Raw genomic sequence first — 119,297 nt, forward strand, 5'->3', positions numbered from 1 at the left:
GGCCTGGCCAGCTGACGCCACCTGCCTTCAGACCTGGCCCAGCGCCTTGCACACGCCTGAGGGGAGGCCGCAGAGGCGTGTCCTCCCTTTGTGCCCATAAGCAGGAAAGGGCTGGTGGCTTCCAGACTCGCTGTGCACCCCAAGGGAGACAAGGGGTCCTGCTCCGGGGTCTCTGTTCCTGCCCCTGCCGCCTCCCCCATCCCAAGGCCTCCCATCTTGTTTCTCTGCGCCATCTCAGAGGCTGAACTCAGGAGCTGGCCCGCAGACATGGTGTGATCTGTACACTACGTAAATATTTAGCAAACTAGTTGCCAAAATTAAAATGGACAATTTCACACAAGAACCTGCATTTCCAGCCTCCCTCCCCCCACCACACACTCTGGGCAGTACACTTGCGGCACCACTGGCTGGAGCCCAAGGTGCGATGCCCCCCAGTGAGGCTGCCCCGCCCACCTGCCTCCACACGATGTTGATGTCACCGTCACCCCCACGGGACCACGAGGAACCACGGCAAAGCCCGGTGCTCCTCAGCCGTGCCCGTCAGACTAACCAGGGCTTTAAGAACCCGAGGACATGTCCAGGCCGGTATCGCAGGGTCTCCGGTGAGAACAAGGCCCCGTAGGTGCTTCTGTGAGCAGCAAGGCTGGGGATGCGCAGTGTCTGGTCCTGGGCTGGAGACTCCGGATGCAGGTCGCTTTGCGTGGCTCCTGAGCCGCTGAGCGTGGCTTCCTGTCTGTGGCCCCAGCAAAGCCCACCATGTGACAGCCCAGCCCCTCCGGGACTTGCTCAAAAGGACCCTCGTTCCTTTGCCTGACTCCCCAGGAGGCCAGGGACACAGCGCTTTGCGGACTGGGATGCCCAGCGTCAGAGGCCCCAACCCCAGCTTTGGCGCGAGGGCCAGTGTGAGCAGGGGCGCAGGGCCCAGGGCGCCCGCCAGCTCTGCTCCCGGGAAGATTCGCTCCTATATATGGTCACCGGGAGTCCCATCGCCCAGCTAACGTGTGACCTAATGTGCCAACAATCTCGCCAGACTGGGGAGGGCTCTCGCCCAGAGAGAGTGTCCCCATGGGGCAGAGGGGCTGGGAGGAGGCACAGCAGTGGGTGGAGGCAGGGCACAGAGGGTGGACCCAGGCCCGCAAGTCCCTCCCTCCCCCTCGGCCCAGAATCTGTGAAAGCGCCCAGCTCCCCACTGATGTCTGTGTAAACAAGGAAAGCCAGGAGCCGCTCCGGCCTTTAAAGTCCTTTAATGCCGCAGGAAAAGACCATGTTTCTATGGGCGAGCTGCATACAGAGTCTCCAGGAATAAGGCACACAACGGAATGCCATCCCGAGGGCGACCCTCGGAGAGTCAGGAGCCTTGCCGTGCTCTCCGAGCTGGGCCCACGGGCCATTTGTCTCTTTAGCTGGACACACACGCATTAATGGGTACAGACATGGACAGGTCACCCCACGGGAGTGAGGAGGTGAGCGGCGAGGCCGCTGCCACCAGCCCCGGGGCACCTCCCGCACGGCAGGGTTAGTTGTTGCGCTGGGCTACAATGTAGTGATGTGGGTTAAATACTCACGTAGAATAGGCTCAAGTCTATGAGACGTTGGAGGGCAAGTGAGGGCTCTGGTTGACAAACCCAAGTTCTACGAGCCTGGGGCTCCGAGGCCTGGCTCAGACGGCCACCGAGAGGGCTGTGAAGACTGCCTCCCTTCCTCTCGCCCGCCCTCCAGGGCCCTGCTGGCCGGGCCTTCCCCAGGCCAAGGCCACAGGGGGCTAGTTAGTCACATGCCCCTTCCTCCCCTAGCCCACCTCCTTGCCCCCTACTAAACTAGTAACCATAATAACGAGAGAATAATAAGAAGGTGCAAGGGAACGGATTACAATGCTGTTTGTTACCCTCAGCCGAGGAGGCTCAAAGGGGTCACCATCCCCCTTTCACTACATACGTAAGAATAGCTTCCCTTAAAAAGGCAATACTTTCCAGATACACATATGTATAAATACAGGACAGACACATATCACTGAGTCCAAGCACTGGGGTAATATGCTGGCTACTTAATACTGATATTTTCATCCAAGGAAAACAACACAGATAGCAACAATATGGCTTAAAGAATTGCAAAGGTGTTTTTTTTCCTCGTCAGAATTATGTACCAACTTCATAAAATATTCTATGGAGACAATATTTCCTTCTTAATGTAGTTCAGCTGCATACTTTTTACAGACCAAAGTATAGTAAAAAAAAAAAAAAAAAAAATCAAACGAAAAAAACCCAGGAGAGAAAAGTTCTCACCATAAATATTTTCTCGCACCTCAACAAGAAGGTTTGCAAAATACTTCCAGACATTTTGTTTTATTCTATTGCCCTCCCGAAAGCTCTGAAGTTTTGAAAATGCCTCTTTTTGTTTGTTTTTGTTTTATGTCAAAAATCAAACGATTATTTTTTTCTTTTCTTTTCTTTTTTTAAAAAGGCCTTCAAATATATACAGACAGAAATCACCGTGAGGATTTTTCAGGAGAAGGTAACAAGTTCAGTGTTGTGAGGATAATTGGTAACTATGCAGAAATTTTAACATCTATGATTTTTTTCAAAATACACAAATAGTATTTTTTCTTTTAAAAAAGGAATTCTGTGTCAAGTATAACTCAAAATAAATACAAATTCACAAGTAGAACTACTGAATACTTCAAATGGGGTAAACACTGTTCTCTCCCAGCTACGTCACTAGACCTACTAACTGCAAGCGATTGTCCCTTTTGAACGTACTAAACCACACACTTGCTCGTCCCCTGGGCTCCCAGGCCTCTGAGCACTTCATTCCCACAGCAGCCAGCCTGGGATCAGAGGCTTTTGCTGACCAAGTTCTGCCAGAACAATACGGGGGGGGGGGGGGGTGCAGAGGGCCCAGCCCCCCGTGGCCAGCTGGGCACAGATGGCAGGGGCAATGGCTGCCAGCTGGACAAGCCCAGGGGGAAGGTCACTTTGGGGTGATAGCCCATCTCCTGTGGCCCGTGGAAAGCCCTGGCCTCCGGCAGCCTGGAGTCCCGGCTCTTTTAGGGTACGGGCTCCCCCACCTCTGCAGCAGACTTGGTGGGTCCCACTGTGGGGCCAGGTCCCTGGGAGAGTTGGGGCCGGGTGCTGGCAGCGGACAAGCACACTGCCCACCGCTGGGAGCATTACCTGTGGCTGCGCACTAGGATGACTGGCAGTGACAGCGTCTCTTCGGGCACAGTGCCTCCTGCCAGGGCGACTCCGCTCACCCGGGCCCGGTGGGGACAGCCGGAAACAGCTGGGCAGGTCCTCCACCGTGGCATTCCCAGTGGGTGGGAGGGTGGCCACAGCCAGCGGCCAGGCATGGCTGCTGTGGGTAGGAGGGAGGCAGCTTTGGGGCTCAGGTTGGAGCAAATACCCCCCTTTCATGTACTCAGAGGCCACGACCCCCTGAAATCTACTCTGCAGCCCCCCTGGCTTCAAACACACTCACTCCATCTTCTCCACTTGCTCCCTGGACCCCTGGTTCACTTGACTGTAACTCCTCAGCTGTACAAACATTTTCATTTGAAAACAAAGGCACTGGACCCCGGCTGGGTGTCCCTGAGCCGCGGTAAACACTGGATTTCAGGCCCATTTCGTGGTCTGACTTTTTCCCACAGAGGCATCATGTTGGGGCAAAATCAAGTGAGTCGGTCCTGCCAACCAGCTTTCTCCCTGTCCCTGGGAGAAAGGAAGGACGCAGGACAATAGAAACAGGCTCCTCCCTGAAGAGGGTGGTCCTCCCGCTGCCGGACAGTGTCTCCCTGCTCCCCCGGGGGGCGGGGTTCTGCAGCGTGGCTTGGGGTTGCCCCGTGAGAGGTGGAGGGGGACCCTTCTCCTTCACTTTTGCAGGGGTGGGGACCACAGGCAGGGGTGGGGACCACAGGCAGGGATGGGGACCACAGGCAGGGATGGGGCTGGCACCCTTGGCTTGACTGCAGTGATGGACTGATGGGGGGTGTGAGTGTAGAACCTGGTGACACTCTCCAAATTCAGTCCTGTGCCCAGAAGGCGCCCCCCACCCCCGCTTACTAGTGTCACTCACTGACCTCATGGGGAAACTGAGGCCCGGAGACTCGAAGTCCTCCCCAGGTTCCATACTTTGTCAGCGGCAGGGTCAGCACTTGAACAGAGGTCTCCAGCCTGCCAGGCCCATGCCCTTCGGCCACGGCGGCTGCCGCATGGCCCTACCACCTCCATCGGGGATGGGCCGGGGGTGGGAGGTGAAGAAGGAAGGGAATGGGCTGGCCAATCCAAGCACATGGGGAAAGTGTGTGGTGGGGGAGGTGATGCCTGGTGTGCCCCAGGCCACACCTGGGGACTCTGTCCGACATTCACTGCCGCCCCGTCCCTGACCTCTGGGTCTTTGGGGAGGGGGGTGCAGAACCCGGGTGTAATACCAGTGACGTCAGAGGCAGTCAGGTTTGGGGCTCAAAGTGGGCAAGGGGCAGAGAGGCTCACTCCCAGCAGCCGCTAGACCAGGCCTCAGCTGGCCATGACTGCTGACCTGAACGGGACACAGAAATGGGGCTCTGTGAGGGTGCTGTGCGCACGGGGCAGCCTGGAAGGCTCTGGGGAGGAGAAGGCGCGGCTGGTCTTGGGGAGACAACCCCCACAGGCTTTGGGATTCACAGTAAATTTAGTGCACTTGTGGCCAATGCAAGGCTGCTCACCAAAGAGGACAGAGGAGGAGAGCCTGCAGGGGACCCCGAGGGCTTTGTGGGTCCTGTGCATCCACCCCTGCTCGCCCCCAGCCCCCCCACAGACTCAGCCCACCTGGAGAGTCCCAGAGACCCCGCCTTCTGCGGGGCAGCTATGTCAGTAACACTGTTTGTCAACACACATGAGACAAGAACCTAAGACCCCCTGCCCAGACCCGCATGCCTGTGAGGACACCCCCACACACACGGGGACACGCAGCAACACGGACGAACACAGGCGGTCTTCTCTGGCTGGCGGAGGCGGCGGGCGGTCATTGCACTCGGCGGCAGTAGTAGCCCAGCACCTTGCACTTCTCGCACAGGTGCTGGGGGTGCTCCTTGCTCTGGTCGGACACGTCCAGGCCATCCGGCTTCTCCAGGGGCCTCTGCAGAGAGGAAGTGGGAAGAGGGCTCAAGGTGGGGAGACCCAGGGGCAGCAAGAGACAGAGAATGAAGCCGGAAAGAGAGAAGGCGAGAGAGGGTGAGACAGGAGGAGCGAGACATACACAGAGCGAGCCCAGAGGGAGTGTGCTGTGGCCACAGAGGTTGCTTCCCTAGGCACCAGGGCCCTTCCTGCCTCTTGCTGTCCCCAGAGGCACAGGCTGGGGCCTTGGGCTGGGCCAGGGCTGGGGGAGAGGGTCCTATACCCAGAGCCCGGGTCTGGACACCCTTTGCCATTCCCCAGTACCCTCTGTAACCTCTGAGCAGCCACCGCCAGAAGCTCACAAAAACCTGGGATAGAGGCAAGACAGGTGCACAGACATTATGCAGATAAGGGAACCGAGGCCCCGAGCCAGGGAGACCCCAGCCCACACCTCCGGCCTCCCTGCACCCAGCGCTTCTTCCCCGGATGCTGTCATTCCCGTGCCTCCGCGTGTGGCCTCGGGACTCCAGCAGAGTTTAACCTGGACACGGTCGCAACTCTTCAGGTCTGAGGGAATGAGCCCTCAGCTCTGTGAGGGGTCGGCAGCCGGTGCTCTGGATCCCCCACTTCCCAGGGCCAGGCACGCCATCTGCCATGTCTGCTGAGGGTCTACATGAGCGGAATCTCCTGGTTTCCTAACAGGGAAACTGAGGCCCAGAGCAGGGAGCTGACCTGTCAGGCCTATAATGCTGCTCACTCACTGTGCGACCTCAGGGAGCCTCAGTTTCCATGTCTGTAAAGTGGGCCATCGTCACACCTCATTTGCAGGGCACCGGGAGGATTCGGAGGTCTTGGTGTTTGTAAACCGAGCAGCGTAGGCACCTTTCTGTTACCAGGGGCACGTCCCTGCTCCCTCTCCCCGCCCTCCTCCCTGGCCTCACAGCCAGACAAGCCTGGTCTCCTTGGAAGGTTTATGGATGCTACTAGGCGTGTTCCCGAGCAGTTCCTTGGCACAGCCCTGACCCAGAGCCCTGCCTGCAGAAGGGTCCCCTGCAGGGATCTGGGGGGAAGCTGGCCAGGGCGGGGAGTCTTAGGGCCATTGACCATGACCCAGGATGGTCCTGGGAGGACAGTGAAGGTGAGCGCTGCCCCTGGCTAGACCGCAAGCCACTCAAAGGTAAAATATTGCCATTTTCTGCCCAATGATGCAGCGCCTGGCCCCGAGGTGGCACTCAGAGCGAGCAGTCGGGGATGGAGAGGCAGAGGGCTCTGGGAGATGCGCGTAGGAACCGTGGGTGGGCAGGGTTAGGATCCAGGGGCAGGAAGCCCATCCCTGTGCTTCCAGGCCTGAAGCCACACAGGACGGACTGGAAAAAGGATGGGAGCATTGACCTCACCGCCAGGGGCTTACAGATGACCAGCTTTCCTGGCCAGAGAAGAGTTTGTCCCCAGGGCACCTGGGCTGGAGCACAAGCTCTGCTGTATGCGAGCCGAGCGACCTTGAGCAGCCACCCGACCTCCCTCCGACCCTCCATTCCCCATCTGTAAAAGGGGATGTTACAACAGGTTTCTCATGAGATGCTGTTCCAACTCAACGAAGACCAGGAATAGAAAGAGATGGCGCATAGACGCTATTCATGCTGCCGCCGCTGATGATGATGGTGATAAATGGAAGGGGGACAGCTGGTAGAGTCAATACAAGTTGAAGCCAGGATTCCAAGCTGAAAGGCCCAGGCAGGTCCCATCCCCTGCGCCGCCCCCCTGCCCCCCCCCCCCCGACATCTCCACAAACACCTACTCCATCTCCATGGCCTACAAGCCCCGAGGGCTGGGAGTTCCCTGTAGGCCCGCTGAGCTCACTGCCTGAGCTGTAAGAAGGGCTTCCCGATCTTGCACTGACACCCAGGTCCCTGTACCCCCATCCTAGTGATCCCGGCCACACAGGGGTCACACAGAAGTCTCCCATCCCCTGACCAAACTCAGCCTGGTTCCACTCCCTGCCCCCCTCTTCATGCTGGCCAGGGCCCCTTCCCTGAATGGGTCTTCCAGGTGGGGCCAGAGAGGCAGAGGAAGCAGGCCGACACCCCCTTGCTCCCATGGTCTACACTTTGCAAAGTGCTGCCACATAAATCATGGCACCTGACCTCAGCCTTCCTGTGAGGGGCAGATCACCACCTGCCTCACAAATGAGGAAACGGAGGACCAGGACATCACGGGTCTCACCCAGGGGCCCGCAGCTTCACCTCTTCACCAAGGGCTGGTGGCCAAGATCTTTCTCCTCTAGAACCTCAACTTGCCCTTCTGTAACTGGGGGTGGGGAGGGGTGGGGGGGGAGGTTAGTAACATTGGCTGTATGTGTGATGGAGACAGCACTAAATGAGGTCACTTTATAACCATCAAGAGCTCTGCAAGACTTGTTGCTGTGTGACCTTTAGCAAGTCACTTAACCTCTCTGTGCCTCAATTTTCTCCTCTGTAAAACTGGGCTAATAAGAGGGCCCACTTGATAGGGTTGTTGGGAAGAATAAAAAGCTAATATATGCAAAATTGTTAAGACAGTGCCTGGTACATGAAAAGCAAAGTGCTGGCCAGTACTAATATCATATATTATTACCATTAGTGCTATATAGGGCTGGGGGCGGGCTGGGAGCAGGGGAGCCAGCTGAGTCCCGAACCACCCCTGCAACACCCTCTCGGTCCCCCTTGCTGTGATCCTATCAGTGCCCTTCCCGCCTCTGCTGTTCCCCCTCCCATGGGTCCTGGCTCAGCCCCGTGTGGGTGAAGGAGCAGGGAAGCTGTCAAGACGACTCCCCTCCACCCTCCACCCTCCACCCTCCTCAGAGGGAAACAAGCAGCAGCTGGGACTAATCGCTCAGGGCCAACCCCACCCCTGCAGTGAGGCAAAGCCCCAAGTGTTTTCCTCTGTGGGGGGGCAGGGCGGGAAGGGGGCTCAGCTGGAGCCTGACAGAAAGCAGATGTGGCAGGGGAGGGAGGAGCGGGGAGGAGGAGGATTCTCAGGAGATGGCTGCCCCAGAGGTCAGAGCTCAGGGGGCAGGAGGAATAAAGCAGCCCCTCTCCACCACCCCACCGCCGGGACCCTCCCTTTTCAGCTCTTCAAAAGCTCCTGACACCACCCCTCACTCTCGGCCGGGTCTGCAGCCTCCCTGAGGGAGGAGACCCCTGTGGCAGGAGACGGGGGCCGGGTGGTGACGGGAGCCCGGTCCTGGGCCCCTTGGTGCTCCGGTTCCGGTCCTGCCTGGGCCTCAGTCTCCCTGCGGCACAGCGAGGGCTCCACAGACAAGGCTGATGACTGGGGAGGGCCTGGGGACAGGGAAGCAGGCCACATGCTCTTGGAAGAGCCTTGCAGGTGGGGCCAGGACTCTGATCCTGGGCACGGACAGGGGGAAGGGGTCAGGGAGGCTGTGCTCACTGAGCTTGGCAGGAGAGAAACGAGGAAGCGGATGAGGCACTGCCGGCCTGAGGAAGGTGGTGCCAGCCAGGATGTGCCTGGCATGGAGGGAGGGCTGCTGGGCAGTGGAGGGGCAGGGCCTAGGAGGCTGGAGCCACTGGAGGAAGTGGGTCCCACCTGCCTGGGGGCATCGGTCATGCCTCTCTGCTTAGGTCACAGAGGGTGTGAAAATCACAAAAACGAGCCTCCCAGACCCCCAGCACAGACCCCGGCCCCTGCCCACCTGCGCCCCTGCAGGAACTGGCCCATTCTGGCTCCCTGGCCCGCCAGCCACGTGACCTGTCCTCCCGGGTCCCCTCATCCCCACCCGGCTACTCATCTGCCCCCTGCAGCCCCGAACTTTCTCCCTCTTTTCTACTAACCTTGGGTGAGTCACGTGCGCCCCTTGCCTCATGTTGCTCCTCTGTAGTTTGGGGAAATAAGAGAGCTGACCTCAGGGGGTGGCTGAGGACGAACGTATAAAGCGCTCGGAGGAGTGCCCGCCACCGCTCGCTGCGGTCACACTCTTCCCAGTGCTGCCTCTCCCGTCACTGAAACCCACCTCCTCCCTCCTGACCGGGACCATGGCACGTGGGCCCAGCGCACGGGAGGCCGAGCTGGGGCACAAACTGGGCCTGTGTGCTTCAGGGCAGGGCTCCCGACAGCTCAATAGACAAGGGCAAGTTCAGCTCTGGGCCCCACTTCCATCTGGGGACCCTGGGGACCCCATGTGGCTTCTCGGGTCCGTGTCTTCCCTGCCTGTGAAATCGGGATGAACGAACCTGGGTGGAGGGCAGAGCACAGATGGAGGGCGTGCGGGGGCTTGGCACACGGTACCGGGGTGACCACGCCCGTGATTCTGATGCCAGCGGCTAACCCTGTCTGACCTGTTCGCTTGGAGAGGAAGCTCCTGGGATGCCTAGCACCCTCGACCTTCACCTTCTTTCAGTGCCTGCACAGACCTGGCGAGAGCCCACGAGCCCTCACCCCTCCCACCCCCGCCCCCCGAACAGCACGGCCACGCACAGGGCTGGGAGCGCAGAGCCCAGCCAGGCGAACCTCTGACCATCAGAACGGTGCGTGTGTTTGTGGCCTGGGCCCAGGCCTTGTCAGGAGTCACCAGGAGAGCTCAGGACCGGATGGTCTCCTCCAGACTGCCCACCCCATCCCAGCCCCTGACATGCTCCCAAACACTGTGTGCCCTGTGCCCTGTGCCCGCCCTCCCCCTCGGTCACCGGGGCCTCTCCCGCAGCGCCCTTAGGATGTGGGCCTGCCCCTCGGCCACGGCCAGTTTCCAGTCTGTCCGCCTGTGTGTGACTGTGGGTGATGGGACCATGAAAACCTTTGGGGGTGGGGGATGGTGAGCCTGCAAACAGGAAATGGAGGCCAGCACGAGGGTCAGACAATCAGAGAGCATTTGGACCATGAGCACCCTCTCCTCCTTCTTCTAGTAGGACAGGGGCCAAGTTCTCTGCCTGGCCTCCAACGGCCCAGCAGCCCCCCCATCCAGACTCTGCTCCCCCCAGCTCCTCCCACGCTCCGTGCCAGCCCTGGCCCCTACTTGCACATGCTGTCCCCTCACCAGCAGTGCCTGTCCCCTCCGCCACCCCCACCCAGCCCCCTGAGTCCATGACCCTCTACTCCCCATCCCAGCTCATCACCGCCTCAGGGGGGCCTCCCCAAGTGCCCCCAATGCCCGCCTCTGCACCCCTCTGCCTCCCTTCCCCTCAGGTTCCTCTGCCTCCGGCTGCTGCCACTTCCCTTGTTGACGCAGCTGACACAGGGACAACTCACCAGCCCGGCTCCTCAGTGCCCCACTGCCTCAACAGTGACCTCTCTCCTACCACCCCCTGGGTGGTCCCCTGCAGCAGCTCCTCTCTGTCCAGCTCCCTGGCTCCCTGGCCTCCCCCAGTCCTGGCCCCTCCTCTCCATCAGGGCCCCTGTGGCTTCCCTTCCTGCCTCCTAGTCTGACACCCAGGATCATGCATTCCCCCATTTGTCTAAATATGCCCAACTCATCAACCTTCTCCCCCCCCGACACACTCTCCCCCCCTCCACCTCTGCAAACCCCTCGTTCACCCGCCCCCCAGCCAGGCTGCTCACCTGGCTGACAACCACTCACCCACTCAGGTGCCCAAACCCGAAGTGCGATTGTTCTGGGTCCCCGCCCCGCCCGTGCCTTCCATATCCAATACGGTGACACTTGTGTAGAGTCCAGATGGAGCCACCCCCTCACCCAGACCTCGGCCAGCTCACGTAGGACTTCCCAATGGTTTCCCATGTTCAATCTCTCAGCGCCCTCCCCACCCCGAAACTGCACAACCAGAGTAACCGTCTCAAAGGGGAGCAGAGCCTTGCTGCTCAGGAGTCCCCTCTCGTGACCCCCAAGGCTCTGGTGGCCGCCATTCCGTGCCCCAGCCCTTCCTCTCACTCCGCTCTCCTGCTCCCCCACTGAGCTCTGGGCCTGGAGCACCCCAAGTCCTGGGGCCTCAGGGCGTTTGCGCCTGCTGCACCCCCTTTCTAGGATGGCTGCTCCCTGCTTGCGAAAGCTCTGGCTTCCTTTGCTCCCTCAGGTCCCGGAGTAAACGGCCCCTCCTCCTGGCAGCTGCAGTGAGTGGGTCCTCCCTGGACCAGCTGCCCTTCCCCCCAGGGCAGGCCTCTGGGTGCCTTGGCCACTAGCCCTGAGCACAGTGCCTGGCGCCCTGCAGCTGCCCCGCATATGTGACTGGGCTGGAGGAATAAACGTACAACGTGCATATTTCCTGTGCATCCTGCTGCCCTCCCACCCCTGTCTCACAGCAGCATCCAGGTTCCTAACGTCCCAAATGCACCCGGGCTGCAGTCTCAGAGCCTCGCGCATTGCCCCTTATCCTCCTCCCCTTCCCCTTTTCCCGGGCAGCGGCGCTCTCTCACCCCATCTCAGATGAGACAGGAAAGAAAGCCAACTTGGAGAGATCTGGTCTCATCCTTGCCCTAAGAAGGCCTAATGAGAGACAAAGTCACCCTCCCTCAGCCCTTCAGAGCCCCGAGCCCCCTGCTTCCCGCCCCCACCCCCTCCGCCCGCCCCGCCCGCTCACCTGCTTGTGCGGGTACACGTTGATGTGGCACTTGATGCACTCCTGCCCCATGTTGGCCCAGGAGTTCCCGCTCATCCACTTTCTCTTGCACTTGGGACACTTGTACTCGCCGAAACAGCGCTTCTTGCCCTGGTATGGGGTCAGACCCTCGCCTTTGGGGCGTGCCTGGAGGACAGGAAGCAAACACAGGGGGTTGGGGTCCACCAGGCCAAAATGCTGCCCCCTGGGGTCCCCCTCTTCAGCTCTTATACCCTGTGTCCCCATGTGCAAGCACTCTGTCCCCATCCAGAGAACACCAGGGTCACCCCAGAGCACACACGGGAATCCAAGGCTGGGGGCAGAGGACAGAGGACAGAGGAGGTGGGGGGGCACATCTTTTTCAGTTAAGGGAGCGAAGCCCTTGGTGGTGCTAGGAGTCACTTCTTTAGCTCAGCTGTCACAGAGAGGCGCGTGAACCCGCACACAGGTGCTCGTTGGCCCACAGTGTGTGGTTTAATGGTTCCTGACGAGGCAACACGGGCACCGCAGCTTCGTACACATGCAGTGCCTCACCCCCGCTCTCGCCACCCTCTCCCCGACCTGGAGGCACACCACCCCGAAGACACACTCCGCATTTACAAACATCTGCAACATATGTGCACACACGCTTTCTTCCCCTCGCTCGCTTAGAGACGTTATGCTGGCTCTGCCTCTTTCTTTTTTTTACTGAATAATGTATCTTGGACATATGATTGTGAGATATACACAGGATGTCCCCAAAAAGGTATGCACACTTAACAGCTAATAACTCAATTGATTTTTTTCTTTTCAAATTTAACCCATTGGAATTACTAATTATTCAAAGTGTGTATACCTTTTTGGGGACACCCTATATCTAATCAAGTACCCTTTCCCCACAGGAGGACAAACAGAGCTACTGTTTTCTAACGGTTGCCCAGTATTCGCACACTTGCAGTTCCAGTACAGTCACAGAACATCCGGGTGGTTTCCACTCTTCCGCTATGACAAACAACGCTCCAGTGAATAATGTGCATGTGTGTGCGTGTGCGTGTGTGTGTGTGTGTGTGTACAAAGAGAGAGAACATTTGCGGAATAAATTCCTAGAAATAGAAGTGGAGGTTCACTTTTAAGTTTTAAAGGTAACGACAAATTATCACTGCCTTCCCTGCGTGTCCCGACTTCACCTCCTCGCCACCAGTCTTCATCGTTGCTGACATGAGAGGCAACCTTCTCAGAGCAGCTTTGACTCGTATGTCTTCTATGAGGAGCAAGAGAGACGTTCCCCATGCATTTAAGAACCATCTGCAAACTTTTAGTTCGAATCCTCTGTAAATCTTTTTCCCTGCTTGGGTTTGGTATTTTCCTTGGTGATCTGTAACTGCACTTTATATATTAAGGAAACTAGCTTTTTCCTACATGGCATTTTTAAAAATAGCTTTATTGAGACATGATTCTACATTTTACCTATTTAAGGTGTACAAGTCAATGTTTTGTGGTATAGTCACAGTTATACAACCATCACTACAATCTATTTTTAGAACATTTTTTCACCCCCAAAGGAAACCCTGTACCCATTAACAGTCACGCCCCATCCTACCCCCACCTCCTTACCACTCAGGCCTAGGCAACCCCTAATCTACTCTCTGACTCTAAAGAGTTCCCTATTCTAAATATTTCATGTAAGTGGGATCATGCAATAATGGTTCTTTGGGAGCTGACTTCTTTTACTTAGTGTAATGATCTTAAGGCCCATCCATACTGTGGCATGTGTCAGTACTTCATTCATTTCGTTACTGAAAAACAGTCCATTGTATGGGCATGCCATGTTTTATGTGCACTCACTCATCAGATGATAGACACTGAGCTGCTTCCTGTCCTCGGCTGTTGTGAGCAATGTTGCTGTGAACACTCATGTACAACCTGCTTAGTGCTTTATAAAGTTGAATTCGTTGCCCCAATATTTAAAAATGAGAGACTGCACACAGAAATATGACCACATTGGTCCAGAATGCTTATGGCGTCTATCAGCTGAAGTTGCGAAGGGGCCACCCCATCAGACCGACGGCACCTGCACTGTGTCACCTCCGTGGCTTTCACACAGGCCCTGCACTGTGACCACACACCTGTCCCCTGTCCCTCCTGGACCGGCCTGAGCAGCACCCCTAGGAGCTCGTTAGAAATGCAAAACCGCAGGCCCCACCTCAGGTCTACAGGCTCAGAATCTGCATTTCAACATGAGGCCCAGGGGGTTCCCATGCCATAGAGTTTAAGAAGCACTGAGCTATGAGACGATCTGTTTCCATAGTAACGCTTGCCTGGGTAACTGCCTGTTTATGATGTTGTGCACCAGGTTAAGAGCACAGACTCCAGATCCAGATCCAGCTCCTGCTCCTGAGTAGGTTACTTCACAAGGACAAGGACAGGAGCTACCCCAGAAGTGCACTCTCAGGACTACATGAGCTAACACACGTAAAACACTTAGAACTGCAGACCACTCGACCTCTGTGCGCCTCGGCGTCTTCATGTGGAAACCCAGGCGATGATGGGCCTGCCCGGGGCTGTTGGAAGAATGGCTGCTTTTGTGCACATGAACATCTTAGCTCGGTGGCTGGGCACTGCAAGTCCCTTCGGCGATTTAGTGTGATTCTCTCCGGGGCCTACCCAGGGAGAGGGAGCAGGCTCCGTCCAGGAGAAGGGAGGCTAGGGCTGAGACCAACGGGTGTGAAACGTAAGAGGAAAGTTCCCAGGGTGGGGGGAGGCCCGGGTAGAGGTGGGCTTGCTACCCCTGGGCTGTGGGGAAGTGAAAAAGGAGCATCATTAGGTGCCTTCCCCTCTGGAATTCTCAGGCAGGGACCCAGACTGAGGAGGCTGCGGAGGGGAAGGCGAAGAGAACAGACATTTACGAAGCACTGTGTGTGCTGGCTTTGCGCTCAGGGCTCTGTATCCTGCAGGCCCCCATTCACCTCTCCTCATAACCCTGTGGGACAGGGATATCACCAACCCATTTACCAGATGGCAAAACTGAGGCCCGGGGAAGGAACAGGACTTGCCAAAGAGTTTCCAGTGTGAGAAGCAGGAGGTGAGGCCCGGTCTTGGCTCACCTTTCCCAAGCGTGTCCCCATTATAAAGCTGGGGCCTGTGCTCAGGAGGAGAAATCCGCCAGGCCCCGGGCCCCCAGCTCAGCCGGCCAGCGGCTCTGCCCTCCTGCAGGTCAGAGGAGAGACGCGGCCTGGCGAGCAGGGGTGATGCCTCCTGGAAGGGCTCAGTCCCAATGTGGTTTATGCCTACAGATGAGGGTAGGGCCAAAGGGAGCAGGACTTTTTGACAGAACAAAGGCTTCTCTACCCCCCACACGATCCCTCGGCCTCTTCTCATAAACTTCGCATGAAACAGCCGGTTATGCTGACGGCTCTGCAGGGGCCGCCACCGCCTGAGCCGGGAAGGGTGCCAGGTCCAACCAGGCTCTCCTGACCCGGGCCCCTGCCACGTCCCCTCCGGGGAATCAGATCTTCCAGGAGCCTGGGCAAAGCTCTCTGGGGCTCAGAAACCATCACGTCAGGCACAGACAGGCCCTCTGGAGACCAGAGAATCAAGGGTCTTGCTCAAGGACACACAGAAGACCGGGGACTGAGCTGGGACGAGGGACTGGGTCCCCCTGACCTCCGAAGCTGGGGTGGAATTGCCGTGGGGGGCAGCCTGGGAAGTGGGTGGTGGCGGCCGGCGTGGGAGGAGGAGGAGGCCCTGTGCCAGGAGCAGTGAAAGCGGGGCTGGGTGGGGGTGGGAGAGCCGTCCCGGCGGCCAGCGTCGTGGGAAGAGACGCAGATGATGCTGACACTATTTGGGCGCCTCTTCGGTTTTCTTCCCACCAACTCATGAGATTTCTGGCCGTTGGCCATAAGATGGTACACTCCCTGTCCCTGGGGATAGGTAAGCAGAAGCTGGGTGAACAGCTAGCTACCAGGAAAGTTGCCAAGGGGACTTATGACCTGGTCAGGCAGTTGGGCCGAGTAACTCTGAGGGCATCTCCAGCTCTGCAGTCCTTCCGCCTCTTGTGAAGTGCCCCCGGGCAGGTGTGAAAGGGGCACGCGCAGATGCTGCTGGGCTGAGGGCTGAACAGGTATGTTTCCTACTGTATTTTCATCGTGCAACTTGGCAGTAAGCCTTCAAACGTGAGAAAAAAAAAAAAAAGTCCATTCCTTCCCCTCAGCAAATCCAGGCCTGAGCGACCATCCTAACCGTGACCAGAGTTGTGGACCAGAGCCCTGTCCTGGGATGTTCATCATTGTTTATGACAGTGAACAACTGGAACAAGCCAAGCATCCAACACGATGTCACACCCATTGGATGAGTGACAACAGAGCCACTAAAATATTTATGAGGATTTTTTAAGGGTTTGGGAAAATGCTTATAAAGAAAGAAGGATAAATGATCACATATCGACTGCTTTCAGGGCGAAACTGTAAAAAGGAAAACAAGGCAAGAGAAGAGCTGGCGGGAAATCAGCCTCCAGGAGCCAGCGTGCTCTACTCTGTCTTCAAAGCTTAGGTACACCTTCGTAGGTATACCTTTGACAAAGATACTTCATCAGCGGACTCCCTGGCCTGCAGGCTCTGCCTGCCCACAAGGGGGCGTCCTGCACTTTCCCAACAGAGATGGTGGTTCTTTCCAGCTTTGCCCCTGCAGGTGTGGACACTGGGGCCTGGGTTCAGGGCACTGGTGACCTCTGGCTGCTGGTTCTGTTGGACTCTACTCGGGTCCAAAGAGCTTCCCTCCTGCCATTCATGGAGTGGACCTCCTATTCCTGGATTTGAGGACAGCCAGAGAAGTATCCACACCTGTCACAGGACACAAGAGCCCAGCTGGTCACTCTGCCCATTAGCGTCCCTGCCCTGCTTCCCAAAGTCCCACCAGGAGTGAGCCAGCCTTTAGGGCGAAGCAAATTAGAGGGAGTCCCTTTTGCAGGGCGATGACTCAGCCGTGGCAGCGTGAGGCCGAGCATCCCAGGGACCTGGGCTCAGGAGGTGGCAGCACCGCGGGGTTGCTGAAGACTTGCGGCTACGCCCTGCACAGCACGACCCCAGGCTGGTTCCACCCCAGGACGCACAGGGTCTGCTCTCAGGGTACCGTCCCGGCTGTGGGCCCAGCGCAGGGCCCGTCCCAGCCCTGCCGCACCCCCTCCACCTGCCCAGGAGAGCAGGCTGTGCCTGGCCAAGTTCTGGGACAGACGAATAGCCACACAAGTTAGGTGTCTAGTCAGGGCCAGACCCTCTTTGAGTCACTTTATGAGCCCAATAGGATTAGTCCCAGGTTTGGGATGAGAACCCCGAGGCGTGAAGAGCTTAAGGAACTTGCCCAAGGCTACACCATCAGCAAGTGGCAGAGTCTGGATCTGAACCCTGGCCGTCTGGCTCAAGCCCACTCTCTCAAGTGCCCTGCAACATGCCAGGAGGGACCCACCCAGCCAGGATGGTGAGAAACAGGGAAGGGTTGACACTGTAGCAGATACTGGCACACTGGGTGGCCTGAGAGGCAGCCTTCCCCTCTCTGGGCCTCAGTTTCCCCATCTCCAGCATGAAGGTGGCCCTGACCACTGGGCAAGGTCACTTTCCTCCTGAGGTCCAGAGGTCAAATGGTGCTCAGCAGCCCCACGGCCGTTCCCGCTCTGCCATGGGGCTCCAGGCCGGCCCCACAGTGCGTCCAGCTGAGAGGCACTGGCTGGAGCCAGAGGAGTGGGGAGGAAATCAGGAACAGATGGGCTCCCGCTGGCTCGCTGTCCGCCCGTCTGCCGGCTCTCCTGCAGCTGGGCCACTGAGGTGGTCCTGGCCGAGAGGAGAGGCAGGAAGAGCCGGGTCTCAGGACTGCGCGACGCCCTTCCCGCAGCTGAGGACACCAGGCTGAGAGGCAGGGGGTCTGGCCCACAGGCCCAGGACTCTGCGCATCCTGTCGGCCCTTCCTGGACAGGCCAAAGGGTTCTGGGGACCCTTTCTGGAGGCTAGGGCACCGCCATGGGGAGGACTGTGCTCTTTTCTCTTTTGAGGGGTAATCAATCCTTTTAAGCCCCGCCTCTCGGCCCACAGGCGCCCCTCTGCCCTCCGGTGTGAATCCTGGAGCCTGGGCCAGTGGAGAGGAAGCGGGCTGTGGCCAGAGGCCCCGGTTTGGGCCGGGCTGCCTCAGACCCGGCTGAGAGCCTCCTTTCCTTCATTTGCCAAGGAGCTGGGACACTCACCTCTAGTGAGCAGTTACTCTGTGCCCTCCGCTTCCTGACCCCCTCCACCCGACGGGAGAAGGCACTGAGGCCCCGAGAAGCCCCGCATCGCAGGCAGGGCCCCCAGCCGCGCAGCCAAGACCTGAGGCCTCGCCGCTGACTCCAAAGCGACACTCTGCACCGCACGCACGGCCTCTCACCAAAGGCTGTGAGAAAATTAGAGAGCAAGCCTCTGACCCACCTCTGACCTCCGACCCCGGGCCACCCCCTCCATCAGTTCTTCCTTCAGCTAACGTTCAGTGAGCACCCGCTCTGCACAAGGCTTGTGGACCCTTCCAGGAACATGGACGTAAGCCAGACAGATGAGGAATCCTCTCAGACTCCGGCCCTTCCAAAGGGGCCGGCACGCTGACCAACGGTGGCCCTGCCCGGCGCCAACACCACCGGCCACACGTCCAGACCCAAGTCACTCGCACCCCCAGGAACACCTTTGGACCCACAGCCTTAGGCCGCCCTTCACCCAGCCCCCCTGCGTGCAGGCCTGCGGCCGCCAGGGGCCCATAAAGTGATCGCTCATCGATGCGACAGCCCCACGCGATGAGCACCCTTCACCCAGATGGCCGGTGAGGAACGGGCTCGGGATGGGGCAGGGACTGGTCTGAAGTCACCATCAGTAAGCGGCAGGGCCAGTTTCTGAGCTCGGGTCTGTTCCGTGCCAAAGCCCACGCTTTTCCTGCCCCCGTGCTCTGTGAGTGACGCTGTTTAGGGACACTCAGGAGACTCCTACACTCCAGTGTCCGCAGACGTGGCCTCGGGAGGCGGCGGGAGGCCGGGTCCAGCAGCTGCAGCCTCCGCGGAGGCCCCAGAGGAAGCGGGATCAGAGGACAGGTGGGCTGGGCCGCGAGGCCTGCCGGCTGCCGGGAGGGGGGAGGACGCTGCGAGCCCCCCCCCGCCCCCCCACCCGGCTTTCTCGAGCCTCAAGGGCCCCCTTGTCTGAGCACAGGCATCCTCGCCGCCTGCCCCAGACCCCCTCCCCTCTTCGGGTTCCTGCCGCAGCCCAGCATGGGCCCAGAAGGCCCAGCCTCCTCGGCACTCCTCCCACTGGGTTCCCAGGCCAAAGCCACCGCAGAAATGCCATCCTGACTCCACAACACTGGGGTTTGTCAGAGCGCAGGGAACAATGGGAGCTTTCACAGTGCCAGGAAAAGGGCTCAGGAAACCCTGGGGAGGGGGCACGGAGCGGGCGTGGAGGGAGGGACGGCCAGCGAGAGAGGAGAAACCAAGGGGAGACAGAGGCAGGGAAGAGAGGCAGCGGACAGCAGGAGTCAGGGGCAGGGGGTGGGTGGCGTGAGAGCCGAGGGCATGAGCAGGACAGGACAGAGTGCGAAGACGGGGCCACTGCTGTGAAGGGCGAGGTGAGAGAAGGTGGGAATGAACGGAAGGGACAGAGGAAACGGCACAGGGTGAGACAGCGGCCCTTCCAAGGACCCAGAGGGGTCCGAGGCCCCAGCACCCCCACATGCCTCGGGGTGCATGGCCCCAAGGAAGCCCGGCCCAGAAGTGAGAAAAGAAAGCCCTCTCTCCAAACCCTGCCCCGGGCCAGGCGAGTTGAAGTTCTCTCGGGCAAAACATTGTGGAGAGCGAAGACTTTTTAATCACATGATCCGCCACTCCCTGAGTTATCTGTTTCCTGCTTCTGGCTTTCCTCCACTAGCAAACCGCACAGAGCAGAGCTGGGGCGGGAGGGGAAGAGGGGCCGTCCACAGGGGTGGAAAACATCCGAATCCTGGTGACTGCGGAGGCCTGGTCCTCCCTCCCCTCGTGTGACTGCGGAGCCCCTGCGGCCGGGGGTGGGGTGAGCCCTGCAACCACCAGCGGTGGGCAGAAAGCTGGGTGCTGCTCGAACTCAACACCACTGTTGTCCCGAGTGGTTTCCAGGTCCCTGTCTGGGGGCCGTTCGCTCAGTTAGTCCTCTCCGCTGCCTGTGGCCCCTGCCCTGCTATAGCCACGACCCCGTTCGGCCAGGCGGAGTCCCCCGGGGACTTCAGTGGCCATTTCGGGCTTGAGGGCCCTTGCCATCCACAGGGCGGAGGCAAACACTCGAGGCTTTGGGGCCCCTTCCCCTCTGGCCCAGCTGATCTTCTAACGGTTGCTGCTACTCCCTCCTACAAAACTCATACGCAAACAACAACAGTCAGGTCCTGCAAAAGATGCGTCCCACCCCACCCCTTTCCCTCGCATTTGCTGCTCCCTGCACCCCACACACTTCTCCGCCTGGCGCATGCCCGTGTAGCCATCAAGGCCCAGCTCAAAGGGCACCCCTCCGGCCTCCTACAGCTCAGACAGGCTTGGCTCTCCTCCGGCTGCTCACCCCACCTTCCGAGTCCCAGCCTCGTGCGTGCGCTGGCGAGAACCCTCCTGCCGCCTCCCCAGAGGAGGTCTTGGCTCCCCGAGCTCCCAGGGGACCCTGTGGTCTGCACCACTCACTTTGCTTCGGTCATGTCCTGCCCTGACCCGGCCTCCGCATGCCAGGGATTTCATCCCAAATAGAAAGACTTCCACGAACTGCTGTTTCTGCGTCTGGTTTCCCACTGGCCTCTGAGCGTGCTGCGGCCACACGAGGCCCTCCGTGCCTCCTGCTCCCTCGGAGCACCCTAGGGCCTCAGCACATGGGGAGCTGGAGGGGACACAGGTGTGGCAGTGTCCAGGATGGGTGAAGAGTGTGGGCCAGGGCCAGGGTCACCCATGCAGGAGGTGGTGATGCTGGTCCTCAGCCTGGCTCCATCCATGGCCAGGACGCCCTCCGGGGCTGTGCTGACCACTCTGGTGGGCCACCTCGGGCAGGATTTTCACAGACCGGCTGGTCCCTGGCTCTGCACCTGAGGCCGCCCCTGGTGAGGCCTGGGCAGAGGTGACCTGGCTAGACGAGGCCACGACCAGTCCAGTCCTACCTGGGGGCGGGACCGGGGACAGGAAGGTGATGGGTTAAGAGGAAGAAAGGCTACAACCTGGAGTACGGCTTTGGGTGTGAGGGCCACAGCCCCGGGAAAAGGGGACAGGGAACTCGGCTCAAAATAGCGATGGGGGCGGGTGTGGAGTGGCTGAGTGCCAGGAGAGAAATCTGAGCTGCCCTGGCCAGGGAAACGCTGAAGTCAGCGGTTTGGGGCCACTCTGGCAGGAGCCGTGGGGGCTGGGAGGCTGCAGGCCTGACTCCAGCTTGGGCTCTGTGCTCCCATCAGTCCCTCCTTTCCCGGGTCCCACTCTCCTCCTCTGGCCACTGAGGGAGAGGGAGAAGCAAGCTGTCTGTCTGGGAGAACTTTCAGCAGGTGCGTGTTGGAGACCACGACAGCCACAGCAGCGCCGTGCACCTGCCTTGTAGGTGGCTTCCTTGTGACCCCATTTCCAGATGAGGAAACAGAGGCCCAGAGAGGTTAAGTCACCTGTCCAAGGTCACAAAGCAAGTAAGTGGCAGGGTTTGAACCCCGGGCTTCATGGCTGTTGTCTGATACCTTCATTGCGGAGTGAGGTCCAGAAGGCTGTGGACTGCTTTCAGGGTCACCTGAGGCAGCTGTCGTGGGGCAGGGGTTAAGAGATTCCCGGGGACCAGCCAGGCATCTGCCAGCTTCCACCGTCGCTGGTATTGGAAATCAGCGGGAGGAGAGCGTGTGTGTGTGTGTGTGTGTGTGTGTGTGTGTGTGTGTGAGCATGCAGGTGTATTTGAGCGTGTGTGTGCCTCTCGTGGTCACGGCAGGGCACCGTGGTCTTCCCCTTGGGGGTGGGGGGCGTCCCTCAGTGTAAGAGTTGCTCTGATGTCACTTTCCAGGGGATCCCGGGGGGGAAGCAACCCTGACATTTCCCACGCCCACAGCCCAGGCTGCCGCTGCCCTCGCTTCTTCACCCTGGAAGCGTCTGCAGAACTGTCCCTCCCCCGGGCCCCAAGGGCAAGGTGCCTGCATGGCTCTGCAGGAGGCCGGGTGGGGGCGCCGTGCTGGGTGCCCCAGATGCTCCGCTCCTCTCCCTGGGCTCCGGGCCCCTCAGCTGTGAAGCCCACACAGCTGCTGCCACGTGCAGCATCACGTCCACCCGCCAATTCCATTCCCACCATAACTCCTACCAAGGGGCACGCCGGGCACAGAGAGGGAGGAGCATGCCAGGCACAGAGAGGGAGGGGCATGCCAGGCACAGAGAGGGAGGGGCATGCCGGGCACAGAGAGGCAGGGGCATATGCCAGGCACAGAGAGGGAGGGGCACGCCGGGCACAGAGAGGCAGGGGCACGCTGGGCACAGAGAGGGAGGGGCATGCCAGGCACAGAGAGGGAGGGGCACGCCGGGCACAGAGAGGGAGGGGCATGCCAGGCACAGAGAGGGAGGGGCATGCCGGGCACAGAGAGGCAGGGGCATATGCCAGGCACAGAGAGGGAGGGGCACGCCGGGCACAGAGAGGCAGGGGCACGCTGGGCACAGAGAGGGAGGGGCATGACAGGCACAGAGAGGGAGGGGCACGCCGGGCACAGAGAGGCCAGGAGCTCTGCCTGAGGTTGCACAGCCAGAAACTAGCAGATGTGGGATCCAGACCCAGGCCTGGCCGACTCCCGCAGCACCACATGCCGTCCACGTGGTCCACAGCTCTGCCCTTTTGAGGTGCCCTCGCCATTGTCTGTGCGCAGCCTCATGTGACCATAACCTTGCTGGTGCCCTGGGAATGGAGAAAGTGTGTGTGACCAGTACAGGGGAGGGCCTAGCTGGTGGTGCTCACTCTCATACCCACCTCCGCACGTGCTAACGTGCTAGTCCACCACCTGGCAAACCTCTCTCCCCAGGTGGAAGCCGCACCTTCCAGAAAGTTCTCCTTGACTGCTCCTGTCTGCGGGGGCCCCTCTGGTCTCTGCCCCCCGGGGGGCTCCCTCTCTGTGCCACCGGCCCTCAGCAGTCCCAGGACCCATGGCGCCGCAGCTGAGGGAAGGCGGTGTACGTGCGCCCATTACCGGTGCACACAGCCCTCAGCCAGGGTTCCGAGGCGGCTCCTTTAACGTGCGGCGCTGCGGCCTGAGCCCGGCCGACGGGGACCTCCGCAGAGCGCGTGTCCCGAGAGCTCTGGTATGGGGGCTGGGCTGGCCGGCCTGTGTGCTAACCGTCTCGTGTACTCGGCACAGTGACCCTACCACACACAGTGCTAAGAACACCAGTCCATTTTCCTTACCAGAAAACTAAGGCTCCTTTCCAAGCCACACAGATGCCAAGTCTGCATTCCATGTTTCTGACTCCAGATGCCCAGGCTCCTCGTTCCAGAGCCCAGGCTGGTTCTCGCCCTTGAGCAGGCATCCGAGGCACAGGGGCTCCCTGTCACGCAGCCTGCTGGGCCCTGGCCCAGACTCTCTAACCCCCAGGCCTGGGTGGGCCTGAGAATCTGCATCCTAACAAGTTCCTGCGTGAGGCTGACTCTGCTGGTCCCACTCCGGGAAACACTGCTCTAGATGATTCTGCGAAAGCGGGAGTGCCGACCAGGGACCATCTTCCCCACGCTGCCCACAGGCTCACTCTACCCCGGGAAACAGAGGCACAGGGGAGCAGGGGCCTGTCCACACCATAGCTTAGGGTCGGGCCAGGAATGGAGCCCGGGCGCCTCACTGCAGAGCGGCTGATGCGGGACAGGGAGGCGGCTGCACTCGCTCGGGTGGGGCGGCGGTGGAGGTGGTGGCAGGGTGCTGGGGGCGGGCCAGCCCGGCTCTCCTGGACCAGCCCCAAACCTGTGACTCCTCGGCATCTGGAAACTATCACGGGGAACAATGAAGGGAGTGGGGAGCCTGGCTGCTCGGGCTCGAGCCTTGTCTGTGTGGGACAGCAAAGGACCCGAGGCCTGCAGGCACCCCCTGCCCCCACCTCCACCGCCACTGTTTGCCTTGGCCTGGACACACAGGTCCCCAGGGCCAGCTGTCAGGAAAAGCCAGCCCCTGCGCTGCAGTGGGGGCTGCTGGCCAGGCTGGATGCCCAGGAGCCTGGCCAGCAGTCAGGAGGTCCCAGCCGGCTCAGCTTCCTGCTCAGCCTGCAGGACTCCGAGCTGATTATTGTGCCTCCCTGGGCCTTGGTTTCCCCAAAGGAAGCTCAGGTACCACCCGCCTGGCTGGCTGCTCACCACGTGCCAGCGTGGATCTGGCCACCTTGGTGCCGGGGCCTATGATGCGACTGTCCCCTGTGGAGCAGGAGAGGGACTGAGGAATAGTCACCGTGTGCACTTGCCCTGCCCGCCATCCGGTCCTCCGCTCGTGCCCTCAGCACCCATGAATCGAGTGCCCACTATCCACAAGGCCCTGGAGCAGGTGGAGCAGGGTCATTAACAAGAACTTACAGTTGGGAGGAAAGAAAGAAACAAGTATTTCATGCAAATAGAGTTGTGATGAGGCTATGGCGGAACAGACACAATGGGAATCCGTTCTTCAGAGAGAGGGCGGCCACACTGCAGGTTCTGTCCCAGCCTCTGACGTTGCACAGCTTAAACTGCTTCGAGGTGTGCGTCTTTAACTGCCCCCCGCCCCAGCCCCAACACTGCGGCCTGGGACGAGTCCTCTCCCTGCCTGGATCTCAGATTCCCCAGGTGTCAACTGCAGGGGCGGGGGGGGGTGTCAAACCAGGAAAGGCAAATACTTCTTCCTGGGTGCCCCTGCCAACTACTTGCTATCAGAACACTGTGTTGAGAAGGATTCTGCAGCTGTATCCTAGCTCAATAGGCCAGAATGGTGTGATTTTGGTGATGTCCACTTCACCATGCCCATGGGCGGGAGTAACATGACCTGTGTTAGCATTCCTGCCGAGGTGATTCCTGAAGAGCCACCTGGTGCACATGCTCCCCAGGTAGACAGCACGCAGGCTGGAGACGCAGAGTTCGAGCCTGGAGTGAACCCTGACCTGTCGTGAGGAAGAGGCCATGGTTTCTCCCCTCTTGTCACAGATGCTAGTCTTGCCCTGCCTGTGTCACGTGGCAGCTCTGCGCCAACACGTGATCTGGCTGCAGAAGCACTTTAGACCATGTAGGACTCCTCTCTGATCCCCGGGCCCAGATGGGTCTGGCACAGAGCACGGAGCCCCTGGGGAGGAGGTGAAGGACAAAGTGACCGTTTTAGACGTGACTATCACCTAAAATGAGTGGCCAGAGGAGAAAGTCGGGAAGAGCTGGGGTGGCCTGGGGAGGGGGCAGGCAGCAGCCTGGTGACTTCCTGGGCAAGCATGCCAGCCCATGTCCCTGGTCCTCAGTGTGGCTATTGTCCCTGCTGGCCCAGAGAGCGGGCTCAATGGGGCCTCTGTCCCTCCTCGGGCAAGCCAGTCCAGCTCGGTGGCGTCCCACCCAGGCAGCTGGGAAGCGAGGGCCGACACTTCCTGTCCCCACTGCGAGTGTTTGAGTGTTCGGAGAGGCAGGGGGAGGGCAGGGGGGCTCTTAAGACAAGCACCCATCTGTGTCCCCAGAGGAGGGCTGCCCAGCTGGGGGATGCGGCGGGAGAGGGACAGCAGAGCTGAGGCCGGGCTCACCCCTGGGCTCAGCCCCTCTCCTCTAACCCGTCTCCTCTGAGCTGGTGCTGTCAGGAGGCTAGCTGGCCCTCTGGCTCTTCCTCCCAGGCCAAGCCCGCCCTTGCCTCCCCGAGGGCCTTTGCTCTTGCTGTTCCCTGTGCCAGGAATGCATTTCCCCGGATCTCCACATGATCTGTTCCCTGCTTCAAGCCTCTATTCACATTGCACCTCCTCAAAGAGGCCTGCCCGGCAACCCTGTCTGAGCATGACCTAACACCACAGCATCTGTTCGTATGTCTTTGCTCTCTGTCACCCCACAGCAGGTGACCTGAATTCTCCCCTTCTCTTTCATGGTCCTAGAACAGTACCTGGCACATAGTAGGTGCTCAATAAATACATGCTGAGTGAGCAGACAAAGGAACACACATTGATCTACATGCCCCCCCTACCCCCATCCTTCAGCCCGAGGTTCACACAGCAGGTGGCTGATTACCAGGGCTCTAGGGGAGGGGACGCCAGCATCACAGCCTGTGCAGGGCAGGACAGAGCTCGGACCGCCCGGATCCAAGTCCAGTGCTAGACGACAGTCTGAAGCAGAGGCAGAGAGGAAGGAAGGGTGGCCCACTTCCAGACAACTCTTCCCATCCCTTCTGGAGCCACTTGCTCAGCCAGGGACCCCGGCCATGCTGCCAGAGGGCTGCCAGGACACAGGAGAGGGCTGGTCAACCTGACACCTATCATCAGGGGCACATCTTCCTCCCAGGGGTGACACCAGGGCAGTACTCGGTATAGGGGCCCTAGGCAGGCCCCTGGAAGCCCCCCACCCCCAGTCCCTGGAACCCATCTGTGGGTGCCCCTTACTGGTCCCTGACCATCTCTCACATCCTTGCCTTGCTCCCAGCAGCCCCGAGGCCAGAACAGCAGGAGTGGAAGGAACCACCCGGGCGACCTGGGCTTGTGGAAGCCCCGGAGCAAAGCTTCCTCACTCTGCCCACAAAGGGGCATTGAGCCTGCGCCCTGAGCTGGGCCTGGGCGGGCACATGGCCGCAGACAGGCACCGGCTGGCAAGGCCCACAGGAACGACGCGCACAGCTGGTGTTCATGGGCACACACTTTGAGATGACCTGCCAGCTCTATTTTAAGTCAAACGACAGGGAAAGAAGAGGTTGAGGAGGCAGCAGCGGCTCCCTACGCCTGTCCCGGGACCTAAAGGAGGTGGGTTGGCTGAGCTTCCTGTCCCCCTCGGGGCTCCCCGGGCTTGGCGGCAGTGTGCAGCGGCACAGGCCTCTCTGAGTGCGGGCACCACCACATCGGGGAGGGGTGTGCACATGGCTGGGCAGAGCCCCCCACAACACACCCACCTCCACAGCCTCAGTAGGTTGGGGGTAGGTCAGGGCTGGTCAGCCACAGGCAGTTCTGGATTTATGGAAATGATTCAAGATAAATGCATGAGCCCCACTGAGGGTCGTCCTGTACACGAAAGGCTGCAGGCTGAGCTCCTGGACAGGGCACACATCTAGGTTCCGGGTTCAATCCCTCATTGGGGCATGTTTGATAGGCAACCGATCGATGTTCACATTGATGTTTCTCTCTCTTTCACCTGTCACCATCCTCTCCGCGCGCCCCCCCCCCCCCCCGTGAGGATTAAAAAATAATCACTGTGTGAAAAATTAGGAGACTCATGCTGAAAGAAGGAAAAATGCAATCATACTTGTCTCTTCTGGAGAATGTCTTTCTAGTCCCTTGCTGCATGAGGAGGTAGGTGCCTGCTGTCCATCTCGTGACCTGCATCTTCTCCGCCAGCCGAGAGCAAAGGGAAAGAGAGCTGTGGCTACGCACCTCTGGGACCTGGGTTCGAATCCTGACTCTGCCATTACTAGCAGCAAGAGTGTGGGGTGGTTCCCCACCCCAAGTGGGGATAACATTATCTACTGGGCGGGGAACTGAGAAGATGTAATGAGCTTATGAATGCAAAGTGCTCCGCACATGGGTGTCACTAATATAAACACACCTCAACCCTCACTGTCACTAGATGGATACTTAACCTGAAATCTCAGATGTCCAAGGCCTTTACACTTTCTTCCCTATCGTGCTAACCCTCTGAAAACGCAAGTCTGAAATACAAAATGTCACCCTCAGCAAATATAAATAAGTCCACTCAGTCTCCTTGTCAGAGCTGGGCTGAGTGCAAGGCGCTGGGGTGGAAGAGGCCGCCTCTGCCCCTCCCAGCTGGTCAGGTTTGCTGTAGAGGAGCTCACTTAACCCTCACAGTCACGGTCACGACCCGCCGGTCCCAGCATGGGAAGGCCCAGCGAGGAGAGGGACTTTTTCAAGGTGAGTACGTGGGGGGCTCAACCCACGCCTGTCTGCCCCAGCCCCCCTCTGCCTCCTGGCCTCCGAGCCTGATGTGCAGGGGTGCAGGAAATGGCCAGGGGAGGTCGCACGGGGCAGGGAGAGCCAGGCCTGGGGAGATCCACCGGCTCCGGTCATCCTGAGCCACAGGGCTGGTCCCTGTCACCTCCGAGAGACCCAAGAATCAACGAGGTCTTGCAGAAGGTCAGCGAGGCCTGGGAAGGATGGACGGAGACACCCTGAGGTAGCTGGACACTTAGCTGGGAGTCCTGGGTTCGAGCAGGCTCTCTCAGGCAAGTCACTGCCTCCCCTGGGCCTCACTCTTCCCATCTGGAATCGGGGGTGTGTGTGTTTAGGGAGCTGCTTTGGCTGCAACAGACTCATGTCTGAGCCAAAACTGACACTGGGGGAACCAACGGCTCTGCTGTGAGACGGGCCAATGAACGGAAAGAATAAGAGATGCTGCTCCGCGAAGCCGCAGCCCTCCTGCGGCCGGGCAAACAGGGCCCACACTTGCTCCACCTTCCGCTCCACCTCCCACTCCTCTGTCCACAGCGACAGAGCCAGAGCCTGAGCAGAGAGCGCCCTGCGGGGTCTCCGCTCTCCCCTTCCCCGCTCTGTCCCCCAAGAGGCTGTCCAGGCCAAGCAGGGGAGGGGCACACGTCCAGGCTCACACAATCGCCACCTTGTCTCGGGGAGGCAAAGGCCAGGCTCCAGGCCGTGGCGGCCAGCTGCCCGGATGGAGCGGCAGATCACAGAGCAGCCGCATTTGGAATTTTTTAAAACATTAGACCATAGTAGCTTAGAGTCTTAGAATCTCTAAAATCCATAATAACAACAGACCCGGAGAAGCTTCTTCTCAAAGAACTGCAGCAGCTGTTTCAGGAGGTTCCGAATCACACGGCTTCGACACGGAACCTCAGACTTGAAATATGCAGAACCACCAACATCAGAATTGCCCAGTGTGGGGAGCCCAGTTTTTCAGAATAATACAACTTTGTCATCACACGGTCGAAGACACCTGGGAGTGAACATCAGATAGTGTCACAATTGGGACCCCTTGGAACATGGATTTGGGAATCTCACGGAACCGGCAGTCTAGCATCCCTGGGGCCTCAGAAGGGCCTGCAGTCCCCATACCCACCCCCCCACCCCCCCAACCCCCACCCCCGCCAGCCACACACACACCTGCCTGAGCACCACAGCACTTCAGACCTGGGCAAAGGTGTGTCTGAATCACCAGCAGAGCTAAGCAAATGCCCGTAGCCAGGCCCACATTAGATCTACTGAATCAGAATTCCTAGCACCAAGCTCAAAAAAGCTCCCTAGGTCCGTGGTCGGCAAACTGCGGCTCATGAGCCACATGTGGTTCTTTGGCTCCTTGAGTGTGGCTCTTCCTAAGCCTTAGGAGTACCCTAATTAAGTTAATAACAATGTACCTACCTATATAGTTTAAGTTTAAAAAATTTGGCTCTCAAAAGAAATTTCAATCGTTGTACTGTTGATATTTGGCTCTGTTGACTAATGAATTTGCTGACCACTGCCCTAGGTGATTCTAATGTGAAGCCCCAGGTAAGAATCACTGATCTGGTAACCTCTCTTCCCTATTAAAAATGGGGAAACAGAGAATGCATGTAACCAGCCCAAGGACACACAGACTCTAGACCAGCGGTTCTCAACCTGTGGGTCGCGACCCCTTTGCGGGTTGAACGACCCTTTCACAGGGGTCGCCTAATACCATCGGGAAACACATATATAATTACATATTGTTTTTGTGATTAATCACTATGCTTTAATTATGTTCAATTTGTAACAATGAAAATACATCCTGCATATCAGATATTTACATTACGATTCATAACAGGAGCAAAATTACAGTTATGAAGTAGCAACAAAAATAATTTTATGGTTGGGGGTCACCACAACATGAGGGACTGTATTAAAGGGTCGCAGCATTAAGAAGGTTGAGAACCACTGCTCTAGACCAAGGTCAGACTCCTCAGACCTCTCTCTCTACCCGTTTCCTCTGCCTGGCCCCCTCTGGCCCCAGGGGTCCTGCCCCCAACTCGTGGCACCTGCCTCCGAGCCCCCCCACCCACCCTCACTCCAGGGCTGCTCCTGTGTCTTGGGCACCAAGTGGGCTGGGACGGTGAGAGTCCTGCAGGCCGCTCGGCTCCCCAAACCAGCCCCTCCCTCCTCCCACCCACACGCTCAAAGCGCTTCAGGTTGTTCCAAAGCCGGGGCTGCAGGGCCTCGAGGGAGGCCTGGGCCATAAGCCGGCTGTCACTAGCTTCTGTGTGGCCTTAGACAAGTCACTCAGCCTCTCTGGGTCCAAACTGCTCAAGGCAGAGGCTGGACAGAGAGCCCCTGGGGATCCCTTCAGTTCTGTCTCCCGACCTCACACCACATGGCCACACACTCAAGGCCACGGGGGCCTCGGCATCCTCTGGCTTATTCCCGACCAATCAGGAGGTTCCTTCTTACATCCAACTTGAAACCACCCGGCTATAGTTTCCGCCCTTTGCCTCCTGCTAAAGATGGAGACTATCTGGGCACACATGCCCTTTCCTTGCTCTGAGGAAATCCCGCCTTCTGCCCCTGGCTGAGCGGCCCTCTCCCTGCCCTGGTGCAGGTCTGGCTGGCCTGCTGACTCCCCACAAATGGGGGTGGGCCCTCAGGGGCTGCCAGAGTGAGAGGCTGTCAGAGCCAAGCCGGACCCCAGTTTTAATCGATGTGCTCACAGCTCCTGAGCAGCTAGGAGGGCAGGGGTCCTGCTGGCCGGTGCGTTTCCTCCAGCCAAGAACCCGTGGGCTGTGGAGAGAGGGATGGAGAAGCCTTGGGATGGAGAAGCAGAGCCCAGACAGTCCTTAGACCAGTGCTTCCCAGATTTTACCGTGGCCACGTGTCCTGGGCGCTTGTGAAAGTGCTGATTCTGGCTCAGCAGCTCTGGGGCGGGGCCCTCAGTTCTGCATTCTGATAAGCGCCTGCTGAAGCAGCTGCTGGCCCTCGGACCACACTGTGCGAGGCAAGCCTAGATGTTCACAAATAACCATCTATTCTTCCCAGGAGCCCTACTCTTGTTCAGCTTGGCGTGCAGGTCATTTCCAGCTCTGTCAGGTCATGAGATCCACATGGCCATGCCGAGGGGCAGACAGACTGCATGCTGCTGGGCCCATTGCACAGAAGGGGAAACAGGTGTAGCAAAGGCAAAGGGCTTGTTCAGGGTCACCCACCTGGCTATGCTCCCTCCTCCAGACTCCTCCTCCGTGATGGGTTACAGGGGTGGGCAAACTTTTTGGCTCGAGGGCCACAATGGGTTCTTAAAATGGACCGGAGGGCCGGAACAAAAGCATGGATGGAGTGTTTGTGTGAACTAATATAAATTCAAAGTAAACATCATTACATAAAAGGGTACGGTCTTTTTTTTTTTTCCTAGTTTTATTCATTTCAAACGGGCCGGATCCGGCCCGCGGGCCATAGTTTGCCCACGGCTGGGTTAGAATCATAGGCCTGCAATGCCTTACCTCAGCCAGCGACTCCCTGTCCTGCTGCCCCACTCTGCAGGCCTGGAGGTAGCAGCCAGCTCCTCTGCCCAGAGGCCTCCCAGGGTCTCCAGGGAACCTTCCCTGAACTGTGCTGGCTGCTACTCTGGCTCCCAGTGAGCTGAGTGGGTGAATGGAGAGTTAGGAATCGGCTGGGTTCACTGGGCCTAAATCCCAGCTGTGCCCTTGGCTCCTATGTGACCCTGGGGGAATTCCTGGATGTCTCTGAGAACGTCTCTGGCCCCCAGCACATGGAGGGTACTCAGCCCACGTCAGCTCCCTGCCCTCCTTTCCTTCCCCATATCTCAATTGAGTCTTGTTCATTTTCCCTTCCTTATTTACATATTTATGACAGCATGGCCTCTGAAGCAAGACTGCCTGGAATGATATCTGAGCTGTGTGACCCTCGGCAAGTCACTTACCCTCTCTGCCTCAGCTTCCTCCTCTGTGCAATGGGGATAAAAGAGGAGTAGCTGAGTCAATATGCGTACAGTGCTCAGAGCAGCGCCTGGGGCACGGCCAAGGCTCCCTGAAGCAAGAGCTACTGCATCGTTAGTACCTTCTCCATACGACGGCCCGGCTCTGCGGCAGGTGCCCTGGCAGACACGGGGCTACAGTATCGAAGCAGCAGCCCTGGCTCACGTTCGCTGGGCACTCAACATGTGCCAGGCACTGTGCTGGTGGCTGTGTGGACTTCCTGGCCCCACCCACCCCGCCCCCAGATCATAGTCAAAAGAGAAAACCAAGTACTAAGCTGGGCCCTGGGTGGGGTCAGACAGACTTGGCCTGATATTAACCAGCTGTGAGACAATAGGCAAGTTACTTACCCTCTCTGTGCTACTTCGTTACAAAATAAAAGTAAAAAGAAAGGAAGGGAGGAGGGAGCGACAGAGAGAGAACAGGCTAGACTGAGAATCCAATGAAACCGTGAGGTGCGCGTGAGGGAGGTCTCATTTCTCCAGCCTCCCCACCCCACCTCACCCCACCCCACCCTACCCTACAGGAGCCCTTCGCTGTACCTGCAGCCTGATTTCCCTGCAGCCTCAACCTTGGGATGGGGGCAGGGGCTGAGGAAAAGGAAGCCTGGCTCTTTAAGGTCAGTGGTGCCAAGCCCTCAAACCCAGAGGCTGGGCCACCTCCAGCCCCAGACCAAGCCACAGGGTGCAGAAGGGACTCAGGGCAGGCTCCATCCCCATCCGGGGAGGGGGCACCAGATGCTGTGAGTGATTTGCCATCATAGGTGTGCCTATGACCCCCTGGCAGGCAGGGCAGGGCCTTGGCAGCCCCCTGGCTCACACCCACCCCAGAGGCCCCTAAACCCTCACTTGCTCCCCTCCAGTCATGTCAGAAAACACTGAGCACCTGCTGAATGCAGGGCCTGAGCTTGGCAGCTCACCGGGCAGAGGGGCACACAGTGCAACTGTGCTGTTTTCGAAGCACGTTTGCTTGTCCCACTACCTCTGGGTCTCACGGGGGCCCTGACGGAGGGGCCTCATCGGTGACCCCACTTCACACACCAGGGGGTGTGGGCCTCAAGGGCAGGGTCGACTTGGCCCAGGCTGAGCAGCTACTGAGGAGCAGGCCTTGGACAAGAGCTGGGGTCCTCTGACCCCGGAGCCCAGGTGCCCCCTGCCTGCCAAGCGGACACAGACCCTGCCTGGGATGGGCCCTCGGAAAGCAGGAGACACGGCTGTGCCAGGGTCAGCTCCAGGCGAGGCCGGGCTCAGCAAGACAGTGCGGGAGCATGAGGACACCCCACGGGAGGGGAGTGTTTGGGACGGGCGTGGCAATGTGCCTGAATACTGGCGAGGGCACAGCGCGGCAAAGTCCCGGGCGTGTGGAGGCTCAGCAGAGCTCAAATGGCAAACAGCTGGACCCCTTCCTGGCGTCCAGGCTGAGGCCACACTGCAGCACCACGGCCGGGCAGAGTGGAGCTCACACAACGAGGGGGCAGCCCCTGTCCTCCAGGGACCAGATGGGGAGGCAGGAGAGGTGAGAGGCCTGAGAACCAGGCCCTGGGTGGAGGTGCTGGCCATGAACAGTGGGGTTCAGAGAGGAGAGCCCGTGGGCCTGGCGTCGCTGGGGAAGGTGTCCCGATGATGAGGGTGGGGGGTTCAAGCTGGGCTCTGAAGGAGGCGGTAAGGAGGGAGAAGGTTAGGGAAGGGCATGCAGGCTGCACAACGGCATGAGCATTGGCACAGAGGCCAGGGAGCCCCAGGTGTGCGTGTGCGTGTGCGTGTGTGCAGGCAGGTGCGGTGCGCACCTGTGTGGGGTGAGCTGCCTGGCCGGGAGGGGCAGGGCAAGGAGGCTCAATGCCCTGGCATCCAGGCTGATGCTTACCTCCCTCACACAACCCCGCAAAGCCAAGCTCCTGATCCTTACTTTACAAACGAGGGCAGACGGGCTGGCGGCCCAGCAACCTGCCAGGTATACCAGCAAGAGAGCTGCCACTGAGTGCTGTTGGCCACCAAGCTCTGAGTCCGCTGCTTTGCCCACACATTTCCCAGGAACACCCACACGGTGGTAAGCCCCTTTCACAGATGCCGAGGTGAAACTGTGAGCGCACAGTGGGGACACAGTGGGACAGGGCACAGTGAGGTCTGAGGCCACCTCAGGAGACTCGGCTGCCTGCGCGCTGAGGTTGAGGAGAGCAGAAAACGACCCAGTCAGAACCTTCCATTGCCCCGAACTACTCAAGAGGAAAGCAAGCCATGTGAGAGGCTCGGGTCAAGAGTGTGGCCTACAGCAGGCCATGGCAGGGGTTAATGAGTGGGTGAGTGAGTGAGTGAGTGAGTGAGTGAAGGGGGTCCTTCTGGTGTTCAGAGGAAGGAGAGCAATCCTTTTGAGCTTGAGGACAGGTGAAATCAGAGAAGGCTGCCAGGAGAAGGTGACACCAGGCAGATAGTCAGCCCAAGGATGCAACTGCTCCCCTCCAGGTCTCCATCCACTAAGCCTTGCAGGTGATTCAAGGACCAGGATGGTTCCTAGTTCCCAGGCTCTGCCAACATCCCTGTCCCTTGGGGCTCAGGGGCAGAGGAATGAGAAGGTGAGGCCAATCGATATGGCAATATCCTGGGGGCTCCGATAAGTATGGGAACACGGGCTCTCCGAGTCACCATCTGTGGTCCATTTAAAAGGAGAGCTGCCTGGCCAGCATGGCTCAGTGGTTTAGCGTTGACCCATGAACCATGAGGTCACACTTTGATTCCCGGTCAGGGCACATGCCCAGGTTTCGGGGCTCAATCCCCAGTAGGGGGTGTGCAGGCGGCAGCCGATCTATGATTCCCTCTCATCATTGATGTTTCCATTTCTCTTTCCCTCCCCTTTCCTCTCCCTGAAAATCAATAAAAACATTTTTTTTTTAAGGGGAAAAAAAAAAGGAGAACTGGCAGCTAAGGATGTGAAAGTGGCCCTGTGGGACTCTTCCCTGCTGGTCTGGAGCAGCAGGAAGGACGTACAAGTGACTGCCTGTGAGCCCCACACCCTGTGCCCCGCCTCGCCATCCCCCCTGCAGCTGCTCTCACTCATCTGTGCCAGGGAGAGCACTTGGCAGGGTCATCCCCCTGCCTGGCCGGAGCGGAGCTGACACGCCACAGGTGGCACTGGGCACCTTCCAGCCATGCCCCACCACCCCTCCTCCTGGAGCACCCACCCTGTGCCAAGCAGAGCCTCCAGGACCCAGTCCCTCCCTCCTCGCCCTTCAAGCCAACCTGGGTGAACCAAAGTCGCCAGAGCCTGCCCTGCCCCCACCCCAAGGCTCCTGAGAAAGCAGGGCCTTGTTGCATGGTCTCCCTGCAGCCCATCCCCAAGGCAGCCCCCTCTGTGGGATGAGGGTGCGATGGAGGACCAGGGCCCCCTCTGATTCCCCTCCACAGCCCTGAAGCACCTCTGGAACGTCGCGAACCATCTGAGGCGTAATAATAATGACAGTCATTCACACAGTCCCAACAGAACACTCGGTACCTATGGGGTGCCCGGCTCTCTGCGAAGCACTTTATGTGAAATAACTCTGCACTGTCTGGTGCAGCTCAGTTGGTTGGAGCATCATCCTGTGCACTAAAAATGGTTGTGGGTTCGAGTCCCAGTCAGGACATAACCAGGTTGCAGGTTCCATCCCCCATCAGAGCACAAGCAGGAGACAACCGATTGATGTTTCCCACATCGATGTCTCTCTCTCCCTCCCTCCCCCCCCCCCCCCCGCTTCCTCTCTCTCTAATATCAATAAGCATGTCCTCAGATGATCATTTTAATGAGGTATCTTTTAAAGGTATCATGATCTTCATCTTACGGAGGAGAAAACTGAGACCTAAAGACATTGACTTTTCCCAAAGGCCCCCGTTAGTTCGAGGCAGAGTGGGGGGCTGGCTCCAGGCGGTGCGCACCTCCCCACATCGCAACGAGAGGGCCGCGAAAGGCCAACGCCAGCAGTCAGTACACCATCCCCAGCAACACCCAGCCAGGCTAGCATTCCCTGGGCACTCGCGACATTCCAGGTTCTGTGCCAAGCGCTGGAGCGTCAGCCGCAGCCGGGGACCCTTGGCCAGCAAGCCAGCCCCAGGCTCCTGAGGGGCCGCTGCAAAGATGCCTGCGATGCACACAGGCCCAGACCCAGCTCTTCCTCAATGGAAGCTACCATGATGCTGTGTCCTCTCTCCCTCCCTCCTTCTCCCCAGTATTCCTTCCTTCCTTCCCCACATCCTTCCTGTCCTCGCTCTATTGATCTTTCATAACATGCAGTCCTGGCCCTGTGCTGTAGGAAACCTGTTTCCCCAGCGGCACATGGATGGGTCTGAACCAATCAGCGCCCTGGCCCCCGGTTCTGCAGGGGAAATCCCAACACCCTCATTCCCCTTGGCCTGTCACCTCCCCAGGACGATGAGACCCAGGCCTGCAGTGAGGTCAGCACCTGAGTGCAAAATTGGAAACCCAGGCAGGGGTCAGACACAGGCGGATGGCCTAGGCCAGTGATGGCGAACCTATGACACGCGAACTCATTTTTTTGGTTGATTTTTATTTGTTAAATGGCATTTAAATATATAAAATAAATATCAAAAATATAAGTCTTTGCTTTACTATGGTTGCAAAGATCAAAAAATTTCTCTATGTGACACGGCACCAGAGTTAAGTTAGGGTTTTTCAAAATGCTGGCACGCCGAGCTCAAAAGGTTCGCCATCACTGACCTAGGCCCTCCCGGCCTCCTGGAGACACCACAGGGACCAGGCTACCCTGACCTGGGTCCAGAGCGCTACAGAGACGGGTCAGGCAACGGAGTCTGGACCAGTCTCTGCCTCCCCCTTGCCTCCCGTCCCTCCCCCCAGCAGGACCCTGAAACGATTTACATCCCTCCTCTAAGGTTTCAGCTGTTCTAGGATTCGGTTCTTTCCCCATTCTATTTTTCTTCTTCTGCGATCTCCAAGAAACCCGAGCCGCCAGATGGGTGGGGGTGACGATTGTTTTCTGTCTGACATCTGGATCCCATTAGCAGCGCTGGGCATGCTGACTCAGGACCGCAGCTCCCTGAGCCCAGCCCTCCCCAGGCCCCTCACAGCGCCCATCCTCAGCTGATGTGGGAGCACAGGTGACAACACCCTCAGCCACCCCGCAAAGCAGTAACCGGCCCCCTAAGGATGCCTTGCGAGTGGTGGAGGCTGAGCTTAGAGAATTTCTGTTTTCAGCTCAGTGGACGGTTGCCAGGCCGGGTGTGGCTGGGCCTGACCACCATGAAGGGTGGACAGAGGGATTAGAGAACGGATGCCAGGACCTGGAGGTACTGCCCCCATCTGCACCCCAGTCTCCATTCCTAAAGACGTGCCATTAGGCAGGAAGCCCTGCACTGACCCCAAATCGCACATACATTTTGGAGGTGAGGAAAGGTGGCCCAGAGAGGTTAAATGGCTTGGTCGAGGTTGCACAGCAGGTAAATACCAGAGTTGGAACCTGAACTCTGGTCATTGGGTTATAAAATTGAAGCCATTTCCTTTGACCTCAACAAGCTGTCCCCTCCCTAAGCTCAGGGTGCTTATGTGGGCATATGGACCCTGACCCTGTCTGACCTTCAGATGGCAGGTGAGAGCTGGAGTTTCCACACCCTATCCCCAGAGAGGCCCACGGTGGCCCCCCATCTAAAGCAGCCACGGAGATTCTTCAGGGCCACAGTGTGACTCCTGTGGGCCAGTTCCTCCGTAAAAAGTTGTTAAAAATGATATTTCATTACTGCATTGGTATAAAGACAAGCACTATCCAGGCTGGATCCATGATTGGTTTATTTATTCTTTTCTTCCGGCTTTAAAATAAGGAAACGCTAAAGCATTTCTGTGGGCCCGTAACATAGCCTGCCTGCTGTCTGTCCGCCAGAGCCTGGTGCCCTGCAGAGCGAGGCTCCTACCTGCTCTCTCCTCATCTTCTTAACCTCTGCTTGTCTAACTTCACCGACCAGAGGGTGAGCGCCACGAGACGGGACCTGTCCTGGGCCGTTCCTTGTGGCACCCTCACATGTTGGCCCATAACAGGTGTTCAGTAAATACTTCTGAATGAATAGAGCAGCGGTTCTCAACCTGTGGGTCGCGACCCCTTTGGGGGTCGAACGACCCTTTCACAGGGGTCGCCTAAGACCATCAGAAAACACATATATAATGACATATTGTTTTTGTGATTAATCACTATGCTTTAATTATGTTCAATTTGTAACAATGAAAACACATCCTGCATATCAGGATATTTACATTACGATTCATAACAGTAGCAACATGACAGTGATGAAGTAGCAACAAAAATAATTTTATGGTTGGGGGTCACCACAACATGAGGAACTGTATGAAAGGGTCGCGGCATTAGGAAGGTTGAGAACCACTGGAAGAGAGGAAGGAGAGCCTATCTTTTCAGGCGGGTATATGTGAATCCCAGTTAGTAGCACCCACTTGCCCAGGTGGTCACCTCAGAAAGCTGGCAGCCCTCCTGACCCCTTAGCCCTCTGCCCCTCCCCCTCATGGTCACCTGCCCCACAGATGCTACAGTCTCATCGTGTCCAGAATTTGTCCCTCACCTCCAATTTTTGCTCAGTCCTGCCCTGTATCTGGCTTTATCCTCTATCAATGTTCCTGGACTGGTTTTGTCTGGAGAATTGCCTCCTCCAACCCAGCCTCTAACCTGCCACCAGTGTGATCTCCCTCCCTCCCTCCCTCCCTCCCTCCCTCCCTCCCTCCCTCCCTTCCTCCCTCACTTCCTCGCTTCCTTCCTTCCTTTGTGATATTTCAACCTGCCAGTCTGGGATGTCACTTCAAACCCTTGGGTGGCTTTCCCTTACCTCCAGATAAAGTCCAAGTGTGTGCAGCCCGGCACACAGGCCTTCACCACAGCAGTGGCCACACCTCCTGCTCCTCCCCTCAGGCATCCAGAGGGCCAGCTGTCACCAAGGCCTGCAATTCTCCTGTTATACACATCATGGCTTGGAAGGCGTCCTCCCGCCGCCCCCCAAGCCCAGACTCCTCCCCTCGGAGGTCTCCCAGAAGCTCAGGCAGAACTAGTTTCTCACTGCAAACCTCAGATGTAGCCCTGATCACCCTGAAAGGCCAACAGTGTCTCTGTCTGTCCCACTGAGGACAGGGGTAGGGCCTTACCTAGCCTAGGCCTGGCACACAGTAGGTGCTCAGGCAGGGCTGGGGGGTGTAGTGAGTCCTGGGCCTGGCTCTGTCCTAAATAGACTGTCCTGGGCACAGATGTGGAACCGTGCCAAGTCCTCACCACAAACCCACATACGTATGCAGGCAAGTGCAGCGGGCTGAGCACGTACTGTCGCTAGGGCCTTCACGGTCTTGCCACATGGGTGTCAGAGGCCAGCATGAGATGCCCAGGCAGACAGGCCCAACAGATAGCAACCAGGGCTCTCCTACAGCCACCTGGGATCTCTGTAGCCTCTACAGTGGGCAGCCCCAAACCAGCCCTGGCCCCCTTGACTGCCCTGGGGCAGTAGACACCCTGAAGCTGGACCAGTGGTGGAATCGACTGAACACATCGATATGGCCAGACCAGGCCTAGTATGACCTCTGTCCATGTTGTCCTTGTCCCTCTTTATTTCCAGTAATCCACCTTTTTTTTAAACCCTGACTTTCTGAGAATGATAATGAAGAGCCAAGTTTGGATGCAAAGGTAGATAGTAGAACCTATTTTGAAAAGCATGGGCTCTGGAATTGGGAAGACCCCAAGTTCCAATTCCACATTAGCTGTGTGACTTTAGGCAAGTCACTTAACCTCTCTGGGCCTCAGTTTTATCATCTGGTAATCAATAGATAGAGTTTTTAAATAATTAAATGAGCTAATGCATATTACGCATTAAACTTAATGCTTAGAAACTATTATTATTATTGTTAATGTTATTATTACCCTTGAACTAGAGGCCTGGCACACTGTCTGTGGACAGCAGTAGAGGCAGGCTTTTCAAGAACTGAATGGTAGACATTCTTGGCTCCCTACACTTCTTGAGTCAGTCCTGACATTGGCTGGAGACGAACCCTGGCCCACGCAAGTCTCACCCCACCACAGGGGCTGCCCTTCAGTGAATTGGAAACTGGTCTCTATCACCTTCCATCTCTGCTTTGGATTCTCCCAGTCTTCCTACAGACCCAATCCCCCGAGAATACCCCCGGGATCTATGAGAAACCCCATTGGTCTGATGAGCTGAGCTCTGGATACCTCTATCCTACCCTTAAGGTTGGAAAAGAACAGGTTTCCATCCCCTGGTTCCTGGTTGTGCCACCGGGGCACTGGCAGTGAGTGTTTTAGCAGCACTTTCACTGCTGCCTTCCTCAGAGCCCTGCAGGAACAGCTTCAGGAGCTAGGCAGGGCTGGCTCGGGCTTCTGCACATCCCACTCCCAATTAGTCCGTTTAAAAGTGTAAAGGCATTTAGATCATTTAAAAATCATTCCACAGGAGAGGAGAAAAGAGCAGGAAAAATATTCAAAGAAATAATGTCTGAAAACTTTCCAATCTGATGAAAAGCTTTAATCAACACATCTAAGCAGCTCCAGAGGCTCCAAGTAGGAGAAATGTGAGGAGAGCCACAAATGAACACACCAGAGTAAAACTGCTGAAAGCTAAAACAAGGAAGATATCTTGAAAGCATCAAGAGAAAAATAACACACCATTTACAATGGAATGCCAATAATATTAACAACTGACTTCTTATAAGAAACAATGGAGGTCAAAGGGCAGTAAGATAACACAGTCAATGTACTCAAAGGAAAATAAAACAAGTCAGCCAAGAATTCTATACCCAGCAAAGCTATCTTTAAAATGAAAGTGAGATAAAGACATTCCCAAATAAACAAAAACAGAGATTTCATTGCTAGCACAGCAATCTTTCAAGAAATGCTAAAGGAAATTCTTCAGGCTGAAAGCAGCAATGTAAATACACATGGAAAAAAAACAAAGAGCACTGATTAGGGGATTGTGTAATGTAAAAGACAGTGTAAATAAGTATTTCCTTTTGCTTCTTCTTTAGTGGTTCTCAACCTTCCTAATGCCACGACCCTTTAATACAGTTCCTCATGTTGTGGTGACCCCCAACCATAAAATTATTTTCGTTGCTACTTCATAACTGTAATTTTGCTACTGTTATGAATTGTAATGTAAATATCTGATATGCTATATCTGTTTCCCAATGGTCGTGACCCACAGGTTGAGAACCGCTGTAGCTGATGTAAAAAGCAATTGTAGCCTGGCCAACATGGCTCAATGGTTGAGCACGGACTTATGAACCAGGAGGTCAACAGTTCAATTCCTGGTCAAGGCACATACCCAGTTGCAGGCTCAATTCCCAGTGTAGGGCATGCAGGAGGCAACCGATCAGTGATTATCTCTCATCATTGATATGTCTATCTCTCTCTCCCTCCCCTTCCTCTCTGAAATCAATAAAAATATATTAAAAAGAAAAAAAAACAATTGTATAAAAGAATATGGCTCTGGCCAGTATGGTTCAGTGGATAGAGTCAGCCAGTGCACTGGGTTCAATTCCTGGTCAAGGGCACATACCTGGGTTGCAGATTTGATCTCTACCCCAGTCAAAGCACATGGGGAGGCAACCAATCAATGTGTTTCTCTCACACTGATGTTTCTCTCTCACCCCTCATCCCTTCTCTCCCTTCTACTCTCTAAAAATCAATGGAAAAAATATCCTTGGCTGATTAACAAAAAAATAAAACAATATGTATATAATTATACTATTTGTCCTATAATTATAGAAATGTAATATATTTGCCAACAATAGCACAAAAGACGCAGGTAAGCACAAACCTGTCTTGGGCTAAGAAATAAACACAAAATGGATAGCAGACTTAAATGTAAGATGGGAAACCATGAAAATTTTAGAAGAATCCAAAGGCAGCAAAATATCAGACATATCTTGTAGCAATATCTTTACCAATACATCTCCTAGGACAATGGAAACTAAGGAGAAAATAAACAAATGGGACTATATCAAAATAAAAAGCTTCTGCACAGCAAAAGAAACCATCAACAAAACAACAAGAGAGCCCACTGCATGGGAGAACATATTTGCTAATGTTATCCCCGATAAGGGTTTAATCTCCAAAATTTAGAGGGAACTCATACAACTTAACAAAAGGAAGTAAACAGTCCAATCAAAAAATGGGCAAAGGATCTACATAAACACTTTTCAAAAGAGGACATTCAGAAAGCCAAGAGACCTATGAAAACATGCTCAAAGTTACTAATCATCCGAGAGATGCAAATCAAAACAACAATGAGGTGCCATCTCACACCTGTCAGACTGGCTATCATCAACAAATCAACAAACGACAAGTGCTGGCAAGGATGCAGAGAAAAAGGAACACTCGTGCACTGCTGGTGGGAATGCAGACTGGTGCAGCCACCGTGGAAACAGTATGGAGTTTCCTCAAGAAATTAAAAATGGAACTCCCATTTGACCCAGTGATCCCACTTCTAGGAATATATCTCAAGAAATCAGAAACACCCATCAGAAAAATTATATGCACCCCTATGTTCATAGCAGCACAATTTACAATAGCTAAGATTGGAAACAGCCTAAGTGCCCATCAGCAGATGAGTGGATTAAAAAACTGTGGTACATCTACACAATGGAATACTACACTGCCGTAAAAAACAAAGAACTCTTACCATTTGCAACAGCATGGATGGACCTGGAGAGCATTATGCTAAGCGAAATAAGCCAGTTGGAGAAAGATAAATATCACATGATCTCACTCATTTGTGGAATATAATAAACAACATAAACTGATGAACAAAAATAGATCCAGAGACATAGAAGCATCAAACAGACTGGCCAACCTCAGAGGGAAGGCAGGTGAGGGTGGGGAGAGGTGTAAAAGATCAACCAAAGGACTTGTATGCGTGCATATGAGCATAATCAATGAACACAGACAGTAGGGGGGTGAGGGCATGTGCTGGGGGGTGGGCGTGGCCGGGGAGAGGTCAATGGGGAGAAAAGAAGACTTATGTAATACTTTCAACAATAAAGAATTTAAATTTAAAAGAATAAAATGACTCCAGGTGGTAACTTGAATCTACAACAACAAATGAAGAGAACCAGAAATAGGAAATAAGAAGGCTAATCTGACAAAAGCTCTAGCATATATATATATATATATATATATATATATATATATATATGTATATATGTGTGTGTGTGTGTATGTGTGTGTGTATTTGCTCTCTCATATATATATTTGCTTTCCTTTCTTCTTTCAGCCTTTAAAACACATAAAATTATATAAAGTAATAGTTATAACAAGTATTGTTGAATTTATAACATATATAGACGTAATATGTACAACTATAATATCACCACCAAGAAGGAAAAGAGACTAGAGCTATATAAGAGTGGCAGCCCATATCTCCTGGGCGTTAAATCGGTGTACATCTGAAGCAGACTCTGGTAAGTTAATATATAAGATAAGCCCTGGACAACCACTAAGGAAATAGCTTTAAAAATAGTAAAAAATTCTCATTAAAGAAATTAAAATGTTACATTAAAAATATCATTTAATGCAAAAGGAAGGAGTAAAGGAAGAATAGAAGACAAGAAAAAACATGAGTAGTTTGGGAAACAGAAAGTAACATGGAGCCAAATCCAACTATATCAATAATAGCGTATCTCAAAAGAGCATTAACAATAGCATTATCAATCATGTGAATGGATTAAAAAAGCCAAACAAAAGGCAGAGACGGTCAGATTGGATAAAAAGTAAACCAAGATCTAACTGTAGGTTATCTATAGGAGACACACTCTAGGGTCAAAGATTTGAACAGATTGAAAATTATAAAAATAAAGGAAAAGATCAATCATGTAAACGGCAAACATAAAAATAGCTGGCTACACTAATATCAAACAAAATAGGTTTTAAAACAGGAAATGTTATTAGAGATAAAGAGGGCATTTTTAATGATAAAAAGGATGAATCAGGGAAATGCAATTATAAACATAGATGTACCTAATAACAGAGCAACAAAATACATGCAGCAAAAACTAGCAGAATTGAGGAAAAAATAGGCAATTAAACAATAATAGAGATTTCAGTACCCCTACTTACTATAATGACAGAGAAGTAGGCAGAATCTCAAGGATTCAGGAGACGTGAACAACACTATAAACCAAACAGACCTAGCAGACATCTGTAGAGGATCCCACCCAACAACGCAGGCTGCATTCTTCTCAAGTGCACACGAACCGTTCTCTAAGGTGGCCACACGCTAGGCTACGGAATAATCCACATCAAGTCAGAAGCATCGGAATAACATAAAGTATGTTCTGTGACCATATTAGAATAAAATTAGAAATCATTTTGAAAAGATAACTGGGAAAGTCATAAATATGTGGATTTTAAACAACACACTTCTAAATCACCAGTGCATCAAAAAAGGAAAAGCAATATCAGAAAATACCCTGGGATAGGTTAAAATGAAGACAGGACATTCCAAAACCTATGGGACACAGCTCAGAGGAAAATGTGTAGTTGTAAACCTCAATGTCATTGGTAGGATTATGTGACTTTAAGTGAAACACGAATAACGAAACCGATTTCATCATGGGCTAATTGATATGAACAGGAGTGAACTTTCGACAGCATCTCATCGATGTTACAATGAAGGCACACCGAATGATGATGGGCTGTACATATGAGAAGGAAGGAAGAATGTAAAGTCAGTAACCCAACCTTCCACTTCAAGAAACTAGAAAAAGAAGAGAAAATAAACTCAAAACAAGCTGAAGGAAGGAAATACGATTAGAGTGAAGACTTAAAAGCAAGGACTCAGCCCTAACCGGTTTGGCTCAATGGATAGAGCATCGGCCTGCGGACTCAAGGGTCCCAGGTTCGATTCTGGTCAAGGGCATGTACCTTGGTTGCAGGCACATCCCCAGTGGGGAGTGTGCAGAAGGCAGCTGATCTATGGTTCTCTCTCATCGATGTTTCTAACTCTCTATTCCTCTCCCTTCCTCTCTGTAAAAAAAAAAAAAAAAAAAAAAAAAAATCAATAAAATATATATTAAAAAAAAAAGCAAAAACTCAGAAGAATATTTGTACACCCATGTTCATTACAACATTATTCACAATAGCCAAAAGGTGGAAGCATGCCAGTTGTTCATTGAAGAATAAATGGATAAACAGAATGTGGTAATCACACACACAGGAATATTATCGCCCTGGCCGGATGGCTCAGTCGGTTAGAGCGTAGTCCCATGCACCAAAGGTTGTGGTTCAATCCCTGATCAGGCTGTGTACGGGAGGCAACCCATTGATGTTTCTCTCTCACACATAAATGTCTGTCTGTCTCTGTCTCTCTCCCTCTCCCTCTCCCTCTCTCCTCTCCCTCTCCCTCTCCCTCTCCCTCTCTCCTCTCCCTCTCCTCTCCCTCTCCCTCTCCCTCTCCCTCTCCCTCTCCCTCTCCCTCTCCCTCTCCCTCTCTCTTTCTCTCTAAAATCAATAAAAACTTATCCTCGGGTAAGGATATAAAAATAAAGGAAAGAAGGAAATCTTGTCACATGCTATATCGTGAATGAACCTTCTGGACATTATAAGTGAAATAAGTCAGTTACAAAAGAACAAATACCGTACGATTCCACTTATAAGAGGTTCCTAGAGTAGTCAAGTTCACAGAGACAGAAAGTAAAATGGTGCAGGGGCTAGGGGAGAGAAAGAGAGGGAGTTATTGTTTAATGGGGACAGTTTTGCAAGATGAAAAGAGGTCTGTAGTTGGGAGGCATTGATGGTGGCACAACAATGTGAATGTACTTAATGCCACTCAACTATACACTTAAAAATGGTTAAGATGGTAAATTTTATTTATATGTATTTTGCCATAATTTTTAAAAGAATAAACTGGAAAGCAATGAAATAGAAAATAGAAAAATAATAAAGGAAAGTAACTAAACCCTATGTTGGTTCTTTGAAAAGTTCAATGAAATTGACAAAACTTTACCTAGCTTGACCAAGGAAAAAAAAGAGAAAAGACTCAAATTACCAGAATCAGAGATGAAAGAGGGGGGCATTAATACCAAGCTTGCAGAGATAAGAAGAATTATAATAGAATAGTATGAACAACTGTATGTGTAGTTTGTGTCCTAGAAAGACACACACATACTACAGAAACTGACTCCAGAAGAAATAGAAAATCTGAGTAGACCTGTAACAAGAGAAGAGACTGAACTAGTAATTTAAAAAACCTACTCACAAAAGAAAGCCCAAGCTCTGATGCTTTCATAGATGAATGTCACCAAACAATTAAGAAAAAAATAATATTAATTCTTACAAAATCTTTCAGAAAAGAGAATGGAACACTTCCCAAATCAGGAACTGATGAATGAAACTTGAAAACAATATGCTAAGTGAAAGAATCTAGGCACAAAAACCACATAGTATATGATTCTATTCATATGAAATGTCAAGAACTGGCAAATCTATACAGCCAGAAAGTAGATTAATGGTTTCCTAGGGGCTGGGGAACAGAGGGTGACAGCTAAAGAGTGTGAGGTATCTTTTTGAGGTGATGAAAGTGTTCTATAACTGAATCGTACACTTTAAATGGGTAAATTATATGGTAAGTAAGTTATATCTCATTAGTTATTACCAAAATAAGCATTCCACTTTTAAATATTACATATTCTGAGATATTTATAATATTTTGCTTGAGCAAAGATTTCCAGGCTTTATAAAAGCCTTCTTCACACATCCCTCCATTCAGGAAGGTTTGCCCACAGCACCTGCTGTGTGTGATCTCTTGGGGGTCAGACAGCGAGGGGTACAGAGCTGAATCCAGCCCAGCACTGCCCCTGAGCTTGTGGTCAGGTGACGAGTGGGGAGCACCCAACCACATTCCAGCCTGCCAGACCACCTAGTACCTTGCCAGGGGGGCGCAGTGACCCACAGCAGAAAAATAGTGCTAGCCAACACTTACTAAGTGCCCACTGTGTGCCAGGCACTGTGCCAAGCACTTTCCATGCATTGTTTCACTGGACCCTCGCAATCCTATAAGTTAGTGTCCTCATTAGCTTCATTTTATGATGATGAAATTGACATTTTAAGTCTTTGCCCTCTACCTCTTGTGAAGGGTGGAGGGAGGTCGTTGGGCCTATAGGAGTCCCAGATAGAAGCAGGTTTGTGATGGGGCCAGAAGAGAGAAACTGAGGCTCCACAGGCCATGGGTGTCTCACCTGGTGGCCTGGGTGCTCAGGGGGCAAAGAGCACAGAGGTCCAGGACTGGGTGCCCATATTCCCCGCCCTCTCCTCAGCACCTCACCTCCCTGGGGCTCTGTTTCTTCAGCTGTAAAATGGGGCTATTACTCCTAATTCTGCCAGAGTGTTAAGAGCCCTGCACAAGGTAAGTGAACACACTGTGCAATCCACATAAAGGAAGAACCAGGTTAGCCCTGTGCTGGCAAGAGAGGCGCTGAGGGCAGGGACCCCCTGCCCACATTGAGAAGAGCTCTGGCCCTGTCTGGAGAGGGCAGTGCGATCACACACACACACACACACACACACACACACACACACACGCATGCACACGCCCTTGTCCCAGCCCCCCACCTCTGGCTCACCACCCGTTGCCTTGGGATAATGGTCCTGTTGTGGGAGGATCTGCCGCTCTTCTCCCATCAACCTGCCAGCCCCACTCAAGCCCTCCTTCTCCTGGAAGCCTTCCCAGGCTGTGCCCAGTGTGAGCACACCTCCTTGGCCCCGGCGTCTGACTCTCACCACCTGGGGGGAGGGGATAAATTCCTGGATCCGCTAGATCCGTGGTCGGCAAACTGCGGCTCGTGAGCCGAGTGTGGCTCTTCCTAAGCCTTAGGGGGACCCTAATTAAGTTAATAACAATGTACCTACCTATATAGTTTAAGTTTAAAAAATTTGGCTCTCAAAAGAAATTTCAATCGTTGTACTGTTGATATTTGGCTCTGTTGACTAATGAGTTTGCCGACCACTGGCCTAGGTCAATGGTCCTGTGTAGTCCTTGACTGACACAAAGCATGAGGTAGCGTGAGGCTAACGCGAGCATTTGACACGCCGGGTAGCTGTGAGCACTGAACGCAGTGATGCTGGAGGACCACTCGTCACAGCGCCTGTGTCCTGCTCTGCCCCCTCCCAGGCTGCAGGCAAGGAGGGGTGGAGGGAAGTTTTGGAGGTGTTGCTGTGCATGACTGAGAGCAGGGAGCCCCTCTGCAGGGGGCTCAGCTGGGGAGGGTACTAGGGGTGCTGTCCATGGGTGGGGCATGGACACAACTCTGAAGACCAACAGGGTCCTCCGTTGCTCATTTGGCCCTGGTCCTACTCAGAGAGCCCCTGGAGGGTGGGGCCTCACCTTCTGCTGAGATCTCAGGCCAGAGCCCTGCTGACTCTATACTGAGGGGAAGACAGGCCCACGGATGTGGGTCTGGAGAACGGCCACAGTGGGTCGGCCACAGTGGGTCGGCTGCCCCCAACCAGGGAGGGCCTCTCTTGCCCGGGGTAGAGGGAGGCCAAGGTCCCTGACGTGAATCACAGGGAGGGGGTCTCACTACAATGCAGCTCTGGGAGGCCTGCGCGTCTGTGCTTTTACACGCTCCCAGGCCACACTGATTGGCCATGCCTGGCTGTGCTCGAAGCGGCGGGGACAGAAAGCATGGCACGGCCACTGTGAGGGGAGTGGTGAGCAAGAAGCACATCGCAGCCTCCCGGCCTTCGGGGACCGGCCCCACCCAGCCATGCCCTCGGCTTCCAACATCTGGAGGGTGAGACAGCATGGGTTTTCTGAGTTTACAGGATTCCATTTCCATTACATACACAAAATAAGTAGTACCACATCATAAAAACACTGGAAAATATGAAAAAATAATAGGGGAAAATCGCTGATAATCTCGCACCGCATTTAAAGCAACCGTTGAACTCTCTCCCCAGGATTCCGGCTCACCTCGTGGGTGGGAGCTGCCCCAGCGCCCCAGCCAGTCTCGGCAAAGCATTCGGTGAGAGACCCCCAATCTCCTACTCCCCTTCCCTCCCCCCACAGTGCCTTCACCAGCCCTATGGTGGGGCAGCCCCTCTTTGCTGCAGGCAGCAGGCTGAGGAGGAAGCCTGGTGCAGAGCAGGCAGAGGTGGGTCTGGGGGAGGGGCGCACATCTGGATTCCTGGCCCAGAGCCCGCATTCCTTCCCTATGAGTGCGAGGAGATGGGGTCTCAGGGGAGAGCTTTGAGGAGGCTGCTGGCCCCTGTCCCACCTCACGCCTCACAGTAACAGGACCCGCCCTGGCAGGAAGACGGGTAGGGACTGAAGGTCCAAAACCTCGTTTTGGGGTCCCCCACCCAGCCTGCTGCCTAACTGTACAGGTCTGCGCTGGGCCTCTGCCCTGCTCACACCAGCCAGGCTTCCTCAGGAATACCAGCGGGGACAAGAAGGTAAAGACCAGAGAGGGCCCAGGGCCCCCTGCTCCGGGAAGGGGGCAGAGCGGGGCTGCCCGTCCACAGAAGCTGCCCACAGGGCAGCAGGGGTCCAGAGCCGCACCGGGCCAGGCTGCCTTACCTGGGGGCAGTCCTTGATGTAGTGTCCTTTGTTGAAACACAGGTGGCACAGGTAGTTGGGCGGGGGCCTCTTGCTGGGCTTCCGGGTCTCAGAGGTCAGGGTCAGGTCGGAGAAGTGCTCGGTGAGGGAGCTGAGGCCGTCGGCGATGTTGTTGAGGGAGCCGTAGGGCGAGGTGCTCTTGTACACGCTGCTGCTCAGGGCCTGTGGGGACAGAGGCTGTGAGGGCCCAGAAGGCCTGACGCACTCAGCCACAGCCATGACTTCAGAGACATTTCCTGTTGGGCACGCGCGTGTGCGCGCACACACACACGCACACACACGCACATGCATGCACGCACACACATACACACACGCACACACACGCACGCACACATGCACACGCACGCACACACGCGAATTCACAATGACCCCGATGCCCACGGGCTCTGGCCTCCTGGAGCTTGGGTTCAAATCCAAATCTAGTCGTGGGTCCATGGGCAAGCCAGTTAGCCCCTCTGGGCCACAGTGGCCCGTCTGGAAAACGGGAAGAATGATATCTGTCTCCTAGGGTTTCTGTAAGATAACGGAAGTCACAAACGTATAGCACGCGTCTCCCGCCCGGCACTCGGAACCGCTCGGTTGGTAGAGGGCGGTGATGCCAATGACAGTGCCAGTTATTATTCCCATTAGTCCTTCTCCATGCACTGCCAGGAGCCCCTGCTGGGTTAGGGGCCCTGCCACTCACTGGTGGAGTGACTGGGGACACGTCCCTTATGTCAGAGCTGACTCAGTTTCCTCCACTTGTAAGGAAGCAGAACGCCAGGGCAGCATGGTTTCCACTGAGCAGAGAGCAGCCTGAGAGCCAGCGCTTTGCCGGGTCTCCGGCAGCACAAGGCCTGTGCAGGCTGTGTCCGGGGAGCCCTGGGAGGAAGTGGCCACCTCTCCCACCTCTCTCACCTCTCTCACCTCTCCCACCTCTCCCACCTCCAGCTGACAGGAACCAGATGTCTCGCCTGGCTTCAAAGCAGACGAGGCGCAGGCCCCCTCCTGCTGTATACACCCTCTATTTATAGGAGTCCCCAGCTCCACAGCCAGGCACACTGGAATTTGGGGAAGGTGGGGCCTGCGGTGAGGCCATGGCTCCCTTTCCTGGGTCAAAGCCAAGGCTGGGAAGAGGCAGCTTCCTCAGGAGGGTCAGTGACAGGCCTGGGCATGGGCGTGGGCACCCTGACCCCGGCTCAGGTGCCCGAGAACTCCGGGCGTGAACAGTGGCTTTGGGGGGCCGTCGGTCTAATGGAGAGACACGGCCTTGTTCTCAGGAGTCCCCAGGCTGATGGGCGAGGAGAGGCCCTGAGAGGAAGTTGCCTCCGGCTCCCTTACAAGGATGGGGCAGACAGCGGCCCAGGGTGGCGACGGTCCTTTCTGTGTCCCCTCAGTGTGAGAAGGGGAAGGAGGTGAGCTGAGAGCCTGCCCCAAGGGAGCAGGCACCCCCACAACCAGGACAGACCCCACCGCTCACACATGTCCGCCTCAGTCTCCGTACTTGTTCTGCCTCTGGGGTCTGGACTCCCCTTCTAGAGGACACAGCCCTCACCATCTGGGTGCTACACTCTTCTGGGGCCCCCGCACTCCCTGCCGTGTGACTGCAGCCTGCCCTCCCCTCTCAGCCTCTGTTCCCTCGAGCAGGTGTGCCCTGGAGTCTAGGCCTGGAAGGGAGACACAGACTATGTCCAGGGCAACCCAGGCCCAACACAGTCACCTCCAGCCACTGGGCACAGAACTCGAAGGCTCCCAATGGCCATCTCTGCTCTGCCACTGCCCAGTGCTACCATGCCACCCTGGACCAGTGGAAGATACCACACAAACCCGCAGGTCTGAGGGAAACTCTCCAGCCCTCAGATGGCCCAAGATCGGGTGGTCCACCCTGAGAAACGGAAGGTCCCCATCCCTGGATGGGTGGGAGCCAGGACTGAACAGCCTTGGGGGTGTGGGAGGGCTCCAGTGGGAATGAGATGAGATGATAACTGAGCATCTACTTTGTACCAAGCCCTGCAAACTTGACACATGTTAAGACAGCTGAGGCTCACAACCCGATGAGTCATTGTCTCCCTTTGTACAGATTAGATGAGTATGTTCCAACTTGTATTGAATGGCCTGGGAAACTTAAATACAGTTTTCTGGGCCCTGCTTCAAACCTAGCAACACAGCCACCTGGGGACCTGGACTCTGCTGTTGTTATTGTGTTAAACGATACATACATAACGTCTATCATTTTGGCAATTCTTTTTTAAAAATATATTTTTATTTATTTCAGAGAGAGAAAGAGAGAGGTAGATGGGAGAGAATCATTGATTGGCTGCCTCCTACACGCCCCCTACTGGGGATTGAGCCTGCAACCCAGGCATGTGCCCTGACAGGGAATCGAACCGCGACCTCCTTGTTCACAGGTCAATGCTCAGCCACTGAGCTATGCTGCCTGGGCTTGAATCTGCATTTTTAAAGCTCCCCCAGGTAGTTCAGTACAACCAGCCCGGCATCACCTGGGGGAGCACCTGAACTTTCCAACTGTCGGGTCTCTCCTGAGATGGACTCTAGGCCTCTCCTCACCCACTGGCAGCTCGGCCCAGCCTCCCAGAGAAAAGTTCATCCAAACAGAAACTTGAAGCTCCAAATGCGTGAGTCACCCTCACGGCTGGGAAATGCAATTTCACAAATAACAACCCTCTTTCCCCCCTTTGCTTTTCCTTTTCTTTTCTGGATGAGATTTAAGCAAGTCCACAGGCATCAGGACTGTTTTGGCAGCAAGGCGTGGAGAGGAAGGGGAAGCGTGGTGGGTGCCAGAGAGCGCATGAAGTCCCCGCTGCAAACCTTTCCCTTGTCTTGTGGGCACGCGCCCCTGCCCATGGCCCTGCTGGTATCCCTGGGCAGCCTGAGGCCTCTGAGCAGCCTGCCCTCTCGCTGGCAGCTCGACACCAAGAGGGTCACACTTTGCCCGTCACAAAAGCAGCTCCTGGTCAGAGGGCGAGCCAGAGTCCTCTCCTCACTGCTCCTCCCGCCCCAGCTCCAGGCTCCAGCCTGTCCCTCACGGTGCTCCAGCCCAAGCCAAAATGGTACCACCTTGGGGCTGGAAGGAGAGCTGAGCTCACACAGCCTCACCCTCACAGATGGAGAAACTGAGACCCAGACCCGGACACACGGCCAGCCCAAGGGCCAGGAGGCCTGCCTGTCAATGTCGCAAGGGTGGGTGGGGCAGCAAGCTGTTTCCTCTCCGAAGTCCCAGGAGGAGCTCGGGCCATGGAGGTGAAAGGTGAGTCGGCCTGGCGGCCTGTGGCGGCTGGATGGAGAGGAGGCCAGGACACCGCTTCCTCCCTTCTGGGTGCGGAGCCGGGCCTGGCCTCCCGGGTTTCCCCTGTGCAAGACGTGAAACGGAGCAGCGGAGGTGGGCAGGCCTGACCGTCCCTGCAGCCTCACTCCCGACACCAGGAGCTGACAGATACCCCCGGGGCCCAGCGTGCAGACAGCACTCAGCCTGGCCAGGTCCTGCCATCTAAGGCCCAGGGCAAGGCTGGGCCGCCCTCCCTGCATCCGTCAGCCCCTCACTCGGGAACAGCCGGGCTGCTCCTCTGCGTCCCACGGAGCATCTGCTTTCCCACCTCCGGTTCTGCTTGCTGTCTGCCCCCGGAGGCCCCTCTGTGCCCATCCAAACCTCCTCCAGGGCCCAGCTCCTGACCAGGTTCTAACCCAGTGGTGGGGCCTGGAAGCCACCCCTCCCTCTCACTCAGGCCTCGGGACAGTGTGAAAAGCCCAGATTCAGGTGCTCCCGAGGCACCACTAGTCCCAGAGGCCCCAGCCTCCTCCGGGGGCTCCTGGGCCCCCCTGCCATAGCCCTGCCCCTCCATGCTACAGGTGGGGGTAGGAGCACCCATGACCCCCCCTGCCCTTGCCTGGAGGAGCTCTGAGTCTCTCTGATCTCTTTGCAAGGTGATGCCTCCTCATGTCTCCACAAGGCCGGACAGCCCTGAAGGCAAAGATCCTGCAACCCTTGTCCCTCCAGAGCGCAGATGGTTGGGCTGCTCCCTACACGGGACGGTCCCGGGTGCCGACCACCACAGGCAGGGGAGGGCCTGGGAGTCCCACTTGACAGGAGAGGGAATGGATGCCTTAACACCTTGAAGGGTTTAGGTTGAGGGCTCTGAGTTCCTGTGGACTAAGTTGCAAGGTGGTCTCAGCCCAGATTCAGCTGCTCTGGGCACTGGTTGGGAGCAGCCCCTCGTGCAGTGATGGCGAACCTTTTGAGCTCGGCGTGCCAGCATTTTGAAAAACCCTAACTTAACTCTGGTGCCGTGTCACATATAGAAATTTTTTGATATTTGCAACCATAGTAAAACAAAGACTTATATTTTTGATATTTATTTTATATATTTAAATGCCATTTAACAAAAAAATCAACCAAAAAAATGAGTTCGCGTGTCACCTCTGACACGCGTGTCATAGGTTCGCCATCACTGCCCTAGTGCGATGGGCGGAAGCCTCTGGGCCATCAAGGCCCTAATCGCCAGCCTGGGAGGGGGGAGCCATTGTCCTTCCCCCCTGGGTCAGCGGCCCAAGCAGCCAGCAGGACGAGAGGGGTCCTCACACCACCCTGGGGGACAGTCAGGCTCCTGCCCGTTGCTGGAACTTCTCCGAGGTCGGGCTTGGCTGCTGGGGAACGTTAGGTGGGAAGACATCCTACTTGTGTCACATCCTAGACTAGAAGCTCTCCTGTTCTCAGTCCTCGGCATTTATTTTACTGAACTGGAAACGGAGGCTCAGCAACTTGCCCAAGCACATGGGCGGCTGGGAGGAGATTCACACACACGCAGGTCTGGTGGCCTGTCCCACGTCAGCCACCACTCGGCCTCTAAGGCTTGGCTTCCCCGCCGGGAAGGGGAGCCAGAGGGAAGTGCCAGGTGTGAACCACTCTTCTTGGCACAGAGGCCTCCTGACATCATATTGCCGAGCCCCTGGGCACTGGCAAGATGAGGCACCAGCTTTTTTGGGCTATGTGAGGGATCTGGGCCCTGGGGTTGGGGTTCTGCTGAGGGATTGGGGTACAGAGGCAGAGATTTCCAGGGCTGACTCAGCCTGCCAAGCTGTGCTCCCTCTCTCCTCCCATCCCCCACTCCTCCCCACACCAGGACAGCAAGAGGGCGAAGTAGGTGGGAGACAGGCCAGGTGGGCAGAAACTTCTGAGACCAGCCGAGAGGGAGAAGAGCCCAGTGCAGGGCAGAAAGGTAGGACTGCTGGCGGACACGGAGCAGCACCTGCAGGGGAGGGCATGGAGGGGCCAGGCAATGACAAGGGCAGCATCCCAGGGGGCCTGGCCCAAGCAAATAATGAGCCCTGCCCCGCAGGCCTGAGACGGATCCGGAGGGGGAACCTCTGATGCTAATCTCCAGCTTTGTGGGGGTTCTTTGATCAGTTGAACAACTGCTTTCTTACCCCAAAGTCTCCCCTGTATGCTCAACACAGACGCGAGCGCGCGCCCATGCTTCTCTCTTTGAGACAAGAAACCATTCATCTCACAAATGACCCCACCCCTTCCCCAAGGGATCTGCACATCTACCCCTCGCGTCTATCTGGGGCTCCAGGCCCAGAGTCAAGTGCACGCATGCAGGCACGCACCCTGTACACACAAGCAGAGGCAGATGTGGGCTGGCCTTGGGGAGAGGCTGTCAAGGCAAGGAGTCAGCCAATGGGAAAATGAAGCCCCATCTGATGGGAGGCTTCCCTGGCCGAGGTCAGACCCCAGCCCTGCTCCTCTTTGTTTCCATGGTTCAAGCTGACCTGTAGGTCAGGAGCTGGCAGCCTCACCCAGGCAACCCTTCACCCAGGACCCCCAAGGGCACCATTGCCTCCTGAGGTCCATTCACCCAGGACGTGCAAAACATAGTTCCGCAATCACAGCCAGCGCTCAGTGAGACATGCTAATTTTAAAAAAGCAATCCATGTTCTTTTTGGTAGGGGAGGAGCAGGGAGAGAGAAATGGGAAAAGGACCAGGAGGTGGAGGAGCAGAGGCAGCAGGACAAGGCACAGAGGCCACAGGGAGACCCCCTCCCCACCCAGTCCTTCCTACTCCAGCCCAAGTCACCAATCATGTGACAGGTGCTCACATTTCACAGCCATATGCCCTCTGCCCAGCTAGCTCATCAGCACTGGGGACCAGGCTGCCTCTCACTGCTAGAATGCATTGGCTGAATGAAAGCAGAAAGTGTGAATCTGAATCTGAGAACTAGAAGGGACCCTAAGATTTACTCAATCTGGGCTACCACTGAGGTTTGCAGCTCCAGTAGCAGGGGTTCTTGATTAGGGCTCCACTGTTGACATAAGGTGCCATGATCCTTTTGAAATCATGCACAGCCATGCGTGTCTGCGTGTGCATGTATGCTGGGCTCTATGCACGGTGGTAAGGAGAGAGACTCTAGCCATCTTCAGACTCTCAAAGAGGTCGATAACCAAGAAAGTTAAGAACCATCAGCATATCTAGGCATCTACTGGGACTGCTCGAGGGACAAGATTTCACCATCTCCCAAGTCACCTCTTTCCAATTAATGAAGGTCCATAAACAATTCTTCTGTGAGGTAAAACAAGAGGCTAAGGGACTGAGGAGAGCTTTCACATAGTCACATGTCTGGAGGGAGAATAGAGGAGAAGGTTCGATTCAAGTCATCTTCCCACACACCCACCCAGTAAACGTTAACTGAGCACCGAGTATGGCCCGGGCATTGCCTAAGCATCGGATGCTAGGACTTGTAAGGATTCCTGCTCTCAGAGTGCTGACAACAGTGCTATTGAGACAGACACATCCAGTGTGCATTTCATGGCAAGACCAACTGTTAAGACATGCTTTACCGGAAGCACATACGATTCTTCTGTCATGGACAGAGAAGCTGGAGGAGGTGTGCTCCCCGTGACAGCCAGGTAAAGCCTCTCGGAGGAGGGGCTTGCGCCATAAAGAAGTAATTCGGAGTCTGTCGGTTGTACAAGGGCAGGAACAGCATTTTAGGCGGAAGCAAGAGCCAGTGCAGAAGCTTTGAGCAGTGGGACTGCCTGGTGTTTTCAGAAACCTCGAGCAGACCAGAATGGCCAGAGGACAGAATAAAGGATTATACACCACACACACACACACACACACACACACACACACACACACACACCAGCGTCCTGAGACCTGGGCTGGAGCCCTAGGTCTGCCACCAATTTCCTGTTGCATTCTCCTTTTGAAGAGCCTTAGTTTCCCCATCTGGACAATGGGGATGCTGCTGCTGATTAGTAATTACTAATGCTGCTTGCTTTCCTCACTCCCACCTGACCCAAAAGGTCCCTGAGGTGAGGTCTTCTCTCTGAGGCTAGGCCCACTCCGTTAACTTAATTTGATGGGAGGGTCAGGCCACCTCAGCCAACAGGGCCTCCAATGACGGTCCTCCTTGCTTGAGTCGGAGCTCAGATTCCCAGGGGGAGGCCAAAGGGAGCCAGGCATCCTCTCAAGCTCCTGGGTCTGCACCCCCACCCCACCCACACAGACTGCAAGGGCTGCTGGGAACAAATTCAGCTCCTGAAACCCCACTCTTAGGCCCAGTGAGGCAAACTCTCATCCTCACACAGGTATTTGACTTTGTTCTACACATCCACACTGGTCAAGTGACCTCGTGGCTCAGCTATACCTTGGAGGGCACAGGTAACAAGTCAAAGCCTTCAGAAGACTGTCAAGACCTGGGGCCCTTTTAAAACAGGAGCCCACAGTCGCTCCTCCTGGGGTTCTTAGAGCCCTGTCTATGCAGTAGTGCTGTTAAGCCTGTGACACCCTTGCTGCTGTTCTCAAATCTCCCACGGGCAGGCCAGACCGGTAAAGAGGGGGGTCCTCAGGGCTGCAGAAGAAGTGCTGGGCCCTGGTTCACAGCTCCAGGAGGAGCCTCCCGTGTATAGGAACAAGGGAGAAGTCTGCCCGATGGGGCGTCTCCTGGGCTTGGAGATGTTCTGACGAACACTGGTAGGTGTTCTGTGCCAAAAATGTGCTCCAATCAAATAGGCATGGAGAATATGGGGTTGAAGAAAGGCTAACAGGTTTTGTGCTACAGGACTTCTCAGAGCCTTGATTTACTGTGCGAGAGGGCACTGTGTGTCTCCAAAGGAGGGGCAGTATGCTCTGCTTTCCAAATGCATTTGAGCCCAAAGTCTTTCCCTGACCCCCACAAAGCATCACTTGACCTTAAGGCCACATCTTCAAGCCAGACCTGTCCCTGGAGGAAGAGGAAAAGAAAATGGCTGCCCTCATCGAACCTGGACTGGCACAGCCATATATGTGGGTACAGGAACTACCCAGGAGGGTCCCTGGGCATCCCTCTGAGGAGCACAGAGCTAATGCTCAGCAGGTGGTAAGCACTTCTCTGGAAGGAGTCCCACTGGATGCACACTGCTGTGAATTTTAATTCCAAACAAAACTTGGCAGGGAAGCCCCCATGCCCAGCCCTGAGTCCCTCTGAGAGCTGCCTTCCTTGGGTACCTGGAGAGAGAGATATGCTACGCCAAGGCACTCAGGAGTCTCTCTCCAGTGACATATAGTTGTCACAGGGGTTCATAAGACCAAGTTACTAGACCTGGTGACCTTAAAAAAAAAAAAGCTGCACGAAGGGCCTGTGCCTGTTTTGGCCTGGCACCCTCACCATGAGCTGAGACGCTGAGGAGCAACCCCAGGCATCCAAGTCACCTGCCGATGCTCCTGCACTTGCCCATGAACTCTGCCATCTCTCTCCCTCACTCTGCTTCCAGGGCCAGTGCTCCACTCAGAGCCCTTGGCTTATCTTCAGCTTCCAGAGCTGAGGTTCCAGGGGCACAATGGGCTTCTGTGCCCCCATGTCCCCACCCCACCCCCAAATCCCAGCTGCATTCATGGTGTTTTGCTATTGTGGTGGGAGCAGCCTGGGGGTGGTGCAGGGGGTGGGCTCTTGGCACAGAGACTGGCGCAGACAGGCCGTGGTCAGCGGTCAGCATGCAAGTCACATTCGCAGGCACTGCCACCGGGCCTGCCAGCCTCGCACAGAATGGCGACGCTCCTGGGCCCCTGGGTCCCTTCGGAGAGTCCCCTCCGGGCCACACATGACCTGCTTCCTCTCCGGCCAGCCCCTTGGTAGCATGCAGGTGGACAGGATTTTCTCCTGCCTTCTCAGCCAGTTGCTATTTTGGAGCCACATTAGGTCCCCGGCCCAGTCCTAGATACAGGAAAGGCCCATCTGCAGCAGCACAGCTGGGGCTCCACGAGGGGTCAGGAGGCAAGTGGCTGGGAGGTGAGCGTGGGTGAGCCCAAAGCCAGGAGGGCCTTCGGAGAGTCAGCAGGCACAGCCTTCAGCCTCTCCGAGGAAGCCACTGGCCTCGGAGCACAGGGGGGCCTCTGCTGCCTCCCCTAATGCAGCCTGTCTGTGGGCACATCCTCCCCTGTTTGTACAGCTCTCAGACCCCATGCTCCCCTCCCTGAGAACAGCAGAGATGGCATATAACAGATGGGTGAACTGAGGCTTCCCCAAAGTCAGGTCATGAGAGACTTTTTGGGCCCCAGGGAAGGAATGTGCCTCCTCATGGGGAAACTGAGGTAAGCAGCAGTGCAGGGACAGGAAGCCAGGGCTCACTGAGAGCCAGTCAGGATCCTGGGCGACAGAAATTTCCGAGAGGAGGCACACCAAACTCCTCCCATAGGGGACTCCTGATGGCCCCAAACCCCTTGTTCTTAGTGAGGAACAAGGCCACACCATAGGGTGGGGGCAGTGGAAAGCTAGCAGGGGCTGATTAGGGACCCCACTGGTCCTGCGGGTCAGTCACCCTCCTCCTTTAGGGCTTCCACAGGACCCCCATGAAATCACGCAACCATTCACCCTGTATCTTCCTATCGTCTAACCTGGGCCCCGTGAGCCTGTGAGTGAATCCCCAGAGGCCCACACGGAGCTCAACGAATGTTTGGTAAGAGAAGACCCACACACTGAAAAAAGACCCCACACACTGCCCCTCCAGATCACTGATCCCTGCAGCCAGTTCCCTGAAGAGGCAGCAAAGCCTCTTACAAGAAAGAAAGATTCCCAGCCAAGAATAATTCCTCGTGTGGAGAGTGCTTTACAATTTACAAAGAGCTTTGGCATACAAATTCTTTCTCCTGGCACCAAAGGCTGCCACTCCACGCTCCTCTCCTTCAGCTGTGCCCAGCCAGCCCAGCGCAGGTCCCCTCTCCGCTCCCGGGCACCAGCCCACCTCTAGCCCTGAGGCCAGCATGCTATATGTCCAGTCTCCCCTAGCCAATAAAGGCAGAGGTGAACACGTGATGGCGCCAGAAAGGGTGACCCTCTGTCTCACCCTTCATCCCCAGTGCACTGGTCTACACAGGCCTTCTGCCCCAAACGTTCAGGCCTCTGTCTCTCCTAAAACTAACTGGTGTGTTCAAGTCTTGAAGGAAAATTACCCTCATGTGTGCCCTCTCCCTCACCCCTTCCCCCTGAACTTTTACAGGGGGAGCTGCCAGAGGGGAGTGAGTGAAGGCCACAGAAGGGTGTCTGCAGTTCACAAATGAAGCAGGAGCGAGTGGGAGTGGGGGAGGAGGAGGAGTCCGGCGGGAGAGAGAGGGGAGTGGGATATGGGAAGACTCTGAAGACCCTCAAAAGGGCTGGGAGTTCCTGGCAGTCTGTGTGTTTATGTAGCTGGGAAGATGCCCTGCCCCTCCGACTCCGTGTAACTGAATCCACCCAGGAGCAGACTTTGCAAGCAGCCGGCCCAGGTTTCTGGGGAAGGCACTGGCAGCTGGAACCTCTCCCGCTACCAGCCCCCCTCCCAAGAGCTCAAGAGGATTTCCCTTTCATTTCCTTCCAGGCTGGGAGGGCGGGGGACAGCGCAGTCGGTGGGGTCAAGCCCTCAAAAACCACTTCCTATGTGGCTGGGGGAGGGCGAGCAGCTGGAGGACATATCTGGGGGTCCCAGCGTGCGAACAGCAGGTAAAGGCCTCTGGGCGAGTCACTGCTCTCCAGGGTGCCCCTTGGGTCGGAAACCGCCGAGGTCGATGGAGAACGGATTTGAGGTCCCCTTGTCCGTCCCAGCTAGCGGTGGCCAAGACGGGGATGGGGTTGGATGTGGGAAGGGCACTTGGAAGGGGCTCCCGGCCCGGCTGTCTGGAGAGAATCCGGAGCCCCCCGCCCCGTCGCCTCCCTGCCCGCCCCCACCCCTTCAAGCAGGGCGCGGGGGGCTGGGAGAGGAGACGGGAGGGCCCCGCCCGCGCCCGAGCTGCTCCCGGCTGGGCTCAGCCGGGAGGTGACGCGCTCCCGGCGCCCCGGGGACTTCGGGCAGCGAGTTTGGCAGAGCTGAGCAAAGCCAAGCCAAGGAGGGCCGGGCAGTACGGAGCCGGGCCCCGCCAGGAAGCGCGGGGCAGATAGGAAAAGGCCCCGCGCTGTCGACGGAGAGCGGGGGCGCGCAGGGGCACCCACCTCTCCGCGCTGCAGCTGGAAGAAGCTGTTGAGATAGCTGGAGTGCAGGGGCGAGCCCAGCTGCTCCGGGCGGCCCTTGCCGAAAGCCAGCTCTGGAGGCGCAGCGCCGGCGGGCGGCTCGGGCCGGAAGGCATCGAAGGCGCTCGCCTGGTGCGTGTCCTGCAGCGACAGGTAGACCCAGTTGAGCAGCTGGGCCGGCTGGTACACCGAGGCGCTGGTGTCGATGGCCGACAGCAGGCTCATTTTGCGGCGGCGGTGCCGGCCCCTCCCCGGCAGCCCGCTCGCGCCCTCCACCTCCAGCGGAGGGGCGGGCACCGGGGAGCCTGAGCCCACTGCCCGCCGCCCGAGCCCCGACGGCGATCGCCCCGCGCCCTGCGCCCCGCGCGCTGCCCGCAGCCGCCGCCGCCGCCGCCGCCTCCCCAGACTGCGGCCGCCGCGCGCGGGCGGAGGAAGGAGGCAGCGAAAGTTGGGCAGGAAACTTTTGGGCCCGCCCCCTCGGCGCCGCCCGCCCGCCCCGCCCCGCGCGGCGAGCCGCTATCTGCCTCCACGCTGACCCTTTCGGCGACCGCTCCCGGGGTGGGGCTCACGGAGGCCACGCCGCCACTGGCTCCGTCCTCGCCCGCCATTGGCTGTCTCCTTGAATATAAAGTAGCCGGACGGGGCGAGTAGGGAAAAGAGGCGAAGCTGATCTAAATGTGCAGCGGGTGCTGGCCCGTCCCTGGGCGGCCCCTCCCAGGCCCCCCGCCCCCGCGCCCCCCCGCAGTCCTCCCGAGCCCGCGGGAGCTCAGCACAGCCGCGTCCAGATCCAGTTCCTCTCGTGCTGCCCTCAGCTCTCCTCTGTTTCGCGTTCTTGCCAAATCCTCGCCAATTATTTCATTTTCACTCGTTTTTTTCTTTTCTATTTTCCCACTTTTCTCACACTGTCTTCTCCCTTAGACGAATATCTCCTGTGCCCCTTGTCCCTGCCTGTCTTCTCCCTGGCTGTGTCTCTCTCTGTTTCTCCTTCGTCTTTTCCATTTCCGTCTAGTCTGATGTGTCTGTCTCTCCCCGCCTTCCAGATCCAGACACACACACACTCCTCCCTCCTTCCTCCCTATCACCGTAGGACCCTCCCCCGCCCCGTTAATTCCTTCCATCTGCAGAATCGCTTTGCCGGCCGGCTCTGCCAAGGGGGGCCCGGGTTCCTGCCCCAGGAAGGACTCCCCGCCCCTTCCCTCGCCTTCTCCCACCCCCTCTTTCTCTCCTGTTTCTCCTCTGGACCAACCTTGCTTCTCCCTCTACCCCCCACCCCCCCACCCCCACTTCGAGGTGCCCTGCGAGTTGCCAAAACACCAAATGGGGCCGAGGGAGCTCAGAAGACGACTGCCACCACCACCCCAGACAACCCAGCTAGTCCAAGTTGCCCGCCCCCCTCCGCCCCCCAGCTCCGACTGACTCACCTGAAAGCCCTGCGGCCCGCTCACTACGGGTAACCAGCTGCACCAGCGCCAGATTCTGGCTTAGAAGCTCCTGGAGGGGACCTGAGTCACCTCTCCCACCTGAAACCCGGTGCCATTCTGCCAGCGTCCAAGTGCCAGCTCTGCCATCTTCCAGCTAAGTAACCTAGGCCTGGCACCTAACCTCCAAGAGTGAACCTGTAACATGGGGACAGTCACCATCCTGCCTCTAGACGTTCGTGAGTTTACCAGTTTGAGCTTGGTAATCAGAAGGTATGCCATAAAGGTCAGCTCCCTGCCGCCCCTTCACGGGGATTTCTCCCACAACCTGCATCCATCCACCCCGGTGGGTGCTTGGGCCCAAAAGAACTTCAGTGATGGCCAATGAAGCTCGTTCCCACCATGTCACTAATCAAGAACCCCTTTGGTTTTTTTCTGTCTTATTTGATCTTATTTTTAAGATTTTGTGTATCAAGTGATTTGCAATTACTGATAGAAACCATGATACTCATAAGTAATTTTATTTATCAGAGAAACACCTAAACAGTACCCTTTATTTTTAAAAGCAGTATTAAACCTATTTGTTTAAAGAAAAGGTACACATTTGTTAGGAATGTGTGTGATAACCATTTTAATCCTGACAATATTGGGGCTCATCTCTGGAACTCTGCTGCTATATTTGAGGTTTGGTGGTAGAATTTGGAACCACCGATCTAGGCTTTCCCTGTATTTTATAGAGAAAACCACCGTTCAGAGAGGGGACATCTTCCAATTGAACGAGCAAGTAGTTGGGGAGCCCAGAGGAGCCCCTGGGGCACCCACCTCCAGCTAGAGCAGCAGTTCTCAACCTGTGGGTCGCGACCCCTTTGGGGGTTGAACGACCCTTTCACAGGGGTCGCCTAAGACCATTGGAAAACACATATATAATTACATGTTGTTTTTGTGATTAATCACTATGCTTTAATTATGCTCAATTTGTAACGATGAAAATACATCCTGCACATCAGATATTTACATTACGATTCATAACAGTAGCAAAATTACAGTTATGAAGTAGCAACGAAAATAATTTTATGGTTGGGGGTCACCACAACATGAGGAACTGTATGAAAGGGTCGTGGCATTAGGAAGGTTGAGCACCACTGAGCTAGAGATTTCTGTTTCTGCCTCCCACTCTCTGGGCCAGGGTAGTCTTGTTAGTTTGAAGGTAGTCCTATTCAAATTCAAATTGCTTTAGGGGTCAGGCAGATACCACCAGGTATCAGGCAGTAAATAGGTAGTGATGGAGCTTGGGAACTAAAGAGCTAGCCACACAAAACCCTCTGTCATAGTGCTCAGCCTGGGTCTGGCACCTGCTTAGAGAGACACATGGCCTGTCCTTCAGAGTGACTTGATGCTGTGAGGTTGCTTGTCATGCCTGGTGACCAGGCTGGTGCCCTCTGTCTCTTTCACCCACACCCCACAACCCCCACCTCCACACAAGGCCGGGTGCATACATAGTATATAATCCAAAACTGTTTGCTGGGTCGGTGGTTAAAGAGCCCCTGGAGAGACGGTCAGATTGTGCTCGCCTTTGAAGACTGAATGGCCCCTTTGGTTTTGTACTTTTCTTCCTCCCCTTGCCCACGGCACACCTGCTTAGCACGTGGGCTCTGTACTCAGTGGGCGATCAATAAATCTGAGCAACTGACAGGCAGTTCGCCCGGATAGCAGCTGATTGACCTGAGGTCAGCTCCTCAGCTGGCCTCTCAGGATCCCCTGAGACAGCACCTCCTGTAGGGTGGGGGCAGGGTGATGGGTGAGGGTGGCCCAATGGGCATCAGAGGTCTGGGGACTAGGCCCAGAAGAGTGGGCTATAGCCACGCCTTCACTGGCAGAGGTGGAGGCACCATGGCCAGAGAAGGAAAGGGACTTGTTGAGGCTCACCCAGGACGCCTGGTGGCCAAGCCACCTGCTGTCACCCACTCCACACCCTAACTCCCCTCTGGTCCTGGTCTGGCTGTCTCCTGTGTGGTAGCACTGTCCTCAGAACTGCAGGTGGGAGGGAACTCCCAGGTGAGGCTTGAGTCCCTGCCCCTTTCCTGATGACTCTGCCCAGCCCTTGGGCTCCAGAATGGGACAGTGCAGAGAAGACGGGATTTGGAGAAAAGAAATCTGGCTGAGTGGCCTTAGACAAGTGCCTGCCCTCTCTGGAAACCTCAGCTCCCTCAGTGACTGATGGGGTCAGCGGAGGATGTGAACAGGAAGGCAGTTTGCTAGCTGTGAATAAGCAATCACATGGCAGTAAATAATCACATGGCAGCATTAATAATTTCAATAAGAGTAACATTCCATTTATCTAGAGCAGGGGTCCTCAAACTACGGCCCGTGGGCCACATGCAAATACAAATGTTGTATTTGTTCCCGTTTTGGTTTTTTACTTCAAAATAAGATATGTGCAGTGTGCATAGGAATTTGTTCATGGGTTTTTTTTAGACTATAGTCCGGCCCTCCAACTGTCTGAGGGACAGTGAACTGGCCCCCTGTTTAAAAAGTTTGAGGACCCCTGATCTAGAGTTGTGGTTGGGAGGAGGAGGGTGCATGTAAGGAAGTGTCTGCCCCTGAAGTGGCCCAGGTAACAGGTCTGATAGGTGTTGGGTGGAGTTTCAAACCAAGAGCTTTGAATTTAGAGAAGCAGGAAGAACTTTAGAAAGAAGAGCAAGCGGGTCTTCATGGGGGAATCAGCTTTCCGTTTGGGCTTGAAAGGCAGGCAGAGATGAGCAGAAGAGGGGGCTTCTCTAAAACACGTCTCCCAGTGATTCATAACACAAAGCAACCCCTAACCCTCTTGAACTTGCCCGCACTCCATGCCTCAGGAATAAACAGCGACGAACACACTGGGAGGCAGAGGTTCCCTCTCCTCTGGCCAGAACTGGGCACTGGGCTCCTTTGGGCTGTGTGTTGACACAGAAGGTGTCAGTTTACAGCAGTGATAGCAAAATGGCAAATCCTCTCCCTGCAGGAGCCACTGCCCATGTCCGACCCAGGACACAAATTACTGGGTGCAGAGCCCCTTCCCAGGCGACTTTAGATTCCTTCCCAACCCAGACATCTGTGTTGCTGCTAAGGGTGGAATGACCCAGTGGATGAAAACGATTTACCATCCTTGACTTATATCCGCCCTTCCAGGTCCCTTTCTAACCTATACGGTGACTTTGTGCAGATTAGAAAAGAGGTTGTCTTCAACTGCAGGGGGCTCAAATCTTGTACAGAAGGCACCTTTGTGGCCCCATTGTTGCCTGGGCATATGATTTCAGCCTGATTGCAGCACCACTAACCCCAGATATCTTTGTGCGGTGCTATGATGGTAAAACCTTAGGGACAACCTGATCGCTCCAGCCCCACCCCCAGACTCTTGACCATAAGAGAACCACAAAAGGTGAAACCTAAACTCCATACAGGCGCTGAGTTGTGGAAAGTGCCTGGGCTCTTGGAGACGTCCCCTTCCTAGCTGTGTGACATTGGCACGTGGAGTATCCTCTACTGGACAGTTTGCTCATGTGTAAAATGTTCCCACGGTTGCTTGCATCCCAGGACACAGGAAGGCATGGACACTCAGAAGGCCCTGGCATCTGGAAAGCCCCTGCAGAGTGCTTGCTTGTTTTCAAGGCTGGACACTGTGAGGTGGGCATGAGGGGTGTCAGCTTGGATGTCAGAAGCCCAGGGTCCTTCGCCCAGCTCTTTAGGCATGGCCCAGGGCAAGCTGGCAAGAGCCCCTGGACCTCAGATTCCTAGAAGTCACAGAAATAGGCCTAGCAGCTTTCCCTCCCACCCCCTGTGCCCCCCAAGGAACAGCCCTCAGAAAAGGGATGGGGCGGTGATGGGCCCTTTCTCACGTAGGAGCTGTGGGCAGAAATGACTTTCCTCCTCTCCTTCCAATTTCATACCCACTTTTCTTTAAAAACAAAAATAAAACCAAAAAAAGCAACAACAAACCATATACTAGACTTTATCAACAGCTTCAGTCTGTGGAGAGATCCCAGGCCTTCAGGGCTGGAGAGGTGTAAACACTCAGGACCAGTGGTTGAGTGTGAACATGTCCTGTGGGGGACGAGGGAGAGCGGCTTTGGAATATGAATGTTTTTAGGCTTAATGGGCATCTGTTTGGAAGATGGGGTTAAGACACTCACCCTAAAGTTGAGTGTGCAGAGCTCGCTACATTGGGAAAAGTCTTACCCAAATCAAATAATGGCAGGGAAATGGCTAACGGACATTTTGGGAGGAGTGGAAACTTCCCCTTGGTCACCCCTTGGTCTTCCTTGCCTACTTAGAATCTTTCCCTGGATGCCCATTGGATAAAGTCCAAACACCTACTGGGCATGACATTCAGCCTTTTGTCCCCTGACTTCTGACTACCTTTCTACCAATCTACCCTCCAACCCCAATACCACATGGGCACCCACCCCTACCCTCTAATGAAACGAAACAACTGGCCTTTCCCCGCTCAAGCAAGGCCTTCCTTGCCTCCATGCCTTTGCACATGCTGTTCCCTGCCAGGAGGAGTCTCCTTTTTCCGTTTTCCTGGCAGTCTTCTCTCACCCTTCACGACCCCCCTGAAAAAAATTATTTTCTCAAAGAAGCCTTTTGTCATCACAACACTGACATCTACTCTCACACATCCCCATTAGATATTCTCTTTTATTCTCAACCATAGGGTGTTCATAAGGATTACTAGAGGCCCGGTGCACAAATTTGTGCACAGATGGGGTCCCTTGGCCTGGCCAGTGATCAAGGCTTATTGGGGGGCCAGCCGGCCAGGGGAAGGGGCCACAGGAGGTTGGCTGTGGGAGTGCACTGACCACCAGGGGGCAGCTCCTATGTTGAGCATCTGCCTCCCGGTGGTCAGTGCACGTCTGAGTGGTCGACCGGTCATTCTGGTCATTCCAGTCGTTCGGTCTTAACAGTCGCTTAAGCTTTTATTTATATAGATGATGTTTGTAAAATGGTCAGTCCTCCCTTCTCACACCCCCAACCCCCAGCACCACCACTGGACTGTGAGCTTCTGTGCCTGGCCCAGTGCTGGATTAGAGCAGGCCCTCTGTTTACCTAATGAATAAATAAATGAATTAAACTCAGGCAGGAGACTGTCAAATCTGGTCTCAGGGACTCCATGGATTGCAGAACTGCAGGGGCCTTGGTAGCGAGAGCTACTATTCACTCCATTGCGCAGCCTCCCTTGCAGTTGGGCTGGGACTATGGGACTCATTCTCCATCAGAGGAAGGTGTGTAGAAACAGTGTGTCTCCAATGAGGCAGCAAGGGTAGGTGTGGGTTCTCCACATTTTAAATCTCCCATTCTGGTGGGGGAGGGCTGTATGTGAAAGACTCCAAGACAGCAGAGGCCAGACCTCTAAGTCAGCATTGCAGGAGAGCTGGCAGAAGGACCTCTCAGACTGCAGGGTGAGCTAGAAACAGACCTTCTCGAGGTCAGCCACTGAGATTGGGCTTATCTGTCACAGCCGCAGGGCCTGCTCTAACTCAGCTAATAGAAGCGCTCAAAGACGATCTGGTCCCAAAACCTTGTTTTACCTGCATGAAAACTGATGCTCAGAAGAGGACAGTGACATGGCTTCTGGTTCTGTGATTTTGAGTTGTCCCTCTGAAAACTACTTTGTGGCAGCAGCCAAGTCTTCTGATTTCCAATGCCAACCTTCCCCCTCTCCCTCAGCCCGGGCTCAGATAAGGCCATTAGCCATAAACCCTGGTTGACAATATTTTTATTTATTTGTTTGTTTGTTTATTAATATAATAAGTCCCTCTGAATAAACCAGCCAACATAAAAATAGACCTTGACAAGAGCACATTTACCTCTGAGGTCTGTCCCCAGCCAAGTCCCCAGGCTCCCCCAGCCAGAGAGACTCATCTGGTGGAATCATTCTCTTGCTTTCCTATTTGTATAGCTTTGTCATATTTATTTATTTATTTGTTTGTTTGTTTAAAAGTATATATCTTTGATTTGTTGTTTAACTTTCTTAAAAGAGTATCATGATGTTGGATGTCTTTGTGACTCGCTTATTTCACTTCATATAGCACTGCTAAATTTTAATCCCATGAAAGCACGCCATTCTCATTCATTCATGCAGATAGCTGCGCTCTCTTCCGTGTGAGACTGTGGCACAGTTTCCTCAGCCCCTCTCCTCTTGACGGTTCCGCACCAGTGCCACTGGGACTCTTCCTGACATGCACCCGCTGCACTGCCGGGTAGTCATTGTGCACCTTTACAACATACACCTAACGGATTTCTACCAGGAGAGCCCTGTGGGCCCACACCCTCCCCACCATTTGATTTCAGGCCTTTTGGGGGGGGGGGGGGAGGCAAATGTGTGTGCCGTTACTTCTGTTGACAATATGGCAGGCTCCCTGATCTCCCTGGACCTCAGTTTCCAAATCTGCGACAGGGAGATGATATGCTCAGCACCCACACAGCTCCTGACGTGAAGATGGCGTGGAGAACAGGTGGCACCCATGAGGGACACCTGAAGCCATGCAACCAGAAGGCTGGCCTTGCTTCTGCTGTGGTCCTCACGGTGAGGGGCTGGCAGCTACTGCCTCCGATGTCTCCGGGACCTGGCACATGAGGCCAGTTCAGAGGCGGGGAGCCGAGACTCAGCTGTGTGGTCAGCATGCTGGGAGGCGGGAAGCAGAGGCAGGCCACGTGAGGGCTCGGGGCTGGGGAAGGCCTCCAGGCCCACCCGGTTGGCCAACTCATCACAGACCCCCACTCGGGGGGTTTCCTGTCGGCCCCTGAAGTGATGTTCAGTCAGGGGTATTGTTTTCCCGGCCTCTGCCATTGATAAGACAGAGAAAAACAGCTCCCACGATGACATTGAGGCCGCCAGCCCTTCCTGCCGCTTGTCTTTCTGGTTGGAGTCCTTGTCTCCTGTGCCCTTTCCTTTCTCTCCTTCCGGAGACTGTGATTCAGGCCAAGATGTCTGTGGGGCCAAGGACTCAGAGGGCTCCTAGCTCCTCCAAACCTTGGACCTTCAGCCTGTCTGACCCACAGACTCCTAGGCAGTGGTGTGGGTGTGCTGGATTCCTAAGAGCCAACTGCTAACTGTTCAGGGATTTTGTCAGCCACTTGTTAAACACCGTCCTTGTTAAAAATCAAATTATATAAGATTACAATGAAATAAATTATATTAAAAACAAAGGTAATAAATACTCAAAATTCATCGCACCCTAATGATTTGATTATGTTTTGCTCTTACCTACGCTGGTGAGGTGGTCCACGCATTGCATTCATCGTGGAAGGCTCTGTGGTGTGCTGCCGGCATCCCTCCCCAGTCTGCTTGTCACCTAAGTATAAACTTGGAACTGGTGGGAGTATCCGTAGCACAACAATCAGCGGAGGCTACAAATCAAGAACTGTTTTTTGAGAGCCTGTTGCTAAACATTAACCAGGACACCACTGCCCCCAGGCACTGTCCCTAGGATCCTCCTCCGAGGACCTGTGGTCCAGAGGGGGCTCGAGGTTTGACCAAGGCCACACGGTGAGCCACGAGCAGTCCCGGGATGAGAGCCCAGGTCTTCCGAGGATTCCACCACAACACACTCCCCCCTGTCTCACGTGTCCACATCGCATACCCTAGATCAGTGATGGCGAACCTTTTGAGCTCGGCGTGCCAGCATTTTGAAAAACCCTAACTTAACTCTGGTGCCATGTCACATATAGACATTTTTTGATATTTGCAACCATAGTAAAACAAAGACTTATATTTTTGATATCTATTTTATATATTTAAATGCCATTTAACAAAGAAAAATCAACAAAAAAATGAATTTGCGTGTCACCTCCGACACGCGTGTCATAGGTTCGCCATCACTGCCCTAGATGCACAGAACACTGTCACAATTTGTTTCCTATCTTTAAAAGAAATTCTTTTACGATGGCCGTCTATTATCATTGTCGTAAATGTAGACCGCCTGGAATCCCGCCAGCCAGTGATAACCAGTGCTCGCCCTGTTACATGCATCATTCTCGTCTTTTCTCTGTGCAGATATACAAACATATTTTTACCACAGAAGCAGATAAAAAATTGCATGCACTGCTTATGGCCTGAATCCTGCTTTTGTTTTTCAACTCTGCGATATAATATGGCCATTTTCCGATCCGCGACCCATCCCTCTCCAGAGATGGAGTGCTGCTTCCCTTGGCAGAGCTATATTTTGCCGTCAAGCTGGCCCAGTTCAACTCCCAGCTCTGGTACATATATGCTGTGTGACTAAGGACAAGTAAAATAACCTCTCTGGCATTATGCTAAGTGAAATAAGCCAGTCAATGAAGGAAAAATACCACATGATCTCACTCATTCATGGATAATAGAGACCATTATAAACTTTTGAACAATAATAGATACAGAGGCAGAGCAGCCTCATACAGATTGTCAAACTGCAGCGGGAAGGCCGGGGAGGGGTGGGGGGCAGGAGGGAGGGGGGTAAGAGATCAACCAAAGGACTTGTATGCATGCATATAAGCATAACCAATGGACATAAGACACTGGGGGGTAGGGGAGGCCAGGGGATTGTCAAGGGCGGGGGAAAAAAGGGACACATATGTAATACCCTTTGTAAGACTGTAAGCAATAAAATAAAATAAAAATCATAAATATACGGAGGGAAAAATAAAAATAAAAAAAAATAAAATAACCTCTCTGTTCTCTTCTGTAAAATGAAGACAATGAATGATAGCACCTGTTTTATAGCATTACCTTGAGAATGGAATGAATATGTGTCCTACTCTTAACACTGCCTGACACGGAGTAAGCCCTGAGTAGGTATTAACTAAGTTTTTGTTTTTCTTTAACAATGCACTGTGGGGTTGCTTTCTACCTACTGTGTACTTTCTCTGCAGCTGAATTTAAGTCTAGAACAGAAACAATTAAGAGGAATGAAATTGACATGGCCCAGCCCCTACTGGCATGGCTCAGGGGTTGAGCACTGACCTTTGAACCAAGAGGTCACAGTTTGATTCCCAGTCAGGGCACGTGTACCATTGCAAGCTCGATCCCGAGGTGTGGGGCATGCAGAAGGCAGCCAATCAATGATTCTCTCTCATCATTGATGTTTCTGTCTCTCTCTCTCCCTCTCTGAAATAAATTAAAAAATATTTTTTAAAAGAAGAAGAAATTGACATGGCCCAAACAGAAGTCTTGGTTATCTGCAATCTACTCCTTCCCTGGGTAACCGATGTTACTAGTCATCACTACTGTTCCCTGGAAACCCAAGCCTAAAACCAAGTCATTATTAATTCCTCCTTCTCTCTCCCTTTGCATCTAATTCATTAACAAGTCCCATCCATGCTGCTTCCAATATATATAGCCTGTGTCTATCCACCTGCTTCAGTCCTTCAGTCCTCACCTCCCACATGCCAGTCCAGTCCTCTCTCCTCTTGCGCTTGGATTTGTGCAACTCCCTCCTTGCTGCCCTTCCTGCTGCTTCTCCTGCCTCCCTCCACTCTCCCACAACATATTTTACACCCAGGGGCCAGTGATATTCTGAAAGCAGCGCAACATGTAAGTCACAATGAGTGGGCTGTGAAATCAACTTAATGGGTCTTGACCGGATTTTTATTTTATTGAAATAGAAGAATCGAGACTATCAGAATACATTGTGAAAAATATTTATTGTTTTGTGAAACTTTTATTTTATTTATAAAAAACATACACTTATATACATCCTTGTGTACCTGGTCATGATACATTTCTTTCTTTTCCCTTTCTTTTGTCGTGTGTGTGTGTGTGTGTGTGTGTGTGTGTGTGTGTGTGAGAGAGAGAGAGAGAGAGAGAGAGAGAGAGAGAACACAACCTAAGATCTACCCTCTTAGCATATTTTTAAGTACACAATACAATATTGCTAACGATGGGCACTTTGAGGTACAGTAGGTCTTCAATCATCTTGTATACCTGAAAATTTTTACCCGTCAACTAATAGCTCCCTATCTCCCCCTCCTCCCAGCTCAGGCGATCATTGTTCCATCTCTGAGTTAGTGGTATCAAGTAGTATTTGTCCTTCTGAGACTGGCTTATTTCACTTAGCACAGTGTCTTCAACATGTACTTCCTTAAGCCACCTTTTGAAACATCTACCAGATGCTATTACAATGCTGCTCAAAACCCCTCAATAGCTTCCATGCTCAGAAAAAGCCCGGAGTCCTTACCTGTGCATGGACCTGCCCCTCCCTCTCACCTCACCCACTTTCTTTCTAGTCACTGGCCTTCTTTCCATTCTCCTAACACCCTCAGCAGGGTTGCCCCTGAGGACCTTTGTACTGGCCAGCTCCACAGCCTGGCCTCTAGGCCCAAATATTTGCGTGCACAGATCATTCAGGCTTCGGCTCAAACCTCCCTCCCTGCCTGCTTATTTGTTCATTTATTTATTGTCTGTCTTCCCCCACTCCACCAGGCACACCCAAGGGTGTAGGTCTCATGAAGGCAGAGACCTTGCCCAGCATCTGCAAGCTGCCTGGCACACAGTAGGGCATCAGTTCATGCTGGTGAATGAATGAACTGACCCCAGCATCTGGGGCAACACTCATCATCTCCTGACAATTGGAAGGTTGCTTGAAGGTCTCTGAGCTCCTCTGAAGAACCCTCGCTATTCAGCTCACCCCTGTGCTTTATGGCAGAGGAATATGAGGCCCAAAGAGATAAGAGATGCCATAAGGTCACTGCCTGACAGCACTGTCCCTTGCTGTCCCTGGCTTCCCAGTCTGTAGCCAAAGGCTTTACACTGAGGCCCCCTCAGGCTCTCCTGAACCTTCATCAGAGGGTTTGACACCTTAGTCTTTTTAGTTTTGCTATTTTATTTTTGCTGCACTTTATTTCATTTCATTCGTTTATAAAACAGTCCACAGCTTCTGTGTTCCGGGGAAGGCTAATCATTTACTAGCGGATCCTGAGCTTTGGTCATTTTTCTCCTCCCCACCTCTCCCTCTCTCTCCAAGCTGGCTCTCTCAGGCTCGGTCTCCTCTCCCCACCCCCTCCCTGCCCCCTTAGTGGCACCATGCTTCCCAGGGCTTGGTGCAGGGCTTGCCGGGGCTCCTGCTTGAGCTGATACCCTTTCCTAAGAATCCAACTACAGAACCTCCACAAAACCTCCTTGAACCTGAGCGCCCTCACCAGCGTTCCGGGCATAGGGATCTGTGCTGTGCCCACTTCCCAGAGCTAAAGGAGCCAATTAGAGTAACAGCTCTGAGCACCTTCTGTGGACTCCAGGGCTCTACCTGATGTGAGCCAGTGTCAGAAAGCCGTTCGCATTCACCCGCCTGGCCTTCGTGTCCACAGGCTGACTCTGCCCATTTAGAGTCCGTTTCCCTCGCTAACCGCCTCCTTTGGCTGACTCTTCTCAGCCATACTCAGATCTGGCCCTGCTCTCCCAGCCTCCTGGTCCACTAACAAGGCTCCCTGATTCACACCACCACTCTGGCCTTCTTGATTGCCAGATTTAGCAAAACAAGCAAAAACAAGGTTGCCCAGGTAAATTTGAGTTTCAGATAAACAATATGGTTTTAGTATTAGTATGTCTCGGTGAAATATTTAGCAGCATACTTATACTAAAAATGATTCGTGGCACAGACATGCTCCCAGGACCAAGCTGGAATTACAACTAAAATACAAAAAACAAAAAGCAAAAAAACCCCATCCTGAATAATCAACTGAAGACTAGCTAGAGATCTGATAATCAAGGACAGAAAGTGGAGACCACATAGAGACTGATGGGAAGTGCAAAGGCACGAGAGGGCTGGTCGGGCTCCCACAGACAGCAGCTGGAATTCTGGAGAGAGATCTCAGCAGTGGGGGGTTGCCACTGAGAACTCTCGGGTTTAATCCCCAAGCTGGGCCCCCCAATAGAGACCACCAGAACTGAGAAAGGTATCCACATAACATCTGACTGTGAAAAGCAGTAGGGTTGCTATCTGCCAGGGAGAAATGGCTGGAAATGCAGGCACCCTCTTAAAGGGCCAACACACAAGATCCCTGTGTAGCCACTCACCTTGTGCTCCAGCAGAGGGAGGTCAGAGTGGACTGGAGCAGTGTGAGCAGAAGCCAGGATTGGGGGCTTTGGGGTCAGAGCTCAGAAGGCAGACACACAGGTTTCCTGTGCTGAGTCATTCCCTCATGCTGTGGAGAACATCTTTCTCAGGCAGACAATTGCTATCCAGGTGGTTTTGCCTGGGGGTGGAGTGGGGGGAGGCGGGAAGACAGTCGACCACCATATTGGAAAACTTTCCAAACTGTGTGGAGTTTCTGAGGCCCATGAAGAGATTGAGAATTCACTTCTAGGCAGAAGCAGTTGTCCCACTCTGTTGGAAATCTCTTGTCACACCTGTGGATGATTGCCTGAGGGCTACTCAAGCCAGAATCCTATCAGTCTGTAAGTAGAGGAGGGTTTCTGGAGGCTTTGAGTCTGCCTGATATAATTAGTCAGAAACAGCATTTGACACTGTCTTGCACTGGAAATTGAGAGGTGTAGCAGATCTACCCAAAATGAGGAGACAAAGAAACAACCCTCAAGTGAAAAAACAAGAGAATTCTCCAGAAGAAGTGATAAATTAAATGGAAATAAGATATAGATATAGAGTTCAGAATAATGATGGTAAAGATGCTCAACTATATGAGAAAAGGTATACTAACTATGAAAACGGAAATTAAGAATGACATAGCACAAATAAAGAACACATTAGAAGGAATACACAGCAGATTAGGGAAAGCTGAGGATCAGATCAGTGAATTAGAAGACAGGGTAGAAAAAAAATCACTCAATCAGAGAACCAAAAAGAAAAAGAACAATTAAAAAATGGGAGGACAGCTCAAGGGAGCTGTGGGACAACATGAAACCTAATATTCGCATAGTAGGTGTGCCAGGAGAGGCAGAAAGAAGAAAAGATAGAGAATGTTTGAAGAAATAATGGCAGAAAACTCCCCTAACCTGGTGAAGGAAAAAGTCACACAAGTTCAGGAGGCACAGAGAGTCCCAAGCAAAAAGAACCCAAACAGGCCCATGCCCAGACACATCATAATTAAAATGCCAAAAGTTAAAGACAAAGAGAGAATCTTAAAAGCAGCAAGAGAAAAGCAAACTGTTACCTACAAAGGAGCTCCCATAAGGCTATCAGCTGATTTCTCATCAGAAACTCTATGCCAGAAGGGAATGGCATGAAATACTCAAAGTAATGGAAAGCAAGGATTTGAAACCAAGATTACTATATCCAGCAAGGCTATCATTCAAAATAGATGGGAAATAAAGAGCTTCCCAGACTAAAAAGGCTAAAGGAGTTCATCACTATCAGGCCAGATGCTAAAGGGACTGCTGTAATGAGAAGAAGAAATAGAGAAACCTAGGCATACAGAATTAAAATGGCAATAAATAAATACCTATAAATAATAACCTTAAATGTAAGTGGATTAAATGCTCTAATCCAACTGTTTTCAACCTGTGGGTTGTGACCCCTTTGGCAGTCGAACGGCCCTTTCACAGGGGTCGCCTAAGACCATCCTGCATATCAGATATTTACATTACTATTCATAACAGTAGCAACATTACAGTTATGAAGTAGCAAAGAAAATAATTTTATGGTTGGGTCACAACATGAGGAACTGTATTTAAAGGGCCAGAAGGTTGAGAACCACTGCTAATCAAAGACACTGGATAGCTGAATGGATACAAAAACATCTCCCAACTATATGCTATCTATAAGAGACCCACCTCAGAACAAAAGACCCATACAGGATGAGAGTGAAGGGATGGAAAAAATTTTCCATGCAAATGGAAAAGAAAAAAAAAAAGGTGGGTTAGCAATACTCATATTTGACAAAATAGACTTCAAAATGAAGGCCATCACAAGAGACAAGAAAGGTCACTACATAATACTAAAGGGATCGATCCAACAAGAGGATGTAACCCTGGGAATCATATATGCATCCAATTAGAAGCACCTAAATATATTTTAAAAACTTCTAGAGGACTTGAAGGAAGAGATAGACAACACAGTCATAGTAGGGGACTTTAACACCCCACTGACTTCACTGGATAGTTCTTCCAGACAAAAAAAAAAAAAATAACAAAAAACAGTGACTCTAAAGGATACCCTGGATCAGATGGACTTAATTGACATTTATAGAACATTTCACCCCAAAACTGCAGAATATACTTCTCAAGTGCACATGGGTCATTTACAAAGATAGACCACGCGTTAGGACACAAAACAATTCACCACAAGTTCAAGAAGATTGAAATCATATCAAGCATCTTCTCAGAAAATAGTGGAATGAAATTAGAAATCAACTATAGTGAAAACACCCAAAAAACATTCAAACACATGGAGGCTAAATAGCATGTTATTAAACAATGAATGGATTACCAATGAGAACAAGAAATAAATAAAAAAACTTCCTGGAAACAAATGAAAATAAACACACAACAGCCCCAAAACTCTGGGACACCGCAAAAGCAATCCTGAGAGGGAAGTTCATTGCACTACAGACCTACCTCAAGAAACAAGAAAAATTAATAATAAGCTATTTAACACTACAACTTAAAGAATTAGAAAGAGAACAAGAAAAGCCCAGAGTAAATAGAAGGAAGGAAATAATAAACATTAGAGAAGAAATAAATGACATAGAACTAAAAATATATATATATACAAAAAAATTAATAAAACAAAGAGCTGATTCTTTAAAAGGATAAACAAGATTGACAAGCCATTAGCCATACTCATCAAGAAACAAGAGAGCTGAAGCCGGTTTGGCTCAGTGGATAGAGCGTCGGCCTGCGGACTGAAAGGTCCCAGGTTCGATCCCGGTCAAGGGCATGTACCTGGGTTGCGGGCACTTCCCCAGTGGGGGATGTGCAGGAGGCAGCTGATCGATGTTTCTCTCTCATCGATGTTTCTAACTCTCTATCCCTCTCTCTTCCTCTCTGTAAAAAATCAATAAATTATATTTTTTAAAAAAAAGGAACAAAGAGAGAGGACCCAAATAAATAAAATCAGAAACAAAAGCTGAGAAGTAACCTCTGACACCACTGAAATACAAAGGATTGTAAGAAAATATCATGAACAACTATATGCCAACAAGCTGGACAATGTGGATGAAATGGAAAAATTCCTAGAAAAATACAACCTCCAAAACTTAATCAGGAAGATTCAGAAAACCTGAATAGGCCAATAACAACTGATGAAATAGAAGCATTACTAGAAAAACAAACAAACAAAAAAACTCCCATCAAACAAAAGCCTGGGTCTGGATGGCTTCATAGGGGAGTTTTACCAAACATTCAAAGAACTAACATCTATCCTACTCAAACTATTCCAAATAGCCAAGAGGAAGGAACACTTCCCATCTCTTTCTATGAGGCCAGCATTATCCTAATTCAAAACCAGATAAAGACACTACAAAGAAAAAGAACTAAGGCCAGTATCCCTGATGAGCATAGATGCTAAAATCCTCAACAAAATATTAGTAAATCACATCCAGCAATATATTTAAAAGATCACACCCCAAGACCAAGTGGGATTTATTCCAGGGATGCAAAGCTAGTACAATGTTCGCAAATCAAGAAATGGGCTATGTCACATAAACAAATGGAAAGACAAAAATCACATGATCATGATCATATCAATAGATGCAGAAGAAGCATTTGACAAAATCCAACACCCATTTTTATAAAAAAACTCTCAGCAAAGTGGGAATAGAGGGAGCATATCTCAACATGATAAAGGCCATGTATGACAAACCTATAGCCAACATCATACTCAATGGGGAAAAGCTAAAACCATTTCCCCTAAGAACAGGAGCAATAAGGTATCACCTCACACCTGTCAGAATGGCTACCATCAACAAATCAGCAAATGACAAGTGCTAGTAAAGATGTGGGGAAAAGGAAATCCTAATATACTGCTGGTGGGAGTGCAGACTGGTGCAGCCATTATGGAAACAGTATGGAGTTTCTAAAAAAATTAGATATGGAACTGCCATTTGACCCAGTGATCCCACTTCTAGGACTATATCTTCTAGGGAACACGCCCCCCCCCCCAAAAAAAAGAACACTGTGCTAAGTGTGACTTGTGTGTGTGTGTGTGTGTGTGTGTGTGTGTGTAAATCTCACTGTCTAGCTTCATAACCCCACCAGGTCTGCAGGTGGGGTCTGTGCCCTCCACCTCCGCAGCAAAGCTTCCTACCCGGGCTTCTGCCTCTGGGTGAGCTTCTAGGCCTGCAGCCCCTCCGTCCCTGTGACAGCACGCCGGGGCACTGCCTTTTTCTGTCCTGAGGCCTGCCGTCAGCCCCAGTGCCTAAGTATTGGGATGGCTGTGTCTCAGTTTGCTCAGGACAGTCATCCCTGTGCAGACTGTAAATTAATGACACCTCCTTTCACTGCCCGAGGTGGGCCGGAAACGATGTGATGGCTCATCACCATGCTGCCCTCTCAGTCCTTGAGGACCTCATCTCCAGGGACCATCACTCTCTGCACTCCAGTCCTCACACTGCTCCGGCCACATTCTGGCCACGTCATTCAGAATCACCCGCCTCTGCCAGTGCAAATGCAAACATCTCTCTTTGACCATAACTCTGCTCCTTCCAACTCCATCACCCACCTTCTCTCACCCCCATTTTTCTTCTTTCCTCATATCCCTTACTTGTCTTGGTATATCTTGTCTATCATTCTTGTCAGCATCCCACTGGTCCCATTGGCCTGGCATCTCACCTTTCTAGAAAATGTCCAGTGTAGATTTGTCCGTCATCAGCCTTCTCTGGATTTGCCTGCACCATCACGGGATGCTGGACAACTTCAGACAATCAATCACACAGTCTGAGGCCACTCCGTTCTTGGTTGAAGGTATCCCATGATTGGCAGATGCTTGGCCACAATGTTGACGGTACCCTGTGGGGAGGGCCTAACAAGCAGGGGCCAGAGAGGAGGAGTTCAGTCACCAAAACTTTACCAAGTACCAGCTTTGAGCAGGCCCTGTTCTAGGTACTGGAGACAAAATAGTCCACAAAACACACAAAAACTTTGCTCTCAACAAGCTTACATTTTTGTGAAGGAATTTAGACAATAGACAAATGCATTAGTCCAGGTTCTCCAGAGAAACGGAACCAATAGGAGATACCTAAACCCTGATATCTGCATCTCTATCTCTCCATCTGTACCTACATCTAGTCCAAGTCTGAGTCTAAAAGCAGGAGAAGACCAGTGTCCCAGCAGAGAGAGAGAATCATTACTTAGCCTGTTAGTCTCTTAGGCCTCCCATGGATTGGATGAGGCCCGTCCGATAGGGGAGGGCAATCTGTTTTCCCTGGTCCACTGCGAATTTCCTCCAGAAACACCCCACAGACACACCCAGCATATTCTTTTACAAGAATCTGGGCACCCACTCAAATTGATCCCCAAAAATAGCCATCACAAGTAAATAAGTAAAATAAATAACATGTTAAGAATTATAAGTGCTAAGGAGAAAACAAATAAAGCAGGAAAAGAGGCTAAGAGAAGCCAGCAGTTGATGCTCTAAATGGGGCAGTCAGGGTAGGCCTCTCTGAGGAGGTGACAAGTGAGGACCTGAATGAAATGAGAGAATAACACCCTGGGGATATCAGGAGGAACAGCATTCTAGGGAGAGGAAACAGCAAGTTCAAAGGCTCTGAGGTGGGACTAGGCTGGCCATATTCAAGGGACATGGAGTAGGACCCAGGACAGCAAGAGGGAAAGTAAAAGACGATAGGTTCAGAGGGGAAAGGGGTCCCACACAGAGCCTTGAGGGTGATTGTGAGGAGCATGGCTTTTATGGGTGTGATATGGAGGGGCACTGGAGGGTTATGAGCAGAGTGACATGATCTGAATTATACTTAGATGCAAGGTGAGGCAGAAGCATGGACACCGGTTGGAAGCCACTGTGGTAATCCAGGCAAGAGATGAAGTGGCTGGGACCAGCTTCTTAGCTGGGAAGGTGGTGGGAATTGGTTGGACTCTGGATATATCCTGAAAGTAGAGCTGGCAGAACTTCCTGACAGATTTCTTGTAGAGTGTGAGAGATAACACCAAGCATTTTTTACCCAAGCAGCTGGAAAAACAGAGTTGCCATTAACGGAGACGGGAAGGACAGACTGCAGGAGAGTGGGCTTGTGGGAAAGATTAGGAGCTCAGTGTGGGGCATGGTTCATTCAGGATGTCTGCTTCACATTCTAATGGAGCTGTCAGGTAGGCAGGTAGAGATACAGATTAAAGAGACTGGTCTGGACTAGAGCTGGAACCACCAACATAGAGATGGTATTGCGATCCACGGGACAGGAGAGATCACCGTGGAGTACGCATAGGTAGAAAATAGCAGTTAAGAAATGAGCTCCTGCCCTGACCCGTTTGGCTCAGAGGATAGAGTGTCAGCCTGCAGACTGAAGGGTCCCAGGTTCGATTCTGGTTAAGAGCACATGCCCAGGTTACAGGATCGATCCCCAGTAGGAGGCGTTCAGGAGGCAGCCAGTCAATGATTCTCTGTCATCATTGATCTTTTTATCTTCCTCTCCCTTCCTTTCTGAAATCAATAAAAATATATTTTAAAAAAGAAAGAGGAAGAAATGAGCTCCCGGGAACAACAGCGGTTAGAAGTTAGTGAGATGAGGGTGAACCAGCCAGGCAGACTGCGGGGATGCAGCCTGAGGGTTAGGAGAGCAATTGGGAAAAAGAGATTCGCGCTGACGGTATCTCAGGACAGGGAGAGGCCACTGTGTCAGATGCAGGCCGTGGGCGAGGGAGGGTGAGCACTGGGAATTGCTGGCTTCAGCTTGGTGGAGGCACCGGAGATCTTCGCGAGGGCAGTCTGGGGCAGTGTGGGAGTAAAGGCCTGCTGGAGTTGGTAGGAGAGACACTAGGAAGACACAGAGAGAGTGGACGATGTCGCAGTGTCCTAGGAAACCGATGTCCCCCACTGCACATGGGCCCTGGGACGGGAAGGATGCAATCAGGTGCCCGGAAGGGGATATGGAAGAGCAAAGCTCTAGGACGCCGCCCAGCTTTCTGGCATGGGGCGCTGACTGGATGGTCAGGTCTTTCTGAGATGGCAGCATGGGAAGAGCAGCAAGTTTTCAGGGAAAGGCGCGGAGTTCAGGGAGAGGCGTGGAGTTCAGGACAGACATGCTGAGCTGGGCGGCCCTGAGACTCCAGGTGGACAGGCCTGGGATGGGTTGGCTATTCAAGAGTTCAGGAGAGAGAGCTAGGATGAGGTGCCCATTTAGGGGATGAAGGAAGAGATTAAAGCCAGACCAGGGCTGCGAGCTGGCTCTGTGGTACATGATACAGGACCTTTCATGTATCAAGCCCCTCCAGCCAGACATTAGACCAGCGGTTCTCATATATAATTACATATTGTTTTTGCGATTAATCACTATGCTTTAATTATGTTCAATTTGTAACAATGAAATTGGGGGTCACCACAACGTGAGGAACTGTATTAAAGGTTCACGGCATTAGGAAGGTTGAGAACCACTGCATTAGACCCTGGTATGCTTCACCTCATTTGCTCTCACCTCCCCGTGACATCATTTTCCTGGATGGGGGACAAACATTTGAAAGCGTTAAGTGACTTGCCCAAATCACATTTGAACTAAATGGTAATTCAGCATACAAACTGTTTTGACACCAAAATCCAGGCTCTTTCCAGGGCCTGTGAGTTTAGCAGGGACATTGGACTCCCACCCCAACCCCACAGTGTGCAAGGCTCGGTGCTGAGGTCCTGAGTGAGGGCCCTGTGGTGGCACGGGCACACAGTAGGAACTTTCCAAGTGATGCTGGATCGGAATGTGCTATTGAGTTCTGCCAAGTCCATGAGTGTGGGCAGCCTGGGGCTGGAGCGGATCAGTTGTGGTTCCTGTCCATTGGAACTGTGCCTGGTCAGGCCGGCTTGTCCTGGCAGAACCTAGAAGATGCCCAGAGACAAGCTTCCCATAGGGAAGAGATGACCAATAGCAGCTGCAGGGAGACCAGGAGCTGAGCGGCACCTTCTCGCTTCCCTGCACCTGCCTGCCTTGCCCATGTTCCCACCCTTAGCCAGAGCTGCCAGTGCTAGAGACTAGATCTTGCCCAGGCATCACCGTCTTTCTCTCTTGGAGTGGGTGAGGCGGTGCCAAGTCCCAGCCCCCACCACTGTCCCCACAAACTGCTGCCCTCGGCTTGGTGGGAAGCCAGGCTCAGTGGAAATTCTTGCTGTTGGTGGACAAGCTCCAAGCAGATCAGCCACTGCCGACCCCCTCCATTGTGTTTACGTGTCTCCCCTTTTTGCGGGGCCTTCACATCAGAGTCCCCCTCAGAACCTGTGAAAGGGAAATGGATTTGTTCTGCAATACGTGGTTAGACCCAGAGAAGGGCCTTCTGATCACTGGTCATTATCGCAGCCACCATTAAAACTTTAATTATTTCACAGCATGGACTTGTTTTGCAGGATTGGTCACAGCCCCTGAGAATCTATAATTTGAAACAGGTAGACCTGCTGAAGATACAAGTAATAGAAAAGACATTTGCAAACATCAGGCAAAATTCGGAACTCCAGAGAAGGAAAGAATTTGACCTTAAGGCAAAAGACTGAATATTCTTAGATAGGCCACCAAAAGCAGAAGTAATAAGTGAAAAAATACATAAATTGGACTTTATCAAAATTTACATTGGGGGTGCTTTAAAGAAAGTGAAAGGGAAACCAATAGAAGAAAAATCTTGCAATTCATATATCTGATAAGGAATTTGTATTTGGACTATGTAAAGAACTATTACAACTCATTTATAAAGAGACAAATAACCAATTTTTTTAAATAGACAAGGACCTGAATAGATATTTCTCCAAATAAGACATACAAATGGCCAATAAGCACATGAGAAGATGCTCAACATCATTCGTCATTAGGGAAATGCAAATCAAAGTCACAGCGATGCTACTGCACAGCCACGAAGATGGCTTAAAAAAAAGAAAGAAAATAGCAAACATAGATGAGGATGTGGAGAAATTGGTAGTGGAAATGTAAAATGTAACAGCTTTGGCGGTTCCTCAGAAGGTTAAACATAGAATTATCATATGACCCAGCAATTCCACACCTAGGTATATACCCAAAAGAATTGAAAACAGGTACTCACATAAATACTGTATACATGTTTGTAGCAGCACTACTCACAGTGGAAACAACCAAAATATCCATCAACTGATGAATGGACAAACAAAATGTGAATATTATTCAGCCATAAAAAGAAATGAAGTAATGATACATGCTACAGCATAAACCTTAAAAACATTCCACTAAGAGGAAAAAGCCATACACAAAAGGCCTCATTTTGTATGATTCCATTTATACGAAATGTCCAGAATAGGCAAGTCTATATATATAGAGAGAGAAAGCAGTTTAGGGGTTCCCAGGGGCTGTGGAGAGTAGTAAAAAATTGGTGTGAGGGTCCGGCCAACATAGTTCAATGGTTGAGTGTTGACCTATGAACCAGGAGGTTTCTGGTTGGATTCCTGGTCAGGGCACATGCCCGGGTTGCGGCTTGATCTCCTGTGTGGGGTGTGTAGGAGGCAAGCAATCAATGATTCTCTCTCATCATTGATGTTTCTATCTCTGTCTCTATTCCCTTCCCCTTGAAATCAAAATATTTATTTATTTATTTATTTATTTAAAAAGCCGAGTGTAAATGCCTAGGATCCGTGGTTGGCAAACTGCGGCTCGCGAGCCACCTGCGGATCTTTGGCGCCTTGAGTGTGGCTCGTCCTAAGCCTTAGGAGTACCCTAATTAAGTTAATAACAATGTACCTACCTATATAGTTTAAGTTTAAAAAATTTGGCTCTCAAAAGAAATTTCAGTCGTTGTACTGTTGATATTTGGCTCTGTTGACGAATGAGTTTGCCGACCACTGGCCTAGGTCATGTAGACTCCCATTCTCCAGCGCCCACTATGGGTGAGCACAGACTCTGTTGCCTCTATCCTGGGCTGTGCTGAGGAAACAGGAAGTGTGGGGACAGGAAAAGGAGCCTCTCAAAGCAGCTTGAGCAGAAGGGAAGATTTATCAGGTGCAGAAATAGTTCATGATGCCTGTGGGCAGGCAGGGCAGGGCAGGACTGGGGGCGGGGAGGGGGGTGAAAACAGGAAGGGAGAGCTGGGAACCAAGGCAGGCCCTCTCCCTGCCTCCCTCTTGTCTCTCCTCCAAGCTCTGCCTCTGCTTATGTAAGAATCCACATGACTGCCCCCAAAGGCTCTGCCTGTTTCCCTCCAGAGCGCGGCACTGGCTGCCATCTGACCCTGACACTCTGTGCTCCAGTTCCTGGACATGTACAATCTGATCGGACCAATCCTGCTTCTGGATAGATTCCCTTTCCAGTCGGCTGGACCTCAGAGAGGCCGGGAAAAGAGTCCATGCCTTTTGTATCCTAAGGGTGGTCTGTGCCACCAAGCAGAGGGACAGAAGGCTGAAGAACACCTGACCCACGGACTCAAACATGCTGTGTCATCTGCCCCTGCTCCTGCCTCGGTGGGTCAGCCTTGTTCCCTCGCTGCTACTGGTGTTTGCCACATGGCTTCCAGCAGCTACAGGTCTCTGCAGCTTGGAGAAGGAAGGATTCTTTCTTCCACATCCAACATGAAGGATCTCAGAGAGCTGTTTAGCCCAGCTTAGCTCATAGCGAAGAACAGGAGGCCAATGGAGACCCGGGGACGGGTAGTCGTCCAGCAAGGGGCTCCCTCTACAGCCATGTGAATGGGGTAAGCACCTCCCAAGAAGCAGCAGGTGAGACAGAACCACAATGTCTTCTATAGGATCTACCCTGTAAAAGTTGGAGAGGGACAGTACAGGGACACTGCCTGTCTGATCAGTCTGTGAGGGCATCTTGGGGGGCGGCAGGAGTTCGGATGTGTTTCCAGGACAGAAGAGTTGCCATCTGGTGCCTGCAAAGGTGCACGGTTAGTGCGACAAAAGATCAGTAGCCATCTCAGCAGATTCTGACAACCAGGGGAGCATCAGGGAGGCCTTCACCACCACCCACCGTAATCACACCCCTGTTAGGAACCCAGTGTGTGCTCCCATTCGCATTCCCAGGGCACCTTTGCCAATGAGTTTTCCCCCTGCTGTTCAGATAAGGGAAACTGAGGCTCTGAGAGGCAAAGTCACCCATCCCAGAGGAGCAACATTCCCTGAAGGACTCCTGACGCCAGCTCGGACCCCTTCCATTGTTGTGTACACCTCACCCTGTGCAGCCCTCTGAGTGGTGGGGGGTCAGGGCTGGGGCTGGGTTGGAGCCTTGATTGTGTGGCCAGATGGGAGCAGCGTGGACCTCAGGAACTACAGCTACAGGGCACGTGGCTGTGGCCAGACACTTCAGAGCTCCTGCGGGAGCTGCAGGGGAGGGGGCAGGCAGTGCACTGCTTGTCTGGGAGATCACATTCTCCAAATAAGCACGCCCACTGGGGAACCGGGGCTCCTCCCTGGGACCCAGGCATTTGTTTTGAGCAATACACTGGCGACCTGGAGACTGGACGAAGCTCACCTGTGGCTCCTGGAGGAAGCTCACCTGTGGCTCCACCAGCTCCAAGGTGCCTGTCCTGAGGGCCCCCCACACCCCTACTCCGGGCCCTTCTGTGGCCTCCACCTCTAAGGAGACGGGCCTGGGAGGGGTCGGTTTGTCCAGAGGAGTCTTGGAAATGCAATCACTGTTTACACTTCCCTGGGAGGCTGAGATGTATGGCGGATGAAACAGATGTGGGCTGGAAACCCAGGGAAGACACAGACTCCAACCCGCTATGGGAGAGGCTTCTATCAGAGACGTCTCTAGGACAAATGTGGGTTGCTCTGAAGATGGGCCCCTGTCGCTGGAGGTGTAAGAGCTGAGACGGCTGCCTTTGAAGGACAGACAGGAGGGCACTGCAGCAGCCTCGCTGGGTCAGGCTTTGTGGCTTCCAGAGTCCTCTCCTGGCTCCGGGCTTCTGGGCCTCTGCACGCCTCTCCCAGGCTTCGCTCCCATTCCATTCCCTTTGTTCTAGAGCAGTGGTCCTCAACCTTCCTCATGCTGCGACCCTTTCATACAGTTCCTCATGTTGAGGTGACCCCCAATTTCATGGTTACAAATTGAACATCATTAAAGCATAGTGATTAATCACAAAAACAATATGTAATTATATATGTGTTTTCCAACGGTCTTAGGCGACCCCTGTGAAAGGGTCGTTCCACCCCCAAAGGGGTCGCGACCCACAGGTTGAGAACCACTGCTCTAATGTTTTGTTTTTATGAACAGCAAATGCCCTCTCTGGTTTAAGTCAGCTTGAGTTGGGCTTTCTATTGCAACCAAGCGTGGCCTTGCAGGGTGGGTGGCAGACAGCAGATGCTTGAGAATAAGAAGGAGAGACAGCCCGAGAGGAGGACAGAGCCGGATGGGCACAGTTCAGCTCTCAGCCCTGCCCCTGACCGGAGCCATTTCTCCTTTCTCAGGCTTAGTTTCCTTATCGATAAAACAGGAGTGGCGTTACCAGCCTTTCAGGGTTATTGGGAGTTTAAAAAAAATAACACTTCAAACGTAACTAGCATGTGGCAAATGTTCAATAAACAGAAGTTATCATTGATAACAGAAGGAGAAAGGGGGAGGAAGGGGAGGATTTAATCTGCCCCGGGAGACGCTATGGAACGGACGTTCAGAGCTGGGGAGGGAGCAGGGACTGGCCCAGTCTGAGTGGGATGCAGAGAGGCAATGTAGGAGCTGGCAGCTACAGAGCACCTTCTGAGCACCAGGACTGTGCTGAGCGCTTCCCATTTACCCATTCATTCGATCTTCACCAAAACTCTCGGAGGCATATACTATTATTACTTTCACGTACCAGGAAGGAAACTGAGGCATGAAGCGGTGGAGTAACTTGCCCAAGGTCTCCCAGCACGGACGTGGCAGAGTCAGATGGGAGCCCAGGGGGTCTGCGGCAGAGTCCACCTCCCTGACCTCGCTCTACTGCCTCTTTGCAGCCTGCGGAGAAGCGCACTAATGCTGCGGGGCCGAGTGGCTTTCGCCACAGGACAAGGCATGCGGGCTCTGTCCCGCAGGCAGCAAATGTTTCCTGGGACAGGCCTGGGGACAGCGAGAACATGGCACAAATCCCATTAAATAGCTGCGGGGTCATCCTGGGAGCAGATTTTCATCCCATCCTTCCCATGGGAGCAAGACCTCCAGTGCATTTTCCAAAGGGAAGCCAGGGGTCTGGGAAGCTGTTCTTACCCCAGTGGGAGCGGAGCCAATGGTGGAGGAGAGAATGACAGTCAGAATAAGCTTAACAAAACACTGCCAAGTGCCTGTGAGACCCGAATCTGTGCAAGAGGTTGGGAACATCATTCTCCGAGGAAAGCAGGCTTCTGCTCATCGCGAGATGGCCTGGGCTGAAGGAATACTATAAGGCCCTTCACAGATGAGCCCCAGGAAAAGGACACACATGTTCGTCCAAGCTTCAAGCCACACAGCTGTTTTGCTACCCCCCCCCCCATCCAAAGACATAAAATATTTCAGCAAAGATATTTAAAAGCCACCAAATAAATACATAACAGTTTTTAGAAGCAAGAAGACAATATATAAGTGAACCGGGAACATGGAGAACCTTTAAGAAACGCCAAACAGTTGATGGGCTTGGATCGAAAGAGGACAGTGTGATGCAGAGTACACCGCTGTGATCACCGCAGGACATCCAGGGAGAGCAGCTCTGCTCGGCTGGAGGTAAGGAAGGGGAGGGTGGCTGTAGATACAGCCTGGGGAGTCCTTAGGATCTGGACTGCAAGTGAGGGCAGCGAGTGGATGACTCGCCGGGGAGAAGGCACTCTGTGTGAGAGATAAAGGCAAAGGATATCAGGGGGTGGTCAGAGGGAGGTGATTCTGCTCCGTGACCCATCATTCCGTTTCTTGACTCTAACCCTGAAGTCACCACCCCTATAGCTCCCGGCAGAAGGTTTGCTGCCAGACATCATTAGGGAGATGAGGATGGATGTGCCAGACACGGGTTTATTGCTGGGGTTCTTGCTCTCTTGCCCCTAACCCCCACCCCACTGTTTGTGTCATTTCCCCAGCTGAGCGGTAGACCTTGCTCTGAGGCCTTCAGCTCAGAACGTTGAGCCAATGCCCCTCCCTTCCCAGCAGGTTTGGGCCTTCCAAACCCGAAGGAAGGACTCATCGAGGGCAGGGGTTGGGACTGAGACCCTGTCTGGGACAGATTTGAGGCAGAGGGTCCTCTCACATGACTGGAGTTGCAGGATCCACAACTTCACAAACACTCCCTCCTCCATCCCCAGGGAGACCAAGTCTCAGCCTCTGAGAAAGGAAGGGGAGGCACTTCTGGTTGCACATGGTGGGTTGAACACTGACATTAGCTTTCACTCCATCATTTTCTAAAATGACAGTAAAAGGTCATGAAAAGGTCAACCCACAAAATAGTGGGACTAGAAGAGGAATTATGCAACATAGTTTTCCAGGCTGGAAAGCAGATGTAAGAGTGTCACTTCACTTAGTAGAACAGAGAAAGCGGAATCATAAAAGCACAGGTAGAAAGCCACGAAGCAAGTTCATTTACAGCCAAACCCCAAAAGGCCTGGGAACAGGCAACATTCCTTCCTCTGGAAGTGGGTGTAAAGGTGGAGCCAAAAAGCCTGTTTAATTACCCAACGGATTTGAAAACGTCTGCCCACACAAAAGCCTGCATGCAAATGCTCATAGCAACTTTATTCATAATTGCCTCAAACTGGAAACAGCCAAGGTGCCCCTTACCATGGACAAACAAACAAACAAAATTGGATACGCATAGAATTGAATAATATCCAGTAACTTTAAAAATGAGCGTGGGCCCTGGCCGGGTAGCTCGGTTGGTGAGAGGGTTGTCCAGATGCACCAAGGTTGCAGGTTGCTCCCCAGTCAGTGGATGCATAAATAACTGGAACAACAATCTGTTTCTCTCTCTCTCTCTCTCTCTCTCTCTCTCTCTTTCTCTCTCTCTCTCAAAAAATCAATAAATAAAAAAATGAAGAAAATAAATAAAATAAATGAGCTATGAAGCTGTGAAAAGATATGAATGAATATTTATTGCTAAGCAAAAGAAGCCAATTTGAAAAGGCTACATACTGTATGAGTCCAAATATATGACACTCTGGAAAAGGCAAAACTATAGAGAAAGTTAAAAAAAAAACAAAAAACACACACCAGGAAGCGGGGTAGTGTTAAGTAGGTAACGCACAGGGAATTTTTGTAGGGCTATAAAACTATTTTGTATGATACTGTAAAGGCACATTTCTAAAAACCATAGAAGGGTATAGAACAAAGAATTAACTTTAACATATGCAACAATTTTTAAAATATATTTTTTTATTGATTTCAGAGAGTAAGAGAAAGAGAAAGATAGAAACATCAATGATGAGAAGGAATCATTGATTGGCTACCTCCTGCACACCCCTTACTAGGGATTGAGCCCGAAACCTGAGCATGTGCCCTTGACCAGAATCAAACCAGGGACCCTTCAGTCCACAGGCTGTCGCTCTATCCACTGAGCCAAATTGGCCAGGGCTATGCAACAATTTTTTAAAAATAATTTAGGAGGTCCTCAGATCCCAGGATGGGATGCATAACGTGACAAAACAATCTAACTGTATTACAGCTGTACGAACAACCTGACTAAAGGGGTTGTGGGGGGTGGGGGGAGGGAGATACTGACCTAAGCAACTTCGAAAATGAGTGGAGTTTGTAGACTAAAGGCAAAGGAAACTGTGCATAATCACTGTACTCTAGTTTTAGTTTGTACCCTAGTCTAATTTATAGGAGTAAATTAACTAACAATTTGGATACTGCTATAACCATATCTTGGAATTGAACAATTAGGTAAATGATGGAGCCTGGTTTCTCACTGTTGCAGTGGGAAGTTACAAGTAAGTAAGGAGAAGAGGCTAGAACAGCCGTGGGCAAACTACGGCCCGCGGGCCGAATCTGGCCCGTTTGAAATGAATAAAACTAAAAAAATAAAGGACCATACCCTTTTATGTAATGATGTTTACTTTGAATTTATATTAGTTCACACAAACACTCCATCCATGCTTTTGTTCCGGCCCTCCAGTCCAGTTTAAGAATCCATTGTGTCCAGTTTAAGAATCCATTGTGGCCCTCGAGGCAAAAAGTTTGCCCACCCCTGGGCTAGAATGATCTATTTGTTAATGGGTTAGAGTGGGAGGCAACAATATATAACATATTTAGCTTGATATAGATACTGTATAGACAGTTGCATCTGGGAATATTTATGGACATGAGTATATACATGACCTAGTGTACACACATACATTTTTTGCTCTATCAGCTGAACAAGCCTACAGGCAACACCATCCCAGTGTCAATGAGCACACTTAACACTTGGATTTTGGTTGCTAATAGCCCTGTCCAATAAGAGGAATCAGAACTCCTTGGAGAAATTGCTGATCTAGAACTGGTGCCGAAAAATGTACAAATGAGCCCGGAGCATCTTGTGGTTCCAGAAAGTAAGGAATTACATCATTCACACACACACACACACACACACACACACACACACACACACACACACACAGTTAGTTTATAACTCAAAGGAGAAAACAAATATCAATGTGTCCATACTGATATAAATAAATAATGATTAAATAAAGTAATAAAGAATAGCTCAAGCTCCCATGCAGAAGAATTCCAAATAATGTATGTAAATACTCTCCCTCAAGGAGGAGGAGCATAACTCCCCAGTCCTTAAATATGGGCTGTAAATAGTGACCCCGTTCCAAAGAGAGCAGAATGGGAGGGAGGGGGAGGGGAGACAGTCACTTTACATACCTCGGCCAGGGGATCCAAGTTAGCACATCAGTGATAAGCCAGGTTGGTGTGATGTATTCTGGACGATGTGACGAGAATGGCCCTGTACCTCTGAAGCCTTTCTCTCAAGGACACATCGCCCCGGTCTAATCATGAGAGAAACATCAGGCACATTTCAACTGAGGGCCATTTTACAAAATACCTGACCAGCACTCCTCAATATTGTCAGGTCATCAAAACACCAGGGGCGTCTCAGAAATTCATAGCTAAGAGGAGCCCGGGGAGACATGATACCTAATAGAAAGTTTATTTTTAATAAATACTTGGAAACTATAAATAGATAATGCTTGCCTGAATACCGTGAATAATCTACCCAACCAGAATATATAGAAATATCTCCTAATAGGAATGTTTTGTCCAAGTTCCGTCATTATAAATACAGATCTTTGGATGAACAAATGACACAAACGCATACATTTTAGTAAAAATGTTATCATAGAGTGACAGAAAAATAACTTCATCATATTTTTATTAAAAGAGATCATTGGGAATTAGTGTAAATACACAGAAATCACCATTTCTGATTTTAAAATGTAAGTCCACACGTAACATAAAAAGACATTAATGCTCTCCTTGCAGAATACTAAAGCGCTGGGGGAAATGAGATTTTCCCTTTGGAATCAACTCAATACATTATGCCAAAAACGTCTAAGAAGTTTAACCCCCAGATCCATTCCCTCCCTCAGGACACAGGTGGGGGACTGTGTGTTCTTGACCTCAGCAGGAGCCCAAAGAGTCGTTATCTAGAGAGGATAAAATGAGGCTATCCAGACAGGAAGACACCAGGCACAGATGTGTGGAGGATTAAAATGGAGATTTAATGGGAGTGTCTGTACTGGATGTTCAAACTTCCAGTCTTCTTCCCCCATTCAAATCCTAAACGACTAGCAGCCAGGCTTAGCACATCCAGGCAGGCTCCCTACAAAATGCTCAGCCCCATTACCCCAGAAAGGAGCCCATAGTCACCAAGCACCCCAAACACACACACACACACACACACACACACACACACACACACACACACACAGCATCCAGTCAGATCTTCGGTGTCTTTCTCAGACAAGGAGATAGCCAAAAACCACCTCCTGTTTAAGGGATGCCTATACTGCCCTAGCTAGTTTAGCTCAGTGGATAGAGCATCGATCGGCCTGCAGACTGAAGGGTCCTGGGTTTGGTTCTGGCCAAGGGCACGTGTCTCAGTTACAGGCTCCTTCTTGGCCCAGGTCCTGGTCAGCACTCATGCGGGAGGCAGCCAATCAGTGTGTTTCTCTCACATCGATATTTCTCTCTGTCTTTCTCTCTCTCTTCCATTCTCTAAAAAAAATCAATGGAAATATCCTCGGTGAGGGTTTTTAAAAAAACGGGGTGGGGGGGAGCCTGTACTGAGAAATAAAAGCAACTTGGAAGACACAGATGCTGCGCAGGGAGAAAACTTCAGGGGAAATTGTCAGGAGCATCTCCAGAGAGACAAGAATTACTGCATCCATGAAACAAAAAAGAAGGAACTCGAAGAAAGAACATCCAGAGAACAAAAACTACCTCTTAGGAATTAAGCTCATAATAAGAATAAAAGCTCAGTAGATTAAGAGAATGAGAAGACATGCTGAAGACTGGGAGAAAATGTTTGCAAAACACACATCCGATAAAGGCTTGTATCTAAAATACAGAAAGAACTCTTAAAACTGAACAATAAGAAAACAAACAACCTAATTAAAATTAGGCTGACCAGATACCCCCTCAAAGAAGATATATGGATGACAATTACGAAAAGAAGCTCACCATCATATGTGATTAGGACTTATAAATTAAAACCGCAAGGTAACACTACATACCTATTTGAATGGCTAAAATCCAAAACCCTGACAACACCAAGTGCCGGTGAGGATGTGAAGCAACAGGAAATCTCATGCTGGTGGAAATGCAAAATTTTACAGCCACTTTGGAAGACAGTCTGGAAGTTCCTCACAATGTTAAACACACTCTTAGCATATGATCCAGAAATCGTGCTCCTCGGTATTCACCCAAAGGAGTTGAAAACTTATGTCCACACAAAAACCTGACACATGTGTTTATAGCAACTATGTTTATAGTTGCTAAAAACTAAAAGCAACAAAGATGTCCTTCAACAGATGGATTTAAAAAGTATTAATACAGGGCCTACCAGGTAGCTCAGCTGGTTAAAGCGTTGTCCCGATCTACCAAGGTTACGGATTCAATCCCTGGTCAGGGCACATACAAGAATGAACCAATGAGCCTGGCCGGCATGGCTCAGTGGTTGAGTGTCCACCTATGAACCAGGAGGTCAAGGTTCAGGGCACATGCCGGGTTGCGGGCTCGGTCCCCAGTGGGGGGCGTGCAGGAGGAGGCAGCCGATTGATGATTCTCTCTCATCATTGATGTTTCTATCTCTCTCTCTCTTCCTCTCTGAAATCAATTTAAAAAAAAAAAAAGAATCAACCAATGAATGCATAAACAAGTGAAACAACAAATCTCTCTCTAAAATAAATAAATAAAACTTAAAAAATAAAATAAATAAAAGTATCAATACAAGCAAATTATTTGTAAATGTGGAAGTAAATACCAAGAGAATTGTTAAAATGAGTTGAAAGTGGTTGCCTCCAGGGAAAAATAAATAGTGAGGACAGGGTGGGAAACAGTTGCTGTAACAAAAGAGTAAGTTACCTCTTCAACTAACTAAGTCCATGGTAAAAATCAATAACAAAAACAGAGAAAAAGGAAACAAAACCGAGAGCGGGAGGAAAACAGCACGCGCTCTGAGCCAGCGCTGTTCCTGACAGCCCACGCCTCAATGAATGCCCACCACCACGTAGCAGGCATCACCCCTCCCGGCACCAGTGAGAACACGGAGACCCAGAGGCATTGAGAACCTGCCTGGGGAGCACGTGGGGTGAATCCATCCATCTCCTGCTCCCAGCCCTTTGGGCAACATTTACCCATTGACTGCACGTTATTTTTCTTCTGATTTAGTTCCTCGGGGGGAAAAGGTCAAAGCCCTTCCCCAAAGCCTTGCTCTAGCCCCTGATGACTCGGGACGTAGCTCTGTCGGTGAGTTAATGCGCTCCAGATGGAAGGCTCCACTTGGCCCCTAAAGCATGCCTTGGGCAGTGCTGAGATTTGCAGATAAGCCCTGGGATGAAGGAGAGCAGGACAACCGGAGGGTGAGAGAATATGAAGGCTGGCGGTAGGAGGGATGATTTCGAACCTAATAAAGCAGCCTCCTCCACAGATGTCAGGCTTGTGGCCAGGCTCCAGCGCCTTGGGCCGCCAGCCCAGAAGCTTAGAGGCAAAGACACATGCACTCCACCCATTCACAGATTCCCCCGACACTTCTGAACGCCCAGTGGCCGGCATTGGGGTGGGACCCGGGGTACAGTGTTGAATCGGACCAAACCTTGCCTCTGAGGGGTTCACAGTCCAGCAAATGAGAGAGTAAGGTGGACAGACAGATGGATAAGCAAACATTTAAATAAACATTATATGAAGCGGGGACAGAGTGCAGGGAAGGACAGAAGAGAGTCGGGGTGATGAAGGATGGTTGGTGAGTCAGAGGAGCAGAAGGAAGTTTCTGGGAAGAAGCGCAGGTCATTTGGAACTGGCGTCATAATATGTGGTGTCCGTTCCTGGCCCCTCCTCGGTGTCTATGAAATGGAGAAGGTAGATTTTAAAACATGAAAATAACAAATTACATTGTATTCTTCTAAAATCAAGAAATGTTCTATACAATTTGTGCAATAAAAAACAAGTTTCTTGGGTGAATCCTCCCTACCCTGACTCACTTCCCCAAGCTAACCTTTTTTTTTTTTTTTTTTAAATAGTTGGTGCCTCTGGTTCTGAAACTGTCTGCAAAGACTTTCCTTTTTTTAATATATTTTATTGATTTTTTTTTTTACAGAGAGGAAGGGAGAGGGATAGAGAGTCAGAAACATCTATGAGAGAGAAACATTGATCAGCTGCCTCCTGCACATCCCCTACTGGGGATGTGCCCGCAACCAAGGTACATGCCCTTGACCAGAATCGAACCGGGGACCCTTCAGTCTGCAGACCGACGCTCTATCCACTGAGCCAAACCGGTTAGGGCCCCAAGCTAACCTTTTTTAAACAAATTATATTTTTGTTTATTTAGGGATGTTAGCCTCTATAATTCCAAATAAAATGCTATGAATCTATTTCTTGATTTACCAACTTTAGGTAATCTATTGACTCCATGGTATAAACAATGAAAATTTAGTTGATATAAATTCATTCCTTTTCCTCTTCAGCTCTATTCTATCTATCTATCTATCTATCTATCTATCTATCTATCATCTATCTACCAATTATCTATGTCATCTACTGGTTACATTTGAACATTTAAATAATGTACTTATACTTCTATTCCTTGTTTTATCAACTCAATTCAGTATCTCAACAAACCTGTATGAAGATTAGACTATTAACTTCTCCATCTTTATTTCCCTTCCCCCCTCCCCCCGACTCAAATATACTTTTTTTTTTTGTAAGAGAACGTTTATTTGGTAAATTACAGAGGTGGAAGAAGTAATTCCTAGAAGAAATGGGCTTAGGAAATAAGTTGTAAAGGTAAAAGAAGGGCCCTTGGAGCTTGGAAGTGCGAAGCTAATGGTAACGTGCCTGGGGGGCAGGGAGAGGGAAAAGGGAAAGGCACAGGGTGCTCCTGGGAGGAGAGCCTCGAGTATACATTTATTATGCATTTATTTTTATACTAGAGGCCCAATGCACGAAATTCGTGCAAGGGGCTCAGCCCTCGCAGCTGCGACAGCTTGCCTCGGCCCTCTAAGCCCCAACTTGGTCCGGTAGACCATCCGGAAGGAGTTTCGGACGGTCATTCGACTGTCTGGTCTAATTAGCATATTATGCTTTTATTATTATAGATTGACAAAATTGCTAACATTTTCATTCACTCTAATCATCACTAAGCTTCTATGCTTTGTTGATAAGTTTTTCTAAAAGTAAAAATAGTGTTTATATTCTTATAACTACATAATATTTACAATGTAATCAATAGTATGTTGTAAGTACATTGCCTTTATTGTTTTTCTTATCTTTTTTTTTTTTCTTGGAGTTTATCATTGCCTTTCTTTTTCCCTTGCATTTTCTTAGCCTACTCTATCCTCAAGTTCTTCCAGTGTCTCCAGGATAATATAAAGTCTGTGGAGTTTCTCATTGTAAGCTCCTCAAGCACTGTTTTGTTCAGTGCTGTGTATCCTCAACCTGCCATCTTGAACCTGAGGTCACAATAATTTTTCTCTACCTGTTAAGACTAATTTAAAACTCAGCTGTACCCAAACTACTTATTAGCTGTCAAGTACTATAAACTTAAAATTATTGTTTTAATTTTTTCTATTTAATTTTACTATTTTCATTTAAATTCGAAACTTTTCTATCACCTCCCAGACGAATGACTGTTCCACCTCTGTATGCCATAATGAAAAGCTCACTTGCTGTATTTAAGCATCTCTGATTCCTAGAACTTCTTTCCTCTATTAAACTCAAATTGCCTCTCTGTAATTCATTTTCATTGGACCTAGCTCTTTTTCCTGGGGTCTCAGAATGAAGACAGCTCACTGCTTCCTGGGCCAGTCCTTCAGAGACAGATGGCCAAATGATAACCTTCTTGGGGCTCATCTTCTGTCGTGTGTACTTCCAGCTCCTCCCTTCGCTCCCCCACCACGCGGGTTCCCACCCTTCACCCTCCTGACCATCCTGCCCAAAGGGCAGTGCCTAATACTGACCACAGACACTAAGCCCTTCACAGGAGACCCTAGGTGTAGAGATGTTATCACTTTCTTAAATTTTCTTCAACTCTCCATCTTTGGAATAGCACAAGGACCGAATATAGAAAGCTATGGTGATAATATCTCCTTTGCCATGAAAATGTCAGGTCTTAATATTTCATGAAAAATGTACTGAACTCCCAGTACCGACACCACCTTACTATTGCAATCCCAACACGGCTGGAGCTACGCTCAGACCAGGTGCTCACACTGGCCTGCTCCCCGAACCCTGGCCCAAGGACACAAGCTGCTTTGTGATCAGTTTTTCATTTGTTTGTGCAAAAATAGAAAAAATAAGGAAAATATAATGAATGTTCCACAAAGTTAAATTTATTAACTGAGAAGACTTTTCTTTATTTGCACAGTCTGTTTCTCTTTCTTGTTTTGGTATTAAAGTAAAAATATTGATATTAAAATGTGTGCCCGGAGAGTGGCTCAGTTGGGTGAGCATCATCCTGTGCACTGAAAAGTTGCCAGTTCAGTTCCTGGTCAGGGCACATAGCTGGGTTTCAGGTTCAATCCCAGGCCAGAGCATGTATGGGAGGCAACTGATCAATGTTTCTCTCTCACATCATTGTTTCTTTATCTCTCTCTCACTCTCTCTCTCTTCCTCTCTCTAAGCATGTCCTTCGGTGAGGATTTTAAAAAATAATAAAAAGGATTCTTTTAAAATATTTCATAAAAATAAATAAACTAAAAGTTGTAATAAAATTATTTTATAAAACGATGGCTTATTCCCATTCAAAGTCTCCAGGAACTATGTTTTGGGAACAAAGAAGTGCAGATCAGATAATATTTTAATGGGCTTCTTGGCAAACTTAAAAGTTGAAGACTTGATTTGGACCTATAAATTGAGAGTTACTTACAGGCCCTTAAATCCAAAAGTCTGAGAACCCCAAGGCTGAATAAATGGAGAGTAGAAATCCAGGTGGTCTCTGACTTCATTTATTTATTTATTTTTAAATTCTCACCTGAGGATATTTTTCCATTGATCTTTTTTTTTTTATTAGTTAAGGTATTACAAATGTGTCCTCACCCCCCCCCCCATTAACCCCCAACCTCCCCCCCTCCATTGATCTTTTAGAGAGAGTGGGAGAGAGAGGGAAAGACAGAGAGAAACATCGGGCCCGCACGGAGAGGAGCCTGCAACCAAGGTATGTGCCCTTGACTGGACTCGAACCCAGGACACTTTGGTCCCCAGGCCGGCGCTCTTTCCTCTGAGCCAAACCGGCTAGGGTGAGGTGGTCTCTGACTTTAGATGCAGTGACTTTTAGTTCCCTCTGAGCATATGCTCTCACCTTTGCTGCTCTGGAGATGATGAGTGAGCTGGTGGCTTGCACGAGGCAGGATGGTTGATGAGACAGTGAACGGGAAGGGACCAGGCTAACTTGCTGGGGCTCAGGCTATGGACTGGGTTGAACTTGTGGGAGATTGGAATGAGCCTCATCTTTTTTTCTCTTGGAGCTGTTGTCTAGAGGGCCTGCATCTCTACTTCTAAAGAATGAAGGGAGGAACGAGGTTTTCTTATACTAAGATGGTTAGAGCTGAGCATCCAGAACGTGACAAAAAATGCAATATAAAGGGGAAAGGTAGTGAGGCTGTAGTTCCCAAAAGCCCTGGGTTTGCTACAGAGATCTAGGACTACTTCTTTGGGGGGCGGGGGAGAGGGGGGTAGTTGGGCCTGCGTGTCTCGGGGAGAGTGTGGTATGGGAGTGGCGAAGTGCATGATGTTTGCAGGGAGCACAGGGGAGCAGCTGGTTCAGGCTGGCGGTAGCAGGGTGACCTTCCTAAGATGTGCTACATGATGTAAGTAGGTATTAAACATGGGAAAAGGGGCCCTGACTGGTTTGGCTCAGTGGATAGAGCGTTGGCCTGTGGACCCAAGGGTCCCAGGTTCGATTTCGGTCATGGGCGCCAGAAACAAATAAAAAAAAAAGAAAAAGAAAAAGAAACATGGGAAAAGGGGTTGCCCTGTCCATTAATTTGGAAAATGCTTCATTTAGCAAAGTCATACAGGGCTTTTAACATAGTGGTATGAGCTTACGACTCTCCAGGAGTCAAATACACCCCAAATTACAGATCCTTTACCTGGAAGTGGTATGGAAAATAGGGGAGGAAAGGGGGAAGAGGTTTGATGGGCTAAGATCCTAAGATCATGGAAAGCCTCGAACCTCAGGTTCCCAGTCTCTCCTGCGTATGAGAGGAGCGAGGGCTGAGTGCTAAGCATGCAGACTCCCAGGCCCCATCTCCTGACTGGAGGGCTAGAGCAGGACCCAGGAATCTACACGTCCACAAACCGATTCCCATACAAGGGGTCTAGGGACCACAGTTTGAGAACCTGGAGGGCAGATGAGTCAGTTTCAATGGACAGAGGCCTGGAAACTACAGTTAGACCATCTTCATGGATTCAAGCCTCTGCAGGCACAGAGAGCTGACAGCCACGTCAGCTCCTCCTCTCCCTGCTCAAAGGTGCAATGGTGGGGAGAGCCCGTGGGCCTTCTTTCCATCTGAGCATAGGGGTCCCAGCAAAGCCACTTGTCTCCCCCCTGGTGTCCATATGAGGTACTGCAGGTCAAGACGTGCAGACCCAGAGAGCAGGTTGACCATCAGCTGCCCTAGGAAAGTAAGGGGATGAGGCTCAAACCTTGCCTGCTCCTAAAGCCTCTCTTAACTTCCGCCTCCTCTCTAAGCTCCTGCAGCACGCATCCCTGAAACACTCTACCCCACTTTGCCATTCCTCCTCCTGATGTCTCTAAAGTGCTCATTGTAGAGCCCGAGGGACACCGAGAGCTTTATCACAGAAAGTGTGGAGCATGAGGGACACTGTCTAAGACAGCAACTAAGGAACAAATACCAGTGATGGAGCTGGACAAGGAGGAAGCTGGAGGGGACAGAGTCACCTCCCGTTTAATGTGGCCAAACCCCCATAAAGCAGAAAAAACAAGAGAACCACAGACAACTTGTAGGGAAAGGCGTTTAAAATCCTGGAGATCACAATTACATCAATTGCTGTCTGACAAGATTTGGGAATGAGCTGAAGAAGGTAATTGCTTTGCAGTCAGGCTTGAAGGCAACAGGAAAGGGAAATATATAGGGGAGGGGGAGGCTAGAGAAAGTCCCAGAAAGCATCCTGCCTCTATGGACCACGTGACACTTGTGGGGAAGACAGAGTGCTTGTCAGAGCATAGAACTCTCCCAACTCTGCCCTGGCTGCTGACTGCTGACTAATGTCTTAGGGATGTGAGAGGCCTGGGAAGGGATGTGGCCAAGGATTCCGGGAGAGGAGATCACAGGATCTTGGGTAGGAATGAGACCAAAAAAAGCAACTGACTTGATTAAGCTTCCCATGTGCCAGTATGGTGTGCATATACTATCTCATTTAATTCTCACAACAATCCTATGGGGTTATTAGCAACCCCACATAACAGAGGAGGAGACTGGAGCCCAGAGAGGTTAGGTAATGTGCTCAAAGTAACAGCTACGAAGAGAACGGGATTTGAATGCAGGCCCCTCTGGCTCCACAGCCCTTGCCCTTATCCACCACTGCCCTTTACTGCCACACAGGTCGTCTCCCATCACTCCAGGGGTGGCGGAGTCTCTTCCACCACCTTCCTGCAATACGTCCCTCCTGCCTCGGCTCGCACACCTCTGTTCCCCGGAAAGCTCCTGCTAAAATGGACTTAGAGTCAACTTTGTAATGCATTCACCCAGAGCCCCAGTTATGCCTTTGGGCCCTGAACCATCAGTGTTACCCATCCAAGAATTCCATTTGCTCCTGGGCACGGGGTGGGACTGAGTTCCAGGGCCTCCGGAAGTTCAATATTCCCAGGTGACTTCCTTCAGCCAGTCAGATGAGAAGCTTCAGGAGCCAGCGCATAGTCTCACTCTCACTGCAGTGTTTGGGGAGCTCACGTTTGGAGGAAACGGACTTGGGTTGGATCCCAGACTGACTAGAACAAGCAGAGCTTTCTCCTGACCGGTGCTGAGCATGTGATATGAGCAAGAAATAAGCCTCGATTGTGTAAGCCACTAAGATGGGGGACTGTGCATTATTGCAGCAAAACCTACACTATCCTGGCTGAATCCGCCCCACAGAACAAGTCTGCTCAGGGCCCGCCACAGCCCAGCCTTCTCTAAGTCTTGTCTAAGCCCGAGCCCCAGTTTTTCAGCCGAGCCTCCTGTGACGGTTTGTCAACTTCTCGCCTGATCTTTGCTTCTGGACAGAATGCAATGTGAGAACTGGACGTGACAGTCTGGGAGCGATTTGCAAAGCCTACTGCCCTTCCCTGCTCTGCGGGGCTCTACCTCAGGGATGCAGCCAGTGACTGCCCTGAGCCTCGGGCAGGCTAGCCCCATCCTGGCTTCCATCTGACCTGCCTGGTACTAATTCTTTGGGGCCCCAATAAAGAGAGGGCTCAGGACTCTGCATTAGATTGGCTGGGTTTTTTATCTGGGCTCTGCTCCTAACTTACTGGGTCACTGTGGGCAAGTTACTCAATCTCTCTGAGCCTGTTTCCTCAACTGAAGGATGGAAACAGTAAGTCCAACCTTGAGACAGGTGCGGGTACCACCTTTTCTTCTTGCCTCTTCTCCTTCAAGCTCACAAAATGGGGGAGAGGATGGCATGTCTGGAATGAAGCCCTGGGCGGTCCCTGTACCATTGCTGTGTCCTAATCCCTGAGTTTTAGGCCATTTGGGGGCCCCCCAGGTGGCAGCTGTCTGCTTCCCCTTCCCCCGTCACAGAGGCTGCCCTGTGGGGCTGGGAGAGAGGGAAGTGGACTCCTGCAGATGTTCAGAGCTCGGAGGAGGCTGCTAAGCTAATCCCGGGGCTGCTGGGGAGGCTGGGCCAGTGCCTCAGAAGTTGCCTTCCAGGAGGCCCTCCCTGCCTGCAGCAGCCTGTGGCTCGGCTTGAATTTCTGAGGCCCCAGCTCAGGAACAGCTGCGTGCCTCTCGCTTTCTCTCCTCTCTCCCCCCAAATAGGCGTGGAGCAGGGCTGGCCGGGCGTCTGGACAGAATCCAGGAGGCTCCCAGCCCCTCCGCCCAGGTCTCTGCAGCCGCAGGCAGCTCAGACACAACTCGGAGACATTTCCTGCTGCTCTTCATTTGGCCGAAACCTCGGCCCCGGCTTTGATGTTTGGATTCTTGTCCATCCCTTTGCCCCCTGGCTGCTGGGCTTCCCAAGAACCTCTCCCCAGTGTGGGGGCGGGACAGGACTTGGGGTGGGGCCTCTTGGTTCAGCAGCACCCCACCTACAAGCCTCCCAGCCTCGCCCCACCCAGCTCCCTAATGTCTTTCCCAGCTGTTTTCCTACATAAAGGTACTGTTATGTGTGTCCTTCCAGGTGTCCGACCTCTGACCTCCCTTTCCATGTCCATCAACACCTGCCACTTCGCAGAAGTGTGTGCATGTGTGTGTATGTGTGTGTGTGTGTGTACACACGTACATGCACAATGCTTATTATATGAAAAGCTTGTTCTATTTTATCCTTAAATATCTTGCTTTTTCTCTTTGTCAAAGAAGGAAATACAGAACCAGAGAGGACAGGATACTTGACTTACTCACAGAACTATGATATGGCTAAGCCAGGATTTGAACGAGTTCCCATGGTCTAACAACTTTTGAGCCCATGCCCTTTCTCCTCTCAACCCCATGATCTGCTAAAGGCCAGCCCAGTGCTATGGCCCAGGAGCATACAGGGCAGCTCACGGTCCATCCCCCTGGACACCTACAAGCCTCCCTGTCCCCCCACCCCCGCAGCTTCCTAAATGTCTTTTCCAGCTGCCTTCCCACATAAAGGTACTGTTATGTGTGACCTTCCAGGTGTCCGACCTCTGACCTCCCTTTCCATGTCCCCATCACCATGTGAGCCATGGACCTGAGCCATTTCAGCTGAACACGTCTGACCAGGAGTGAGAATGACGGAGCCCACGCAGGAGACCCTGTGATGCCCATATGCTGGGAGGAAGTGTGCGGGGGGAGGACTGGGTCTGTCGCCCACGGCTGGATCCCCAGTCTCTGGTGCAGTGCACGTTCCTTTTCGTGATAGGAGTGACTCCGGGTGAGCATGAAGGTGCGGTGTGTGAGACCTTGAAACACAAGTCAGCGTCTTTACCTGAGCCCACCGAAGAAACAGTGGGTGGGCGGGGCCCTCATGGTTTTGTTGAGGGATTGTATGGACGGATCCACCAGGTGTCTGTCTCTTAGGATGTTTTCAAGGATAATTTTTGACTACACAGTCTTTGCCTATGCTTCCAAACTAACCCCAAACATCTAATGGTTGTTCCTTACCACCAGAGAAATCGCCTCTAACAGTGGGACTTAGGGTCTGGGGGAAGCTGGGGACACTGGGACCTGGGCCTTGGGGGGCCATGAGCTCCCTGTGTCTCTCCCCGTTTAGGTTTTCCACGTGGTGTCATGAAGGAGTGTTAGATGGGGAATGAGATCTGGGTCCAATGCAGCTGTGTAGTGGGACCCTGAACAAGTCACTGACACCCGCTCCAGGCCCCAGTAACCTCATGTCAGGTACAGCTATTGGACAAGCATCCTATGAGATGCTAGGCTCCTGGGCACCCATCTGGGCCAGGGCAGGCTCAGGACCAGGCCTGGGAGCCCGTGCTGACTCCAGTACCAGCTACGTCTTGTCTAGAGCCCCATGAAACTTCTGCCCACCACCAGTGGTTGCTTTGCTCAGGGCTGGCTGCTATATCTGCCACTAGGTCGGCGCTATCACCTCATGTTCTCTGTGAGAAAGGCAGCTTTGTTGCCTGCAGGCCTGTCAGCCTTCCCTGGCTTCCCAATAATTCCACCTCCTGTGTCCCCCTGGCTCCGTGCCCCCTGTTCTGACAACATCCTACCCAGGCTCGGGTCCTCACAGGGCTCCCCCAAACCAACTAGATGACCCCATGCCCCAAAGAAGTGCTCCCTGCTCTCCTCTGCTTCAAAAGCTTGTGTTTTGGCTTAAAGTAATCCTGGGCCCAACTGCCCATTCGCACCAGCTCTCCGAGGCTTAGCTTCGACTTCTGTGAAGTACGGGCTGCAATCATAATGTAATTCGGGAAGCAACCTTGTGTGTTGCATCCTATGACACAGGCAGAAAACCAAGATGTCACAAGCCCGTGACGTTAGAGCAGCTGTTTTTGAGATGAAGGACTTGAGGTTCAGAGAGGGTCAGTAGCTTAAGATCACACGGTGACCAAGTGGTAGAAGTGGGACTGAACCCGGAATTCCAGCTGCAGGGGCTGCCCGTGGGTCCTTCCGTCACACTGTACTCTGGGACCTGGCGAGGCTGCAGGGAGATGACAGTGTAAAGGGGCTTGGCCAAGGACTGGCCGCTCTTTCCCCACAGTCTTATTGCATCCAGGTTGTCATATCCGGTGGGTCTTCCTGGTGAAACTGGGAGTCGTGGGCCATCTCCGAAGCACTGGGATTCCATCTCAGGGGGAAGGGAGTCGAGCGCTGATCTTAGGCGGGTGTCCCAGGAAGGCCTGGCCTTGCCCAAAGGTCGGGGCATTTTCTAGCCATGGCCCAGGCTGAAGGTAGATGTGTGCCAGCTGGGGCTGCAGTTATGTGGCCCCTGAGGTCTAGGCCTGTGCCCACAGGGCCCTGTGCGTGGCAGCAGGGCTGAGGGAGTAGGACAGAGGGGGAGCTTGTACTGGGGTGGTTTGGGGGTGACAGGCCTGGTGTGGCAGTGCAAGGGGCCTGGCCTGAGGTCCAGCCACCCACAAAGGAGCTGCAACGTGCCAGCACTGGGCACCTCACATCCCACCGTCATGGGGGGAGAAAGGTCCTGCCTCTCAGGGGTGTTGTGCGCATCAGCAGGGGCTGGTATACAGCAGGTGCTGGCTACACGGGGACCGCGGTATTCAGTTTCCTGGGGCCCTGTGGGGAGTGCTGGCCGGGAGCTGAGGGGCTGAAGCTCTCATGACAGCAGAGGAGGGTGGGATCTGGAGGGGTGGGCTCACAGTGGGATCTGGAGACCACAGGAGCCGGGGGGGGGGGGGGGGGAAGGTGCAGACACCTTGGGGCCAGGGCATTAGCCCAACTTTTAAAAATCAAAGTGAAATTCATGTAACATACAATTAACAATTTTAGAGTTAAAATTTAGTGCAACCACCACTTTTATCACACTTTCACCACAACAAAAAGAGACCCTGTACTCATTAAGCAATGGCTCCTCCTCCCCCGTTCCCAGCCCTGGCACCACTAACTCTTCTTCTGTTTCTTGCATTTACCTGTCTGGCTGTTTCAGATACATGGGCTTACACTGCATGTGACTGTGACGGGCTTCTTTCACTTAGCGTATGCTTTCCAAGGCTCATCAGGTTATAGAAGAACCCGCGTTCCATCTTCTTTATGGCTGGACAACGTTCCATTGCAAGGGTTGCCACATCTTGTCTCCACTCATCCACTGGTGGGCGTGGGCCCCATTTGGAAGTGAAAGTATTGACAGCCTGGGGCCCCCATCATCACTCAAACCTCGGGGTGAGCAGAAAGACCCCGCCCGGAGCTCCCCCCAAAAAGGGACCGCACAGTGGGAGCGGGCAGAGAGGCACCTTCCTGCCCAGCAGCTGCTGTGGCGGCCACGGTGGCTTACGGAACAGCTGCTGGGCGGTGGGCCCTGAAGAGCCGCTCTGAGTGGCTCTGGCCTTTATTCAGATCACATGGCCCAGCAGAGGGACAAGAGGGTGGGAAGAGAAGGGGAAGATGGCAGGAAAGAGAAAGGGCTCCCGGGGAAGCCTCTGGAAGCTTCTGGAAAGTGAGAGGAGTCTGTGGAGTACAAAGCCTACTGTTGTCTGAGTCTCACTGAAGTCCACTTGGGCACCGTCAAGGTGACAGGCCTGGGTGCCCAGGTAGGGAAACTGAGTCCCAGGGAGTAGCGGTGCTCGCCCAATCTGCAGCCAAGCTGGGGACCAAACCCGGGTACTCTGATTCCCAGCATCATGACATCAGCATGGGGCCTGGTGCCACCTCCCCGGCGGGCCTACTCCACAGCCAGGGAGGCAGAGGCATGTCAGCCTCCGTCCATCACAGGCTGCGAAGGAAGAGCGAGCCCCTGGAACCCTGGATTCCGCCGCCACCAGCTGCTCCTGCGGGCTTCACCCTCGCACTTCCCTCTCCTCACCTGTAAAGCGGAAACCTGAGTTCTCTGGCAGGGGTTGTGGGCCCAAATGAGACCACACCTGTGAAAGGTGTGCAGGCTGTTCAGCCCTTAACCTGCTGTGGTGACCCGCTGTGGCCCGGGCAGGTGAGGCCCACCGGCCTGTCCTCCTGGAGGAAGAACTGTCCCAAGAAGGTGCTGGCCTCACCCCCGCTGGGCCTGTCCTCAGGTCCCTGTGGCCGGTGCCACACTTGAACCACCCGCTGCCTCCCAGCCTCAGCCTCCAGCCTGGAGAAGAAAGGCATCCATCCTCCCAGGGCCAGTCTCGGGCTAAAGCAAGTCTATCCCAGGCCAGGAGTTCCGTCCCCAGACACGGAGCGCATCCTCCCTCCTGCTCCCCTCTCCCCCCAGCTGTGCCCTCCCTCAGGCCCCTCACCTGCAGCCCCCAGGCTGCCCACGCCTCTGGCTGTGCCCAGGTGGTAAGCAGGAGGACCCAGTGGGGAGGGGGCGCTCCCCATGCCCCTCACCACAGGCCCAGGCCAGGCGGAAGGTTGGGTTAGGCCCCTCCCTCCTCTCTCCCTTCCCTGCACACCTCCTCTGAATGTCCTGCACTCCCTCATCCGGGCCGAGCAGATCCCTGCCCTCAAGGAGCTTGCCTTCCAGGGAGGGGACAGGGCATACACAGGTGGAGTAAATGATCAGGAGGAAAAGGGGCCACGAAGGGGTCAGGAGTGAGTGGGGGAGGGGGCTCTGCAATCCCAAAGAGGGGGAGGGCGTCTCCCCGTCAGGATGACAGCTGAGGCCTCTGGAGCTCAGCCACGGATTTGAGTGCTTAGCATGCTGGCGTCAGGCGCTGGGCTTGGCTTTTCCGGGGGTGGGGAGGGAATGGGGTGGGGACACGGCTCTTTCGGGTTGGCTGGTGACTGGTCCCGGGCAGGGGGGCTCTTCTGTGGGTGGGGGGCCTGCTGGGGCTTGGGCAGCTGGTTGACCCGGACAGTGTCTGCAGTCAGGGACGGGCCCCATGTGAAATCCCGTCTGTGCCAAAAATTTGGCCGCGTTTAAAAGAAAGGAACATGCACTGGACACATGGAGCAGGCCTCAGCTGGGCATGCAGACCCAGCGGGGCCGTGACGCCGGGTGGGCGTCCGGGGGCCGTGAACCTGACACGTGTGCCGCTAGAGGCGCTGGTGTCCTGGCTGGCCCCCCAGACCAGCCCTGCCCTCCCCACACTCACACACACACACACACACACACACACACACACACACACGCTATGCTGTGTAGACTCACACAGGTTGCACATCACACATCTGTCCACACACACAAGAACATATCCACCACACACACACGCACACACATTAATGCACACTCACACATACGCATCATCACACAGCGCAGACACACAACACACACACCATCTATACACACACACAACATATCACACACATCAACCATCACATCACACACATTACACCCCACCCCCACATACCCTCAAGTGAACACACCCAACACACACACACTAGTCCACACAGACTAGTGGTTCAATTCCCAGTCAAGGCACATGCCCTGATTGTGGGCTTGATTCTCAGGCAGGGGCATGCAAGAGGCAGCAGATTGATGATCCTTCTCTCTCATTGATGTTTCTATCTCTCTATCCCTCTACCTTCCTCTCTCTCTAAAACTCAATAAAAGCATATTTTTAAAAAAGAATGAAAGTGAAAAGAGACATATCAGAAGTAAACAATATACCAGGAACAGCAAAAGAACAAACACTGGAAAACTCAAAAAGAAATGGGGTATTTCTTTATCTTACCCCAAATCAAGTGACATGTGCTTGGAATGAATAAAGAATTCAACAGATTAGAGAGAAATGTATAGATATGGAAGGCAGATGAAGAGCATCCAGTATAGGGAAAATGTATCCCAAGACATAATAGACATGGAAAGAACCTGAAGAAATGCGTGCAGCTGTCATTGGGAGCATTCACGTTGAAAGGGCTGCGCGCGTAGAACACAATGAACACAGAGCACCCTCCCAAAGCCCCACACCCAGCTTCGAACCACCTCAGGCACTGACGGGCCACGACCTGCCCAGGCTCTCACTGCACAATGAGGAACCTGCATCACCTCTTGTGGAAGGTAACACCACCCTCACCTAGTCTCTGCAGTTCAGACACCTGGTCTACCAGGAGACAGGGCCGAAGGATGGAAAACCAAGAGAGAGAAAAATAGCAAGAGACCCACAAATGATCCCGCTTCTCGTCAGAAGTTATCAGGCACAAATGTAAACATAACCATGGTTAATAGTCATAAAGAACAGATGAAAATGTGGCGAATTTCACCAATACCTGGAATGTGTTTTTAAGAGGAATTAAATAAAACTCGCAACTAGAAAATGAATAAGTCAGGAGAGCCACTGGGGGCATGGCGGTGATAGTCAGCAACGCTGTAGTACATGCTTCAACGCTGCCAAGAGACCAGGTCTCAAAATGATAATTATGTGACACAACAGAGGTGTTAGCTGACTGCAGTGGTAATCGTAGGACAATATATAAATGTATCAAAGCAGCACACTGTACACCTTAGACTTACACAATTGCTGTATGTCAATTATATCTCAATTTTAAAAAGGAAAAAGGGGGGAGGAAATACAGGGAAACCTGTAGTGACTGCAAACAAACAAATAAATAGAAATTATAGGATTGAAAAGAATAATTGAGTAAGAATCCGATAGGTATGTTTAACAGCAAGTTAGACAAAGCAGAAGAGATTGCCCTGGCAGGTTTTGCTCAGTGGATAGAGCATCAGCCTGCAGACTGAAGGGTCCAGGGCTCAATTCCGGTCAAGGGCATATGTCCAGGTTTGGGGCTTAGTCCCCAGTGGAGGGTGTGCAAGAGGCAGCCGATCAATGATTCTGCCTCATCATTGATGTTTCTATCTCTCTCTCCCTGTCCCTTCCTCTTTGAAATCAATAAAATATATACATTAAAAACAGAAGTTTAAGGAAATGGAAGTAAGGACAGTAGAAAACACTGAAATTGATGCTCAGAGAAGAAAAAAATGAAAGATATGGAAAAGTGAGTGAGAGACAGGGAACATGTTGCAAGTGTCTAACATGTGACTAATGTCACAAATGCAGCAGCTTGAAACAGCACCCATTTGTTTGCTCACAGGCCAGAGTCTGAGCGAGACGCAGCTGGGTTTTCTGCTCAGGGTCTCACAGGCTGAAATCAGGGTGGTGGTCGGACTGTGGTCTCCTCGGTACTTCTGGGTCCTCTTCCCAGCTCCTGGGGTTGTGGGACTGTCTCCAGGTCCTTGTTCTCGGGTATAACTAGGATGACTAATCAATGGAGTATGAGTTCGTCAAGAGGGACATTATCCAGATGGGCCTGACCGCCTGTGACATCCTCCTTCTGGATCCCTGCAGATCGTGCTGGTCCTTCCACGCGGTCTTCCTCTTCCCGTGGCTACGTTTAGATAAGAGCTTGTGCAACTAACATCTTGATGCTGCGACACAGAAAACGACCAGCAGGGGGCAGCATTTAGCTTTCCGGCTCCGAACTTCCCCACCGCAGGTCTAAGGGGAGAAAAGTTGGTTTTTCTTTTCCTGTCGCCAAGCCCTGCTGCCAGGGCGCGGAATGCCCGTTGCTCCTGTTGGAAGCACCCACCCCCTCCCCCTTTGCTGAGGAAATGCCCTGAGCATCTTCCAGAAGCTCCAGTTGGGACATGGTGGTGGAGAACACGGGGGTCCACCGCGGGAGCACGAACCTGTCTGCTCTCTCTGGAGCCAGAAGGAAGGCTGATGCCCACAGCAGCCGCGGGGGCGGGGAGGGGGGGGGTGCTGGCAATGGGCCGGGAGAATCCCATTTTCAGTTGGAAAACTGAGACTCAGCCTCCCGTTACCACCAAGGGTTCCTGTTACCACAGGGCTCTCACACCTCCCTCAGGCGGTCCCTCTTGCCCAGCAGGCGTGATCAGTAAACAGCAGGCAATGAGAGCTGTCATTTATGGAGCACACACTTCGCACAGGACGTGTGCCAGGAGCTTTAGACGGATTATGAGCCCATTTTGCAGGTGGAAAAGTTGAGGCATAAAGAAGTTAGAAACATGCCCGAAGTTTCACAGTTGGGCAGGGAAGAGCTGGAAGGTGAACCCAGGCACATCCCATCCCAAGGCCCAACTCTTTCGCACCAGAGTGTGTTTCTTCATAGCCCACAGCCATTGCTGGGCCAGGCCCCGAGCGCGGCGGTTCACAGTATTAGGTCACGTGTCTCCTGTAGCAGGTGTGTTGGGTGAGCAGTGCTTTTGTTCCTGTCTACAGATGAAGAGGCTCAGTGTCTTACCCCCGGCCACTCAGCTAGTGGGTGTGGAGGCAGGATTTGAAATTGGCCCTCTGACTCAAAGCCCACACTTTTAATGTCTACAGCGTCCGCTTCCCTGGCTTACATAACAGAAGCGAACTTTGGGGACGGGATGGTGAAACAGTGGAAAGCACACAGTGCTTCATTTCACATGCGGCGCCCACCGGGTTCCAGCAATGCCATGCGTGTAAAAAGACGTAAAGCGGTGAGGGAGATGTGCCTGTCTCCATGTCATCGCCCTACCATAGCTGAGCCTAACCCTAACGCTAAGCGGGAGGGATCCTCTCTGCAGGCACCTCTGTAAGACTGGTTTGGAGGGACCTGTGTTCATCTCCAGCCCTTGTCCAGGGAGGGGTTCCCTGGCCCTCAGTGTGGCAGTGCGACCCTAGGGCATCTTGCCAACACCCCATGTTCTGACTCCATACTCACCGGTGGCGCCAATCTGAGATATTTAGTCCCCTTTGTGGGGTCTCATGGTTTTTCACCAACTTAGCTCTAAGATCCTAGCCTCTGATGGGGAGGGGAGATATGACCCATTATAAGATCCAGAGTACTTTCAAGTTGCTAAGGAAAAGCAACTATTCCACAGAATGAGACCAAAGAGCATGTTCACTTCTTTGAGTGGTCCTTAGAGGGACCCCTGTGTACATAAGAAGTGACAACCTCAATGTCTCTACACAGATAGGGGATCAATATCACAGACCAAATTGTGTATAATGTCCCTCAGTGTAGGTTGAGGGCCACCAACCAAGGCACAAAGCACTGACAGTCATTCTTCGAGAAGCCATGGGAGGCAGTAGGCACGCAACCCCACCGCTCTGTCTGAAGCAGCACATTAAACATTCTCTCTAGAGGTGAGTCCAGGGTGCACTTCCCAGGCACTCGTCCTCAGCAGCCCTTTTCTTAGCCACGTGTTAGGAAGCACCTGGGGCTGTGAGGCTGGGATTTCACTGGGAGTGTCGGTACCTTCCATTGCCAATTCAGAAATGGGCCACCTGCCTCCATAATAAACTGAGCCGGGACTGCAGTTAGATCCTCTTATGCATCAGCACTTCTTAAAAATATATCTTTCTACTGATCTCAGAGAGGAAGGGAGAGGGGAAGAGAGATAGAAACATCAATGATGAGAGTCATTGATCAGCTGCCCCCTGCATGCCCCCTACTGGGGATCGAGCCCAGAGCCCGGACTTATGCCCTGACTGGGAATCAAATCGTGACTCCCTGGTTCATAGGTTGATGCCTAACCACTGAGCCACACTGGCTGGGTTGAGCCACACCAGCTGGGCTAGATAAACTAAGATGCTATCTTATATGGTAGATGCATACATTTAATTTCACACTCGGGAATGCTTCTATTTCTGGTATTCCTGCAGTTTGTGCCTTATTACACAAGATTTCTAGTAAAATATGTTTCCTGAATTGTTCAAAAAAGATGTCTGTATATAGGTGCGTATGTTTTAATTGCAGATGCTGCTTTATCAAATATATTCGCTAGGAGAGAACTTCTGTTTCAAATAGGCATGGATGAGAATAGACTTCATGCTTAAAACTTTATACATACGATGACTGGAAGAATTTCCCATAGGCTGGCTTCTGGCCCCACGTCAAATCTTGTTTCTCCTCTGCTGTCTATAGATTTCCTAAAACAGGTGCTGTGGGGCCTGTTTATCACTGAGCTGGCTGAATCAGAATGGTGACCCTAGAAGCCATACCCACACTGGGAAGACGGGCAGCAACATAACTACACCTGGAAGTGACACAAATAACATGCACGTATCTGACAAACCCAAACTAAATGTATCTCCAGCTCGCCTTTCCCTAGCGAGATCCCAAAGATGCCGAGGGCCACGCCAACATGAGGGGCTTGAGGAAAAGTCAGAGTAGAAAGAGCCATCCATCGTCACTGTTTGCACTTAAAATAGTTTCCTTTTGCAAATTCTACAGAAACACACGGCCACGTAAAGCATTTCCGAGCCTCTCCCATGAGAACCCCTTGCAAGCCAGGGGCTCTGCAGCTTCGTGGCGAATCCTTCTCAATCTGTAGGACTTGAAAAGTCAGAAACGACGAAGTAGCCATCAGATCCCCAGCCCCGATGCCTTGGCAGAAAGTGGTATCCCACATGGGATACAGACCTGGGAGAAAAGGCAGGTTTAAGGGGAAGAGATGCTAGGTTCATTTTCCTGACATGATAAATTTGAGTTTTTTGAGGAATATTCTGGTAAAGGTATTTATTGATACGCTTGTATTTCTAGTGCCATCTCCCCAAGCCCCCATCCCTGTTTAAACAAAGAAACTTCAAACAACCCAAAGGAAGATAGAAAAGTGAAAAAAAGAAACAGAGAGAAAGTTATTTCACATAATATTCAAAATACTTCAGAAAAAAAGAAAACAGCCCTGCTGGTGTGGCTCAATGGCTGAGGGTCAACCTATGAACCAGGAGGTCACGGTTCAATTCCCAGTCAGGGCACATGCCCAGGTTGTGGGCTTGATGCCCAGTGGAGGGCATGCAGGAGGCAGCCCATCAATGGTTCTCATCATTGGTGTTTCTCCCTCTCTCTCTCCCTCTCCCTCTCCCTCTCTCTCTCAAATCAATAAAAATATATTTTTTAAAAAGAAATTCTTCCATCCTGATGGCTATTTTGAGACCTCACAGTGCCCCACCCTGGTGTAGCAACAAAAGAGGCCGTGTTTGTCCCAGGGAGCACTTGGGACCTTTTCCAAGTCTCTAATTGGTCAGCAAATAGGCCAGACAAGTGGATTAATATTTCGTTAAAATATATATATATATATATATATATATATATATATATATATATTCATTGATTTCAGAGAAGAAGGGAAAGAGAAGATACAGAAACATCAATGATGAGAGAGAATCATGGATCAGCAGATGAGTTTGGTGAGATGCAGCTGGTGAGGGTGAGCATTTGTCCCAGAGGAGGAGGCCAGGCCAAACCCAGCAGCCCGCAGGACACGCCCAGACTCTGGGTACCCACGTCAGGGAGAAGTTCCTGGGTGCCAGGCTCTTTCCTGCCCTCCGCCCCCCACGACTTGCCTGGGTTGGGGAAAGGCAGGCTGTTGGAGCTGGGTGTGTCCTCTAAGTCCTTGGAGTCTAAGAAATGGTAGCGTCCGTGGGAAGGCAGGGAGCAGGCCCAGCTACTGCCGGGAGCAGTTGCTGCAGGCCGCCTGCCCGGGTCACTCTGGTAAGGAAAGTGGCCCATGAGAGGAAATCCTAGGAAGACCTCTAAAGTCGTGTCCCACCCCCCCCCCCCCCCCCGCCGCCCCGAAGTACCTTTTCTTCCTGGTGGTAGAGAATCTCAGCAGCTCCCCTGGAACCAGTCACATTCACACCCCTGCCCCCCATCTCTGTGTCCCCCTGCTTGGGAGGGGCAAGAAGTATTGCTTGGTCCCTTTGGGAACCGAACAGTCCAAACACAGTGTGGTAGGCAGACGTCTGTGGCCAGGAGGAAGAGGGGTCCCTGCTGGTGGTGGGAGAAGATAAGGAACTAAAAGGAGGCGCAGGCCCAAATGTCCAACCTCGGACACACACAGTCCAGGGTCATCACATCCGTGGGAGCGTCATGGAGAATGCAACAGTGGCCATAGCAACAGAGCCACCCAGGTTCTCCCAGCCCTTGACCCTGAGCCAGGGAGAAGTCCTGCCCCGAGGACCCACACCCTCCAGTGACCAGGAACCACTTGGACATCCCCCAGCACTGGAAAGGCAGTAGCAGCCGCCTGGAGCAAAGGGCTGTCCTCGGTGCCCCGAGATTCAGAGACAACCATGCGACCTTTGCAACGAGCGGCCATGCAGTCCCTGGCTGGCAAGTTCCAGAGTCTTTGATGTTGAGCCCAGCATCTTCCTACGAGAGGAGCAGCTGGTACCCTGGGAGCCTGGGAGCTGCAGCAAGCTAGTTCCTCCCGCTCCACCTCAGCCAAGGCTTCCTCTCCCCCTTCTATTGTCTCCTCCCCACCCCACTTCCCAGCAGTTTCAAATGGAAGTCCCTCTCAAATTCTGCGGTCTCACCCTGGCTGGTGTGGCCACCCTGGCCAATGATGGGCGAACAGGAGGCAGTGGATCGATGTTTCTCCCACATCATTTTCTCTATCTTCCTCTCCTTTTCTCTTACTTTCTAAAATTAAAAAAAAAAAAAAATTTAAAAAGAATAATTAGCCTGGCTGGCGTGGTTCAGTGGTTGAACATTGACCCATGAACCAGGAGGTCACAGTTTGATTCCCAGTCAGGGCACATGCCCAGGATGCCTGCTCGATCCCCAGTGAGGGGCGTGCAGGAAGCAGCTGATGGATGGCTTTACTCTTATTATTGATGTTTCTATCTCTCTCTCCCTCTCCCTTCCTCTCTGAAATCAATAAAAATATATCTTTTTAAAAGAATAACTATTTGGGAATCATTAATTCAGGCAGAAGCCCAAATAACATTCTGATTAGGGGACAAAGGCAATGGGTATTGGTGAAAGGGGGAGGGGAACAATTACATCAATAGAAAGGCATTTTTGTAGTAGGTAGCTAGGTAGGTATGCCCAGAGCAGAGTAGAAACAATAGGCCAGGTGCAGAGGGTTACCAGGGCGGGAGCTCTGGGTGCCTAGCAACGGCAAAACCACAAGCCCTTGCATGACCACTCCCTTAAGCATTTACCCCTGGAGATGACTTCTAGGCCTCAGTTTTGTTTCTGCTCCAGGCCCAGAGAAGCAGCAAAATCAGATGGCTGACTTGGGGACCAGCTGCACTGATTAATGACCCCCTGCCCCTGGTGCCCGCCAGTCTGTTAGACCACGCCCTGACCCTGAGGGGGCACACGGGAAAGCTGGTGAATATTCTCCTGAGTTCCTCTGCTACTCCTGATAGAAGCCCGTAAGAGTCCTCTCTCTCTCTCTCTCTCTCTCTCTCTCTCTCTCTCTCTCTCTCTCTCTCTCTTCCTCTCTTTCATCTTTCAAGGCGAGTATCTCTCTCTCTCTAACTCATTTCCTGAGTCCATTTCTTCTGTGTTTACTTCTGCCTCTGGGACTTTCTCAATAAACTTTATCTTATAGTTTGGGGAAAAGAAATCAATGAATTGAAAATCTAAAAAAAAACAATAACTGGGAAAACAATTTAAATATCCAGATTAGCAAACTGGGTAAAGAGCTGTAGAGAGAGAGAAACATGTGCATATAAAGCGTGAATATACATTCACAAAAACTGTGACATTAAAAAAAAGTTCTGTATATAGGCCACAAAAACATCTCAATAAATTCTAAAATACCACGTTTTCTCAATTTCAAGCATTAATGTTAGAAATCTATGACAAAACATGTTAAAGCCATAACTTTTAAAACAAAGAAAAAAACACATTTCTAAATAATTCATGAATTAAGGATGAAATCTTAACAGAAAAAAATCCCCAAAATATTTATGAATGAGAGATAACAAAAGCGTGGCATATTAAAATTTGTGATGTGTAGCTAACGCAGGATTTATAAGGACAGTTATAGTCTTATATACATCTACTAGAAAACAGCAACAAATGAATTTGAAAATCAATGCCCTAATGTTCAGCTCTATAAACTTGAAAAAGAACACCAGGACAAACCCAAAGAAAGTAGAAGGAACAGAACTCAAAGACAAAAGCAGAAATTAAAGCAATAAATAGTTTTGTTTAAAAAAAAAGATTTAACATAATTTTAAATATTAAAAGTCAGTTCTTTGCAAAGTCTGGCAAACCTTTCTGAATCGGATCCTCTCACCGGCCCCTCACTGACACCAGGGACCCTTTGCAACCTCTGCTAGGTGGGGCATTTACGATTTGTTCTTCCATTAGACCAAGACCTTTATTTAGAGCAATAGAGGGTTCTTCTGTGCCTCTGTCAGGGGCACCAGGCACAGGGCCAGTCTCATTGGCTGTGCTCAACCATTGTCTGCTGAAGGAGCCAACGTAAGAAAGATGATAGCACTGTGTCACTAGTCAGAGCGCTGCAGCACGTGCCCTTTGCATAAGGCACCTACCGTCCCTTACCTCATTTCACGTGTCGGGGCCCAGGGCACGCTGCCCCCACATGTTCCACAATGGCATGTTACTTCGAATTAAAATCACCTAAGAAGCACCAATGCAGAAAGAGTTCTCTGGCTTTCCTCTGTCCCCCTTAAAGCTGGAAATAAATCACCATGATAGATTTACTTGTTCCTGAAGGACTGAGAGTCAACCTTATCACAAGAAACAGGAAGTCCATGGCCTGGCTGGGAGCTCAGTTGGTTAGAGTATCGTCCCAATAGGTCAAGGTTTCAGGTTCGATCTCTAGTCAGGGCACATATAAGAATCAACCAGTGAATAATCGATTTTAAAATTTACAGAAACAATCCAGAGTCAAAAAAGCCATATAACTAAACCCTGCTACTCCTTTACTACCCAGACCAAACTTTGTTAGATTCCTCACTAGTAAATATCCTTTCTAATTAGATTCCTTTCTAATGAGCACTCTCTATGTCCTGTCAGGTTACCACAAATTTGTCTAAAAACAATAAAAAGGGAGAGCCTGTTCAATCATTTCTTTGAGCCTCATTTAATTTTTGTTTGTTTGTTTGTTTGTTGTGGTTGATCCTCACCCAAGGATATTTTTCCATTGATTTTTAGGGAGAGTGGAAGAGAGAGGGAAAGACAGAGAGAAACATCGATGTGAGAGAAACACATTGATTGGCCACCTCCTGCACGTGCCCCAGCCAGGCCTGGACCGGGGAGGAGCCTGAAACCAAGGTACATGCCCCCGACCAGAATCGAACCCGGGACTCTTTGGTCTGCAGACTGGCGCTCTAGCCACTGAGCCAAATGGGCCAGGGCTAATTTTATTTTTATTGTTAATCCTCACCGGAGGATATTTTCCCTTTGATTTTTAGAGAGAGTGTAAAGGACAGGGAGAGACAGAGAGAAACATCGATGTGAGAAAGGCACACCGATTGGTTGCCTCCCGCATGCACCTTACATGTTCCCTTCTTCTTCAACTACGTGCAAAACACCCATTCTCCTTCGGAATCTAAACACCCCGCTCCCCTGCATTCTCCTTTGTCCAAAATGTCCTTTCCCAAGGTGCCTCACTGTCGCTGGAATTTCCATGCCTGTGTGAACTCCCCATGGGCATGTTTGAAACTTTGATTTTTCTCCTGTTAATATCTCTGTTAATTTGATTAGCCCAGCCAAAACATACAAAGTGGGAGGGGAAAGTATCTCTTTTAGCCCCCACACCAATAATCCTCTGACCCTGAGAGCTCAGTTCTGAGGCAGGAGAGTGTGTGCTACATGCAGAAGGAATTCCACCCTAAATGACCTGGTCATTCAAGAACCACTCACTCAGATGTAAAAATTGAGTCATTCAGAGAAACTCGCCTTAGTGGTTGCGACAGCGGTGGGGGTGTGGGTGGGTGGAGCAGGGTGTCCAGGCAGAGGGGCTGGGTGGGTGCCAGGTGGCCTTCACAGACCAATCCTTCCCTTTCCCTCTGCGAGAGCGTGGGGGAAGAGGGGGGGGGGGGGTGACAAATGCTCCCTCCAATGCTGCGGGTTAGATGGGGGCCTGGCACAGGCCAGCTACTGTGCCTATCCCAGCTACTGCGTCTACACGCCCCCCACCCCCCACCTCCCAGTAATGACCACTGTGTTCTCTAAGTTGTTCTGGAATCTTTGGCCTCAGTTTAGCCCTCACTTGCCCACTCATCTCCAAAAAATGCAGTCCAGGCTGGAAAAGGAGCCACGCCTTGGGGCAGGAGGGGTTGTTGGAGAGGCCGGGGAAGATGACTGGGTCCCAGGGCTCCTCATGGGCTCTGGCTAGCTGCCCAGAGGGCGCGGCTCCCCAGTACCTCCACCCCTGCCAGGGCAAAGCACAGGCCAGAGCCTTCCCCTTCAGCCGGCCGCGTCCAGTCTTTCCCACTCAGCCAGCTGTATAAGAGCAAATGGGACCTACAGCACTGCTGGTAAGAGCCCCAAATAGCCAACAACCTGAATGTCTTCCTGTAAGAACTAGGTGATAAAGAATGGTGACGCGCACAGTGACGCATACTGTGCAGTCACTAGGAAGAAGCAAGTTGATCCAGCTCCGCTTGCATGGAAAGACCCTCCAAGATAAAGTGTAAAAAGCACGTTGCAGAAAAATACTGCAAGGCCGCTCTGTAAATGATTTATCACATGAATACGCACACACACATATACAGGGTGTCCCAACAAACTGAATATACACACTCTGAGTAATTATAAAGGCAGTATTTATTAAAATACATTTCCCCTCTAAAATTGAGCTATCGGCTGTTAAAGTGTGTATACATTTTGGGGGACACCCTGTATATACATAGAATGTTCTGCAGAAAGACCTGGAAGTGCACACCTAAAAAGTGGGTTGGGTGACTGAAGAGTGAATCTCAGTTTAAAAACATTTTTTTTTTTAAATTTAGAACAAAATGTTCTTTTTCCAGGAGCCCATCCAGTATACCACATTACATTTCATTTTCACATCTCACTTAGTTTTCTCTTGGCTGAGACAGAGCTATGTCTCAGACTTTCCTTATTTTTTGATGACTTTCACGGTTTTAAAGACTACTGATTAGGTATTTTATAGAATACTAGAGGCCCGGTGCACAAAATTCATGCATGGTGCGGTCCCTAGGCCTGGCCCACAATCAAAGCACCAGCATCTGGTGTGGAAGGGCAGGTCCCAGCTGACCTCTGGGCCCTGGGCAGCACCTGGGCCCCCAAACCCCCACGGGCCCCCCTCCACCTGAGTCACAGCATCTGAGTCCCCACGCAGAGGTGTGGTGAGTGAGGCTGGACACCACAGGCTGGGGTGCAACATGGGCCTCTGGCCACCCAGTGGCGCCACACGGAAGTTGGGTGGGCAGCGTGCTCTCTCCTGGCTGGCCTCACAGACCGGCTCCTGTGCATACCCACGGAGAGCCCAACCAGTGCCTGTGGCCCCAGTAGCTGCAGCTTGGCT

The 119,297-nt window shown here is 52.3% G+C and overlaps 1 protein-coding gene across 2 annotated transcripts; it reads right to left on the bottom strand.

The window, feature by feature from the left end:
- Positions 1-1,228: 1,228 nt before the first annotated feature.
- Positions 1,229-61,163, bottom strand: ZCCHC24 (zinc finger CCHC-type containing 24). 2 transcript variants are annotated; one of them, XM_036337254.1, is made up of 5 exons: positions 60,730-61,163; positions 49,255-49,455; positions 11,612-11,776; positions 8,918-8,958; positions 1,229-5,109 (listed from the first exon to the last, which is right to left on the bottom strand). In XM_036337254.1, the coding sequence occupies exons 1-5, from the start codon at positions 60,970-60,972 to the stop codon at positions 4,842-4,844; spliced, it is 918 nt and encodes a 305-aa protein (XP_036193147.1). In that variant the 5' UTR covers positions 60,973-61,163; the 3' UTR covers positions 1,229-4,841. The 2 variants fall into 2 exon arrangements, with proteins under 2 accessions (XP_036193147.1, XP_036193148.1); XM_036337255.1 differs by lacking the exon at positions 8,918-8,958 and having other exon boundaries at positions 4,848-5,109.
- Between the last annotated feature and the right edge of the window lie 58,134 nt (positions 61,164-119,297).

The sequence above is a fragment of the Myotis myotis genome, unplaced genomic scaffold (assembly GCF_014108235.1).
Source record: "Myotis myotis isolate mMyoMyo1 unplaced genomic scaffold, mMyoMyo1.p scaffold_m19_p_15, whole genome shotgun sequence".
NCBI classification, from domain to species: Eukaryota; Metazoa; Chordata; class Mammalia; order Chiroptera; family Vespertilionidae; genus Myotis; species Myotis myotis.

Coding starts and splice junctions, on each gene's coding strand:
- ZCCHC24 (XM_036337254.1), bottom strand. CDS start 60,972: ATGAGCCTGCTGTCGGCCATCGACACCAGCGCCTCGGTGTACCAGCCG. Junction 8,959..11,611: donor ACGTGTACCCGCACAAGCAG/GTGAGCGGGCGG, acceptor CCCAAACTACAG/AGGAGCAACATGAGGCAAGG. Junction 5,110..8,917: donor GCGCACGTGACTCACCCAAG/GTTAGTAGAAAA, acceptor TCCTCTCTGCAG/AGGCCCCTGGAGAAGCCGGA.